The 144,179-nt window shown below is 43.1% G+C and overlaps 1 protein-coding gene across 2 annotated transcripts; it reads left to right on the top strand.

Annotated features, from left to right (window-relative positions):
- The first annotated feature begins 37,126 nt into the window (after positions 1–37,126).
- Positions 37,127–88,193, top strand: OCRL (OCRL inositol polyphosphate-5-phosphatase). Of its 2 annotated transcripts, XM_063431876.1 has the most exons (24): positions 37,127–37,197; positions 42,072–42,156; positions 47,390–47,469; positions 48,459–48,497; positions 55,534–55,647; positions 57,728–57,832; positions 62,249–62,372; positions 62,527–62,694; positions 66,059–66,160; positions 66,435–66,549; positions 68,037–68,153; positions 68,319–68,506; positions 69,120–69,231; positions 69,426–69,535; positions 71,171–71,306; positions 71,677–71,787; positions 72,117–72,282; positions 74,411–74,646; positions 75,821–75,844; positions 81,653–81,769; positions 82,169–82,253; positions 84,206–84,333; positions 84,423–84,534; positions 85,355–88,193. In XM_063431876.1, the coding sequence occupies exons 1-24, from the start codon at positions 37,164–37,166 to the stop codon at positions 85,477–85,479; spliced, it is 2,733 nt and encodes a 910-aa protein (XP_063287946.1). In that variant the 5' UTR covers positions 37,127–37,163; the 3' UTR covers positions 85,480–88,193. The 2 variants fall into 2 exon arrangements, with proteins under 2 accessions (XP_063287946.1, XP_063287947.1); XM_063431877.1 differs by lacking the exon at positions 75,821–75,844.
- The last annotated feature ends 55,986 nt before the right edge of the window (positions 88,194–144,179 follow it).

Below are 144,179 nucleotides of genomic sequence, written 5' to 3'. Positions count from 1 at the left end.
GAATCGATTCACGATGTAATGACACTTCTGAGTACAAGATAGGCGGATTAATTTTGAATTAGGGATAAGGCAGTAATATCCTCTCAAAGAAGAGAGAAATTGTTAACTATGCACTTTATATATATATATATGTTGATGGTAATGCATTGTGTAGTGTGTACTGTCTTTTTGTATGTTTTTGTATGTCTGACAACTAAAATCAAATAAATTATATAAAAAAAAAAAAAAAAAAAAGCCTCTTACCTTAATCCAAACCAGGGTGCAGGGCCGGACTGGGGATACAAAGCAGCCCTGGAAAAAAAATCTATGCCAGCCCCATAGTCATTGTGCTATGTAGGGTGTATATATATATATATGTATATATATATATATATATATATATATATATATATATTTGTGCTCGGAATTTATCTAATATGTAATGGGATGTAGAAGGAGAAGCAAAGTTGGCCGAGGTGTGCCGAAACCAACGTACGAGTAGGCCTGTAAAAGAGGGCCCACAAAGGTGAATTGTTAATATAGATGGGTGTAGGTGGGTGGGGACAAACAGCTTGCACGACAAAGGTAAGTAGGGGGGGTAGGGTTTATATAGGATATAGGATAATAACTCCTCCCACAAATTCAGGCCAAATGGCCTTCCAACTTGTGCTTGGAATTTATCTAATATGTAATGGGATGTAGGAGGAGATGCAAAGTTGGCCGAGGTGTGCTGAAACCAATGTACGAGTAGGCCTGTAAAAGAGGGCAAAAGAGGATTCAAAGAAAACACACTTCATGCAAGTTTATACAGCATGGGTACTGAAAGCTTATGAGGAGCTTTAACTCTGATTGAGGTATATATGTAACTGCACTGAGGATTGCCGGTGGTCCCGACACATAGTGATGTAGACTGGGGTGTAAGAGCTTGAAGCTGCTGATGCAGCGCTTTGTGACAGAGAGACCGGCGAAGGAAGCCATGATGTAGCTCCACCTTAATGGAAGGTTTAGACGTGAAGTAGTGGATTAGGACTGATAGTGTGTGGTTGACCTTGGAGACGTAAAGCGGAGTGACAGCATAGGAGGTTTAAGTAAGATGCTTGATTTGTAGGTTTGGAGAAAGAGGCAAAAAATAACCATATTTAGCTGCAAAAGTCTTGATTCAAGCAAACTTTAATTGTGACATGTACAATATACAAGGCCCTGGCGTGAGTATTAGAGTTGTCGTGAAACTGCGTGAAGCGAGCGCACCTGTACGTGGTGTAATTGTGTGCTTAGTCCAAGATTAGCTCATGGAATGGTGGTATCCTGGATGATATGTAGTGTATCATATGGTGTGCCTGAAAGAAGACCTTAAAATGAGAGCGTGCAAAAGTGTCGGTGTAGTGTGAAAGCGGCGGTGTAGTGGACACCAGGAATGTAAATGTAGACCATAAAGAACTGAGGGGTTGCTGCCTGCCAAATCAGCCTGCGAATCAGCCACAGTGGCGGTGAGTATGACCGCCCTTGCTAATGAAATCGCAGGCTGTGGAGTCATCAGAGCAGCATTCAACTGCCTTGCCGGTCCAAAGATGACCCAGAGTGAGGGAGGCCACCACGAAAGGGTAATTCTCCAACAAAGTAGAGGTCTCTCCAAAGCCCGGCAAGTCATCCAACTCAGTGGGCCTGTGTGTGCTGCGTCTGTGTGAATTCAAGTGAGTGTTTAAAAGTGGGGGAATGACCGAAGAGATCCCAATACTGTTAGGTGTTTGTGAACCCGTGAAATCAACAAAAATTCAGCCAGAACGTGGATGACTGACGGACACCTGAATATATTTAGGAGCGGCCAGCAGAGTGTTTTTTTTGCAGAGGGCGGTGCGAAGAGGTCTATGATCAAACGTATTTGGGTATTGTGAATGGCTACCCCGATGGGAGTGGTTCACCAAGATGAGAAAACATGAAGACCGGAAAGGGCCGATTGTGAAACCAGTATATGATTGCTGTGGACAGAAGGTGGTCCACCGTAAGTGGGTCAATAGATGTAATAGTTTAGGGCATACGAGTGTACCCGTGGGGTTGGCGCCAAGGCCCGTGTGAGACCTCTGTGAGAAACCCGGCATCAGAATCTACCATATGCCCAGCTGGGTGTAAATGCAGATAGTATACCAGGATGTCAATGTTGACCTAGTTAGGCGTATCTTGGGTGACAGACGGGCTGTATATGCGGACTAGGTGTGAGTTCTGGAGCAGTAGAAGCGGATGTGTGTGTAACGGATCGCCTGGCACCCCGACTGAGTACCTCCGTTAATGGATGCTCCGAGTGCTTCCTGAGGACTTCAAGCACTGCAGCAGACACCACAATCACCGAATCTGAGAAGCATATGAATGCTCTCAAGCCTCTGAATGCTGTAGACAGCTGAATAGGAACCATACGAATAGGCTTGCACTCCTAGCAGTCAACTGGAACAGCATGCAATAAATCCTTCCCCCAATAATGAGACGACACTTCACTTTGAGGGTAAAACAGGAACTCTGGACTGGCTCATCCAGCCTGGCTTTTATTTCCAACTCACACATACAGGCCACACCCAGGGGGAGGCATAAAAGAACCAATGACATAGATGTTACCTCCCACACATCCCCTCCCCTTAGTGTGACACATAATCCCATTATGCATACAGTGTAAAATATACTTTTACACAACTTTCATAACTTTAAAACCATACATCACATTCACATAAAAATACATATCCACAATCAATCCATTCAAGGGAACAACATATTCAAAAATGGCATGAATCCGACCAGGAGTTCAAAAGTTACTAAAAGTATATTTTGTTCCTTTCTGGCTGGCAGAAAAACATCCCCACAATGCACCATGGTTTCCTCCCTTCTGCCCTGGAGTTAATTGGAGAAGTAATCCAATTACCCAGGACTAAAGGCAGACTCCATTAACCACATGGTTGCAAAACGACATAAAACACTTTAAAATACATAAAGTCACATTTACACATAACACACAGACATTTCACCTATCCCCAGACAGCTGGGATCTGCACGCACAAAACTACAGAATAGCGCGCAGATCCTACTCACACAGTACAATTGCCATGGAGCTAAAGTCTTTCCCATAGTCTTTCATTATATGAATAGGCTCCATGGTATGGCTATCTGGGGTATCACATTCCCATAAAGTCTGGTCCATAGTCCAAAGGCAAGAGGCGGGCAATCAGCCCCCTCCAAGGACACGTGGCGAGGTCGGTTTCGCCACACTTCTCCCCTTTACCCCCCCAGACTAACAGGGTACTTGACCTCCTGCCGGTCAGTGCCCTTGTTAGTCCAGCAGCCCACCCACAAGACAGAAACAGCAGAGCAGCCCACCCACAATAAACAGTTACTACACCTGGGTGAGGGAGAATCTTGTCCAGGTTCAGGTGCCTCACCACGGCTGTGTGGGGGACTGGTAGGCTGCCTTGGTAGGTTGCTGAGGGGGCAGAGACCAGCGGTACTCTGTCCTGTTGCCAGCACTACCACGGGAGTAGTCTGGTTGGAGCCTGGTTGCTGGAGACCGACTGTCTCCCCTTTAAATACACTGCTCTGCTGCTGGAGACCGACTGTCTCCCCTTGAGTTACACCGCTCTGCTGCTGGAGACCGACTGTCTCCCCTTGAGTTACACCGCTCTGCTGCTGGAGACAGACTGTCTCCCCTTTGGCTAAACAGCCCTGTTGTGGGGGGGCAGGACCGACCGTCCCTACCCCCTGTGCTGGAAGTGCAGAGACCACGGTCCCATCTGCACAGGTGTGGGGCTTACAGTCTCCCCCTGGTACATTAAGCTGCCGCTGGGGAGAGGTGGTAACCAGCTCCTCTCCCATTAGAACACTCTGCCGCTGGGGAATGGAGACTGGGCTCTCTATTCCCTGTACATTAATGATCCGCCGCTGGGGAGAGGTGGTAACAATCTCCTCTCCCATGCATACTTCCCGTCTCTGCGGAGGGAGACCGACTGTCTCTCCTCCCAGCACAGAGTCCTGCTGTGGGGGAAAGGGGGCTGGGCTCTCTATTCCCTGCTGGATACTCTGCCGCTGGGGAATGGAGACCGGGCTCCCAATTCCCAACAAATCACACTGCCGCTGGGGAGGGAGGACGGCTCCTTCAGCTCCCTGTAACTTGGGCGCAGAGACCACGGTCCCATCTGCGCTGGTGTGGGGCTTACGGTCTCCCCTTGGTGGGTTAGGCTGCCGCTGGAGAGAGGGTGTAACAAGCTCCTCTCTCTGAACTGTAACCTGCCGCTGGGGATCTGGGCCGACTGCCCAGCATCCCTGTAGGGCCGGTAGAGAGACCTCGATCCCATCTCCACCTGCCATCTGTGGGTCTCTCCAGGACCAGTCTATGAGGTCCCCTACTTCTGCAACTGGTAGTGAAGCAGGGGGTACCTCTGCCGCGTTTTCCCAGCTATAGGCTAGCAGGTCTGGGTCTGCCACCCAGTTTTCCCGGTCTGTGTCCCTGCTCTGCAGCTGGCAGGAATTTAATAGTTCTACATAGTCCATCTCCAGCTCTCGTTCCATGGCAGCGAAACGGCGGAGGTCTTCTCCCAGTCCAATAGATCTCGGGCCCTGTATCATCTCACCTCGGTAATGAAAGATAGCCCAGTACCGTGACTCTGCTGGACTGCCGAAGTCAACATCCTCCACTAAGGCTTTCCACAACAGGCCAGGGCTTGTGTAGTTCTCCCCCTCTGGCTGGATGCCCTCTGCCCTCCACGTCTCTGGCTGGACAGTGCACCACCACAGTGCCCGGTATGAGGCGTCCAGGCTCAGTTCCCTTTCCACGAGGTACTCGAGTTGTCTTACCCGCTGCCCTCCAGGTTGATCTCCCAGAAGTGGCATCCGCCAGGCAATTTGTTCCTCCAACTGGTATGCGACAGCAGGAAGGCGCTGCTGCCGTTGATACTGGACTTCCTCCAGGGCATCGTACCATAATTCTTTCCGGGCATTATCTCTCCATTCTAATTCACTCTCTTCCTCAGGTGTGTGTGTTGCCAAGGGGTCTACGAACCCCATTTTCCCAAATCTTTGTGTAGACAGGAACGCTGTAGGCACACTAGCGTCGCCCTCAATTTGTAAATCCAAACGTACTGTGTCTCCGAGCTGCTTTACCTCGCACTAGGACACCATCCCACCGCTTGCCACCAATGTAACGGATCCACTGGCACCCCGACTTGGTACCTCCGTTAATGGATGCTCCTAGCGCTTCCTGAGGTCTCCAAGCACTCTGGCAGACACCAAAATCACCGAATCTGAGAAGCATTTAATGCTCTAAAGCCTCTGAATGCTGTAGACAGCTGAATAGGAACCATACGAATAGACTTGCACTCCTAGCAGTCAACTGGAACAGCATGCAATAAATCCTTCCCCCAATAATGAGACGACACTTCACTTTGAGGGTAAAACAGGAACTCTGGACTGGCTCATCCAGCCTGGCTTTTATTTCCAACTCACACATACAGGCCACACCCAGGGGGAGGCATAAAAGAACCAATGACATAGATGTTACCTCCCACACATCCCCTCCCCTTAGTGTGACACATAATCCCATTATGCATACAGTGTAAAATATACTTTTACACAACTTTCATAACTTTAAAACCATACATCACATTCACATAAAAATACATATCCACAATCAATCCATTCAGGGGAACAACATATTAAAAAATGGCATGAATCCGACCAGGAGTTCAAAAGTTACTAAAAGTATCTTTTGTTCCTTTCTGGCTGGCAGAAAAACATCCCCACAATGCACCCTGGTTTCCTCCCTTCTGCCCTGGAGTTAATTGGAGAAGTAATCCAATTACCCAGGACTAAAGGCAGACTCCATTAACCACATGGTTGCAAAATGACATAAAACACTTTAAAATACATAAAGTCACATTTACACATAACACACAGACATTTCACCTATCCCCAGATAGCTGGGATCTGCACGCACAAAACTACAGAATAGCGCGCAGATCCTACTCACACAGTACAATTGCCATGGAGCTAAAGTCTTTCCCATAGTCTTTCATTATATGAATAGGCTCCATGGTATGGCTATCTGGGGTATCACATTCCCATAAAGTCTGGTCCATAGTCCAAAGGCAAGAGGCGGGCAATCAGCCCCCTCCAAGGACACGTGGCGAGGTCGGTTTCGCCACAGTGTGATACCCTGTATGTAGTGAAAATAGCATACCCCAGCATTACCACAGTAAAGTCATACCTCGCCCGCGTTTGCCCGGAAATTAATGGTCAGCCCCGCTTGTCCTTCTGCCTGCCTCCCAGTATACTGCGTGGGATGAAGGAGTGGTAAGAGGGACTAGACAGTTAAATTTGTGACAGACCCAAGAAGCCTGGATATGTTAAAAGCATAGTGATAGTTACCGGGTTCTCGGGTGTGTGCCAAGAGAGGGAAAAGACATGCGTGGGCCTAACGAGGTCATGCGTAATATTAGGAATGTAGTATGAAAGGTTGTATTTCTTTATCCCTCTTATATTAGAAATTAGACGTATGTAATTGCCCAAATGAGGGGCCGGAATTGCCAAAGTGCCCGTAGTGGGCCATGTGTAAACGTATGGAGTGAAGGCTTGGTGAGGGCCAGGTGTAGAGGTATTGTAGTGGAAGGCAGAGTGCTTAATGTTAGTCCTGAGCTGCTGGGTTGCGAAATAGGGCTGTATGAGGGGTATGGATGTATAGAACGAACAAAGAAGGGAACGAACAAAGATGCCTAACAAGGCTGAAACGATCGTCTGGGGTTGCTGTGTCTCTCGTGCAGAGGGAACTTGCTGGCATTTCGGATCTGGACTACCCGTATGGGTGGGACCAGTCTGATATGTTTCAGAGAAGTTCTCTCTGTAATGGCACAAGATGAGCAAAAAACAGCTTGAGAACTGAGCGGGGACCGACCGAAGGGCAGGCTATTTCAGCTGCCGCCCGTTCTCAGTATTCTCTTGCGACCCACTTTTTACTCTCCACAAGCTTAAAGGGATAATCCAGACGTGGACCCCTTGCTCACGGTGCCTAGGGAGATATCAGCTATGCCTCACTGATGATGCCTAACAAGGCTGAAACGATCGTCTGGGGTTGCTGTGTCTCTCGTGCAGAGGGAACTTGCTGGCATTTCGGATCTGGACTACCCGTATGGGTGGGACCAGTCTGATATGTTTCAGAGAAGTTCTCTCTGTAATGGCACAAGATGAGCAAAAAACAGCTTGAGAACTGAGCGGGGACCGACCGAAGGGCAGGCTATTTCAGCTGCTGCCCGTTCTCAGTATTCTCTTGCGACCCACTTTTTACTCTCCACAAGCTTAAAGGGATAATCCAGACGTGGACCCCTTGCTCACGGTGCCTAGGGAGATATCAGCTATGCCTCACTGATGATGCCTAACAAGGCTGAAACGATCATCTGGGGTTGCTGTGTCTCTCGTGCAGAGGGAACTTGCTGGCATTTCGGATCTGGACTACCCGTATGGGTGGGACCAGTCTGATATGTTTCAGAGAAGTTCTCTCTGTAATGGCACAAGATGAGCAAAAAACAGCTTGAGAACTGAGCGGGGACCGACCGAAGGGCAGGCTATTTCAGCTGCTGCCCGTTCTCAGTATTCTCTTGCGACCCACTTTTTACTCTCCACAAGCTTAAAGGGATAATCCAGACGTGGACCCCTTGCTCACGGTGCCTAGGGAGATATCAGCTATGCCTCACTGATGATGCCTAACATGGCTGAAACGATCGTCTGGGGTTGCTGTGTCTCTCGTGCAGAGGGAACTTGCTGGCATTTCGGATCTGGACTACCCGTATGGGTGGGACCAGTCTGATATGTTTCAGAGAAGTTCTCTCTGTAATGGCACAAGATGAGCAAAAAACAGCTTGAGAACTGAGCGGGGACCGACCGAAGGGCAGGCTATTTCAGCTGCTGCCCGTTCTCAGTATTCTCTTGCGACCCACTTTTTACTCTCCACAAGCTTAAAGGGATAATCCAGACGTGGACCCCTTGCTCACAGTGCCTAGGGACATATCAGCTATGCCTCACTGATGATGCCTAACAAGGCTGAAACGATCGTCTGGGGTTGCTGTGTCTCTCGTGCAGAGGGAACTTGCTGGCATTTCGGATCTGGACTACCCGTATGGGTGGGACCAGTCTGATATGTTTCAGAGAAGTTCTCTCTGTAATGGCACAAGATGAGCAAAATATAGCTTGAGAACTGAGCGGGGACCGACCGAAGGGCAGGCTATTTCAGCTGCTGCCCGTTCTCAGTATTCTCTTGCGACCCACTTTTTACTCTCCACAAGCTTAAAGGGATAATCCAGACGTGGACCCCTTGCTCAAGGTGCCTAGGGAGATATCAGCTATGCCTCACTGATGATGCCTAACAAGGCTGAAACGATTGTCTGGGGTTGCTGTGTCTCTCGTGCAGAGGGAACTTGCTGGCATTTCGGATCTGGACTACCCGTATGGGTGGGACCAGTCTGATATGTTTCAGAGAAGTTCTCTCTGTAATGGCACAAGATGAGCAAAAAACAGCTTGAGAACTGAGCGGGGACCGACCGAAGGGCAGGCTATTTCAGCTGCTGCCCGTTCTCAGTATTCTCTTGCGACCCACTTTTTACTCTCCACAAGCTTAAAGGGATAATCCAGACATGGACCCCTTGCTCACGGTGCCTAGGGAGATATCAGCTATGCCTCACTGATGATGCCTAACAAGGCTGAAACGATCGTCTGGGGTTCCTGTGTCTCTCGTGCAGAGGGAACTTGCTGGCATTTTGGATCTGGACTACCCGTATGGGTGGGACCAGTCTGATATGTTTCAGAGAAGTTCTCTCTGTAATGGCACAAGATGAGCAAAAAACAGCTTGAGAACTGAGCGGGGACCGACCGAAGGGCAGGCTATTTCAGCTGCTGCCCGTTCTCAGTATTCTCTTGCGACCCACTTTTTACTCTCCACAAGCTAAAAAGGGATAATCCAGACGTGGACCCCTTGCTCACGGTGCCTAGGGAGATATCAGCTATGCCTCACTGATGATGCCTAACAAGGCTGAAACGATCGTCTGGGGTTGCTGTGTCTCTCGTGCAGAGGGAACTTGCTGGCATTTCGGATCTGGACTACCCGTATGGGTGGGACCAGTCTGATATGTTTCAGAGAAGTTCTCTCTGTAATGGCACAAGATGAGCAAAAAACAGCTTGAGAACTGAGCGGGGACCGACCAAAGGGCAGGCTATTTCAGCTGCTGCCCGTTCTCAGTATTCTCTTGCGACCCACTTTTTACACTCCGAACAAAGAAAGGGTGAGAGATTCCTTCGGAGACCCAGGCCTGACTGGTGTGCTGAGTATTTCGTCCAACAGTAGACCGATTATTGGGATGCATTCTTGTGCCATTCTGAAAAAGAAATAATGATTTGGATAAGTAAGGTGTCGTAGAGGTGGGGATGAGACCTCCGGAGAACTGGCCTGCTAGCTAGTGCCGAGGCGAAGAATTAACCTAGGACCAAGTGACAGGTGAGGCCCTGCTATTGCCAAGTGGCGGTGAAATGCTCTAGCTATGATTTGGGCCGAGGGGATTTTGTTGCCACCAAACAAAGTGGCAGGATGTTGGCCTCTTGGTGACAGTAAGAGATTCAAAACGTGTGGCCGTGACTTGGGAAGCCCTAACTGTAGCCCAAAGAAGAGCGAGCAAGGTGGCTAGCTATGATTTGGTTGTGGGGCTGAACCTCCGTGTATGAGGTGGGGGTGTAGACCTAGCGGACCACAGTATTATTTGGGAAAGCTAGGGCCAGCGCCTAACCCTGAAAGCCAGTTCTCTAACCTGACAGGGCTTGTCTCTAGAAAGGAAGTATGTAACGTATGTAGATACTGACCTCGAGTGTTTGTCCTGTATATTTAGACAATGCTCAGGGCGACTTCAATATATATGTAAATATATATATATATATATATATATACTACGAAGAACAGGTCCAGTCCAGGAACCTAGGGGGTAAAAGGATGCTAGCAGGCCTGAGGTGTGCCACTGGTATGCCAAGTGCAAAAATGTAGAACGTATGGAAAGGAGTGTAACAGCGAAACTGTAGTGTAAGAACCAGTGTAAGCTGAGGGACCTGAACGTTGGTCCAAATATTTTGAGACAAGTCCCTGGATTCCCACAAATGTGCATTACTTGTGAAAGATACGAAGGCAAAGTGAGGCCTTAGAAGAAACGTAATCGTAGTGAGTAAGATTAATGATACCGGATACTGAAACGTCGGGGACCAGGTAGCCTGTTGGTTTGTTGATGGCGTAGTGAATCTGCGACATGGTGCAGGTTTAAGTAATGATATGTAGAAATGATAAACAAATTTAACACATTAATATAATAGTAACATGGAGGGTGAGGCATCTTTAGACCTGGTGTGTTTGAAGTTAGAAACCACTGTGGGAGGTGGGAGGGGATAGTAAAAAAGGCTGTGGAGGCTGAATGAGGCCTCAGGGGAAACGTAAAAATGTTAACCTTTTTCTACCTGATACCGTGAGACGGGATACTGGAACCACCTCCTGGAGTTTTCTTGAAGAAGAGTAGAAGAACCTAAAACATGTTCATTATTTAAAAATAAGGAACCAGAGTATAGTGTTTTTAATATAAATAGAGATTTTAGAAATAAGAGCTAATGGACAAATTGAGCGTGGAGCTGGATAAATTTAAGCGCTTTGATGGGCTTGACCTATTGACATCAAAAAAGCGTAAGATAGCCAACTGTGTCTTTAAGAGAATGCCCCAGGGAATTTATGCATATTTAAAAGTGACTATGGGTAATGAATAGTGACAATCTGATTTAAGGAAAATATAGGGAGAATGGTGTACATATGTTTTTTAAAAGGAACAAATTTGAGGAACATACACAAAATTATACAAATAACTGCAGAAAACCTCATGCGTACGGTTAATGAAAGTGCAAGAGGGATATAACAGGACCGCATGTGACAGATTAGGAAAAAACTTAAAAGCTAGTAAAACAGCCGTTCGTACGTGTTTCGACTAATGAACGTATGTAAGAAACAGGCGAACGTAGGTGAGTATAAGCGGTCGGTATTTAATACTAACGAAAGAAAAATAAAAGAGTGTGTACTCTGCGGTCGGCTAATAGCCGCACGAACGCCGAAGTACACGAACAGCAGAATTATACGAACAGGTATGTAATATAGGGAGCCTATCCCCGTGTTTTTAAGCCCAGAACGTGGGAAATAGCCGAACGCTATTTCCCGCGTTGATGCTTACGTGTGCATGCCGGTCCCGTGACCGTAAGCAAGAAGCTGGGTAACGAGTAAGGAATACAGCGGGGCAGCCGGTGGTCGGTCAATTTCACAGAGAAAAATGTCTAAGTCCCATTCAAATGCACGAACGAGGCAGTTCGTGCAAATATCCCAGTCTAACAGTGTGTTCGAATGCACTTCGATTCCAGCTGAAGCGTCGAAGTTCCTGAGAAGGTAAGGGTCAGCGGTATTCGTGCAAATGCGTAGCCGATTTTAGTTCCATAGATTTAGTGGCATGCACCGCTGACCGTGTTCGACTAAATTAAAATGGCCGCCGCCACGTGTTCGGTTTTCGAATGGCGGCCACTTCGACGACTTCGGCACTTTGACTGCATCCGAAGTGCCAATTTAAAAGTACAAATCCTTCCTCTGGAAGTTAAAGGGCCAGCAGCAGCACAACAAAAATCCATTGTGCCCAAATCTTGTTATTAAAGGGCCAACCCTCCCAGGGACCATAATCACATGGCAAGAGGCTGGCAAGCAGTCCTCTCCAGGCCCAAGTGGCGAAGGGCACTTTGTCACACATCTTCCCTCTGGGGGGGAAGACTAAACAGGTACCTGACCTTCTGCCGGTCAGTACCTAGGTTAGTCGGGCAGCCCACCCACAGTAAACAGTTTACAGAGTAACCCCCCCACAATAAATGGTACTGGCCTGTAGGTTCCAGGTTGTAGCGGGACAGTTCAGCCTCCTTGGTCTCCCTGGCGCAGCTAGGCAGACAGCTGGGGTTACTTGGGGGGCAGAGACCAGTGGTGCTCTGCTCTGCTGCCAGTTCTTCCGCTGGGGTAGCCTGCGGTAAATCAGGCTCTGGACAAGGGGAAAAGGGAGGGCAGAGGCTAGCAGCACTCTGCCTGGATGCCAGCTCTTTTGCTGGAAAGGGGTCAGTTGGTATCGTAGGCTCATCCACTGCCCCCAGGACCCGGTCGTGATGTAGCAGGGAAGGGGAAGGCTCGCTTACCTCCTCCTCCTGGTATCCCTGCAGGGAAGGTTGGGGATCTGGACCACCCGTCCAGCATCCCTGTAGGACTGGCACAGAGACCGCAGTCCTATCTGTGCCAGTGTGGTTACGGTTGTTTTCCCTCTCTCCCAGTATCTCCGGCTGCTGTTGGAGCGGGAGGCCGATTGACTCCCCTCCCCAGGACGCTGGTTGCTGTACGGTGGGGGGATTGACCATCACCTCCTCCCGGAACTCAGGCTGCCGCTGGGGAGCGAGACCGGTTGTCTCCTCTCCCTGTAAGGTGCACTGCCGCTGGGGATCTGGGCCGGGTACCCAGCATCCCTTTAGGGCTGGTGGCGAGACCTTGGTCCCATCTTCACCTGCTGCCTGGGGTTCCTCCCAGTACACCTCTACGATATCTTCCCAGCTGAAGGGGTATGGATCTGGGTCTGTCACCTTGCTGTCCTGCTGAGCCTTCCCAATGGAGTGGAAGAGACCTCGGTAGTCCTGCTCCTGTTTCCACTCCAGGGTTGCTAGGTGAGCCAGGTCTTGCTCTACCTCATGGAGGTCATCCCAGTCATGCCTAGCCTATGTCCTGAAGTCTGGTCTGCGCAGGGCTCCCGATGTCAGGCTCGGCAAAGGACTCCCATAACAAGCCAGGACCATCAAACTCCTCTCCCTCTGGCTTGTCATGCTCGGCTGTCCAGGGTATATACTGTGCCATATACCACCAGAGCGCCTGGTAGGCATCCTCCAGCCATAGCTCCTGCCATACCCGGTGCTCTAGTTCCTTCACCCATTCCTCCAGGGGATGCTCTCCCAGGAAGGGCATCCGCAGGGCCACTTGCTTCTGCAACCGCTGCTCTTCACTGGGGAGACTCTCACCCCGCCGCCGCTGTACCTCGTCCAGGGCATCGTCCCACAACTCCTTACGAGTGGCCTCTCTCCAGTCCAGTATGCACTCCTCTGATACAGGCCCATCCTGTTGGGCCAAGTGCTGCTGCAACCTCCAGCGAAACTCCTCTTCCATGTTGCTGTGGATAGGGACGCTGCCCGTAGCTAGCTCTATCTCTTGAGCTCCTCCGAAGCCAGGGTCGCTGCGCAAGTGCTAGCGTTGCCCTCCATGCACTATACACCAGTGCTTTCCTTGAATCCTCTGTGCATGGAAAAAGAAGGGAAAATCCCGCCGCTTGCCACCAGTTGTGACGGTAGTCATCTGTATCACCGTCTAGTATTCCTTTTCCCAATAGCAAAATAACTCCAATAATCCACAGAAACAAATATCGCTGGTATCGCCAAATAATACACACATGAGCCAAAGCTTAATGCTGGAACAAGACTGATTTTTAATGACACACACTCTGCTTTTATGCAATTCTCCCATGCAAGAGAGACGCCCACAAACAATTAGGAATTACCCAATCACACAATGGTTACATCCGACACATCTCCTCCTGTTAACCTGAGAGGTAACCCAATTATACGTACAGTTTCAAACATACTTTTTACCTAACTTTTATAACTCTCAAACTATACATCCAATATTAACAGTCACATATTCTTAATCAGCACATTCCAAATACAAACATACCCAAAAATCATTCAAATCCGTTCAGCCGTTCAGGAGATAGTTATAAGTCACTTTTGACCGACCGCAAGCACATTTTCATACCCAAAAAGTCCCATTCGAATGCACGAACTAGGCCGTTCGTGCAAATATCCGAGTCTAACAGTGTGTTCGAATTGTGGAACGCACTTCGATTCCAGCCAAAGCGTCGAAGTTCCTGAGAAGGTAAGTGTCAGCGGTGTTCGTGCAAATGCGTAGCCGATTTTAGTTCCATAGATTTAGTGGCACGCACCGCTGACCGTGTTCGACTAAATTAAAATGGCCGCCGCCACGTGTTCGGTTTTCGAATGGCAGCCACTTCAACGACTTCGGCACTTCGACTGCATCCGAAGTGCCAATTTAAAAGTACAAATCCTTCCTCTGGAAGTTAAAGGGCCAGCAGCACAACAAAAATCCATTGTGCCCAAATCTTGTTATTAAAGGGCCAACCCTCCCAGGAATCATAATTACATGGCAAGAGGCTGGCAAGCAGTCCTCTCCAGGCCCAAGTGGCGAAGGGCACTTCGTCACAGGCTGCACTCTCGGATTTCCTTAAAACTTAACTTTTATTGAAAAAATTTAAGAGAAGATCAACGTTTCAGTCCCTCTTGTGGACTTTCATCAGGATCGTGATGAAAGTCCACAAGAGGGACTGAAACATTGATCTTCTCTTAAAAATTTCAAAAAAGTTACGTTTTAAGGAAATCTGAGAGTGCAGCCAACTGTTTCAATTGCCTGGATACTGGAGCCCTGGTGATGCACCCAGTCACACAACTTTAAATCCTGAGTGCAAGGTACAATAGTATATATATATATATATATATATATATATATATATATATATAAAACACATGACCATGTTCTAATTTATATGTCAGTAACAGATACATTTCTTCTTGAATTAGAATTATAATATATAATATATTTAATAATATATAAAATCTATATATAATATATAATAATTATAATATATAATAATAATAGAATTATAATATATAAAATGATATATATATTTGTGTAAGGGGCAAATAGCCGTATATGGAGTAAGGATCCAGCATAAGCGTAGGATAGTATAAAGGGAGCTAGTCGGTTGTGGTGTGCCGAGACCGATGATACGGTAGGCCTGTAAATAAAGAGGGCCCACCAAGGAGTAAGAAAGTAAATGGAAAGAAAAGAGAAAGTGTTGAAATGAGGAGTGGGTAGGAGGGGCATTCTGATGCTGACCTCAAGCGATATGAGTCAGGTAAGGGGTGTCCCTTATATAGGGGAGTGAATTCATTTAAGCCCCTCCCACAAATAAAGGCCAAACGGCCTTAATCCTTGTGTAAGGGGCAAATAGCCGTATATGGAGTAAGGATACAGCATAAGTGTAGGATAGTATAAAGGGAGCAAGTCGGTTGTGGTGTGACGAGACCGACGATACAGTAGGCCTGTAAATAAAGAGGGCAAAAATGAATAATCAAAGATTTAATACAGTCAACAAAGATATACAAATTAACCAGACATTTCCTTAAATGCATTACAGTATTTAATTCCTGGAAGGATTTTGAAGGTAGGAATCTAGGACCGAAAGTGGACACCATTTGTTGTGGGTAGGATAGTATGTTATCTCTACTGTTGGTGCGTGTTGACTTGTTTCGGAATGTGGTAGAGCCAATAGGTAATGATATATGTGTTTACGTACGTGGGATCGTTGAAGACAATGATCTGTCTGAGTGGTGGTGATGGTAGTGGATTCTCTGGCCTGAGAAAGGCATAAAAGGCAATGTGCATGGCTGGTAATGGCCGACTTGGTAGTATAATTAAATGGTTGTAGATCTAATAGGTCCGATAAGGATGAAAAGTTGGATGGCTATTGGTAATCTCTGAGAGGAACGTGGGGGAATGGATTCCTCTGAGTATATTCTTGTCTGGTATGACAGCATGAAGTTATGGTAGTTTTGGCCATAGGTTATCCTGTGTTGTTGAATGCCTGTAAAGTATATAATTAATGGTGTGTGAGATAGTTTAAGGTGGCAAAAAGAAGCAAAACCTAGGAGAAATGTTATGACACAGGTTGAGCTATGCCAATGAGATTCTTTAAGCCAGGTGAAAAGCTGTGTTATGCGTTCTACAAGTATGGGACAAAAGTGCTAGGTGGGATAGTGCATGCTATGCTGCATGAGTATGTCTAATCCATGATTTTGTCTCTGGAACGAAAGAGTGGCCGTGATTGTATGGGCGGCTGTAGGAAGCGTATGATGAACATGCCTGGAATATAAATGAGACAATTGTCGGCAGGGATGTATATCCCCGTCTGGTACATGAAAGTAAAATAAATGTGATAAGTTGCCAACCAAGTGAGTTCCCTAAAATTATCATGACCTTATGGATGAGTAGTGGCGTTTGTTGATGATATGACATGTGCTTAGTTGTCTGAGTAACAACGGATTGATGACCCTGACCATGGTTTACCCCATGCCACAGCAGCTGCTACAATGGGGTAGAACCCCCAAAGGGGCTGAGGTGGTGGAAAAATTTCCAAACCTGGATGCCATGGCCAACAGCTCCAAAGCAATCGTTCCCGGTAGATCGCTGCCAAACCCATGGTAGACGCCACGTCTGACCATCTGGTTGGAAAAGTATCAGACAATCCTGGAAGGAACATGCTTTTACCATGCCAAGTGGTTAAGAAATTCCCCCCCATGTGCAGGTCTGCTGTTGCTGGGGTGTCTAGAGATATCCTCTGATCGTCATGTTGGAAGTGTGGAAAAAAGAGGAAAGTACTCTGGATGTGAAAGCGTGGTCTTTGGGTATGATTGGCATGGCAAAATTAAGGAGTCTGGAAGGGTGATTAGTCAGTAGTGTTAAAAATGCATTGGTGTGTACAGATGGTGAGTACGTTATTTGTAAGTTGTATTGGGACACATGGTTTGTCATGTGCCCTGAAACATTTGAACATATATGCAACAGTCTATATGCAATGCAACTACTCATATCAATTGTCTCTGATAGTTCAGAGGTGCTGGTACCTGGAGCCTGAGAGTGCTCGTCCATTTGTCTGGGACAAAATCCCTTCTGTATGGGTACCTGCACAGATAAACATCTCTACATATTCCAAATGCCAACCCAACCAAGGGATGGTGGTCAGTTCCCGATTTACCTGGAATCCCTGGATCTGACCATCACAGATACATCATCATACATATATATGACTTGCTTCCCCAATGTGCTGGGATCATACGTGCAGGGTTAACGTCTTGTGTCATGAGAATTGATTGTACCAGGTAACCAAGTTTCGGTTTATGCTGGTTGTACAGTAACGTGAGGCCCAGCCTTGTGAGGGCTGTGGTGACCGACTCGAGATTGCCAGTCTGTCATAATTTTTTTGGCTCATGAGTTTATGACTGAGGCTAGCATGGCCTGGGTGTCACCTGAGTTGGTGTAGCTGGGCCTTCCCCTGCCTCCGTGTTGTCCGTTGATGTATGGAGGAGTTTGAATAACTCTGCTTTCCTTGCTGTGGCAGGGTAGGGGGATTTGTCACCTCCTTAGGTCAGTGATAATGTGTGGGATCATCCAGGATCTGATTGCTGCTGGACTAGCAACATCTCCTCCGCTTGAAGGTGTATCAATTCTAGCCGGGGTGCTAGGAAGAGGTGATTCTTCACCATCTTTTTGAGAAATACTTAAACAACAATAAGATTGCAATTATTATTTGTACCCAGGAGTTTTGTACTGGCTTGCTAGCTAAGCCGTAAGGCGAAACAATTAGGCTTGGTGTTTTTTGGTGACTGGTGAGGCCCTGCTAGTTGCCAAGTGGCTTGAGAGGCTCTATTTATGCTTGGCGCGAGAGGATTTTGTGTGGCCACCGAACGTTGTGGCAGGATGTTGGCCTCTCGGTGACAGTAACCAGAAAATAGGAAGGGGAGTGACAGGTGAGGCCCTCTCTATGATACAATGCGAGGCGGCTAGCTCACGAGTGGCCCTAGGGGTGTATGCCTCCGAGTGTGAGGCAGGGTGTTGGCCTTGCGGGACTACTAACCGAAGCATAGTGCAGAGAAAAAAGGGGGTAATACCTATTGGGCCCTAAAACCCTAATTGCCAGTACACTATTACTATTCCAGGGAAGGTAAGAGATGGATAACTACGTGAGCAGGTGTATGTACTTGGTAGTATGGTATTGAACCTGACAATCTGTATAGGTTTATTAGTAGCAACTGTAACCTGAATGGATAAAACCGTATGGCATAAGGAAATATGGCATAGACCAAGCTTATCTTAATACGTACAGTATATGTGAAAAGTAAAGTGATGTGTAAATATTAAACATCGTAGCCATACTGGTTAAATGTGTATCAATCTTAACTCATTAAGTGCCGTATGTACAAGTGAAAAAGTGGTCTGTCCCCACCTTGTATGTTGTATGTCCCCTTGCTAGGGGAAAGTCTGTTGTGTGAGCAGCGTGCTGTGAAAAATTTATGTGAACTAGATTACCAGTTACGTATATACAGATGCGTCTGCTACTGTGTAATAATATATGTATTTATACCAGATGTTTGATATAGTACTTGCTATGTGAATTGTATGTCTTATTGAATGGTAGGGGTCAGTGAACATGGTGTTGCAAAATGCAAGTGCACTGGAGATCTGCCGAGTGCCCTATAGGTTGCAGTATAGTTGGATACTGATTGGTATGTGAAATGTTGTTTGTCTATTGACCTATAGGTGTCAGTGTTTTGGCCACATACGCAAGTAATCCTCACTGTGATTGTGACTGTCTTTGACTGTGTGTGTGTGTAACTGTGATTGTGACTCTCTTTGACTGTGTGTGTGTGTGTAACTGTGATTGTGACTGTCTTTGACTGTGTGAGTGATTGTCTGCCTGTGTGTGTGTGACTGCCTGTGATTGTCTGCCTGCGATTGTCTGTGTGACTGTGTGTGTGTGTGAATGTCTGCCTGTGATTGTCTGTGTGACTGTGTGTGTGATTGTCTGCCTGTGATTGTCTGTGTGATTGTCTGCCTGTGATTGAGGGTTTGAGTGACTGTCTGTGACTGTGTGTGTGACTGTCTGCCTGTGATTGTGTGTGTGTGTGACTGTCTGCCTCTGATTGTGTGTGTGTGACTGCCTGTGATTGTCTGCCTGTGATTGTCTGTGTGACTGTGTGTGTGTGTGACTGTCTGCCTGTGTGTGTCTCTGTGTGTGTGTGACTGTCTGCCTCTGTGTGTGTGTGTGTGTGTGTGACTGTCTGTGATTGTGTTGTGTGTATGGGTGACTGTCTGCCTGTGTGACTGTCTGCCTGTGACTCTGTGTGTGACTGTCTGTGACTGTGTGTGTGTGTGTGTGACTGTCTGCCTGTGATTGTGGGTGTGTGTGTGAGTGACTGTCTGTGACTGTGTTGTGTGTATGTGTGACTGTCTGCCTATGATTGTGTGTGTGACTGTCTGCCTGTAACTGTGTGTGAGTGACTGTGTGTGGGACTGTGTGTATCTGACTGTGTCTGACAGTCTTCGCCCTGCAGTGAGCCGGCAGCCAGGATATTATGTAATCGCGGCCTCGGCATCATTACAGGGCGTGCGATGGACCTGTGCAGAAAGAGCACAGAGATCCCAGCAGCAACCACTGACTACCAGGGACTGAGGATCCACTCCAGCCCTTCTAGAGCAAGGTAAGAAGACTGGGTGGACCTCGTAATTATTAAATGTGTGTATGTATGTGATGTTTGTGTGTGTATGCGATTGTGTGTCTGTGATTGTATGTGTGTGGGTCAGTGATTGTGTTTGTGTATATCTGTGATTATGTGTGTGATTGTGTGTATCTCTGCATATGTGTTTAGTAGATAGCTCCCTTATTTCCTGTCCTTAAATATTGCAATCCCACATAAGGATAACAAATAAGGGATTTATCTACTAAACAACTGAAAATAAGAAGAGGGTGTTTTTTTTTTTAATCCTTTAGCTGTTTAATAGATAATTCCCTGAATTGGTGCCCGTATGTGAGATTTCCATATTTAAAGATACCAAATGAGGGTGCTGTTTAGCAGATAGCTCCTTATTTGGTGTCCTTAAATATGGCAATCCCACAAAGGATAGCAAATAGAGGAGTTATCTGCTAAACAAAGATTGAAATTGAGAGGTGTCAGCCAGCCCACAACAAGAAATCTGGGTGGCTAATGTGAATTATATGCAAATGTGTAGTCAGATGTCTGCATGCAGAACACAGCATGCTGGCATCAGACAGCCAATGACAGCATATTACCCCATCCCCTAGTGAAAAGTTTTACTGATCCCCCTCCTGTTTTGACTGTGGTATATTATGTGCCCCCCCACATATATTGTTCCTAGAGTCGCCACGATGTCTGCATGTGTATCTGTGTGTGACTGTGTTTGTGTGTATATGTATCTGCATGTGTGTATGTCCGTGTATGTGTATATGTGCAGACATCTAAAAATCTCTCCAACACTACACACAAATACACTCATGCATTTCAACGTTAACACTACATACAAACCCCACCATTATATATAACCATACCACTGCATTCAAATACCACACAACACACAAATGCATGCTTGCATTCAAACGCCAACACTACATACAAACACACTGCTACATTCACTCACATATACTCCATACAAAAGCATGCATACATTTAAAAACACAAACACTGCTTAGTGCTAAATACATAAAAAAATGTTTTGGTTGTTTTTATATTTAAAGTTGAGGGGGGGAGGGGTGAGGGGGGTTGCCAAAAATAGGACCCGCCCCGGGTGCCAAATGCTCTAGGTACGCCCCTGCTCTGTGTCATTTTACACAGCGTGGGAAAGTTCTGTGGAATTTTCCCATGCTGTGTAATTTGACTCATAACACTCTGATTGGTGGATTAAGTAACCAATCAGAGAGTTATGAGTCAAATTACACAGCGTCAGAAAATTCCATAGAACTTTCCCACGCTGTGTAAAATGACACAGAGCACTCTGATTGGATGGCTTGAAATCCACCCAATCAGAGTGCTCTGTGTCATTTTACACAGCGTGGGAAAGTTCTTTGGAATTTTCCCACGCTGTGTAAAATGACACAGAGCACTCTGATTGGCTTAAACCAACCAATCAGCGTGTTCTAAGCCTAATTGAAGGGCGTGGCAAGGCTTTATAAGCCTTGACCCGCCCTGTGGAGCTCAGTACGCGGTGTGCCCTCGAAGGGTGAGCAAGGATTAATTTTCTTTGCGCTCGTTTTTTTTTTTTTTTTTTTCAAAGTGCGACGGTTATATTGGCTTTTTATTTGGCCTTTTTGGGGGCTGAAGAAAGAAGATTTTAGAAAAAAGAAGACATCTAATGGTAAGTTTATTTTTATTTATTTACAGGTTTTTAGCTTTATTGACTCCCCCCTCATTATTTTTAGGGTAAGGGGGGTAGGAAGGGGGATAATTTTTTTTTGGGGGGGGGAGGGGGTGACTAGGGGTTTGGGGACCCCTAGTCACCTGGGTGGGGACATTTTTTTTAGGGCCCCCACCTGCCGCTCAGGGGTGGGAGCCGGGGGGAGGACAATAGGTCCCCCCCCTATTGGTATTTAGGGCCCCCACCCGCCGCTCAGGGGTGGGGGCCGGGGGGAGGACAATAGGTCCCCCCTATTGGTATTTAGGACCCCCACCCGCCGCTCAGGGGTTGGAGCCGGGGGGGAGGACAATAGGTCCCCCCCCCAATTTGTGTTTAGGGCCCACACCCACTGCTCAGGGGTGGGGGCCAGGGGGAGGACATTAGGTCCCCCCCTTATTCTTGTTTAGGGCCCCCACCCACCGCTCAGGTGGGTGGGGGCCCATCACTATTGTGGCCAGAAAGAGTCCCTGTGGGTTTTTAAAATTTGCCTGCCTATTGAAGTCTATGGCGGTTCGCCGGGTTCGCCCGTTCGCGAACATTTGCGGAAGTTCGCGTTCGCCGTTCGCGAATGGAAAATTTCATGTTCGCGACATCACTATCTGTCATCAATCTGCATGACAAATGTGATAAAACTAATTTAATCTTTTAGGTAGGTCTTTGGCAGCAATTTCGTCCAAAATAGTCTTGGATAATCCTTTTTTAAATGCTGAGATTAACCCGCTATTAGTCCAGTCTACCTCAGAAGCCAAGGTGCGAAATTCTTTGGCATAATCTGAGATAGACAGGTTCTCTTGTTTGATATGCATTAGGGCAGTGGAGGCATCATCCTCCCTGCCTAATGGTTCAAATGTTAATTTGAATTCCGCAAGGAATATTATATATTATATCATATTACTCTCCCATAAAGGATTTGCCCAAGCTAAGGCTTTACCTTTTAGTTGGTTGATTAGGTAACCAATCTTGGCTCTATCTGAGGGAAAAGATCCCGGTGAGACCTCAAAGTGGTACTCAATATGATTCAAAAATCCTCTGCATTCTTTTTTTTTTCAATTTGACAATTTTTATTTTTCATGTCCAAATATCAAAACTGGGATACAGAAGGAAAAAAGGGGTGGGTAAAGAAGACACTTACAATGCGACATTCCGTTTACAGTGATACATTTTCAAAGTCACAATCGGAATATACTTATGCATGCTACTGGTGCTTTATCATGGGCACATCTGTGTGGGCTATCTCCCAGTTGGTTTTACCGTGTACTCCTGGGGAGGGGGAAGGGGGCTGGGGCTGTAGGAGAGGGGGAGATGAGAACGGGGTACCTTACTTCGCTATAAATGTGTACATAGTGGGTATATTGCCTGCCTCTCTGTCTTTAGGGCCGTTGACCTTATAATCCTCGCCTTCTTCTCCCGAATGTGGACGCTCGTTCCTGATTGTTTGGTTTGTCTATTACTCCTGTCTTAGTGTTTTCTTGTCCTCCCTTCTACCTGTTTTTTTTTTTTTTTTTTTCTCTTTAGTGATTCCCTTTGTATGGAGGTAACGCTTGTCCCTATCCTCTTAGGGGTTCAGCTCTTTGTCCCTCTCTATGTATGCCTCCCAGTCTTTCTTGGCCTGTATCATGTGCTTCGATGGGTGGAACCCCTGGTAGGTCCCAGTCTCATACGTCAGGTTCAGTGTGGTTTGCTGGATGACATTAGATCTTATAGGTGCTTGCGTTTGTTTCCAATTCCTAGCTATCAAGAGGTTAGCTGCCATTAGTTTGTGGAATATTAGGCTGGCTTGTGATTTAGTGTAGGTTTCTAGCGACATGAACAGTAAAGCTGTTTCTGGATTTAGCTTGGTGTCTAAGTGTAGCGCTCCATTGATGGTCCCTTCTACCCCGCTCCAATATTCTTTGAGAGCCGTGCAGGCCCACCAGGTGTGGAGCATTGTGCCTTCTGCTTTGGAGCATCTCCAGCAAAGCCTGGAAGTGCCTGGGTATATGTTGGCTAATCTGGTTGGTACCAGGTACCATCTGTATTGCAGCTTGCGGAGGAGCTCTAGGTGGGAGGCGCATCTGTGTGCAATGAATGCCTTGTTCCATTGCTCAACTGTAAGTGTCATGCCTAATTCCCTATGCCAGGCGTCTCTATAATTGTCCTTTTGTGGTTGGTCTGTGGAGTCAATGAGAGCGGCATACATAAGTGACAGCGGCTTTGTGGGCATGGTCATAGTCGTACATGCCTTTTCTATGCTTTTCGCTTGTGTCGGAATGGTTGTGGTGGTGTCGTGCGACAGTATGCCTTTTAATTGGAGGTAGGAGAATATCAACCGCTGTGGTAGGTCAAACTCAGCTTGCAAGTCAGGGAATTGTTTTAGGAGTCCATGGCTAAACAGGTGAGTAACCAGTGTGCACCCTTTCTCAGTCCATCCCCGGTGGTCAAAATGGGGGTGTGCTATATGTAAGCTATATAAGGGAGTGGCCATTGTCCAGTTGGTGGTGTACCCCAGTTGAGGTCTTGCTTTGTCCCATATCCTCAGTAAGGTATCGGTTGTGGTGGGCATCTCAGGGAGCGCCGGGCGTTTCCCATGAGGTACCCAGAAGAGATATTTGAGGCCTTTGGGACATGTCCATGTGGACTCCATCTCCACCCATTGTGGTGGGTTTTGTGTCGTGTGTGCCTGTAGTGCTGTAGTCAGCAGTGCTGCTCTGTAGTATGTCTGGACCTCTGGCAAACCCAGCCCTCCCTGCGACACCTGTCTGGTAAGGATCTTTGTGGCTACCCTCACTTTTTTGTGCACCCATACGAAGCTAATGAGGGTGTTTTGCAGCTTCCGGAGGTATATGTGAGGTAGTGGAATCTGTAGTGTTCTGAGCAGGTATTGGTATTTTGGCAGTAGCATCATCTTTACCGCCGCAAGTCTCCCTACCCAGGACATGTATTTAGTCTCCCATTGTTTTAGTGTGTCGCTAATTTCCCTCTGCAGTCTCCCATAGTTGAGCTCCAGGAGACCTTGCGGCTCTTTTGGGATTCTCAATCTCAGGAAGGTGAGGTAGTCGTCTCTCCAATCTAAGGGGAAAGTGTGTTTCAAGTGGTCTATGTCACTTCGTGGTATCCCTATCCCCATTGCCTGCATTTTCGAGATGTTGAGCTTGTAATATGAGTGCCCTCCGTATGTTTCTATTTCGTGTAGGAGGTTCGGCAGTGAGATGTTAGGTTGCGTGAGGGTGAGCAATATGTCGTCGGCGAATAGGTTCGCCTTGTACAGCTTGTTTCCAATCTCCACCCCATGAATCGCCGTGTTCTCTCTTATCCTAATCGCCAGCGGCTCCAGCGCCAGGACGTAGAGCAAAGGGGATAGGGGGCACCCTTGTCTCGTTCCGTTTGTGAGCCGGAACGGCTTGGATAAAAACCCCGAATTAAGTACTCTCGCTGAGGGGTCGCTATAAAGGGCTTTGACCACCGACACAAACCCTTCGGGGATGTCGAATTTGCCTAATACCTGCTGAAGGAACCCCCAGTGCAATCGGTCAAACGCCTTTTCGGCGTCAAGGGAGACCATGAGACCCGCCCCTTTTCTGAGTTTCAGATGGTGGAGTATATTGATAACTTTCCTCGTATTATCTGCCCCCTGCCTCCCTTTTATAAAACCAACTTGGTCGTTGTGGATGATGTGCGGTAATATTTTCCCCAGGCGGTTGGCGTAGAGTTTAGCGAAAAGCTTGGCATCGGTATTTAGGAGGGAGATAGGTCTAAAGTTCTGCGGCACCGTTGGGGGCTTGTTCGGTTTAGGGAGTGTTACAATATGCGCTGCTAATGTTTCCCTGGGGAGTTCCCCTTTGAGAGCCGCCTCTGTGAACAGTCTAGCCAGGTAAGGTGCCAGTATGGTGCTAAACCTCTTGTAATAGTGGTTGTCAAACCCGTCTGGCCCTGGAGATTTCCCCAACGGGAGGTCTTTGATCAGGTCTATGATTTCCTGTTCCTCGATCGGTTTGGTGAGCGCTGCTTTGTGTTGAGCTGTGATCTTAGGTAATGTGATCGTGTCTAGGTACTTTCTAATATTGAGGTCTGTCGGGTGCGTCGTGTGTGTGTTGTGCTTTATGTTATAGAGGGAGCAGTAGTATGTAGCAAACACCTCACTGATTCCCTTAGGGGTGGATATTTTGGATCCTGTTTGGTCTGTGAGGTAGGATATTTTTTGATTCGCCTGCCTGGTTTTTAGGCGTTGCGCTAATAGCTTACTAGCTCTGTTGCCCTGGACATAATGTGACAGTCGTTGCATGTTTAAGTTGACCGTGTCTAGTGCGTGTTGGAGTATGAGCTTATTGAGCTGGGCTATCTTGGTTTTTGTCTCTATAGTCGGTGCGATTTGGTTTAGTCTGTTTATCTCGTATAGTTCTGTTTGCCATGTTCTGAGTTGTGTTTGCCGCTGTTTTTTCACGTATGCCGCTCTGCGTATTAGTAAGCCTCTCGCTACTGATTTGTGTGCCAGCCACAAGGTAGCATCTGAGATATCTTTGGTATCGATTAGTTGGAAATATGTGTGGATATCACCTGCCAGTGTGTCTGCAAACCGCTCGTCCCTCAGCAGGGAGTTATTAATTTTCCAGGGGCTGCGGTGCTTAAAGTCGTAATTGTTTTTTAATTCTAGGGTTACTGGTGCGTGGTCGGACCATGTGATCTGCTGTATGTCGCTGGATATGATTTGGTCAAGTGCTGAGCCTGCCACCAGAAATCCGTCGATTTTCGAGTAGGAGTTATGCACAGCTGAGTAGTGAGTGTACATTCTCTCTGTTGGATGTGTGATTCTCCAAGCGTCATATAGGTGATGGGTATGTAGGAGTTTCGCTATGGCCCTACATTGCCTATTCAGGGGGCGGTGACGTAACCTATGTGTCGGTAGTGTCGTGTCGAGTGTCGGGTCTAGAATGTGATTGAGGTCTCCCCTTTTGGACAGAGCTCGTTTTGGTCAGAATTTTGTGCAGGAAATTTCGCTGATTGGTGTTTGGGGAGTAAATGTTTACGATGGTGTACAGCACATCGTTAAGCTCTCCTATGAGAATTATGTATCTGCCGTTTGGGTCTATGTCTGAGGAATGGAGCTTAAACGAGACAGCCTTACTAATCAGGATGGACACCCCTCTAACTTTCGCTGGAGACGTGGCGTGGAATTGGTTCGGGTAGTCATTAGTCAATACTGCTGGGTGGTCATTATGCCTAAAGTGTGTTTCTTGTAGGCAAAGGACATCAGCTCCTAGGGCCCTAGCTTCTTTGGTGAGCAGATGTCTTTTCACCGGGGCGTTTAGACCTCTGACATTGAAAGAACAGACTATCACGGTGGGTCGTGGGATCGGTACTCTGCACCTCTGAGGTGGTATTCGATAGTTTCGGGGGTCTCTGCTCTTCCCAGCTCGCTCGTGCTGAGCAGAGTCCTCCCCTGTGTGTAGGGTAGTTCCCTTAATGTGCCTATGGAGTCGTTAGCAGTCTCGACCCCCTGGCATTCGGTGTTTGGTATAGTTTGTATATTGCTGATCATTGAATCACCCACTAACCCTGTCCCCGGTTTGGTGGTAAGGTACATAACATAGAAATCAAAAACATAACTGAAAACAACATACAGTAATGCAGTAACTTTAACCAAAGTATATACATAAACATTCTTTAGTAATATTGGTGCCGTGTATTCGGCATGGCACTGCATTGGCGTGCCGTGGGGGAAGAGGTCTTATGGCCTCCTGTCCTACAGGAATATCAATTCCCTGTGCGGCTATACCACATGCATATGCTGGGCAAGCCCAGCTCTCTGCTAAAGTTTCGCGACTTTGCAGCTTTCGTGTAGACGTAGTGTCTTTTGTTGCTTAGTGCTTTTTTTTTTTTGCTCGTTACATTTAACATGTCAGTGTAGTCTCGCTTATTCGCTCTACGGAAGAGTATTTTAGAGTCATGTGGGTGGCCCCTCTGTACTTTTTTTGTTTTTAGTGTTTCGTTTTTTTTTTTGTTTTTTTAAATTGTATAAAGCTACTTGGTGTGGGTATGTTGTGTTGGTCCGGCTCACCTTAGTGAGCTAGGAGGGGAGAGCCGGAGCATGTTTCCGTGCTACCTTCCTATCCCTTGTGCTCACTGCGGAGCCTCTTGAGTGTGTAAGAGGAAATGTCTGCATATATGGCTATGTCTTTGTAAGCCGGTGGCATCTCCCTCCGTTTTCTGCAGGCAGTGAGAATCGCCTCCTTAGCATGATAATAATGCATCCTGAGCAAGATATCTCTCGGAGTGGATGGAGGTAGAAATGTGGGTTTGGCTGTCCTGTGGATTCTGTCTAGCAGGAGTAAATCTTGCGGCAGGTCCGGGGCTAATTCTCGTAGTAGGCCCGTGATGTGGGCAGAGAGATCCTCAGTTTTCACCGTTTCCGCTACTCCTCTTATCCGCAGGTTGTTGCGGCGCGCCCGATCTTCCATGTCGGCTATCTTTAGGTCGTGATCATTTAACCTTCCAGCCAGGGCCTCTACCGTGTCTGCTAGGCAGTTGTGGGCCTCTGCCAAGTCTGCAAGCTGATCCTCGGCGTGCGACGTGCGCTGGCCTATATCTTGGATTTCTTTTTGCAGGTCTTTAATAGCGGTGTCCAGCTTACCCACTATCTTGTCTGACATCTCCTCCAGCAGTTTTTTCAGGGAGTTGTGTGTCAGTGGGTTTTCCTGGTCGCCCGTATCTGCTTCAGATTCTCCTTCGGCGCCATCTTGGAAATGTTCAGCCTGGCTTGGGGCCTTCCCCTGCGCCGTCCGTGCGGCGAAAAAATTTGCCTTCTCTCCCTTCTCACCCGCCCGTTTGCCTTTAGTCTGAGACATATTAGATGGAGGTAAGTTTTTGTAGCGTTTCGTCGCGTGATGGGCTTAGTATTCCGCCTTTAATAGCCGCCGCGGCACGGAGCTCCACTTACATGCGGCTGCTCCGGTCTGCGTCCAGGACACGCCCCCCAAATCCTCTGCATTCTTGAATATTACCATCAAAATGCGGGGCAGGAGATAGGGAGATAGTAGGCACCTTATGTACTATCGGTGGAGGAACATTAGGCAGAGGTTACATAGTCGGAGAAACGTCAGGCTGTAAATGCGCTGTTCGAGGAAGGAGCGTGCTGAAAGCCTGGGAAACTGATCTGTACGGTGATTATTCTCCTCTAACTTTCTCTTGCAAGATGCTATGTGTTGACACAGTTCTGCCCTGTTGTAATGTCAGGATAACTAGTTGATCCAGCACGCAGAACTGTATCACACCTAGGACTAAAGGTAGCGTCTTACCTGGCCTAAGAATGTCCGGACTTAATGTACCAGAGAATAGTCAGAATACTTGCCAAAGTCAGGGACACAAAATGAGACACAACGATGAGGGAAAGCCATAAGTCAGGGATACCAGAATACAGGGAAGTCAAAACGAATCCAAAGTCAATAACCAGAAATAAACGCTCAGGAACACACTCTTGGACAACCACTAAGGGAAACCACGACAGGGCAATGAGTAAAAGGAAATAAGGAGTTTAAATAAGCCTCCTTTAGATCCGATTGGCCGTACCCTTCCTTTGACCGCAGAACATGCATGTGCGTCCTTTACGTGACGTCAAATGCACCTCAACATCGTCAATAGCGTGGTCGTACGGGGGATTACATATTGGTGTGGATCCGCAGCGGCCGGCGGCCACCAAGATGTTGTAGGAGTCAGATACATTGCCGCATGACCGCTGAACGGCACTTCTGCATTTGTCAGGAAGGTAACTACTGCAAATACCGCAATGTTACACATACAGACAGGACCGAATTTCACCCTAACAGAATGAGAACAGTTTGTTAATTCATGTTAGGATGACATTCGATACTTTTAGTTCGGTTTGAAATTTCATTTGCATGAATTAAATTCCGATCCTTACTGAGGCTGCATCTTGCAGCCACTTAGTAGAGAGCTCTCTAATTCCCACGGTATCTACTAAAAGGCTAAATATTACTTAGTATTAGTAATTAATCTGCTCCTACTCGTTATATCGCGAGTAGGGGCATGTCTAGTAAAGAGTGAGCACTGTTGTAAAAAAAACAAAAAAAACCCTTCTCATAAATGGGCATCTATTAACTAGCATCTAGGGGCATCTATTAACTAGCGGGGGGCAAAGAGTCCCCCCCGATACCCCACCCATGCCCCGCGAGTGGGGGCTATTTAACTAAACAAGGGACATAGGGTCCCCCCCAGCCCCCACCCATGAGCGGTGGGTGGGGGCCCTAAACGACAATGTGGGGGGGACCTATTGTCCTCCCTCCTGGCCACCACCCATGAGCGGCAGGTGGGGGCCCTAAAAAACAGTGGGAGAAGACCTATTGTCTTATCCCCAGCCCCCACCCATGAGCGATGGATAGGGGCCCTAAATGACAATAGGGGGGACCTACTGTCCCCCCGGCCCCACCCATGAGCGGCTGGTGGGGGCCCTAAATAACAATAAGAGGGGACCTATTGTCCCCCACAGCCCCCATCCATGAGTCGCATGTGGGGGCCCTAAAAGATAATGGGGGGACCTGTTTTTTAGGCCTCCCCACCCGCTGCTCATGGGTGGGGGCCATGGGACGAAGGACTATAGGTCGCCCCCCATTATCTGTTAGGGCCCTTTTATTAAATTCTTTATTTTTGGTGTGCGTAAGGGTTTACAACATTGCTTGTTCAGCCACAACAGCTCTCGCAAGCACAAGTTTCAAATAAAAGAGAACAAGTACATGGTCTGCAAAGAAACTGCACACATTTTTTGTTAGTAGCTTACTGAACATCGTGTTGAACAAAATTAAAAATGCTTAACTAAACAGTCGTTACATCAGACTAGGTGGATATAATTAAGTAAAATAGAGACGTGTAACAGCGCTATTACGTCTACGCTAGAGTAGATAAATTGCAAGCAAGGTTTACAGCACAGCAGTAGCTAATTCTGACATGGTGCATAATAACGTGATGCTGTGGGTATTTAGCTGAGGGAGTTTCTCATTAAAGTGAACATTGCCAGTAACTTGTCTATAATATATACTATGTCTTAACATTGTTTTTCTCTCTAGGTGCTTGCCCTGTAAAACATTGCTATGTCCAGCCTGTCATTCAAAATAGCTGTCCTATGCATTCTAGGCATGGGTAGTAACACATCTTTTAAGTAACTTTCGAGCAGAGAGGCCCAATGGTTAGGGAAAGATTGCCTCATGGTTATAGCCCGCCTAGTGAAAACAGGTCTTATCTCCTCCGTTGTGGCTGTAGGAGAATAGTCCTTCCTGGGTATAGTCCGCGTTGATTAGCCGATACCGGCTCTGGGTACCTGCCAGGCCAGCCGTGGATAGCGGCAGGGTTGGTGTCTCGATGGGATGTCAACTCCGCTGTGCTCCTCTTGGCCCCCCGTGTGGGTTCTTGGCTGTCGGGTTGCGTCTTGCTGGTCGGTGGTCCCCGGTGTTACTGGGCGATAGGTTGGTCGCATGTGTTCAACGGTCTCGCTCAGATATGATGGGGTGTGAGTGCTAGCGCCTGCAGGACATGTCGCTGTTGTCCGCCGCTTAGATCGCTGGTTTTGCCTCCCTCGGGAGAACGCTTTGGGAGCTTGCGATAGTCGGCGTCGTGTAGCCGGGCGGATCCAAGCTGCTGCCGCCTGCATCGCCAGCCTGAACGGCCGTTCCTTGCCTCGGAGTTTTATCCAAAGGTTGGTGCATAGCTGTGTGAAGAACTCCTGAGTATGTCTAGGTGGGGTGGCATGGGTGCTGTTTGTGGTGGGTTGCGTCTGTGTCGCCATAATTGTCGAATCTGCTGTGGAGCCTTCAACGTTAGGATGCGGTCGATTTAGGCCACGTGTAACGATGGCAGGCACGTCCGCCATTTTGGGCCTCATCGTTTCTATGCCGCAGAAGGGTTTCCCAGTAACTGCTGTGCTGTCTGAGCTCGTGGTCTCCCTTGCTGGCGGGGACCGGGATAACCCCCTCCGGTCCATGGGGGGGGGGGGGGGAGCGATATGTCCCCTCTTCAGCCTGAGAACTGGGAGAGCGGCCGTCTCTCCACAGCTCCCACCCGTGTAGGCCGCGGATTGCGATTTGGGTATTTTAACGGCGGGGTGCCTCGTGTCGGGTATCCCCGGGTCCCGCATCTCCTCCTGAGCTTGAGGCTAGTTGTCCGCAGCCGGCACGATCCGATGGTCGGGCCTGTTAGGGCCCTTTTATAACGTTATCTAGTGTGGGCAGATGACGTATCCCATGGGGACTTCATCTGACCACACAAAGATTGTGGCGCCCAGGACCTAGGTCTGGGCACAAAATAAAAATGAAAAAATAAGTAATATGGGGGACTAGGTGCATTTGGGGATGACTAGGGGGCAATTAGATGTAGTGGAGTCGGGAGGGGAGTAAAAAAAAAAAAACAGATGTGGCCATGGCAGTGCCACTTTAACGGATTTACTCTGCTCTGCTTATCCTGGGCTGTATGACTTATTTTGCTACAATCTGCTTCTTTAGCTATTTCTATAACATTGTTGCTACCACTTGCTACAAATCTCTTATTCCTGGGAATTGCTGCTTCTATTGCTACTCTCTCTGCCTATCAATACCTTGCTCTGCAAACTACTAAACTGCTGCTAACTAGACAGTTAATTCAACTTTCTATGTTATAACCTATTGTTGGAAGGTTGGAAATATTGATAACTTAATTGCATTTTTTTCAAGGACATTCTAAAATAGATTTCTCAATCGATTTGGTGATTTTCTTAAAGGTACAGTCTCTAATTTAAAAATTACTAACACTCCCTTTGGAAAAAGCAGGACAACAGTAATATCTGGTGATTTTTCTGGGAAAACACTTTTGGATTCAGAAATACTCCATTGTTTTTTTATGAAAAATGTAAGTATCCAAAGTGAGGTAGGTACTTACCAAAACCGTCCATGCTGCCCATGATATAGCTATAGTTTATCATGAGCACAAAATAGTTAAAGGGACACTGTAGGCACCCAGACTACTTCAGTTCAAGTGGTCTGTGTGCAATGTCCCTTAACCCTACAGTGGTAATTATTGCACTTTCTAAGAAACTTTCTGCCAGACAGCCACTAGAGGGACTTCCGACTTCGAAACAAACCTTTGGTCCGTTATCTGGCGCTGGACATCCTCACGCTCTGCATGAGGACCTCCAGTGTCAGGGTTTTCCCCATAGGAAAGCATTGAATAATGCTTTCCTATGGGAAAATCCTAATGCGAGTGTGGCAATTGCTGCGCATGCGCATTAGGTCTCCCCCGCCGGCTGATGTCAGTGGGGGAGGAGCATAGGCGGAGCCTGACCCAGTGCTGAGGGACATCAGCGCTGAAATTCAGTAAGTGACTGGAGGGGTTTTAACCCCTTTCAGCCGCGAGTGAGGGGGGCACTGCAGGAGCCTATTGTGCCAGGAAAAAGGCTTTGTTTTCCTTGTGCTATAGAATCCCTTTAAGTCCCTCACTGGGACTTTTATCAAGATCTCTAAATTAAAAAGAAGATCTCTTGATAAAAGTTCCAGTAAGTGATTTTGTTTGTGTGCCTAAATAAAGTAGTGTCACTTTAATACCAACTTTCCCGAGTGCTCAATCACACACTAAGTTAAAACTTTTTTGTGTGAGAATTTGCACCAGGAGCAAATAGAGTATCCTGCATGTTCCAGTGGAGCTCTTGGAGGATTCTTGATATTGTGAGTGTTCCTATTAATTTTAATTGTATTATATACTGTGTTTTCTTTGTATGGTAAGGCAATACTATAACCACCAAAGCAATGTATGCTTAAAAGGATATTCCAGGCACCCAGACCACTTCTGCCGATTGGAGTGGTCTGGGTGCCAACTCCCACTACCCTGAACCATGCAAGTGTAATTATTGCAGTTTTCATAAACTGCAATATTTAAATTTCAGGGTTAAGTCCTCCTCTAGTGGCTGTCTACAGCCCAAATCCCCATAGGAAAGCATTGAAAGCATTATTCAATGCTTTCTATAGGGAGGTCTAATGCCGCGCATGCACATTAGGTCTCTCCCGCCGACGGCCGCGCATGCGCATTAGGTCTCCACCGCTGGCTGACGTTGGGGACATAGTGCTGGACTCTGGTAAGTTTTAACCCCTTCAGCAACTTGGGATGGGGGGGGGGGGGGGAGGTAGAGGGGCACTAGAGGGTCCTGCAGTGCCAGGAAAACAGAATCCCTTTAATAAAGCAATTTTGGTGTATAGATCATGCGTCTGAAATTTCACTGGTTAATTCGCTGCCATATGAGTTAACTCACTTTTGTTTCTGTTTATGCAGCCCTAGCCACACCTAACCTGCTGTGACTGACACAGTCTCTATGAAAAAAAATGGTTTCATTTTCAACCAGATGTAACTTACTTTAAACGTTTATATCTCCTGCTCTGTAAATCGAACTTTAATACATACAGTAGGCTCATAGCAAGCTCTTAAAAGAGCAGGAGATAAGAAATTCTAAATTGAAAATAATTTGCTATAAAGGAAGGGTAAACATTAGATGACATATCTTATAGAGTACCCTTACAGGAAGTGTTTAGGAAGGCTGTGTAAGTCACATGTGCCCAGGGCTGTATAAACAAATGGATTTAACTCCTAAATGGCAGAGAATTGAGAAGTGAGACTGCAAGGGCATGATCTATACACCAAAACTGCTTCATTAGGCTAAAGTTGTTTTGGTTACTATAGTGTCCCTTTGAATTACGGCTTCCTTCATTGTCTTTTCAATACTCTAAAAAGATTTATTTTATGATGGAAGGGTAGATTGTACTTCTGCAAATGCATGATCGCCAGCCGTTGCAGACAAATGTTCTGGTGTTTCCCTAGTTAATCAATACAAAACAATGATATTTCACATGATTACCGGTATATGTCACCTTTTAATGATCAATAATCTAACAATACCTATTATCATTGACTACGATAAAAGGGATCAGAGATCATTATACTTATCTTATCTCATCATTATGATTATCCATAAAACATACAATCGTGCATGGTTTCCCATAATATTGCCTGATCCACCATGTTTTGTTTTCTTAGAGACATTATTTCTGGCATTTATATTGCGCCAATGAATTTGACAATGCACAATATTATAATGGGGAGAATTTAACAACAAATGAGACGAACTATGACAAACTGTGACGGGAACAATGTGTCGATAAGGATCTTGCTCAAACCAGTTTAAAATGTGGATTATCCCCTCTACACACTGGTGCTGGGAAGTGTATTAAAAGTGCTGCTTGCAGTCCGCAATATGCTTTACTGAGGATATCAATCAATTCATTATTCAAAGAATATTCCGTAAATAACCGACCGCAGCATCTGAATGCTACATACAAACTATGATATATATTCAGAAAACCTTGATGAATTCTCCTCTCTCTGCAGCCTGGTATAAAACTATCTTCATTATTATTTTTTAGCCTGACATTTCAAGCTATAATTTATCTTCACAAGCAGGCTGAGGCACAGGTAACACAGGGAAAGCAATAAATTCCCAGCGTGGCCAGGCCATGGCAGCTATCGCAGTGTCTCCCTGGAGACACACACTATGGGTACAGCACCAAGCACTATGGGTACAGCACCAAGCACTATGGGCACAGCACAAAGCATGTCTGGGTACAGCACCAATAATGTCTGGGTACAGCACCAAGCACCATGGGCACAGCACCAAGCACTATGGGTACACCACCAAGCACTATAGGCACAGCACCAAGCATGTCTGGGTACAGCACCAAGCACTATGGGCACAGCACAAAGCATGTCTGGGTACAGCACCAATAATGTCTGGGTACAGCACCAAGCACTATGGGCACCGCACCAAACACTATGGGTACAGCACCAAGCACCATGGGTACAGCACAAAGCATGTCTGGGTACAGCACCAAGCACCATGGGCACAGCACCAAGCACTATGGGTACACCACCAAGCACTATAGGCACAGCACCAAGCATGTCTGGGTACAGCACCAAGCACTATGGGTACACCACCAAGCATGTCTGGGTACAGCACCGAGCACTATGGGTACAGCACCAAGCATGTCTGGGTACAGCACCAAGCACTATGGGCACAGCACCAACCACTATGGGTACAGCACCAAGCATGTCTGGGTACAGCACCAAGCTCTATGAGCACAGCACCAGGCACTATGGGTACAGCACCAAGCACTATGGGCACAGCACCAAGCACCATGGGTACAGCACCAAGCACTATGGGCACAGCACCAAGCACCATGGGTACAGCACCAAACACTATGGGTGCACCACCAAGCATTATGGGCACAGCACCAAGCATGTCTGGGTACAGCACTAAGCACTAAGGGTACACTACCAAGCATGTCTGGGTACAGCACTAGGCACTATGGGTACAGCACCAAGCATGTCTGGGAACAGCACCAAGCACTATGGGTACAGCACTAACCACTATGGGTACAGCACCAAGCATGTCTGGGTACAGCACCAAGCACTATGGGTACAGCACCAAGCACTATGAGCACAGCACCAAGCACTATGGGTACAGCACCAAGCACTATGGGCACAGCACCAAGCACCATGGGTACAGCACCAAGCACTATGGGCACAGCACCAAGCACCATGGGTACAGCACCAAACACTATGGGTACACCACCAAGCATTATGGGCACAGCACCAAGCATGTCTGGGTACAGCACTAAGCACTATGGGTACACTACCAATCATGTCTGGGTACAGCACCAAGCACCATGGGTACAGCACCAAACACTATGGGTACAGCACCAAGCACTATGGGTACAGCACTAACCACTATGGGTACAGCACCAAGCATGTCTGGGTACAGCACCAAGCACTATGGATACAGCACCAAGCACTATGAGCACAGCACCAAGCACTATGGGTACAGCACCAAGCACTATGGGCACAGCACCAAGCACCATGGGTACAGCACCAAGCATTATGGGCACAGCACCAAGCATGTCTGGGTACAGCACCAAGCATGTCTGGGTACAGCACTAAGCACTATGGGTACACTACCAAGCATGTCTGGGTACAGCACTAAGCACTATGGGTACAGCACCAAACACTATAGGTACACCACCAAGCATGTCTGGGTACAGCACCAAGCACTATGGGCACAGCACAAAGCATGTCTGGGTACAGCACCAAGCATGTCTGGGTACAGCACCAAGCACTATGGGTACAGCACCAAGCACTATGAGCACAGCACCAAGCACTATGGGTACAGCACCAAGCACTATGGGCACAGCACCAAGCACCATGGGCACAGCACCAAGCACTATGGGCACAGCACCAAGCACCATGGGTACAGCATCAAACACTATGGGTACACCACCAAGCATTATGGGCACAGCACCAAGCATGTCTGGGTACAGCACTAAGCACTATGGGTACAGCACCAAACACTATGGGTACACCACCAAGCATGTCTGGTCAGCCAGGCAATAAACACAGCAGGTAGCTGGGTGCTGTTATCTGGCCCTGGATGGATGATGTGCATGTTAGTGCTGTCACTGCTGAGTGCATTGTGCCTGGAGCAGTGAGCACAGAGTGACAATCACACTGCACTGTCCCATGTACTGTGGTACACTGTCTGCACTGCACTGCCCCATGTATTGTAATACACTGTCTGCACTGCACTGTCCCATGCATTGTGATACACTGTCTGCACTGTCCCATGCATTGTGATACACTGTCTGCACTGCCCCATGTATTGTAATACACTGTCTGCACTGTCCCATGTACTGTGATACACTGTGTGTACTGACCGCCCCTCCTGCTCTGTCCCCGGCGCTCAGAGGGTTAATGCCTGCACAGCCTGTCCTGCCATTCCCAGCGCTGCTCCGCTAGGTGGCGGCAGAGGGCATCGGACGTGATGACGTCACTCGCCGGACGCCGGACTCACTGAGTGAGTGTTGCAGCGATCGCCGCACGGAGAGCAGGCCCTGAGCTGGGAGCGGCGGACAGAGCGAGCACGGAGAGCCTCACACAGCCCGCCGCCATGGAGCGGCCGAGGAGGAACACGGCGGGGGTCGCTGTATCCTTTACACGGGCTGTGGGCAGCGATACAGGGGAAACCATGGGCGACCCTCACAGCTCTGATACAACTACAACTCCTTTGGTGCCTTGCCACAAGCAACGGCTGGCACTGCATCATGGGAGTGGTAGTCCTGCAGGGCTGGAGTGCGGTCTTACGGCACCCCTGGTATACATGGGCAGGGCTTACTATGTGTATGGCCAATCACAGTGACCTCTCACCCTCTGCCTCCACAGCCATTGTAACACCAGGGGGAGGCAAGCTGCAGCACTCCAGATGTTGTGGACTACAACTCCCATAATGCTCTTACACCCATAATGCTGGCAAAACATCAGGGGAGGTGTATTCCACAACATCTGGAGAGTTAAAGGTTGCCTGACCTTGTTGTAGACCAGGCCTGTCCTCCCAGATGTTGCTGAACTACAACTCCCATGATTCTATGAATGAAATAGGCTGAGAATCATGGGAGTTGTAGTTCAGCAACATCTGGGGGTGGCGGAGTTTGGGGAAGCCTGTTTTAGATGCTTTAAGCTGAGCATCCTGGCTAACAGACCTCAGCAGCTAGTGAGGAGTTAGCCATCATTGGGATTGAGGTTTGCAGGAGCTAATACAAGGAAGTATGTTAAGAACAGGCCTGTCCAACCTGTAGCCCCCCAGATGTTGCTATTGGAGTGTATGTTTTTCAGCAGGTAGATGGCAAGGTATCCATAGCTGCTCTTCTCGATTTATTATTGAGGACATTTTCAGTTGTGTTTTAAGTTATTATTAGTTATCGTAGAATATGTCACTGTCATTTCACATTTTAGCAGAATTGTAAATGGGCGTTTTAATGTAAATTACTGAAACGGTCTTTGTAGAGTTGTCAGGCAGGGATGGGTTTGAACAGTTTGAATGTTTCTGGCAGTCTGCCATTTGGATTGTCATTCGAGTGTCTGTCTCTGACAGGGATGAAGCTAACTCCGCCATAGAGAAGAAATTAAAACATTGAATTAGCAGACGAGAAGTCTCTCTCTGTCAGGCACTCTTTCAGGGTTATTCACAGTAGTGTGAATTGTCAGGAAGTGAATATCCGATATTACACAAAAATAAGCCATCTGAAAACAGAGGGCTTGGATAATTTCCTTCTCTATTTGACTTTATTATTCTATTTGATTTTATAATTTGCTTATTTCAATATATCCTTCCTGGAGAAAAATATTTTATTAATAAATAAATATTTGTGCATATCGCTGTAAGTGCTAGTGAATATCACTGCCAGGAGCTTCTGTTCGCTGTCCTGGGCTAAGATTGGAGGAGAGTGCTGATTATTCTCAGTTAATAATCTAAGCCCATCACTGCTGTGCTTAGTTTAGGCCAGGCTTCCCCAAACTCCGGCACTCCTGATGTTGCTAAACTACAACTCCCATGATTCTCATCCTATCTATTTCATTCATAGAATCATGGGAGTTATAGTTCAGCAACATCTGGAGGGCCGGAGTTTGGGGAAGCCTGCTTTAGGTAGACAGCGTACCCCTGGAACACAAACACAGCAGAGATATATAAAAAATAATTTACATCTGCTGCCCTTTTCTCTACAGTAAACACTGCAATAATATTGTTTCTGGGGTAAAGGAGCAAGGAACTACGACTTTTTCTGGAAGTGACCTTTCAGTCTTTAATCTGTGAATCCACTGCAGGTGTGCATGATCTGTTTTGAGGGCCCTTCATTTTCTTTTGTGACTTTATTGGGTCTGATAATCCCTTGGGCTGAGGGGGGTTAAGGCTTTCTACATCCTGAGAAGCCACAGTACAGGAATTTTCTCCTGGTGTATGCATACTCTGCTGTTTATTTAGTGTTAAGAACATAAGACCTGCATATTGGTATGGAGGGCTTTCACACAACGTTGGTCCTTAGTGACGTCACGTGTGAACATTTCAACCTTTAAACACTCAAAGATCCTTCCCTTAGCTTAGCTACAAACAACTAGAATTCTAATTGCTTATCGTAAACTGTTCAGAGATAATGGTCTAGTTCTATTACCGTAAAAATAAAGTTTCAGCATGCGGAATAATAGAGAATTGCTTCAACCAAGGAACACAAAGATCCACACTGGAAAAGGAAGCCGCACTTGTGTAAACCGTACTGGGATGCTGTTGAACAAGGGCTGGCAATCCCTCAATTTGACAAAGGCCGTGTTGGGGGCCAAAACGTTGCAATGTCTGTTCATGCCCATTAAAGCTGCTTGAAGTGATGCAGTGCCTGGACCACCTTCTTCTTCTGACTACAAAGAACACAAGGATGACGTTTTGAGGATTTGAATGTGAATGAAATCTTTTCATTAGACAATTTGAATATTTTGGTCTTTTTGTTTGAGCTCAACTTAATATTTAAAACAGTAGGCATTTTTTGTGATAACAGGTAGTACAGGGGGAAAGGGAGCTACGGCTACTTATTTTTGTTTCCAGGACTCTCACCAAAGGCGTATTCAAAATGAGTCCATGGAAGAGACTGTGACTTCCTCCACAGATCTTCTTGAGCATATGCAATGCGATGCATGTCCCCATCAACCATTGCGACGGATAGAAGATAGAAAATGCAATATTTCACAGGTGGAAGCTGTTCCAACATAGCAGTTTTTTTTCATAATGTAACATTACCTCTTTTCAGAAGTTATTTTTTTTTTTTTTAGTAAGGATATGACTCATATCTTACCCAAAGCTTTTAAGTGAATATCTGGCTATCGAGGAAAGTAAGGGACAACTCAATGTGATTACATGATCTGTCATTTTCGAATTCAACCCCACCGAAGAATAGACACAGTCAAAACAATACTAACCTATTTAGTGACTTCCTTCTGAAATATGTTAATTCAATGTGTTGTATTTAAAGAGGCTACTACACTTCTATATTACTTTTATCCCTAGTTGGACACCAAGTAATGCAGTTTTATGCCATGTAGTGCATGTTAAAGGGAAACTATAGTGCCAGGAAAACAGGTTTTTTTTTTTCTAGCACTATAGTGGTCCCCACCCACGGTGCGGAAGGGGTTAAAAACCCATTCTGACACTTACCTTAGTCCAGCTCTGATATCCCTTTAGCACAGGCTTGGTCTTCGCTACCGATTCTCCTCTGCCAACGTCAGCTGGTGGAGGGCCTAATGTGCATGCACGGCTATTGCCATGCTCGCGTTAGGGATTCCTCCATAGGAAAGCATGTCTAAAGCTTTCCTATGGGGTTTTGGGTGACTGGACATCCCCATGTATAGCATGAGGACGTCCAATGACCCGTAAGTCCCACTTGTGGCTGTCTGGTAGACAGCCACTAGAGGTGAAGTTAATCCTAGCAGGTAATTATTGCAGTTTCTTAAAAACTGCAATAATTACCTTTGCAGGGTTAAGTGACCTGGGATACTGCACCCAGACCACCTCAATGAGCTGAAGTGGTTTGGGTGCCTATAGTGTCACTTAATAGCTTGCTAGACCCTGCAGGAGCCTTCTGTGTGTGACAAACGTTCATAATACAGAGCAGGAGATAAAAACTTTTGAAAGTAAGTTACATCTGAAAATGAAACCATTTTGTTTTCATGCAGGCTATGTCAGTCGCAGCCAGGGAAGATGTTGCTAAGGCTGCATAAACAGAAACAAAAGTGATTTAACTCCTAAATGGCAGTGACCTGAGTAGTGAAGCTTTTGTATTAGTTATGCAATTTGAAATACTATCAGCTGTGAACGAAAGCTAGTTTGTAGCTAGTGTACTTGCACAACCACTAATCGTGCACTGTGTATGTCGCAAGCTGCTCATTGGCTCAGGATCCATTTACAGGCATGTAAAAATAAACATGCGTTGTGCAATGCAAACATTTAACACCAAGATCTTCTTTTAAAGTACATCCAAGTCATTTTTAGATGACAAATTACCTTTTAAGTTAACTCTTTTCCACACAACACATACAATTACTGATTGACTTTTAGAACGTGGGTCATAGCATATTTACATACTCAAGTGCAGTGCTGGAAAAATGTCACAATATCATTTAAAAGTTTTTTTCTTTTTAATTTCCAATCTCACCCAATATTCCATGTTATCTGATCAGTGTGTTATAATAACAACACAGTATGGAGAGACCATGTAATTAAATATGTATAGCTAGATGCTACTACTACAAAGCACTCCCTCAAGTGCCCAAACAAAATCCAATACAGTATATCAAAAAAGAGATGATGCACATAAATGATTAATTAAACAAAAAAAGGTATAACAAACAAAGCAAAAAATTAAGTGACAATAATAAGGCAAACAAGTTAAACAATGACAATTACCACAACTTACACAAGCCTATTCTTGTGACAGCACCCTTAAGAAAGGCATCCAGGAGATGCCGAAACACTGGGGGGAGGGGAGAGGGGGGGTATTAGAGGGTCGTGTTTCTGCCAGAATAGGCTTTGGTAAGTTGTGGTTATTGCCATTGTTTAATTTGCTTGCCTTATTGTTGTCACTTATTTTTTTTGCTTCTTGTTTGTTATACCTTTTTTGGTTTAATTAAGCATTTATGTGATTTGCTGTTTTGCAGAACAGTTTTCTTTCTCCCCTTGTTATTTGTGGCATGTTGAGATTGTATACACAGGGCAGGAAATGTCCAACAAAAAACAGATTGGGCAAATGAAAAATGTTGATTTTTCCATGACTGTATCTTTTGCTGAACTATTAAAGAAGCAGTGATACTTTTTTCTTGTGCTTTGAACCATTGCCAGGTCCTCCTTTTTATTTATTTATTTTATCAGTTTTCAGACAACTTTATACTTTGAAATGCTTATTGCTATGTTAGAAAGGAAGTATGCTCTAGAATTCTGTACATGTTTATATGTTTGGAACTTTCCTTTACTGCCTTTTACATTCTGTGGAGGGGCATGAAGTGAAGTTAGGACGCAAGGAGCCATGTCAGCTTGTTCTAAATCATCAGCGTGATGGACAATATGTGTAAGTATTTAAAAGAACAACTCTGTGTATATGTGTTTAAATTAAAGGGGAACAATTACTTTCCATGAATTATATGTATGTTCACTTATTCTCCACATTTAAGTGACGTATTTCTGAGGTACAAAAAAAATAAATTAAATATGGAAAGCTACACCTCTTTATCTTGGACCTGAACACCTTCATCTTTGCTCCCTATGAATAATTCTTGTAACTAGGGCTTTGAAGTTAGAGTAATTTTTTGTGGGAGTTTTTTACAGTTAAAATGACGACTTATATGCCGACATATACAGTAAATTGTAATATGGTAATTGTATTATAATTATATATAATACAAAGCGTTTTGGGATCAGAGTCGGTGGTACCATAAATTGAGGAGTCAGAGGTTTTGTCTACCCACACACCAGTCCTAGTGTAATCATAGAGAGTGTCATTCAGAGAAGAGGAGGAATGCAACAGTTGGAGAGATTTTTCTTAAGTGTCTAGTTTACCTTCAGTAAAGGTGGATTGATCAACAATGACCATTTATTTACATAGTAATTTTCCCACTTTTTGGAGCATGACACTGTTTTTATTTCTCCTCCATATTTCGAATGTGTGCCGAGCCAGTGCCTGGACTGAACTGGATTGTTCTGTCATTTGCTAACTGTTTAATATAAGGTTAAAATAAACAAATGATAAAAAGGTTAAAGGACCACTCGTTTTCCTGGCACTAGAGTGCCCTGAGGGTGCCCCCACCCTCAGGGACCCCCTCCCGCCCGGCTCTGGAAAGGGGAAAAGGGTTAAAACTTACCTTTTTCCAGCGCTGGGCGGGGAGCTCTCCTCCTCCTCTCCGCCTCCGTTCCTCCCCGTCGGCTGAATGCGCACGCGCGGCAAGAGCTGCGCGCGCATTCAGCCGGTCGCATAGGAAAGCATTCATAATGCTTTCCTATGGACGCTTGCGTGCTCTCACTGTGATTTTCACAGTGAGAATCACGAAAGCGCCTCTAGCGGCTGTCAGTGAGACAGCCACTAGAGGAAAAAGGGGAAGGCTTAACTAATTGATAAACATAGCAGTTTCTCTGAAACTGCTATGTTTATAAAAAAATTAGTTAACCCTAGCTGGACCTGGCACCCAGACCACTTCATTAAGCTGAAGTGGTCTGGGTGCCTAGAGTGGTCCTTTAAGACAAGTCAGAGCTGAATTTCAATGTTTTATTCAACTTATTTTATTTTTTTTGTTAATTTTCTTTATTCGTTTCCAGTGATGTGATGGCTCCTTTTTAATGTGGGCCAGTTAAATGAATGTTATTGGCAGAATTTGTGTTTTTGTATTTTGAATTTGAAGTTTTTTTTTTGTTTAGTTTTTTGTTGGTCCTTTGTCCTGAAAGCATACATTGTTTATAACCCATTATATAACTGGCACAGAAACCAGGGAGTGATAGTTTCAGGTATGATCAAAAGAAACTGTGACCTAGTTAAAGTTGATGACATTTCCTCTCTTTCTTCATCCGAGTAAACACTATTTATGACTATATATACCTCATATACTAGGTCTGGGGAGGAGTGCAAATGTTTTAAATCTAAAACATTCTTACACTGCACTTCCTGACTTTCTATGGCAAATTGCAAATGGGGCACATTTATTAAGGCAAAACAGGTGTTTTTCTGGCATTGTCCTAAATGTTTACATTGCATTGTTTATGATAGCTCGTTAGTTAGCATTTTGCCATGTTTTTGCCTTAATTCCTCTCCTATGTGCCCCAGGAACCATTTTCCATGGTCAGCTGCATGGGGTATTAAAGGAACACTCCAAGCACCACAACCACTGCAACATGTATAGTGGTTATGGTGCAAGTAGTGCCATGGTAGCATCCCATAATAAGATTGCTATACTGTTTTACCATGGTTTGTTGACTTACCTGGGTCCTGCCAGCGCTACATCTTTTGCACCTAGTCTTCTTAAGCAGGAGAAGCTCTGTGGAGCAAAGCAAGCCACGTGCGTTGACTGAGAGCTCTCAGCTTATGTTTTCAGCTAGTGATTGCTGTAGTGTAGACATATGTGTCACATTTTTCATTGTTCTGACATAGTTTAAGAGAAGGAGTGCAGTATGGCTGCTGAAACATGATCAAGTGACTTTTCTTGAAAAAATGCGAGTTTAGGTCACAACATAACTTCAAACAGCAATTTGTACATCTATTACATTTGTGCTTCTATAGAAGATGTTTGAATATTATGTGCAATTGGTTGAAAAAACAAATTGGCTTTCAGAGGTGGTGACCTATGACCTTTATGTTGCAAAGGTCTCTACCATTTGTCTCTACCATCTCCATCGGTCTCTACCATTGCGCCAAGTTTCATGAGTTATTGATGAGTGTCTGGATGGACTATATGTGTAATATGTGCATAAAAATGCATCTGAACAAAATATTAGTCTGCAGCTTTGTTGCTGGTCCACCTAAATGTAAAACCCTGTGCCTTCATATTTGTTGTTGGCTTTTCTAAAAAGCATTCAGTTTTGTAAAGACCATCCCTGATGTTGGACAGCATGCTGCTAAAGCTTAATACATGGTTGCAATGAGAACTCCTTAATGTAGGAAATGCTGTTTAAGGGAAAGGGCACATTCCAGCTTATTCATGTTATTCCTTTCACCAACATATGCATGAACCCCTGGGAAAAGGACACTAAGCACACATAATGTCTTGCCATAGAAACAGAGTTTGCTTTTTTTATATACACTATATAAATCCGTAGATTGATTGGTAAAATGGCGTGAGCACACAGAAGTATACTATAGGAAAGTATATTTTATACTCGCCTCTGCTGCACATTACCAACTCACAATTCTTCTGTATATGACCCTTTACTAAAGTTAGGTGCAGAGAGGAGCTTGATTAAAAACAAATATAAAGTAACACTCAAAGCATCATAACCACTATAGCCTACTCTAGTAGTTATAGTGCCATGGGAGCCCTGGCACCCTCCCTGAGTTAAGTAGCCAAACCACTTAAAGGGACACTATAGTCACCAGAGCCACTACAGCTTAATGTAGTTGTTCTGGTGTCTATAGCCTGTACCTGCAGGCTTTTCAGAGAAAAAGCAGCGTTTACATTGCTGCCTAGGAACACCTCTAGTGGCAGTTACTTAGACGACCACTAGAGGTGCTACCTAGTTTAATGCTGCAGCACTGGTGTTCGGCGTCTCCATGATCTACATGGAGGTGCTGAATGTTTTCCCCCTAGAGATGCATTGATTCATTGTATCTCTGTGAGGAGATGGTAAATGGTGGAGCGCGGCATCTTGCCACACATGTGCAATAGCCTTCCATTGCTTTCCTATGGGAAACCATTGGATTGGGTGAGATCATAAAGACTGATCTCAGACATGGAGGCGGAGCCAGCCGCTGCGAGACCGGGGCTGTGTGAGAAAAAGGTATACATGTTTGTGTTCCATTTAAGAAAGATTTGACAACTTACATGGCTCCCGCCAAGCAAACTCTGCTGACTTCCTATTGACCCAACCCTACATGACAGAGCTAAGCTCAATTTAGCTAATGGAAGCTTCAGGAGCCTGCAGCTGAATTGTAGGTGCCAATGGGTGCTCGACAGGACCTAGGTAAGTTGTCAAAATGTTCTATAGGCTGTAGTGGTTATAGTGGTAGGAGTGTTCTGTTAAATATCTGTAAATAATGATACTATACATTTTTAGCCATGTTACTGTTTGCACAGATCTGCATACATATGTATATTAGGATTTGGAGCATATTTTACATTTTCAGCAGATGCCAGGCAGTGGCAGCTTTGGATTTGTAGAATAAAATGTTGGGTTTTAAAAAAATAAATTAAAAAGAAGCAGCACCACTAATATTTAACATTTTCGTAGCTAACGAAATCACTTGCAGAGTTAGTGAAGTATCTCTTTAAAGCTGTTCTGTTTGGCAATGGCAATGGCAAGGACATACTGAAATTGGAAGTTGCTTTGGCAGCAGTGCTTGCTGGGAGAGATCAGAATTTATGATAAAACTGTGAACACTAGATGGGATTTTTTTATCATACTGCTCTCCAATTTGCTGTTTGTATGGGTGTTAGTGCTGAAGTAAATATAAAACACAAACAAACACACTTACCATGTGGTAAAGAGGTTAAAACTCACTAGAGGGCGACTGATGCTCAGTCTCACACACACACACACACACACCCCCACACACACTCACTCACTCACTCTTGAATGGCTTGAATGCCCTTCATTCTCCCCAGCTCTACACGCAATACCTTTTGGACAAACATTATGACAGGAACACAAGTAACATGTAGGGCAGACGTTTTCCCACGCTACAATTCAGCACACACACCTATTGTACATTTACGCCGCACAGAAGGGACTGTATTACATCATATTTGGAATTTATATTCGTCTCACTTCCCCCCATTTGTCAGTACCTATCATATTTTTCACTACGGAGTCTATGGTCAAGGCTAGGCCTATTGTCCATAGAGGAGGTTTGGCTAATAGATGGAGCACTGACCCCAAGGTCAGGAAATCGAAACTTCAACAACAGCACCTCTGTAACTTTCACAGCTAAACTTTTCACTTGTTTGATACATTCCTACTCTAACCATTACATTGCATGCACAAGATGGTTGTATTTCGACTTATTGTATATAACCTGTCCCCTTGCACTTGTTAAATGGTCAACATTTGGAAAACAAATATATATATATATTTTTTTTTTTAAAAAGGTCACTAGATAAATGACATACACACTAATGTAGCATTAGACAGGTGTTTCAACTGTTAAATGCATGGAACAATTGCATTTTTAATATGAATCTCTGCAAATTTTGTATTGTGTGTTAGTGATTCCATTTATGCTATGGATAAGTTATAGGATCTATTTTCTTTGAAAGTAAACACGCTGGTTTGACTTGAATACATTTGTTATGTGTAACGTAGATTTCCTTAGTATTGCCTTTCAGGCATTGTATAGTGTGTAACACACACCTGTGCAACTCTGGGTTTAACCTACCTGTGACAATACAAACCCTGCCAGTTCTAGTAAAATTACATTAGCATCTGAATACAGTTTTAGAAATTATTTTTCGCAATGTCCTTGTTAAGGCACAAAGAAGCAGAACCTGCTCTGCTCATGTGCTATATAATTTCATAGATTACATAGTACTGTTACTGGCCTTTTGGTGTAAAAAGATTTAAAGTCTGACAAATTAAGTAGACCTTTTTTTTCCCTCCCTTTTCAGGCTGGTCATTCACTCCGAAGCAAAACATTCAAACAATGAAGATGTTCTACCAATAACAAGCAACTTTAAATGTGTACAAGGTGTATATTAATCTACGTTTGTTTCTCTATTCTAAAATATTGCTTAGAGATACTGTCTGTGCTCTGCTAATTATTTCCCTAAATATTATTCAAAATTGTGGTCTTGTCGCTTTTAGTGTGTGTGTGTGTATAATATTTCAAACGTAAGAGTGTCTTGTTTGTTAAAATAGATTCCTTTTTTAGCTCATAACAAAGGAAGTAGTATGTTTCTGTTATTCTGAGGTCGCAACATTTAGTTTAATTTCGGACAGTAAATGTCAAAGGAAGATGGAAACATCACTTTTCAGGAACCACGAGGTGTCTAGGAATAAATAATAAAATATTTAAAAAAACAAACATAAACAGTTCTGTTTTCTGAATCCCTTTACTTTTAAGAGCGGAAAGAGAGCTAAGAACACAGAATCCTTTTGAAACAAATTGTTCGGTAGGATTGTACCCTTATTAATAGTTAAAGGACTACAGTTGTACAACTCACGTTAGATTGCAATTCCTGTCATGTTTAGATGGATACCTACGGCAGCTGATACTGTTGCCTAAACTGACTCTAGTAACCTTATTATATCCCTGGTAGAATTAGTTTCATAGTGGTTCATTTTGCTTTGATTTTATAAGATACATTAACACATATATTCATGGGCTCTGCATATGGAAACGCTATGTATGTAGAAAATGAATTTTATCATATTTAAATTGAGCATCATACTCTGCAGTGCTAAATAATAATAATTTTGCCTGCTTGGGACTCTTGGCCTTTTCTAGGGGACTTGGCAATAAAAGCTGACTGTTGTGCCTCGAGTGTTGTTCTCTTCCTTGGGTAATGAGGGCTGTGGTTTATTTTTATTTACCTTGGAAGGAGAGGGGAGGTTGTGCTGATTGCTGTTCAGATATCTGCACCATTATTATGAAGTGTTTTATTTTCTGACAACCTTTACATGTATATTTGGAATTTAGTTTATTTATTCTCTTTTTTTTTTTTTTTCTTCCCACAGAGGCAGAGGAGACTCTTCTCATAGATATCCCCACCAACAGTATGTACTGTGACTCCTTCTAATCTTCAATACTAATTCAATGTAATCTTGTTAGTTTCTAGCTGGCCCGATTGGCTCTGTGGTGTTTAAGTAATTGAGCGCCATTAAACCAGTTTATATCCCCAAAATTCTCAAAGGTACACTGTAACGATAACCATTTAATCTCTTTGACTTGGTTATAGATCCTGGTGTCTCAGTGTTGAACCATTTTTGAGAAGTTTAACAATAAAAAAGGGTCTTTGGCTAACCAAAATCCCCACCCCTTACTGGAGGTGTGGCAAAGGCAGAGATTTCACACTTCTATGTAGTCATACCCATTCCCTTTCGGCCAATGACAACTGCCCATTTTTCCTTGGGCTAATACTTCATTAGCCAAATCAGCAAAGAGCTACTGGAGACTCTCTCATAAAGCATTAAAAACTGTTTAACACTGAATAAATTTACAGCACCTGGCGACACCAGACAGTCATTATAGCTAGTTCAATAAGATTAGGCAGATATAGTGCCTGCAGTGCCCTTTTAAGGAACAATTTAAGCACCATAACCACCACATAGTGTTGCGCCCCCCCCCCCCCTTCATTGAAAGGTGTCCATTTTCTAACAGTTTGACCTGGGGTTCTTTGTCTGCTATTCACATCCTCAATGAAAGCCTTAAGCTCTTTTTAATAATTTTAACGTGGCAGTACAGAGCTTAGCTCAGAGGCTGAGAGAGATCAGATGATGCTTTTAGCCAATTAGCTGGCACTACATGGCAGGGTTTAGCTTACGAGTGCTAACGGGAACTCTCTCCAGGAGTTTCCGGCTCTCACTGCTGGAAGTGACTGGGGTCTGGCAGACCCAGATAAGAAGTCAAACATTTGCTGCTTACATCGTTGAAGGAGGACCAGGGAACTACTGCGTGCTTTAGTGGTTATGGTGCTCGGGGTGTTCATTTAAGGGGTCACTCAAAATACCATAACATCTTTACTTTATTACAGAGGTTATGATGCAGGTAGTACCCTACACCTACTGACTATGTTTAGTGCTTATACCTGCAGCGGTTTCTAAATAAATCTCCCTGCAGCTATTATCATGCCCATCGGTTCAGGCACTGCAAAGGAAGAATTTTCACTTCCTCTTTGTTTTGTTTTTGGTATGGCTTTTTTCTAAATCCAATTTGTGAGTGCAGGAGGGATCTAACTTTGTTCAAAATGTACTGTGCATGAAGATACCAGCCAAAGCATGGCTGCTGTCATTTTACAGTTCCAGTCATCCTTTGTGTTTAACCCCTTAAGGACCAAACTTCTGGAATAAAAGGGAATCCTGACATGTCACACATGTCATGTGTCCTTAAGGGGTTAAAGGGACACTATAGTCACCAGAACAACTATAGCTTAATGTAGTTGTTCTGGGGAGTATAATCATTGCCTTCAGGCATTTTAATGCAAACACTGCCTTTTCAGAGGAAAGGCAGTGTTTACATTGCCCCTAGGGACACCTCCAATTGGCCACTCCTCAGATGGCCCCTGGTGGTGCTTCCTGGCTCAGTGCTGCACAGTAGGCAGCACTGCCATTCAGCATCTCCACTCTCTGCATGGGGACGCTGAATTTTCCTTAAAGAGATGCATTGATTCAATGCATCTCTATGAGGAGGTGCTGATTGGCCAAAACGGCCTTTGGCCCTACCCCTTGCCTATTGTAGCCAATCCAATGCTTGGGCTAAAAATTGGCAATTCTGATGTCACCAAGGGGGCAGGGCCATTGCCGACGGAGCCATACGGCGCTGGAAATAAGGTGAGTTTTAATTGCTTTTAAGGGGTGGCAAGCCACCTTAATGGTGGGTGAAACATTATAGGGTCAGGAATACATGGTTGTGTTCCTGACCCTATAGTGTTCCTTTAATGGAACGGCTGCTGGAGGGATAAACTACTGATCCCATTAACCCCTCTTAATTAGAAGAGCCTCTTTCTGGTCTAGTAAGGTTATTTCTTCTGCTAAATTCAACCTTTTTCAGCTATGCAGCTTCAGATGTTTTTGCATTATTTTGTTAATGCATGCATACAGTGCATTATAAAATGAGTTTCTTTTTTTTAACCGCTGCTTCCCTTTAAGAATAAATAAAAAAAGTGTCAAAATATTCTATCTGGATTTTATTTATTTTTTTGAACTGTTAACATCTTTACAAGTGTTATAAATTAGCAGTGATATCAAAAGGGACACATACGTCATCTATATTGCACTGGGTTGTTTAACATGTTGGGAAAATTTACAATCTCACGTGAGCAACCGGTCTGTACAAGAGGGTGTTGACCTCACTCCTGTAATCAGTTGTGTATTCACTAAAATGCAGACTTGTGGTCGCTTGAGAAGGGACTTGCTAAACTCCAAATTGGTTGTTGGTTATAAACTTGGCTTCCAAGTGAGTTCTTGGCTCTCTACATTTACAACGCCCATTTTATTGTGCTTAGAACGTTCATTAAACAGTAAAACATTGCAATCTTTTATTTAAAACATGCTAGCAAGAACATGTGCTACTTATTATCTGTTTCAGTGAAGGTATCGTAGGTAGTTATAAACCTGCCAGAAGTATTTGCTTTTCAGGTGTGATAGTGACCTATGCTTGCTACACATTTTTTTTTCTCTTAAATTATAAGTGTCTAATGTTTGTGACATTTTGGACAGCCTTATCACACTTTTTTGCTCTGTGTTTTACAAACACAGAACAAACACAGAAGGATTTATTTACTAAACATAAAACTATAGAGAGGTAAAAACAGCATTACATAGTTAAGACCAAAATAGGTAAATTGTAACTACATGAGCTATACAAGCTGTCAAAACAGCAATTTTTTTTTTAAAGTGGTTTAAGAAATAAAAGCGTAGCTCCCCTGAATTCTTAACCATTACCAACCATCCTACTGTCGCTCAAATAATGCAGAATTCTCACTTGGACAGTAGAGATGGTCTGCAAACATTTTAATTTGATCTCTTTATCCGACAACACCTGGTAACTATCAAGCCATTTGAATATACAGTTACTGCGTTTGATAAGTCCACACCCACCTTTCACCTGAACTGTATCTGAATAAAGAAAGAGGCATGTTTGCATTGGAGGAAACCTACTGCAGGCTTAGATATCTGTGCGTTACGTAGACTAATAGAATCATCTAGCCACAGGTGAACTCTTTTGAGTTGAGTTAACTCTATTAAGTCATGCATGTACTAGTGCATACAGTATACTAGGCCTTAAACAGACGTACTTCATATAGAAAAACAATAATATGTTTGTTACTATTTATTGTAAAAAAAAATTAATGAAAATCCTGTAGCCACAGACATCTGTACTTAAGACAACATACAAGATTTCACACTATAATATTTATTTTTTGCGCCTATGGGAGGTGCATACATAAAATGTAATTTGTAGTAATCAATGCTGACGGGTCCATAATTAGATGGAAAAACTTCCTCTAGCAATGCTTTTATTCAAGCTATTGAAATGGGCATACGGTGTGTGTCCATTCCCTGTGGATTGCAATGCTCATGTGTCTTAAACTGAGCTGGTGCTCTTACCTGCTACCTTGGGATGCATTGGAGAAAACTGTATTGGAACAAGAGCGTGTAACCTCCCAGAGTTCATCTTGCATCCTCCCGCATAACTGTCTTCCACAGGACAGAAGGGAGTGTAACCTGATAGAAAAAGGTCCGATTTATTGGGACTCTATAGGCACACAGACAACTTTTATATCATCGCAGTGGTCTGGGTGCAGTGTCATGGTTCACTTAACCCTGCAATGTAAAACATTTCAGTTTTACAGAAACGAAACCAGACAGTCACTATAGGTGCTTCCTGCAGTTTAATGGATTTTGACTTTGTGAAACGATGCTGGACATAGTCATGCATTGCATGAGGAGTTAAAAAAAAAAAAAAAAAACCCAGAGGAAAGTATTTATTCAATGCTTTCTTATGAGGAAGGCCTAATGCGCGCGGCACTCGCTGCGCATGCACATTGAGTACATGGATTGCGTGGATATTGGCGGAGGAGAAGCCGGACCCTGCGCTGAGGGACATCTGTGCTGGAATAAGGCACATGTTTAAAAGGTTTTTAACCATTTATATGGGACAGGGGCCAGAGGGATACTATAGTGTCAGGAATACAGCTCTGCATTCCCAACACTGCTGATAAGCCTTTCCATTATTCTGGAATGTAAATGTGTTTCTCACAGGAGTACTGAGAGAAAGAAATCCAACAGGAAACAGACCATGGAAGATATGTCAAACCAGACCGACGCTCGGAGTTCTGTTGGTGTTGCTCTTTTTGAGGCTTGGAAGGCATGATCCGATTGTGGAATGGCATCTTGTGTTTTCAGTGCTACCTGTCATTTGATTATTATTATTATTATTATTTTATTATTTATATAGCGCCAGCAAATTCCGTAGTGCTGTACAATGGGTGGACTAACAGACATGTAATTGTAACCAGACAAATAGACGCACAGGAACAGAGGGGTTGAGGGCTCTGCTCAATGAGCTTACATGCTAGAGGGAACAAAGTGTAAAGGTGCACCTAATGACCTGTCCTGCCTGCCTCTTGGGGGGGGGGGAAAAAGTGAGAGAAGCTGGTAACTTAACAATGCCCAGGAAATACCACAGTTGCACTTAATCTGGACACACATTTATCCTGCAACTCAACGGAGGCGTGATATTTAGAAAGCAATTTTACAACTTTGTTAAGTAATTTCTATTAAAACCGCCTTGGGGTATTGGTTTTGTAATTCGACTGCTCACTTTCAGCTCTGGTGCCCTCGCCTTTTGTATTTGTACATAATGCCCCGTGTTTCAGACGCCTTCTGAGGCTGAATACACAGCTGGCACAACACGCTTCTAATGAGATACCCTTAATAATGGTTATGTTAATTCAACAGGGTTTCAGAACGCTGTACATATCTTTTAATTTTAATTGTTTTCTGGTCCCTTGATTACCCTGTGAATATGTATCCGCTTGAAAGGAAATTGTTTGTAAAGAGCTGCTGGGTAAGTGTAGCTGTGACTCATATTTTCCAAGCTGTCTTGTTCTTCCCTAGTAATCTTTGTGTGACTGACATGGCTGTGGATTTCCTCTGTACACATTGCTTGTCGCAGCGGTTTGGGCTTTGCAGGTTTTTAAGGATTATCTTAAAGAATGCAGCTGCTTTACAAGATGCAGGGGGTGACCTGTAGCTGGTTCATAGGAGTTGGCATCATAACTCCTAGATGGATTCATACAGTAACCTTACTGTGGGCACCTTGTGAACTTACATTGCTAAGACAGTAGTGATGATTGCTTAGGGGACATGGAGGATGATGGGACCTGTAGTGAGATGTCGCATATCACTACCATTAGATGATTCTAGCATTTCATTTTGGATTAAAAAAAAATATATATTTTTTTTAATTGGAAATAAAAACGTGAAGGGGATGGAAATATAGTTCTACGCAGTAAGGATCGCATAAAGCACAATTCAAAGTTACGTTTTTGTTAGCTCTACAAAGTGACCGTTCCTCATTGTGCAAAAATCAGTATGTGATGCATTAAGCCGCAAATAACACACTGTTGATCTCAGCAGTAGAACATTGCTCTAGTTCAAGGAGAACCACTGCAGTGGGTGACCAATTAAAACTTGAAACTGTAAGTAAAGACTTGCTAAGAATCTTTCTCTTGTGAGATTTTTAGAAATCTAGAAACATTATAGAAAATTACATATGGGGAGAGAATTTCATTGCAGTTCTTGCTTTGCCTCTATTTTCTGCATTAAAGACAGTGGGATATTTTCTGGTTTGTGTTTCCCCACAATAGATTTTTTTTTCTTAACCTTGTTTTCCTAAAAAAAAAGATAAATACCCCCAGTGCTTCCCAAGGAATAAATGCTAAAAGGGGCATTCTAAGCACTATAACTACTACAGCCTGTTGTAGATAATGTAGCGCAAGTACTCTGAAGACCAGTTTTTGGTTTTTTTTTTTAAATCAATTTTAAGTAGTTTGGCACGCTGGGTATCAACAATTTCTTTTTCAAACTCTACTCCCCTCAATTCTCGTATATCATATGAGAAGTTTCACCTTCCTCACTAAAATAAACTCTAAAACATGGTGCTTGGAGTGATCTTTCCTTGACATCGAGTACCTTTTTCTGTAGAAGCAGCGAGGAAGCCACTCACAGACAATTGGAAAGCACATGACGTTTGTTCCTTTATTCCATTGCAGTGCATTCTAATATTTGCTTCAGTAAAATAAATCGTATTTCAGTTTCAGTACTTTATAGACTCTGTTCCACCTGACAACAAATATATGAAGTGTTCTCGCGCACAAATAACATTTAGCACCTCTGTCATTCTACTTTTTTGTGTTTTACTCCAATAGTTTTACCGTTGTTAAATCAACAAAGATGTGTATAAACGGGGCTGTCCTGCCTGATATGACGTTGGTGTCACTTTAAATAATTTGTATGTCATACATTGTGCTAGTCAAATTACTGCCAATTGTATAGATTTCAGGACAATCAGGAGGTGGATCGGGAGGTAGGAGGAAAGTGCAAATGGGCTGCAATCTGTTTAATACACAGGCTCTGGGATCACGGAGGCTGCAATAGTCGTGGAGAGGTGGTGTTAAGTTAACCTAATTTCTGCCACATGATGTCTAAATAGAATACATTTGGCATGCCAAAAATATCAATGTGACCAAATGTTTCCTATTGTGAACTATTTTATGCGGAGTTTGGATGTTTTCATTTTAGTGATATTGCTGCTATAGCGGCGTTGAGTCGTGAAGGTGTGATGGTCAGCATCGTAGGTCGGCTAACACCATTTAAATCTTTCTATTTTTCCGTTCTTTGATACTATTCTCCAGGTTTGTAATATAACACATTGCTTGACACTTCAAGTCACCTAGAGCAATTTAAACCTGTATTGTTGTACTCTGTGGAAAGAACTGAAAAGCTAGAAGTCATTGTCCTGGAACTGATTGTGTGTATATAAATCCTGTGAGTTTGCCGTAACATTATACCGGATGCTTGTTTGCAGGTGGCTGTAAAGTGAGAGTACAAGCTGACCCTTGGTCTGCGGAGCGCCTGTTTGAAATTTCCGACGAAGATAAATGCATGGAGTTGCTGGCACAGATGCGGATCATACAGGAGAGTAAGTGCTTACTAAATGTTTGTAATGTGCAGCAAAACATAAGCTTTAAATAGTTTTTTGGGGTATATGGGTCATTTAAGCACACAACTAAAACCTTACATCAAGGTGTTTTATACCAATTGCTATGAGCTTATAGGGTGACACTAAGCATGATAACCTCTTTTTTGCTTATTACATAGGATATGGTGCAATGAGGTCCTCTGTACCGTGTCCCTTTTGTTGTTGTTTACAAGTGCAGAGATTTGCAAAAATTGCTGAAGCTATAACCCAACCCAATGCAAACTGTATGCACACTCCTCCCCTTTTTGTCTACGTGGATGTAAAAAAAGAGAGAAAAAAAAACTTTTAACCGGGGCCATGAATAAACTGATAGCAACATGTTGGCTTTTGGTTTATTTTGCAGTTCTTCTTATCAGGCCTGACAGTTTGAGCTGCACCAGCGGTTATCTACATATCGTAAACCCAGTGCACAGGGTTCACAGAAGAATAGAAAGGCTCCTGATTGTTGCGGCAGTCTTTCTGGCCTACTTAAGTGCAGTTGCTTTAAAAAAATAATAATTAATAAATAGTAAATAGAAGAAAAAAAAATAGTAAACAGAAGCTCCTACGGTAACATGTCTGCAGTAACCCACCATACATTATAATTTAACTGCACAGTTTATGCCACTCATTTTTACAGTGTGAAGTGTAAGAATATCTTTTAAAAAGCGAGATTTAAATGTACAGTATCTAGTACTGTGTATCTTTTTTTTCTTTTTTAAATAGGGCAGCTATATATATAGACCTTGAGTCACAACTATTGAGCTCAGTGATTTGAACTTGAGTGATTTGTATTTATGGCACCGTTATCTTACTTAAATAAAATCCGTTTGTCTGTTTATCTATCTTCTAAAGCACTTTTCTTTTCCTGATCTATAGCTTAACTATTGAGTATAAAAGAAAATTATTTTTTTTTTTACAAAGCTTTTTTGCGCCATAGAATCCCTGATTATTCTGTGGTTTGACTGCATATGCAATTAATGTTTTCCTCATTTAGAACAATTCCTGCTGAAAGCGAGCTATATTTTTTAATACAGAAAGTTCTAGGGAACGCAGGGATTATAGCATTATTGATTGATCAGATAGGTATTCATTCCCATACAGTGGCCACACTATATATCAAAGAGTGGGTCATTTATTTAACAGATGCCTTTGTATATTCCCGCAAAAGCAGGTGCTGTACTGGACCGGTGTGTTTTATAGTAATTAATTTTAGGGTCAGGGTAAATCTCCTCCTAATTGCTATTTTGTACTGCAAGCTACATATATTACTGGAAATCTGTCATCTATCAAACATAGGTTTACACATCCTATGTGTATTATGGCTAGGAAAGTATAAGCAAACAAAGAGCAAATGCATGTCTGTTAGCTCCACGCTTGTCACTGGAACTAATGTGACTGTTATGCCGTAGTGCATGTGACAGTTGAAGCCCGCTTACATGAATTTCTTGCAGCCATTGAAACAGTTTTTCCTCTGCTGAGGATCTTTCCCCATTCAGGGGCAGATCACTGGGTAAGATAACTTTCTATAGCTGTGCATTTGATACCACTTTGCTAACACCACATAGTTTATTAACACTGGATGGTAGTGTATTGAAAATCAAATTGCAACATTTTGGCTTAAATAGCTTTCCCGATTTGGCATTATTCACAACCTGGCTATTTTAACATTTTGCAATTGGGCTTTCAGTTCGCTAAAATGTGGTGTTTGATGAGTGATGATGGTGTTTAGTGATAACATTTAGCTGCACTGCAAAATGGATCTGTCATGTTTGACCTATCAGCGTTCATACAGCTTTGTTTCCGTTGATTTCCTGTTCTCAAGGATTTCCTTTATCATTTGACCACAGCCAGTTTTTATTGTGTGTGTCTGCTTTTTAGGGTTTTAGAAAGCACTTCCTCCCCCTCCCCCCCTCAGGATAACAGTATATATATTTTTTATGCACTTTTTTTAAATGTGTTTTTTTTAATGACTGCTGTAAGAGTAAACTCACATTACAGTGAGCTAGGGCTTTATTTTTAAATCTCTATTGTCATGCAGCATATCTAAAAACTGCTCGATTTGACAAGAAAGAGTCATCTAATTGGTACCAACCTGCAGGAAAGATTGAGGCTACACCTGGGATACCCTCAAAAGCCGCTCCAGGTATTTATAATTGAGTCCGTTATTAACCTTGTACTCATTTTATAGTGTGTAACATTCAGTTCGTAATATATGCAAATGCAGAATAGTTCTCCAGTGGGGGATGGACAGCATGTGGACTGAAATTTATTTTCCATTATAAATTTCCTGTGAAGATTTAGTGAGCAAATTTCTGCTTGATTGAGAATCTGAATGCTAGATATTTTTCCATTTGAGGAAGCTTGTTACCATTTTGCAGAAATTGCCATAGAAGATGAAATGTGTCAGTTATGGCCTCCAGCGTGTCTGATTAATGCATAATATATAATGTATCTTGAGCCATAGGTTGTAAATGTTGCTTTTTTTTTAAAATATATGTTTATTTTTCACTTAATTTTCATCCATATAACATACTTTAAAATAGATTTACTATATTACAATGAATTATTTTAATACATATATCATATCTAAAACTACAATTTTGCATGTTTATACAATAGAAGTATTCAAATCACAAAGATAATCACATTAAACCCTTTCATACCCATACAAACGGGGGGAAAAAAATGAAACTACTACGTTTCCTAACAATGAGAGAGTGGTATTGGGGAATTAGTGGGGGATTTAAGTTCTTGAATATCTAACCAAAGGGGCCCAAATGTCATCATATTCCTCTTTGGATACTCTATCCAATGCTATGCCTGCTTCCATCCTATATTGGAAGTCCACTTGTGTACGTATGTCATGCCAATTCAAAGGGCCCATGTTTCTCCAGTTCCTGGCCATAACTAATTTACTTGCCATAAAGATATGAATCATGAGCATTTTAGTTTTTATTTTAACCCTTGGCATATCTAAATGGAACAAAAACATTTGGGCAGTTAAATCAATTTGTGCCTTGAGAATAAAATGTACTAACCCGGATAGAATTAGTTTCATGGGGTTCAGCTCCTCACAATCCCACCATATGTGGGGGAATGAGCCTAATGCCCTGCCACATCTCCAACAATCTGGTAGAAGTGGTTGCTTTGTTTTTTTTATTTCATGTTGTAGCAATATTTCCAGGGTTGGTTTCCATTTTGGAGTTGTGTGGGCTGTTTTCATTTAGTTTTTGCATAAAAAATGTGAATACTGTAATATCTTTAATATACCTATCCATGGATAAGAAGCATTGTTTCTTTGGCTTGCGCCAGCGTTTTAGCACACACTGGTGCACAGAAATGTTTGTTTCTACTTTTTCTTTTAAAAACTTAACTAGAAGATCTTGAGCAAGTGATTAAAAGCTGTGACTTCATGGTTAAAACGCTGCAGTGAAACCCTGTGTTATAGAAAACCACTGGCATTTTGTTAAAGGAACACAATAATGTCAGGAATACAAGTGTGTGTGTGTGTGTGTGTGTGTATATATACAGGGAGTGCAGAATTATTAGGCAAATTAGTATTTTGACCACATCATCCTCTTTATGCATGTTGTCTTACTCCAAGCTGTATAGGCTTGAAAGCCTACTACCAATTAAGCATATTAGGTGATGTGCATCTCTGTAATGAGAAGGGGTGTGGTCTAATGACATCAACACCCTATATCAGGTGTGCATAATTATTAGGTAACTTCCTTTCCTTTGGCAAAATGGGTCAAAAGAAGGACTTGACAGGCTCAGAAAAGTCAAAAATAGTGAGATATCTTGCAGAGGGATGCAGCACTCTTAAAATTGCAAAGCTTCTGAAGCGTGATCATCGAACAATCAAGTGTTTCATTCAAAATAGTCAACAGGGTCGCAAGAAGCGTGTGGAGAAACCAAGGCGCAAAATAACTGCCCATGAACTGAGAAAAGTCAAGCGTGCAGCTGCCAAGATGCCACTTGCCACCAATTTGGCCATATTTCAGAGCTGCAACATCACTGGAGTGCCCAAAAGCACAAGGTGTGCACTACTCAGAGACATGGCCAAGGTAAGAGGCTGAAAGACGACCACCACTGAACAAGACACACAAGCTGAAACGTCAAGACTGGGCCAAGAAATATCTCAAGACTGATTTTTCTAAGGTTTTATGGACTGATGAAATGAGAGTGAGTCTTGATGGGCCAGATGGATGGATTGGTAAAGGGCAGAGAGCTCCAGTCCGACTCAGACGCCAGCGAGGTGGAGTACTGGTTTGGGCTGGTATCATCAAAGATGAGCTTGTGGGGCCTTTTCGGGTTGAGGATGGAGTCAAGCTCAACTCCCAGTCCTACTGCCAGGTTCTAGAAGACCCAGTCTTCAAGCAGTGGTACAGGAAGAAGTCTGCATCCTTCAAGAAAAACATGATTTTCATGCAGGACAATGCTCCATCACACGCGTCCAAGTACTCCACAGCGTGGCTGTCAAGAAAGAGTATAAAAGAAGAAAATCTAATGACATGGCCTCCTTGTTCACCTGATCTGAACCCCATTGAGAACCTGTGGTCCATCATCAAATGTGAGATTTACAAGGAGGGTAAACAGTACACCTCTCTGAACAGTGTCTGGGAGACTGTGGTTGCTGCTGCACGCAATGTTGATGGTGAACAGATCAAAAAACTGACAGAATCCATGGATGGCAGGCTTGTGAGTGTCCTTGCAAAGAAAGGTGGCTATATTGGTCACTGATTTGTTTTTGTTATGTTTTTGAATGTCAGAAATGTATATTTGTGAATGTTGAGATGTTATATTGGTTTCACTGGTAAAAATAAATAATTGAAATGGGTATATATTTGTTTTTTGTTAAGTTGCCTAATAATGATGCACAGTAATAGTCACCTGCACACACAGATATCCCCCTAAAATAGCTATAACTAAAAACTACTTCCAAAAATATTCAGCTTTGATATTAATGATTTTTTTGGGTTCATTGAGAACATGGTTGTTGTTCAATAATAAAATTAATCCTCAAAAATACAACTTGCCTAATAATTCTGCACTCCCTGTATATATTACAGGAATTGCTATTTAGGTCCTCAGGCCTCTCTACGTGGAGATTAATGGTGGTCCTGTTTCTGTGGTTGAAATCATCAATCTTGTTGATCTAAATCCAATGCTTTCACATAGGAAAGCATCGGGGGGCAATTGTGCATGTGCAGAACACACCACGCTGCACCAATCAGCATTTTTTAATTGCTGACACAAAAAGTGGCTGTCTGAGTGACTGCACCTAGAGATGTTACAAGACCGCAATGTAAACACTGCCTTTCTCTAAAAAGGCAGTGTTTCCAGTGCTACAGCTGCAGGGACATGCTATAGGCATCAAAACCAATACATTAAGCTGTAGTGGTTCTGGTGACCATAGTGCCCCTTTATCTTGATTTCACTCTTCAAATCATAAGACGAATGAGGCAGTAGCAATTCCAATACAAAAGAAAAGCTGTAGTCAAAACAAGAGATGATTAATTCTTTGTTGTGGCATCTTGAATGAGAAGTGGGACAGGCTTGTGCAGTGAGTTTTAGGGTGAAAAAACAGAACCATATGAGTGCTTTAGATGTAGGTGGTAAATGCATGATCGTGTCCAATTTAAAATCCCAACATTTATCTATATTATGGCCTAATAAACATATGCCACTAATAAACAATTTATATTTTGCCTCACTTCATTCATATTGTAAACTTGTTTGAACACATCCCTTACCACCTCTTGTTCCTTTAAGTCAAAGTTGTCTCCTTCCTTAGCAATTCAACACTGTGGAGTGTGTCAGAGCTTTATAAGGCATATAATAATATAATATTGAGTGCTGGTATTTGATGACAGTGGGACTACAATCGTTGAAGTGTTAGTCCAGATCATGGAGAAAAAGAAAATTCTTGCTTGTGAAAATATTTGCTGAAAACCAATCCTTCTACTATGTTTCCAGAGAACAATAAAACTGGTTAGAGAATTACTTTCAACCTTTTTAGTGCACAGACTTTAATTATTGTGCCATGATTATATTATATTATTGTGCCATTTTAAACTACTTAGAAGGGATGGTATGTTAAGTGTGTGTTGTGATTTTGTAGCACAAGTGTATTAATTAATATACTTGATGTGCCTACCTTCTACTGTAAATCTGCTCTATATAAATTTGTACCTTTTTGAAGCTTTTTTTTTTTTTTTTCTTCCTCTTTCTCCCTAACAGAGCGCCGTTATCCTTATCTCTTCTTCCCACTAGGCCACTGTGTACATGATGCTATATAATCCTAGACTGTTCTTCATGTCATTAATCATAGTTTAGAAAATGTCAACCTTTCTGATATGCATGATTTTGTAGGTATAAAGGAGTCGGTAAATATAATTTATGATCCAGTACGTAGTTCTCTTCGATTTTTATTTTTTACAGATAACATTTTTTTTCCATGGGGCATTTTATAGCAGGGGAAAAAAAAGAATTGGTGAATTTGAATAAATTGTTTCTTGATACTAACTTTCTCCTTTCTCTCGCTCTCTTATTTCAGGGAATTTGGGGTTTGATGATAATTTTAGTGTCGCAAATATAGAGAAGAGGAGGAACCTTGAAAACAGACAACCAGGCTCACGCAGAGAACCGCCTCCTCCCCCTCCACTAGCTGTGGACAGGAAGTAAGTGTGTTTATTATCTACTATGCTTTTTACGAAAATTGATCATTACGTTTTATGTTCTTGCTCAGTATAAAAAAATAAAAGTATAAATTGTTTCTACGGTTATGGTTACTGTATGTACTTACTACATTTTGTTTTTTCTTCCTTTCTAAAGTCCTGTTCGGGAGCGAGAGAGAGACCCAGCTGGATGGGAGAAACCTAGAATGACCAACAGCATGCGTAAGCTGTTTGTCCCAAACACCCAGTCTGGACAGAGGGAAGGACTGATTAAACATCTGCTAGCTAAAAAAGAAAACGAATATGTGAATATCGAGAACTACAGGTCAGTGAGAACAGTCATTCTTTATGAATAAAACATCTTCATACCCATTGTCTACATGTGGGAATGTGCACATACACTGTGTGAATAGTTCTACTTGGCGAAATCCTTCAAGGTAAAAAGTTATGGGTAGCAATCACACTACAGCCAGGGAGTTAAAACATTTAGGATGAAGGTTAGGGATAAGTCAAGTCCAACTCTAAATGAGATTCTAATTAAAGATAATGCTAACACTGGGCAGATTTCTTATTTCATCCATAACAGAAATGTCACCGTTTAGCAGATCAAGCAGATTAATTTACTGGCTTAAAGGGACACTATAGTCCCCAGTGCAACTACGTGTATTCCTAACCCTATAGTGTTAACACGACCATCTAGCCCCCCTGGGCCCCTCATGCCTCCATAAATATAGTGAAAATCTTACTGTATTCAAGCCAGAAACTGTAAATCTGCATGCTGAGACTCAGGAAAAACAAGCAGTCTGCTGACATGTGATAGCCTGATCCAATCACAGTGCTTCCCCATAGGATTGGTTGAGACTGACAAGGAGGCAGATCAGGGGCAGAGCCATGATTCAAACACAGCGCTGGCCAATCAGCATCTCCTCATAGAGATGAATTGAATCAATGGATCTCTATGAGGAAATATCAGTGTCTGCATGCAGTGGGAGGAGATACTGAATCACAGGATGCTCGTGCACAGCAGATCTGAGTGGATGGAGGCATAGTATGCCTCCATCAACTCAGAAGTCCATCTGGTTCACTCTGAGTGACTGCAGCTGGAGGTGTTCCTAGCTTTCAATGTAAACACTGTATTTTCTCAGATAAAGACTGCAGGGAGCTATAGTTCTCACCTGAACAACCTCATTAAGCTGAAGTTATTCAGGTGACTATAGTGTCACTTTAAAGATTCATTCCCAGAGCCTGGTTAACATTGCCAACTTCAGCCATAGGCACGCACCTGGGGTCAGACAGGGAGTTAGGCAGGTGACTATAGGCAGTGAGTGGTTCTGGTGACTTTAGTGTCCCTTTTATATGTATTGTTAATTCTCTATAAGCTTTGCTCTCAGAAACTCTGTGATGCAAATTGTATTGACTCATTTCAGTGTTTTATTACTAGAATATCATGCGATACTCATACTGTAATGTTAGCCAATAAATTACTGCTAAATCCGACCTATAACCATAAATGTCCTAACTCGGTGCTGTAATGCAATCTATAACCTCAGTTGCTGGTGTGAAGATAACTTTGCACAGCAAGACCTTGCGAAGTAGGTAGCCTTATAAAAAACACAACTGTACTTACATGTGCTCAGGAACCAATCTCTTCTGGTAGTGTTTTGCTTGCTCTTTAAAATAGAAGAGTAAAGCTTTTATGCATTTGCTGTGTGCACAGAGGTATGCCTTGCTGCTGTAGTGGTAAGTGTGACACGTTCACAGCCTAAATGTAAACCCTGCAAAATGTTATAGGGCAGGCTTGACCCATAATGTCCCTTCAGCTGAGAGCATAATCTATCAATATATAACCAAGAGGCTGCTTTCACCTGAACATGCATATATTATAGGGTGCCGATGGGCCAATTCATTTGGAGCTTGTGTGTTATTTTTATATATGCGTATATATAAAAACAGATTGTCTTCTGTAATCTACACAGTATAGTATATTATTATATTTTCTTTATTACTGCTCTCTCTTGATAAGGGTACGCAATTCTTTTAGTCATCAGGATGTTTATTTGCATGTTGCGGGAAATGATTGTCACTGGGGTCTGAGGTTTACTGTAATTTGTATGATAAACCCACTAGGGAATTGTGGGTGTAAAATATTCTGAACAGCATGTAATAGAAACTTTTTTTTTGTTTGTTTGCAAGGGGCGCAATCTGCCTCTGTATGCTCTGGTGATAGAGTGATGGGCTGGATCTGTGCCGTCACATCGTCCCAAGAAGAGATGGGAAAACAGTCTCTGCTTCTTCAACATTCATTTACTATTAACTACCAACAGTGAACACTGGGACATAGATATAGAGAGAAAGATTGATCGCTAACTCAGAATATTAATAGAAGGAGAAAAGGTGAATGATAAGAGGGATGAATCATTGAGTGGTGGTGGGGGCAGCTATATTCTTGCCAGTGGATGCCAGAACACAGAATAGTAGACCATGAACATCTGAGTTGTGTTTTCTGACTAAAGGGCCACTGCAGTTATTATAATATTACGTTTTTTTGGCTATAACCCTTTTAGGGCAGTTTGACAAAGTTCAAGCTCTATCCAGCACTACAAAGCCCAACGCTCAGATAATGTAACTTCTTTTCTTAAAGCAATAATAGGCTGATAGTTTTTATGTGCTGGAGAGAGCTTCAAAATGAATAATCAAAAAAATGTGGTACAGCACCCAAAGATTCATTGACCATAATCGCTCCAATGAACTGTAGTGATATTGGTGCTTAGTGTCCATTTAAATCGGGCTTTGTTAGAGTATGAGAGATGTGTAAATGGCCTTTAACAGTAACTTTTAAATTTTTAGAAGAAAACGCATGTATTCTATTCCTGTCTGCTTACTGTGCTTTCAACCTGCAAAGTAGACTATGCCCTGCTCTCTAACGCATCACCCACCTCCTCTGAACAAAAGGGAGGTTAGTCTGAAGTGTTCCTTTTCCATTTGCATGCCCAGAGGAGTTTTAGAAATGTTCTTTGCTTCATCTGTGCAGTTTATCGGCTCATTAAAGGAGCACTAAATGGTACATGTAGCTGTGTACTACAAAAGCAACACTTTATTTAGCACAGCCATATCTATATATAACATGTCTCAAGGACAGGAATATGCTTTTGACAGAAACTGGTCTGGTGCTTCCTGATCCCCACAATCAGTCAGTCATCCTGTAAAGTGAAAGGCTTATTTAAGAATAATACATTTTTATTGCAGTCCAGAAAGAAAGCAATATAGATCGAAAGTAGGCATATGTTGCACGCTGTTACTCATAGACTAGTCGACTACCACACACATCATGCACAATTTATTTACAAAATATACTGTTTTGAAAAGTCTCTCTTTTGGCTAGAAAAATACTAATAACGTATTGGAGAAGGCTTTTTTGATGGCACGTGTCTTAAATTGGATCATACCGGCACCATGCTGTTGTGTTAACAATTTGGATTTGTAAAATGGTAAAATTATTACCCATTAATTTTAAAAATATGGAGTTCTTTTTAAAGCTGTATCTCATAAATGTGTCTCTTGTTTCAGTGCACCCACACATTATTTTGCTTTGTTCAGTTGATTATGAATTCCCATCTCATCCCCTCCTGTTGTAATGACCATTTGTTTGCCTTCTCACATCAGATTACCTAATTTATGATGTGTTGCAGATTCTTTGTGGGTACTTGGAATGTAAACGGACAGTCTCCAGATGGAAGCTTAGAGCCATGGTTATGTGCGGACACAGACCCTCCTGATGTCTATGTTGTTGGGTGAGTGTGCACATGGTATAGTTTTTTTTTTTGTTTTGTTTTTTTTAAACCGTATTCTGTGTATTAGAATTGTGCTTCCATGCTTAAATGGCTCTAGCACTTATTCTTTTTGAACTAATAGTCTTTCTGTGAAGCAGAATTGATTCATGGCTGCAGTGCTCAGTTTTGCATTTGGTATAGACTTTGTTTTCCTGCTACCTACAGGACAGTTTGTAGACTTACTGATTTTTTTTTTTTGGGTGTAAGAAGGTTCTCAATTGGCAATCTCTTTCAGGTTTCAAGAGCTTGACCTCAGCACAGAAGCGTTTTTCTACTTTGATTCAGGAAAGGAACAGGAGTGGTTGGAAGCTGTTGAAAAAAGCCTACATCCAAAGGGCAAATATAAGAAAGTGAGTCTTGTTTCTTTTACATTTCTTTGCATCACAGTAAATCAGAAAGATCTGATGCTTTCATGATGAACTCATAAACAAATTGCATCTTGCGAGGAGTCTTAGAGAGTGATTAAAGGACCACTCTAGTGCCAGGAAAGCATACTCGTTTTCCTGGCACTAGAGTGCCCTGAGGGTGCCCCCACCCTCAGGGACCCCCTCCCGCCCGGCTCTGAAAAGGGGAAAGGGGTAAAAACTTACCTTTTTCCAGCGCTGGGCGGGGAGCTCTCCTCCTCCTCTCCGCCTCCGTTCCTCCCCGTCGGCTGAATGCGCACGCGCGGCAAGAGCTGCGCGCGCATTCAGCCGGTCACATAGGAAAGCATTCATAATGCTTTCCTATGGACGCTTGCGTGCTCTCACTGTGATTTTCACAGTGAGAATCACGCAAGCGCCTCTAGCGGCTGTCAGTGAGACAGCCACTAGAGGAAATAGGGGAAGGCTTAACTAATTGATAAACATAGCAGTTTCTCTGAAACTGCTATGTTTATAAAACAATTAGTTAACCCTAGCTGGACCTGGCACCCAGACCACTTCATTAAGCTGAAGTGGTCTGGGTGCCTAGAGTGGTCCTTTAATATGCTTAAAGGACCACTATAGTGCCAGGAAAACAAACTCGTTTTCCTGGCACTATAGAGTCTTTAGGTCCCCCCCACCTTAAAGCCCCCCTCCTGCATTTCTCCAGCGCCGGGGAAGGCCCCTCCTCCTGCCGACGTCCGCTCCGAATGCGCGGCAAGAGCTGCGCGGTCATTCAAACAGTCAATCGGAAAGCATTAGTCAATGCTTTCCTATGGACGTCCAGCGTCTTCTCACAGTGATTTTCACAGTGAGAATTGCGGAAGCGTCTCTAGCGGCTCTTAGTGAGACAGCCACTAGAACCTGGATTAACCCTCAGTGAAACATAGCAGTTTTCTGAATTGTGTTTTTTTTGTTTTGTTTTTTGTTTGATCAGTTAGCAATGCCACAGTAATATCTCTTTAAAGTATAAAAAAGTTCTGCATATCGAGTATCTCTTTTTTAGTAAAGGTGTGTATGTTTGTTTTCTCATTCTTTTCATAGAAACATAGAATGTGACGGCAGATAAGAACCATTCAGCCCATCTAGTCTGCCCAATTTTCTAAATACTTTCATTAGTCCCTGGCCTTATCTTATAGTTAGGATTGCCTTATGCCTATCCCACGCATGCTTAAACTCCTTTACTGTGTTAACCTCTACCACTTCAGCTGGAAGGCTATTCCATGCATCCACTACCCTCTCAGTAAAGTAATACTTCCTGATATTATTTTTAAACCTTTGCCCCTCTAATTTAAGACTATGTCCCCTTGTTGTGGTAGTTTTTCTTTATGAAGCAGTCATTTACTACACATATAAAATTTGCCTCCCGAATGCTGTTTATGAATACCTCTTTACTCCATTGCTTTTCGTTGAATGAAAGAGGCCATCTGTTTCAGGTTCGGTTGATCAGACTTGTTGGAATGATGATGCTTGTGTTTGCGAAGAAAGAACACTTCAAACACATCCAGGAAGTTGTAGCAGAATCTGTAGGAACAGGCATTATGGGGAAAATGGTAACTTTTTATTTTATTTTTTTTACTCTGTAAAATAAAATAGTGCTGAAAAAAAGTTCTGTTGCGCTTCTTTTTGTCATTTTACATATTTTCTTACCTCTTCTAAGTTACCCTGTGAACTAATTAATTTTTTTGTTTTATTTATTTATTTTTGCTCCTCTTTAGGGTAACAAGGGAGGTGTAGCCGTGAGGTTTATTTTTCACAACACAAGTTTCTGTTTTGTTAATTCTCACCTGGCTGCACACGTGGAAGATTTTGAGCGGCGGAATCAGGATTATAAGGATATTTGTGCTCGTCTGAACTTTACTGTACCTGACCAAAATATACCAACCTTAAACATCATGAGGCATGAGTAAGTTTCAGCAGAGCCGTGTTGATACATTGTCGTTCTTCCTTAAGATTGTTTTACGTTGGAAAGACTTGTATGTCTATATTTTAATCTGAAAAAATACAGGTTAGCTCATAGAAATGCTGCAACATTTATATGGCAAATGTGCATGATCCTAACAAATAACTACTATAGAGGCTATGATTTCAGGAGTACTCTGGTCCCTTGTCACATTAAGGAATCAAACCAGTTTTGTGTTTTTTTTACACTTTCCTTTGTCTCTTGAATGTCCACTAAAGCAGAGGTTCAGAATTGGTAATATACATTTTATCAAACTTTGGAGGGCGTTCTTTGGCTGAGGACTGTCAGCTGGTGCTTTCAGCCAATTAAGACCTAGTAGGGACAAAATGGATATTAGTTAAGCCGAATGGTTACTTAAACCGGAAGGACCACAGAGCCCTCAAGAGACTGGGGTAAGAGTCAAACTGTTCAAAAATTATTTTGACTCCTCACCATGGAATGACATCAGGGAACTCCTGGCACCATAACTGCTACAGAATATTCTGAGTTGATATGCAATGTATTAAATTATTTTGCGATTCCCTAATCATTTAAACTTAATCACATCTTTTTACAGTGTTGTGATTTGGCTGGGAGATTTGAATTACAGGCTGTGTAAATATGATGTTGCAGAAGTTATAACCATGATCAAGAAAAATGACATTCATACACTTTTGAAGTTTGACCAGGTACATTAATTATTTAAACAATATAAAATAGTTATTTGTTTGTTTATGGTTTCTGTAGATGTCTGGAAAGGTCAGCTATTCCTTTAGTTTAGTTAGTTTAGGTAGACTTTTATTTTATCTTAATATATTAACTTCTATGTCACATAAAGTATTTTTATAAACATTTGTTCTTGGTTACTTTTATTTCCTTTTAGCTTAATATCCAGAGAGATTTCAAGAATGTCTTCTCAGATTTTATGGAAGGCCCTATCAACTTCATCCCGACTTACAAATATGATCCTAAAACAGATCGGTGGGACACCAGGTAACACTAAAATGTTGCTGCTTGTATAGTTTAACCCTTCCACTCCCAGTGATATGTATACATTGGGGTCAGATATATGCATTCATACCTTACCTGCTTGTATACACATTTTAATGAATTTTAATTGAAATAAAATGTTTTTGGAAAAAATATAGTTTTTCTGTTTTTAAAGTCCATTATTTAGTAACTTGAGTTGCTTTTTCCTACTGTACTTTGTTATAGTGTCCCTGAGTAATGTAATGTTTTACTGACCTAACAATATTTCTTACCAGAAAACAGACAAATACTTGCAATAAACTTAGTAATGAAAGGGGGGTTAAGGTGTATTGTTGGGTTATTCACTAAGCCGTTCATTTCATTTTAGGCCAAAACATCACCTGTAGAAACATGATGTTGATTTCTCATTTAACTTTTTTGGCTTTAGTTTGGCAGTTTAATGGAATTTCCAAAAAGTTCCCTTTAATTACTCTGCTAGACTATAACTTAATCATTACCATTAGATACGGCTCCACCAAATAGTCCTTCTGGCGATTCCATCTTTTGGGTTGCTAATTTAAAACTCCATATAATCCCTCATCCATGATTTCTAACACAGAATCAGAATGGTGCAATGTTTCACAGCTCTTTAACTTGTTTTTATGCTACACATTAAAGGAACAATGCCAGGTCTCCAGCTCTTTTCTTGAGAACTTCCATCTGCTAGTCGTGAACACTTGCTTACCTGACTGAAGCTGCTTTGTTCTGTGATCCGGCTGATGTCAGCACAATATGAATGCTTTACTGGGCAAGCAGTGTTGTCTTTGGACGAGTAAGCACGTTCTCCAGACTGAAGCTGAAATAAATGGCAGCACTGGTGGGAAGTGCTGGGAACCGGACAGCATTTCTTTTAGAAATATATTTCCACTTTGTTATCCCATTTTAATTGTGTTATGATTGCAAGTGCTTTCTCAGTATAGCATTATATTTAAATGGACAGTCTAGACACCATAACCACTACAGCTTGCTGTAGTAATAATGGTGCCAGAAGATTGACACTTTCCTTGCCTCCATTTACAACAATGAAAGAGAGATGTAGGGGGAAGTTCCCCTTCTGTAATAGCCACTTTTTATTCATATTTGAATAACATTAATTGGGAGATTTACCAACACTCGAATCCCTGAATCCTGCCTGTAAATAGGTTGAATTGGCATCACTAATACAAGTAGGAGCCTCTGGCCTCGCTCTATCTATCTGAAAGGGACCAGAAAGGAGGCGTCAAGGGCAAGTGTCAGAGTAATTGAAAACCGTTTGACTACCTATTGTGAGAAGGCACCAGGGGTCCTGCTACTATGGACCCTACAGCGGACTATAGTGGCTATGGTGTTTAGATTACCCCTTTAAAATTTCTAGGTTCTGAACATTTAAATTTAGTTTAATCTATCTACATATCTTTATATTTCTATAAAAATGTCTATATATTTATTTTCGTGTAAAGAAGGTGAAGACTGGTAGTAGGCATTTCTAATATGCTTGCTTGGATGGGGACTTTTTATATCCTCCTTATTATTATTATTATTGTGATTTTACTGGATCACAACAAAGGGTTCTTGTTTTTACTGAGCTGTAGTTTCAGATTATTTATTTTCTTTATATAGTGGCAAGTGTCGGGTTCCTGCCTGGTGTGATCGGGTCCTCTGGAGAGGAGTTAATATCAAGCAGCTGAAATATCGCAGCCATATGGATCTGAAAACCAGTGACCACAAACCAGTCAGCTCACTGTTTAGCATTGGGGTAAGAATTGTCAGTAAATTTCTTTCCTCTCTGCATAGTAGAGAATGCCAGTGTCCGTTTCTCCACACTTTATAATCCTGCTGCGCATTTAAAAAAGGCTCCATATTCACAAGATTATTCATAAAGCACAGTTAAAGCTGTAGGTATTAACTTCTGGATTTTAAGATTGATCATACAAATAAAAGTGCAGCTTATATTTTTAAATTTAGTCTTTAAATATTTCTGCACCTTCATCATCTAACAAATAAGTTAAATCTCACTAGGATTTTAAGATTGATCATACAAATAAAAGTGCAGCTTATATTTTTAAATTTAGTCTTTAAATATTTCTGCACCTTCATCATCTAACAAATAAGTAAAATCTCACTAGGTGAAAGTGGTGGATGATCGCAGATACCGGAAAGCATTTGAAGATATTGTGCGCATGATGGACAGAATGGAGAATGACTTTCTACCTTCCTTAAATCTCAGCAGTAGAGAGGTGAGAATTGGTATTCTTTCGTTGTAGCAATAAACACTTTGCTAAAATGTGTCTAATCTTGTATTTTTCACTTTTCCTAGAGCTTTTAAATAGTTGAATTATACAGTTTTTCATTTATGAAGTAAAGTGCTCGCAAGCATAAAAAAAACCTAAATGAAGGAAGTGGTTCAATAGATGGGTGTTCACTTGTTACTGTTCAAATTTGGCTTGCAACATCTATAAGAATGTCAACATCCTACTGCATTGATGCTTTATGAGTAAATAATATTTACACACAACTTCTTTCTCATGAGTGTCTGTTTAATGGTTTTGTGGGTTTTCCTCTTCAGTTTGCATTTGAAAGAGTACGATTTCGACAGCTTCAGAAGCAAAAATTTCAGATAAAGAATGATGGTCAAGTTCCATGTCACTTCTCCTTCATCCCTAAACTAAACGACACCCAATACTGCAAGACATGGCTGCGAGCAGAGCCCTGTGAGGGGTACTTGGAACCAGGTAGAACTTTGTTGTATCAAGATAATTTCAACATTCTTTCTATCCTGTCCCATTCTTCTCAATCTCATAAACTTGTGTTTTGATGCTTGGAGCTAATAATTACCGTGCACAGTGGTAGTTGGTTAGTGGCAAAATATAATTTAAAGCAGTAGCAAATTAAATCTGACTGCAATAGTTTAATGAACTGGTAGAGCTGCAATTTTGGAATAAATTGCAATTTGAATATTTTATGGTAGTGCTCTGATTAATCGGCATATACCCATTTCAGTAAAAAGACTTTTCAGATTTGTGACATTAAATGTATGCGTAAAGCCTTTTAGAAATTAGATTATTGCATGCTGCAGTTGTGAAAATGAGTGGTGTTTAATCACACAAGGTTTTCTCTGAGTATGAGACCCAATTGATTTATACAAAAAATGTTTTATAGAGTTAATCTCTTCGTAATGTGCTTTAGGAGGCAAAGTGTTAATACAACTCTTAAATTCTTTGTTTAAAGTTCAAAATGTAAAATTTACCCTCACTGCCTGTGAAGATCTTTGGTTCTATTTTAACCCCTTAAGGACCACACTTCTGGAATAAAAGGGAATCATGACATGTCACACATGTCATGTGTCCTTGAGGGGTTAAACCACCAGCCTGTTAGTGTGTGTATCTGACAAACCAAAAAAATAAAATGGGAAACGTGTTTAAAGGTTACAAAAATCAGCCACCATCATGCAACCTAGATCTGGCACCATGCAGTGAGAACTTCAAAATCTACAAAAAGCAGTATTCACATGGCAGAGATATCACAAGTAAATTCCTATTTCCTCCTCATGTAGATGTGAATTAATACTTTAAAAAAAAAAAAAAAAAAAGAGTAGTGTAGAGGGGCAGATGCATGGAAATGTTAGACGGTTCTCCACATTGCAATGTATCTTACTTCAACTGTGGACACATTTTTATGATGCATTGATTTCCTTGTACATTTCTATGTATTATATAAACCTCAAAAAAAGAGCAGTGTTAGGTGCAGAAAAGTTAAAGAAACACTATAGCGTTAGGAATGCATAACTGTATTCCTAATGCTACAGCTCTAGTGCCACTGTACAATTAGGTCCCCCTGCCCAGAAAACAAAAAAAAAGACATGAAATAATTTTTAAAACTAATTACTCTCCCTCAGCGCTGCCACAACCTCCTCCTTCAGTGACCTCGTCCTGGAGGCTGTGTTGCTTTAATGTATTGATCTTACTTCAGTGTGATTAACTTTTGTATCAGAAGTCATTCTGCAGGACAGCCAATGCATGTTCTATGTCCCTGTCCATTCCAAGAGATCACATAAGCGAAGGATCTTTACAGTGGCAAGTAACTTTTATCTGTATCTTGTCGCATAGAACTTTAAATATTCACTCATAAAATATAATTGGTGAAAGTACACATCATCTTTAAGAACGGGACTTTACAAAAACAGTTTTCAGGTTTAAATTTAATTAAAAGCTTACAGGGACACTACAGTCACCAGAACAACTACAGCTTATTGTATTTGTTCTGGTAAGTATAATCATTACCTTCAGGCTTTTTGCAGTAAACACGTTTTTTCAGAGAAAAGCAGTGTTTACATTACAGCCTAGGGATACTTTCACTGGCCACTCCTCAGATGGCTACTTAGAGGTGCTTCCTGGGGCAATGCTGCACAGTGTGCAGTACTGTCAATCAGTGTCTCCACCCTCTGCGTGGGACACTGATCTTTCTTTATAGAAATGTTTTGATTGGCCAGGGCTGTGTTTGTCTTGTGCTGGCTCTGCCCCAGATCTGCTTCCTTGACAGTATTGGCCTATCCAGTGCTTTCCTATGTGAAAGCATTGTGATTGGCTGAGAGAATCACTTCTGATGTTTCAGCCAAGCAGGCAGATCAGGGGTAGAGCCAGCAGCAGTCTGAAATAAAAGTAAGATTTTGCTATATTTAGAGGGCCCAGAGGTGGGGGCTAGATGGTGTTTTTAACACTATAGTGTCAGGAATACATGTTTGTTTTCCTGTCCCTATAGTGTTCCTTTAATTTCAGTCTTGGTTTCTCATTGTATTAAATTTTCTGGATTTTTTAAGTTTGCCTTTTTTGATGGTTTAATAATATTTGTATACTTTCCTAGATGAAACTGTTGATATTAACCTGGATGTTTACGTCAGTAAGGACTCTGTCACAATGCTCAACTCTGGGGAAGATAAGATTGAAGATATTTTAGTTCTTCATCTTGACCGGGGCAAGGATTACTTCATAACCATCAGTGGAAGTTACCTAGTGAGCTGTTTTGGCACATCATTAGAGGCACTGTGTCGAATAAAGAGGCCAATTCGTGAAATTCCAGTTACAAAACTAATAGATTTGGTGAGTTGATTTTAGAGGTTTTTTTTTTTGGTTTTTTTTTGGGGGGGGGGGAGGTTCATAAAAACTATTATTTCTTCCTTTTGTAGTTTTGCTTCAGGATTTAGATATATATATTTTTTTTTTATCATAACTATTCTGTGGTTTACAGATATTGTCTCCCCTCCCCACCCAAATTGTGAAGGCCTTTTGAATTCTATTCCAGGAAAGTAAAACATTGTTTTAGATGTATAATAATGAGTGACAGAGTACTCTACTCGCCAATACATTGTGATATTCTTTTATAATAGGGAAAATTGTGTGCACCTGGCATTTTTGATGCTTTGAAAATAATTTTCACTTTCGTGCATTTTCAAAGAATTATTCTCTGCTACTCGTTTTTAAATTATTTTTCACGGTTTCAGCCCTTTACATCGAAACACCCAGAAAAAAATAAAATCATAAATGTTAGTATGTGTGTGTATAATAATAATATTTTATTTGTGTAGTGTTTTTTTTTTTTTTTTTTTTTTTTTTTTTAAAGCTATTTTCTCCATCTGCAAGCATTCAGATCATTATTTCAATTGTATTATATGTTTCCTCTCCCTTCCCTCTTTCTATAACTTCCTACACTACCTATGGCAGTGCAGTCAAGAAAGGTTGAGCTTGATGGACACAAGTCTTTTTTTCAGCCTATGTAACCCTGGTGTGCAATGCATTCATATTTTAACCAGAAGAAATGCATATACATTGTGGTTTTCAATTTTATTGGTAGTTTTCTCTTATGTGTGAAAATGTATCTCTCTTCACACAACAAAAAATATGCATTACTTATCTGCTCCTGGACATCGAATTATGGAAGAAATTTTTATTAAGGAATAGAGTTTCTTCTTTTTACTTTCAAGCTTGTCTATATATTGAATACATTATATAGATTAGTTTCTTTAGAACAGCACCCCTTTATACATAATATAGTTTGTCACTGAGTATGTATTTAGAGTTGTTGTTTTTTTTTTAATTACTATCTACCCTGCATATTATGAGATGTTTACCTTAAATTGTCAGAGAAGTAAATGTGATTAGTTTTAAAACACCCAGACACATTCCCTTATAGTCTGTTTTCTATCTTTCGGGCCAGGATATCTCACATTTTCTTTTCCTCCCTCTTTTTGCCTCCTGCTTTACAATTCGCTCTTAGGGAGAAGACAACTTCTCAGAGAAGGTAACATAAACTAGGATCTCTTACCTTACTGTTCCTTTTCTTGCAATTTTTGACATTGTCTTCAAAATCGAATACAATTAACAAAAAAAAAAATGTTTTTAAAGACTTTGAATTTTAAGCTGTCCTTGGATTTTTATTTTTATTTATAAAAGAAGCTTTGCATTTTATTATCTGATTTTGTCTGGGCAGCGAAACGAGGAGAGGGCAGTCACAGGATTCCCCTTTTCCATATAGAAAAGAAAATCCAAGTTCTTCTTAAAAGCTGAAAGCCATTTTCATTTTATAAGTAAGAACAATGTCAAAATATAGCTGCCTACTTATAGCCGTATCATCAAATCCATACGTTAATCTGACAAACTGACAACTTTCATTAGTTGAGCAATAAAAGTAGATGTTCATAGTATGCCTACATAATTTTTTTGCTTTTGAACAATGCAAAAAAGATTAAAAATTTATTTTAATCACAGAGGACAATTGTTAAACGTTTATGATGTTTGTATTTACAAAACTTTTACAGAAGTTCTTTAACTCAAGCAAGTTTAGCTGACTGTGTTTCATGAATGAGCATGTTGCATAGGCTACTTGGCAGAGTTATATATTGTAGGGATAATTGTGATATAGACAGAGAGATAGAAACAGATATAACAGATCCCACCATTGCGATTTAGCTTACACAGACAGATCTTAAGGTTCGACAATCGCTATCAAAACCAGTCCAATCTGCAGTAATGGTCCATTGGTTTCCATGGTTACTGCTCCATTGCCAGATATTTACCTCTGACGGTTCAATTTAGATTCTGTAGGTAAAGGTACCGAATTTGCATCCTCTGCTTTTTTTTTTTTTTCCTTATGTAGAGTTGGTAGTAAAGTCCTCAAGGAAATTCTTATTGTGAATCTTAGAGACTTGTCAGATTAACAGGTTTTTATTTATTTGACCTTCAAAGTTTGCAATGTCTGTCTTGACTTTCTTGACTTTAAAGGGACACTATAGGCACTAAATTTTTTTTTAGCTTAATGTAGCGTTTGTTGTGTACAGCTCATGCCCCTGCAGTCTCACCGTTTAATTATCTGCCCTATAGGAGTTAAATCATTTTGTTAATGCAGCCCTAGCCACACCTCTCTTGGCTGTGACTCACATAGCCTGCATCGAAAAAAATAATAATTTTCAATCAGTTGTTAATTTCCTTTAGAAATTTTTGCCTTCTGCTTTGTAATATGAACCAGCAGTACCTGCAGGCTAGTAAAAGAACATGAGATAAGAAATTCTAAATTAAACAGAATGTACAATAAAGGAAGTTTAACCATTAGATGTCTTTTTACAGGAAGTGGTTAGAAGGGCTGTGCAAGTCACATGCAGGGAAGTGTAACCAGGGCTCCATAAACAAAGTTCTTTTAACTCCAAAATAGCAGAGTATTGAGCTGCGAGACTGCAAGAGTACACCACAACTGCTTCATTAAGTTAAAGTTGATTTGTGGAATATAGTGTCCCTTTGACATGCATGGTCTCTGGGAGTCTTTTAGTTATCTGGTGATTTTGCTGCATTTCCATGCTTCAGAGGGATTTAGTACTGGGTTAGTTTCTATATAATTTTCGCCATTCTCTGCATTACTTCCATCTGTTACTTGTAGTACAATTCATGAACAGATTTGACTGAGTTGTTTCATTACTCTATTGGTCATAATCAATTTGATTAGTTGATTAGATTTAAAGCCAAATGCATTCTAGAATTCCTTCTTATCAGTAAACCATGCCATGTGACAGATTCCTGGCTAGATCCAAAGAGCAGGAATTAAAGTAATGTTACTTTCATTCACTTTAATCTAATAGTTCAATCGACTTTACAATTCTTCCTCTACAACTTCAGTCAAATGCTGTCACAAGGGAATCTTGTGGTTGTGTAAAAATGTCAGTTATGTAAAAGAAAACCTTTGTCTGTTCTTGTAGTAATTTCCTGATACGCTGCTGTCTACATGCAAAACTAGTAAATTCACTCTTCGTGAATGAGATGAGTGTAAATAAAAGATATAAATGTATGCAGTAATTATGTATCACTGTAGGAATCCCCATGAAATGAGTTGGCATTAGTTGGTACCCGTCATGGTAGTTTGAACAAAGAGCATGAAATTCTATCTCTACAGATTTGCTAGCAAATGTATAGATTGGGAGAAATCATGACTGTAACAGATATTTCTCCCAGGAATCATGTGTTGTAGAATTGAGTGACAGTGAGAGAAGGAGGGCAGTTGTTCCTTCTGGTCTCCAATCTTATCAACCACTACACATGCTGGGTGTCTCTTTTTTTAACTCCCTGTCCGACTCTGCTATTGCTGGCTGGGTGATATAGTAGGCACCAGCATGCTGGCAATAAACCTAGCTTGTTGGTGTTACAGAGGAGGTTAGCCCTGCTTGTGGAAGTGTCCCAAAGCAGGGCAAATCACATAAGAGTGCGGGCGGTTTGGAAAAGGGTGTTAGAGAAGCATAACATCCATAAAGATTAAAGAAATGGTGGCACTGGAGCAGTTAGTTGAGGTGCGTTTATATTATTTTACATTAAGTACATGACGTACCTCAGAGATATATGATGTACTCAATGCATTTGGGGGGATTTATGTTAAAGTGAACCTGTCAAACAGGTTTACTTTAAGTACTTTAAGTACCCAATGATCCATTACTGCTTTCTCTTGTACGGTTTGGAGGTGCAATCCTTGGCTGTTATATTGGCTTTTTGAATTCTTGCCTTGGATATGGTGAGATAAAAACAGTAGAGATCGCTTTTTGCAAAACAAATGCAGACAAAATGAAAGTCTTAGAGAAATCCTCAAACCATCAAATCAACTTATGCTGCCTTTTTTTAGGTGTGTGCTCTCTGTATAGGCCCTGTATAACTTGTATGGACTGTTATATAGCGTTCTCTAAAGTAGCCTTGTCCAGCAGCTGTCTACACGCACAACAGGAAATTTCTTCCTTCATAAAAAAACAAAAAACAAACTTGGGTTAGGCAACTCTAAAACTTGAGAGAGAGACATCACTCCTTGGAGGCAAGCTTTCAGATCTGTAGTTGCCTCGTATGAGTGTACTTCAGACTTAAACTACCGTATATACTCGAGTATAAGCCGACCCGAATATAAGACGAGGCCCCTAATTTTACCCCAAAAAACTGGGAAAAGTTATTGACTCAAGTATAAGACTAGGGTGGGAAATGCAGCAGCTACTGGTAAATTTCTAAATAAAATTAGATCCTAAAAAAATTATATTAATTGAATATTTATTTACAGTGTGTGTATATAATGAATGCAGAGTGTGCGTATGAGTGCAGTGCGTATGAGTGCAGTGCGTGCGTGTATGAGTGCAGTGCGTGCGTGTATGAGTGCAGTGCGTGCGTGTATGAGTGCAGTGCGTGCGCAGTGTGTGTGCGTATATATTAATTGAATATTTATTTCCAGTGTGTGTATATAATGAATGCAGTGTGTGTGAGTGCAGTGTGTGTATGAATACAGTGTGTGTGAGTGCAGTGTGTGTATATGAATGGTGTGTGAGTGCAGTGTGTGTGTGTGAGTGCAGTGTGTGTGAGTGCAGGTGATGCAGTGTGTGTGAGTGCAGTGTGTGTGAGTGCAGTGTGTGTGTGTGAGTGCAGTGTGTATATGAATGAGGTGTGAGTGTGTGTGATGCAGTGTGTATATGAATGAGGTGTGAGTGTGTGTGATGCAGTGTGTGTTTGTGTATGTGTTGGTGGGGGTGGGCATTTAATATATTATTAATTATTATTTTTTTACATTTTTTTATATTATTTTTTTGTATTATTTATTATTTAATCATTAATAATTTTTTTTTTAATTATATATTTTTTTCGTCCCCCCTCCCTGCTTGATACATAGCAGGGAGGGGGGCTCCTTCCCTGGTGGTCCAGTGTCATTGGTAGTTCAGTGGGGAGGAGAGGGGTGCTGGCAGAGCTGTACTTACCTTTCCTGCAGCTCCTGTCAGCTCTCTCCTCCTCCGCGCGGTCTGTGCAGCTCTCTCTGTCAGCTCCCACTGTAAGTCTCGCGAGAGCCGCACTATGACCCCGCGGCTCTCGCGAGACTTACACTGGGAGCTGACCGAGGTGCTGAACGGACGGCGCGGAGGAGGAGGGAGCTGACAGGAGCTGCAGTGCGTGCGTGTATGAGTGCAGTGCGTGCGTGTATGAGTGCAGTGCGTGCGTGTATGAGTGCAGTGCGTGCGTGTATGAGTGCAGTGCGTGCGTGTATGAGTGCAGTGCGTGTGTATGAGTGCAGTGTGAGTGCAGTGTGTGTGCGTATATATTAATTGAATATTTATTTCCAGTGTGTGTATATAATGAATGCAGTGTGTGTGAGTGCAGTGTGTGTGAGTGCAGTGTGTGTATGAATACAGTGTGTGTGAGTGCAGTGTGTGTATATGAATGGTGTGTGAGTGCAGTGTGTGTGTGTGAGTGCAGTGTGTGTGAGTGCAGGTGATGCAGTGTGTGTGTGAGTGCAGTGTGTGTGAGTGCAGTGTGTGTGTGTGAGTGCAGTGTGTATATGAATGAGGTGTGAGTGTGTGTGATGCAGTGTGTATATGAATGAGGTGTGAGTGTGTGTGATGCAGTGTGTGTTTGTGTATGTGTTGGTGGGGGTGGGCATTTAATATATTATTAATTATTATTTTTTTACATTTTTTTATATTATTTTTTTGTATTATTTATTATTTAATCATTAATAATTTTTTTTTTAATTATATATTTTTTTCGTCCCCCCTCCCTGCTTGATACATAGCAGGGAGGGGGGCTCCTTCCCTGGTGGTCCAGTGTCATTGGTAGTTCAGTGGGGAGGAGAGGGGTGCTGGCAGAGCTGTACTTACCTTTCCTGCAGCTCCTGTCAGCTCTCTCCTCCTCCGCGCGGTCTGTGCAGCTCTCTCTGTCAGCTCCCACTGTAAGTCTCGCGAGAGCCGCACTATGACCCCGCGGCTCTCGCGAGACTTACACTGGGAGCTGACCGAGGTGCTGAACGGACGGCGCGGAGGAGGAGGGAGCTGACAGGAGCTGCAGGAAAGGTAAGTACAGCTCTGCCAGCCCCTGTCTGTATTATGGCAATGTAAATTGCCATAATACAGACTATGACTCGAGTATAAGCCGAGTTGGGGTTTTTCAGCACAAAAAATGTGCTGAAAAACTCGGCTTATACTCGAGTATATACGGTACTTTGCATGATGGCACCCACGTGGGCATAGCTTATTACTGTAGTTATGTGTGAAAATCTCTGGAGGTATTCGACAGCCTGCCAGAGTTGTCAGTCAGTTCCTGGCTTCCTGTGATAGTTTTGTTGAATTTGCACGCTCTTTTCTCCCCAGTTTGCATGAGCAATAGGTGCAAATGCCCGGTTTCTGAACAAGTAAACTGTAGCAGCCTTAGTTTAACTGCTCTCCATTTACAGAGTAGTTACACTCATCCTATGTAATGAGTTGAACTGCTGCTGGGGGGGAGGAGGGGTGGGGGAGATAAACACCTATCGAGAAGAATCCATGCGCCAGATAGACATTTTTGGTTGGTGTAGACTCAGCCTTGACTGGTAGTGGTTTCTAATGCTACTGACATTTGCTGTAGAAGTGTAACATTACACACATAAGAATTTCCATTAGTTTTTCCTTTCATTTTGTATTTCTCCACATTGTAGTTTAAGTAATTTCCTTTATAATGCTTTAAAATATAGGTGGTTATTTTGCACATAGTTGAAGAACCATTTTTGCATAGAGAGATTTTTGATTTGATCTTTTGAAATATTCCTCTTTCTCTTGTTGGACTTATTTTACTCCAGGAGAGAGCCATTCTACAGAATCTGCCAGACATTGACGGTACCTCCGACAAGCCCCTAAAGATCCCAAAAGAAATCTGGCTTTTAGTCGACCATTTGTATAAAAATGCATGTCGCCAGGTAAGTGGGCTTCAGAGCGAACACTGGGTGATTTATTCACGAAAACGTTTTTCTTTGTGTTGTCTATATTATAAACCAGATTTGCTTAATATAGGCTTAAAATTTGGCCAGAAGCAAAATTAGGAATGTGATTATGGTGCAGTTGGATTTTTCTAGTTGTGATCTAAATTTTGTGTTGGTCTGTTCACCTGAATTCATAGGTACTGGATACACTTTTGCATCTATAATTGTTTTATTCAAATTTCTGGTACTGATGTTATACTTTCATTTGGTGAAAGTTACATAAATAATCAATAATATAGCTAAAATGCATACTTTACTTTACTTTGACTTCTCTAAACTGTGTTTAGTCATACAAAAGACTTGTTGTGAAATATATATTTCTCTCTTCTCTTACAGGAAGATCTTTTTCAAACACCAGGAAGACAAGAAGAGTTGCAGAACATTATTGATTGTTTAGATACCAGCATTCCAGAGAACATACGTATCCTTGACTGTGACTTTTTTTACCACACTTTGTACATGCACACAAACGTTACACACACTTACTCCGTTGAAAATTGTAATTACTTTCAATGGTAACCCTGATGTACCAAATAAGGAACTCCTCACATACAGCGTGTTGCGTAGTGAATTGCAGATGTTAAAGATTTTTACATATTTAATTATGATTATTTATCTTCGTGGGAAAAGAGCTTTATATCCTTTGTTTTCATCTGTTAGAGCATTGATAACATCATTGCCTTAGAGCCAGGTTCGAATCCTGGTCAGACCACCTTACGTTAGCTTGTTTGAGCAAGCCCTTCTTCACCTATTCCCCATTCTATAATTGTGAAGCGCTGCGGAATATGTTGGCACTATATATAAATACTAATAATAATCATTTTAAACAATCATGCGTTAAAGGAACACTATAGGCATCAAAACAATGTTAACTTAATAAGGTAGTTTTGGTAGCTAGATCATATTCCTGCAGTCTCACTGCTCAATTTTCTGCCATTTAGAAGTTAAATCATTTTTGTTTCTGTTTATGCCACCCTAGCCAAAACTCCCCTTTCTGTGATTAGCACAGCCTGCATAAAATAAAAATTAGTTTCTTCTAAAGGACATCTTTGCTATAAAGGAAGTTTAACCCCTTAAGGACACATGACATGTGTGACATGTCATGATTCCCTTTTATTCCAGAAGTTTGGTCCATAAGGGGTTAAACATTAGATGTCTCTTAACAGGAAGTGTGTAGGGAGGCTGTGAAATTCACATGCAGGAAGGTGTGTGTGGGGGTGTATAACAAAAATAAATTAAAAAATATTTAACTCCTAAATGGCAGATAATTTAGTAGTGAGACTGTAGTGGCATGATCTATAAACCAAAATACTAACCTAAAGTTGTTTTTGTGTCTACAGTGTCCTTTTAAATAATCACAATCCTTCCAAACAAGAATTATCTACTTATTAATGGACCATATCATCAATTATCGAATTCAAAATAAAAAAAAAATCTGGATAAACCAGAGAATATTATTTTTTTGACTGTTAACTTATGCCCAGAAAATTGTCATTGGGTTTACATATGAGCAACATGTACCACCTTGCACTATAATACTACACTATATAATACTATAATACTACCATACTCAAAATGTCCGAATTGAGCATACCTAAAGAGGAAATGTCACTTTCTCACTTTTAGCACAACCAAAAAACTAAAAGTTATTGGCAGTGCATAAAGATTTTAAAAACTCATTTCCTTCCTAATTTAATTTAGTTTTACCAAGCAAAGTTTGTACATTAGTTAACTCTCACAGTGCTATGCTCAATAAAAATTGCAAATTTTATGAATCAACCTTGTTACACCTCCCTGGCTGTCAATCAGACAACCGATTCTGTTACTTCCTGACTTGGTTAGCTCAGTGAAATTTAAGAGGAAGCAATTGCTCAGAGCACCTGCACTTGCCTTGCAAAGACTTCTCATTGAGCTGCATTGGGAAGTCTGTGATTGGACAGCCACAGAAATTCTGGGCGAGGTTAGAAGAGGATGGTTTGCAAAGGCAACAGACGAGAGCTGCACCTCTTGAAAACTCTTTTTAGATATGCCCCCAATGATAAAATGCACAAGTAACAGAATTCATGTTTTCATTTGAGGTATATTTACTAAACAGTGATTTTTATTTGGGCAGTGGGGGTGTCTCTTTAAAGGAACACTCAAAGTATCATATGGTGCCAGGAGTGTCAGTGGTTGGGTTTCTGCATATGTTTTGCATAGGGTTATTTTGTATTGCAAGTTATAGAGAGGTGGATGTCTGTGTGCATATAAATGCCATCACAATATTAGATTTTAGATTTTTTTCTGTCCATATTGTTACATTGTATATGTTATGTTTTAAGGCGAATGCACTATTCTTGGTTTGTATCTTGTCTCCTTAATATTATTCCCCAGCTGGTAGCAACCATTCTGTAGCCGAAGCACTACTAATCTTTTTGGAAGCTTTGCCAGAACCGGTCATCTGTTATGAGCTTTACCAGAAGTGCATAGATTGCTCCCACGACACGAGACTCTGTAGACAGGTGTGAATAACTAATTATAGATTTATTGATAACTGATTAGCTTATGCCTTGTTGTAAATACAGCTTCTAATCATGTGTTCCACGTGCAGGTGATCTCTCATTTGCCACGTTGCCACAGAAATGTTTTCCGATATTTAATGGCGTTTCTGCGAGAGCTGCTCAAGTACACTGGAGAAAACAATCTAAGCGCCAATATGATTGGTAAGAGGCCTTATGGATAAATGGAAATAGATAAGATATGAGAGAGGTTTTGGAATGCATATGGCTGTCCCGCAGTCACCTGTGTGTTCTCTTTTTTTTTTTTTTTTTTTTTTTTTTTTTAGGGCCATTCCACAGTTTATATAGACCTATTCTTAGTCATACCAGTTCATAGCAGCAGTGTGCAATTGCTACAGGCTGAATTCTTGCTACATTAGCCTGGGCAGCACTGCGGAGATGGGCGAGATTAAAACATTAAAAATGGTTTGCCACTAAACAGAAGGATGGAAACAGGGGAATCCAGGCACTATGACCACTTCACTTATTTGAAGCCTTTTCGGTGCCTATAGTGTTCCTTGAAGATAGCATGAGGCATAAAGTCTCTGTTACAAACATGCTGTATTAACTTGTTTGTAAAATTTAGAAATTAATTTACCTTAAAGTTGTGCTTGCATTTAGTTATGGCTTATGACTACCAAAATCACCCAATGTTTATATTACATTTAATTCCAGTTTTTATTTTTGGTTTCCCTGCCAATATTGATAAGTTTCTTTTCTTTCTGATAATATATGTATGCAAATTTTTAATGCTTTTGGTAACATATTAAATCATTTATTTATTACTGTGTAATTTGTATTGTGGCCCCTTATTTACATTGGCACTCTGTTTAACCTCTTTTAGATACTGAACTCTTTGCTGCACTGTTCCAAAATACACCACAAGTCACACTTTTTATTTTTTCTGACTTAGTCCTGTGTCTAGTAATGTTAATAGATATATTTTCTGTGGTGTAAATGTTTCCATTGTCTTTCTTCTCAACAGCAACAGTGTTTACCAGTCTCCTGCTACGGCCTCCACCAAACCTAGTGGGAAAGCAGAGCCCAAGTGAACGCCAGCGAGCAATCAACTTTATCCTTGGATTCTTGCTAGCAGGTGATGAGGAGTAAAAGTGACAATCCTGGGACTGTAAGGTGCTCTGTTAAAAGAACATAGAAAATGGCTGTCACATCCGATGGCACAAAAACTAAAGGCTAGACTGTAACCTGGAACTTTGGAGAAAGGGGTGCTTCTTATGTTTGTGGCAGGGACAAAAATGAACACCCCACATGACACATTTCTAGTACTGTAGCCATTCTTGGTCGACGGTGGAAATCTAACGACATGCTTCAAGGAAGGACAGAAGTTTTTTATTCAAGTTATAATTCACATGGTGTTAGACCAGTTTATGTATGTGTTTTTTGTTTTTTTTTGGCGGTCCATGTAAACAAGTCATCTTCTACATTAGTTTTGAACCTGTCCCTATTCGTGAACTCTTATCTGAACGCTAAACACTGGTGCCATAGTCATTGTCAAACCTATTTGTGACCTCTTTCTATTTAAGTGCCCTTGTTCTCTGTTCTGAGGTTGGCATTCTCATGGTACATCAGTTGATTCGAATGGTTTTGTATAATTGCATTTCACACTTAGAATTGAGACTTTAAATTAGTAATGTGAGTCTGTCTTTGCTCACTGTCCATCCTCGACTGTATTTTACACACATTTTAAATACCTGTCCTCACTTGGGTATCTAGTAAATGTATTTATTGAAGCAATGGTGCATTTCTTACCACACTCTTGTAAATATGGTAATAACCTACTTGGAAAATTCGAAATCTAGCGAACGGTGGCGCACGTTTTACATTCATGCTTTGCAGTAGACTTATACTAGTTACAGTACTCTATAGCATTAATACTATTTAATACTAATTACAAACGGAAAAGTTGGTAGAATTTTAATATTGATAATTTGTTGTAGAAGCGCTCTCTCACAAATGGGGTGTTTACTGTATGACTCTAATGTTGAAAAATGTATGTAAAAAATCTATTGCAGAATTGCAGGAAGAATGTAAACGTGTATAAATCATGAAGCAGAGGATATCCTAAATCATGAGGAAAGTTACCATTCTATTTAGATAAATTATGGCCAAAGTAAGGATTCAAAAGCATACCCACTTTTTTTTAGAAAAAAAACCATATACATTTTCATTGTCTGCTGCCCCAGCAATAAAACTTTTTTCAGGAAACTCCTTGAGCTATGCGGCTACAGGATAAAAACAGATTCCAATGAAAATAGAAATGGAGCATAGTTTGAAGTGATTGCAAACAGCAGGACTTGAGTGTAAGAAAAAAATATCAAATACAAGGTTCCTAATGTTTGATTTAATAATACTATAATTGCTCTCTGCAGAATATGCAGAACAGTGATTGGGTTTGGCTCTTTTTTTTTTTACGGTACATCATTTCAACATTGCGTTGCGTCGCGTCACATGGTATATTTGCAAACCAGGCAGGGCCAGACAGTTTTATAATAATATGTGGTAGCATTATACATTTGCGTGCAGTTCTTCTAGGATAATGTATAATAAACGTGCTCTACATTTGTACTGTATACACTGTTATACTGTGAGAAATGGGCTTTGGCAAACTTTCACAAGTCTTCATTGCTTCCAAGGAATATTAAGAGTCACTGTGAATTTGTAACTAGATGGCAAAGAATCTGATTTGGAGATTTGTGTACTATATCAAATAGAGCTCGATGTCCACAAGAAAGTGGTTGGAGTTGCCATGGCGTAACGTTATTGCCTACTTCCCTGTACATAACGAATCTGCAGATTGTGCACACCTTATAGTTGAAGCCTTTGTTTCACTGAAGGAGGAAATGCCATCAGCCGCATTGATTTGCTTTGGCACTGGCACATGCATTCTCTTCCTGGATCTAAATCCTACATGCCTTTTGGTTCATAGTTTCATGCATCCAATCCCCTTCTGTAATCTGTCGTTTTTGTCTGCATAAGTAAAGCTGAGGGTAAACCTCTGAAATGTCTGTTCCCATGGCAGAGATAGTTAAGGTGAACAAGGTAAAATGGCAATTCTGCCTTTTTATTTGGTTTGCTGCACTTAAAACACTACATAATAAAATAAAAAAATATTTTTTTTTGCTATGCTTAAAACCATTTTTATGAGCTGCTTTGAATGGCTGTCATGGCCATATTTGCAAGTTATTGTAGTTGCTTTTCTGCTGAAACAGTGGTTTACAAGTCCAAAAGGGGGGGGGGGGGGGGGTGTCAGAGCGGTTTGTGAACTGTTACCTAGCTGTGATTTTAGCCACGTCATAGATCAGTCTATTGAGAGCCTGCACCAGTTACAATGGACTTATAAGACATACTCCCATCTCGCAAGATCTGGTCCGTGAAGTGTCAGTGAAACTTACCTGTGCTAAAGCTGGTATATATTGTTATTCTGACCTGTGCATGACACGTAAAGATAGCTTGAAGAACATCAAATTACTATGGACCCTGGAGATAAATGTTATTTCAGTGCTTATGAAAATCCAAGGACTCTGTGCTAATCCATGCTAGTGTTTAAGGAACAAAGAGGGTTAGTCTGACTTTTTTTTTTTTTTTTTTTGTTTATATAAATCTGGTGGGATTGGTGTCAGTTCACCACTTCTTGTGTTAGTGAAAGAAGCCCCATAGTGTTCAAGCTGCATATTTACATGACATTGATTGAAAAACAAAGTATATGCAATTAATATTTAATATGTATTAATTCCTTCCAGCAACATTAAACATGTTTTTTCTCCTCTGTGCATATATTTTAAATTGTAAACATTTATTTATTCACTCCCCCATCGCTTTATTAAAATAATATTTTAAATTGTCTAATTTCAATATATATTCTTAGGTCTGTTTTGTTTTTAATTCATGTTTGTATGTGTTTTTTTTTTTTTTTTTTTTGCATTTATAGAGCACAGTGAATCTATAAAATGATTGTGTCACAGCCGCTACCATTCTTCAGTGGACATCACAGGTCCATTAAATTGTGTATGCCTCTTAATAATAAGTTACACGTATTTGCCGTGTGTATTGTCCTCCTTTAAAACAAAAGTTATTACTTTTGTTGCTATTAATACTTTGTATCGACCGATATCCCTTTTTAAGGGCAGATCCGGATTATCAGTCGCCTTTCGGGCTGATAACTGGTACCAATATTCAGCCAGTGCTGTACTAATGGGGGAGAGGTGGTCCACCCTGCGTGCCACTTACACTGGAAATGGGGCGGCTGGTAACTAGCGCACGTCATCTTCTGTTTACAGCAGGTTGTAGAGAGGAACTGAAAATATCGCGTGCGCTGGAATTCTGCCGCCGCCCACATTGTCGGCAATATCCAGATCATTATAGGTCGATACCGGTATTTGATCGCCCAAACCGATAATTGCTTGATTCCTAAATAATACTTATATAATAATGACGTGTAGGAAGCAATTACTTTACCATGCTTTTATCCCTCTCCTCCCCTGTAAAATGATAAATAAGCTTCCCCATCTTATTTGTTCTCAGTACTGTAGAAATATGATTACGGTACATTTTTCCCACCATGCCAGTTATAGATATTAACCCCTTACAGACAAAGGACATTCCATGCTGAATCACATGATTATAATAAACCAGACTATATGATGATGTCGCCAGTACTTATATACTTCAATAACCACTGCTATAATGACTGTGGTCAAGGAGTGCCCTGAAGTGCTCCAAAGGTAAGTAGTCAAACCATTTGTGAACAATTTTGCAACTTACATGGTGTCCACTGGGGGTGGTGTTTTCTCCTCGGGCTTAGCTCTTCGGAACTAATGGATGCTCTTTGCAGTATCTTCAGGTTCCAAAACGACTGACCGATGCCCAGAGCACCCTAGGTAAATTGTAAAATAGTTTGACTGCTTACTCTTGGATGGTGCCAAGGCACTCTTCACAACACAATCTCTACATCAGCCTGTAGTGGTTATGGTGCTTGGAGTGTCCCTGTCTCTAGTTATATCCACTCTGTAAAAATATTGAATCAAATACATTTTAAACTTACCTTTTTCCATGTAATCGGAAGTAGTGTTTGTCATGTGCCATGTACTCAGATATAGTATAAAGAAGTAGGCACACAAACAATGGTATTTGTCCTATTTACAAAGCTTGCAGTTTAAGATATGATTAGGAAATGTTTCAAGGCAATAATGCACCTGTCACTTGTTATTTCCAAATTCACGAGGATCGGACTAATTTCCAATAACAGCCTGGTGAAATGATTGACAAGGTTGTCCACTCATGTGCAAATTCAAATTGTATTCGACAGTATCAAAATTTAGCCCAAAACTTATTGCGTTGAATATCCAACAATTCAGACTTTAGTGAATATTCTAATAAATGTATAGATTTGATGCAGAATACTTTACATTTCATAGGTTTAAGAGTATATCACTAGTTGACTTGAGAAATGTTGCGGTCTGTACATTTTATTTCTATTTTGGAATTATTTCATATTTTTACCAGTGTACGGACAGCTTCATATGGGAGCAACACAATATGGACCGAAAACAGTAATGGGCACCAGAATGGCCAGTCTGTGTTGAATTTTGTTGCTTACTGCCCTACATTTTGTCCGTGAATAGTGCCAGACATTTTTATTACAGCTTTGAATTTAAAATAAATATTCACATTATTTCACTTACGTGCAAGTCTCTGTCTAAAGAGAAACCATTCATTGTGGAGCCTTCCAGCTGCTTAGCTGGGGGATATACTGCATTATCCGTTTTTCTTGTCAATGGTTTATTCAAGAGAACCAGTTACTTTTGGGGCCTTTGGATTAACTTTTTCCCAATAATTACACCCAATATCAGCAGGTGTGAATACAGGGAGTGCCAGTGATGCTGTTCACTGGGGACACTGAGGAACAGGATCTGGTCTTCAAAATTAGTGGCTTGTCAGTGACTTATTGTATGTGGTTCAGTATAGCTGTTTTGGAAATTGCACGAGAGACCAGAAAATCATGCTTTGCCTCTTTTTTTTTTTTTTGTCATTACATATCCTTTAATTGCATAGGAATTTCAGTGGGAACAAAAACTGCCTGTATAAAATCTCAGAAGCAAGATGTTCACTATTCCTACTAATTTTAAGAACATTGTTCTTTAGACATAATTAGCAATATGTATAGAAGGATTCAATCATGTGATTTTTCTTTTTTTTATTTCAATTCAATTTTTATACCATACATATTTCACATTTTTTTTATGACTATTAACGTCTGTTTAGTACTGGTCTGGTTAAGTGATATCACTTTATGTTCATATTAGGGACACTCTTCTATTAACATTTAGGTATGAACTGGTAAACAAATGAAAAAATTAATGTCATAATAAATGTAATACCGTTATTGTGAAATTAATTCTATCTGCTTTAAGGTTTTTACTGAACACCTTTTCTCTTAACTGGAAAGTTTGGTTTAGTCTAAAGGTTTAGTGTGGTGTTTTTTGTGTGTGTGTGTGTTTTTTTTTTTTTTTTTTTTAAATGTCTATATTGTTTGTAAGAAAAGTCACCAAAGAGTTAACATTGTATGTGTACACAGATCGTTCATAGTCGCCAAAGCGAGTTCTGTGCAGGCAAGATAATTTCATAGAGGCTGTCGCTATCCAGTATATAATTACAGCCTGATGTATCAAAGCCAATGTCTTTTAAATACCATATTGAAAGATTTGTCAAACATTCCAAATAATGTTTGTTTTTTTTGTTTTTGTTTTTTTTTTTTTAACTGTGGCAAACATCCAGCACAAGACTCTATATTTTATTACTCACTACAACTTTGAAAGTATACTGCTGTTATAAACATACCGTAGATTATAGCTCCAAATTTTCAAGTGTCGCCATTAATCTCGGGGGCAGACATTTCCAGTGTTTTAATGTTAAATGTTAAAATTGCCAAACAAAAGTCTAAAAAATATGTGCCTTTAAAATAACACATAATTGGAATTATCGTTGCCCCTGTGTATATTATATTTCTTTATTCCTTAAATCGGGAGATTAAACAAAATAAGAACATTTTACTTATCAATTAATTTTTATTCTTAACGCAATTGCCATAGATATGGGTTTATCTCAGGTGTGTTCAGGAGTGACAGTAAGGATGATGCTGGACAAAATTTCTCAGAATTCAATGCCATAAATGTCTAGCAAGTGAGGGCCACGTTTGGAAACCCCAGGGAATGGAGGGGTGGGGGTAGGGGATTTATAGCCAGTTGTTCTAGTGTCACCATGTAGACCGTTATTTTCATTCTATCTGGAAGTTTATAATGTATGACAATTCTTACATGTTGTGGCTATCTGTAATACACCTGTGTATTACAGTACATTTCTTAAGTCCTGGTATTCTTTGTGATCCTGCAGTAAATCTGTTGCACAACTGTCTTCACCTTACACTTGGACTTACACTGTTTTTGCTGTTTATAGTTAACGTAATATTTTCTTATTTTTATTTACTCTAATTGGATCTCCTTGTTGTCTTGCTGTACATGTGCCTCCCATACTGAGTCAGGAGGAGGCTTTACACATTTTATTTGTTGGTCTCTTTTGTAACAGTGAAGTCTTTCTCTATCATCCTCGGTTTATTTTATTTTTGTATATGTAGGTGAATAATTTATTTCCTAAAGAAAATGTATACAAAATAAAAATACATTTCATTGTGCAATCAATAAAATACCTATACCATAAACATTTCATTTTGTGCTGTGTTTATATAATTTAGAAGAGTCTATGTAACTTTTTCTCCAAGAGATTGCTAACCAGTCTAATTGCTGTACAACGCAACACAAAAAAAAAAAAACAGTATATACTTCACTAAGACACTAGGGGGCATCTGAAGCTCTCAATTCACTGCAGGTCTGTAGCAGCATCAGACTCGTCTTCAATAGCTTGTCATCAAGGAGTATATGAATGGTGGCACTAAGTGTTGTTAAATTTGCTGGAAAGGGTGAGACACTATCTCATTCTCCCCAGCAGCTCACTCCGTCAAGGAGTCTGATGCAAACTCCTCATTTGGCGGAAATGGTTGTAGGGACAAATTTAATAACAACAGTTGCAGCTGTACCCCAAGAGGGAACTTGCATATATTTTATGTAAATGGGGTCAACAAAGAAAGCACCAGTAAGGATGTGTGTATCTGTATTGCATTCTGTAGTAGTAACTGAGGCACTCCAGCTATTGTGAAATAAATTGTCATTTTGGTGTAGTATATTGCATAATCTTGTCTCCATGCTCTCCACTTTTCTTAAATAAGCTATGATTTAGCTCCCGAGGCTTTTATTAATAAATAGTAGCTGAAAAATTAAATCTTGTGGATCTTGGAGAAACCATGAGACGGGGAGGGGGGGGGGGGTGGGGGGAGGGTTATGATAGAAACATTCAAATGCATAAATGGAATCAACACAGTAAAGGAGAAGAGTATATTTAGAAGGAAAAAAAAAACTACCACAACTAGAGGACATAGTCTTAAATTAAAGGGGCGAAGGTTTAAAAATATTACTTTACTGAGAGGGTAGTGGATGCATGGAATAGCCTTCCAGATGAAGTGGTAGAGGTTAACACAGTAAAGGAGTTTAAGCATGCGTGGGATAGGCATAAGGCTATCCTAGCTATAAGATAAGGCCAGGTACTAATGAAAGTATTTAGAAAATTGGGTAGACTAGATGGGCCGAATGGTTCTTATCTGCCGTCACATTCTATGTTTTGTGTTCCATAAGGGAAGCTGAATTCTCCCCCACGTCTATATTAACCCCTTGAGGACGCAGGACGGTTCAGGACCGTCATCGGCATTTTTGCGTTGCCGACCGACGACGGTCCTGAACCGTCCTAAATTTAAAATGTACTTACCCGATCGCCGTCGTTCCCCCGGCGGCGATCGGCGGTGCTCCCGGTGTGGGGAGACTGCCTGCAGCCCAGACAGTCTCCCCATGGCGGTTTAGGACCCCTGGGGCCATGTGATCGCCCAACAGGGCGACCACATGGTCACAATAGGTGTCCTAGACTCTGCCTGCAGGGGGACTGTCTGTGCTGACAGGCAGTCTCCCTGCTGCTGTAAAATCATAAAAAAATTTTAAGTTATAGTTAATAAAAAAAAAATATATTATTATATATGTGTATATATATGATATATAGACATATATTATACCTATATAATATGTGTATATATGATATATAGACATATATTATACCTATATAATATATGTCTATATATCATATATATAATGTCATGCTAAGTGTATTTTTATATTAATATGTACATATATTAATATAAAAATACACTTATAATTAATTTGCACACGTATATATATAATATATATAATAACTATATATATTGTATATATATATTATTATAAAATACGAATAATAAATAATTTAAATTAAATTAAAAAAATTAAAAATAATAATAAAAAATTGAAAAAAAATTATATATCTATACGAAATTTTATTCTAACTGTATTTTGATATTAATATATATATATTTATATCAAAATACACTTAGAATGAAATTGTATATATATCTATGTATATTTAAATAAATAAAAAGAATGCGAACTATTCATATGTCGATATACAAAATTACATAAATAATTATATAAATATACACGTAGACTTCAAATATATAAATATGCATATATATTTAAATTCTACGTGCGTATTTAGGTAATATTTTTACATAATTAAGTTATTTTATTGATTGCAATTTAAGGGACCTGCCTGCCAACCCAGGCCGAAAGTCCAGAGAATTTAATTTGCTATCACTGTATTTTACCCTGTAACGTTCTACGACACCCTAAAACATGTACATGGGGGGTACTGTTTTACTCGGGAGACTTCGCTGAACACAAATATTAGTGATTCAAAACAGTAAAACATATCACAGCGATGATATTGTCAGTGAAAGTGACTTTTTTTTTGCATTTTTCACACACAAACAGCACTTTTACTGATGATATAATTGTTGTGATACATTTTCCAGTTTTGAAACACTAATATTTGTGTTCAGCAAAGTCTCCTGAGTAGAACAGGACCCCCCATGTACAGGTTTTATAGCGTTTTTGAAAGTTACAGGGTCAAATATATAGGTCAAATATTTTTACATTGAAAATGGCCAGGTTGGTTACGTTGCCTTTGAGAGCATATGGTAGCCCAGGAATGAGAATTACCCCCATGATGGCATACCATTTGCAAAAGAAGACAACCCAAGGTATTGCAAATGGGGTAAGTCCAGTCGTTTTTAGTAACCACTTAGTCACAAACACTGGCCAAAATTAGCGTTCAATTTAGTTTTTTACTTTTTTCACACACAAACAAATATGAACGCTAACTTTGGCCAGTGTTTGCGACTAAGTGGCTACTAAAAAAGTCTGGACATACCCCATATTGAATACCCTGGGTTGTCTACTTTTTTTTTTTTTTTTTTAATTCTTTATTTTGGTTGTGCATTTATGAAAATCACATGTAAGCATTAGGGATGTCACAGCATCGTAAACAAGCTTCAGTACAATATATTTAGAGCTGGGAGTGACATTTGAGGAACATGCACATTTTTATATTAATATTTAAACAAGCTTTAACCATTTAGTTGCGAAAAGTCCCGTTAGATATATTTCAATGATGGGTAACACAAAATGTTAACGTAGAGCTTCTTTATATGATAAGAATAATACGGTAGCTTAAACTCTGCGGTTAGGTACAGGGGGCACATTACAGATTGCTATGTGCATAGGGAGAGAGATTTAAGTAGCTTGTGGGCTTTTCACAGAAATGAGGGTTAAGGTTAATACCCAGCCGGTCAGTTTACTTGTGTGAAGATATGCTATCTATGCCTACTTAGATACAATTTAAAAGCAAGTTAAATGTAATGTGAGTGAATGCATAAACAAAAGCGGCATACAGGAAGAGTCCACTGGTTCATCAAAAGCAGACCGCTGCAAGCCCTTACATGCTGTGCCACGTTACAGCTGCCGAAGGTGTGCCGGCCGGCCGGCTCTCCCGGTATTGTAGCTGTGGTCTCCACCTGTCATCTACCCGGCTGATTGTAGTGCTGGTAGAGTCCCGGCAGGTTGGTGCGTCAGGAGGGACCCACGCCACTAGCCCTTGGCACCGCATGGGTCTGCGTGCGCTGGTTTCCTGAGGGCAAGCACTGGGGGTCCCAGACCGTGCTGGGAGCAATGTCCTCGCATGGCTCAGAGTGGAGGTTCAGGCTGCCGGCTCCTTTATTCTGCTCGCTGGTGTGACAGTCCAGTCCGGGAATCGAGCTGTGGCCAGCAGATCACGTCACCGTTAAGGAAGCTTGCAGGTAGTTAGTGCCCGTCAGCCATCTTGTGGTCAGAGCGCGGGAATCCCTAATCATGTTTCATTCTTTAGGGTTGGTGCTGTGAGTGTCGGATCTTGCCAGTGGGGACCGGGATGACCCCCGCCGGTCCAAAGGGGGGGGGAACGGGTCCTGTGAGGCGTGTGACAGGGTTGTTGTGCGGCAGCTAGGCATGTGAGCGGGGCGGCGGCCGTCCACCCCTCTCCTTTTCCCGAGTAGGCCGCAGGCTCCAAAGCTTTGTGTTGTCCTCAGGGACCCCAAAACTCCCGATCTTGGAGTGTGCAGTAGCGCCAACAACTGCCTGTGCACTCTGCTGTATTTTCAGGCGTAGATGACCGTTGTAAATAGCGATTTACAGCCAAAAGGGGCCTCCTGTAGCAGGAGCCTCTCCCGCATGCGAACGGTCAGCATGGCGGTCAGGCCCCGCCCCCCTGGGGTTGTCTACTTTTAAAAAAATATGTACATGTGGGGTGTTATTGAGCAATTTATGACAGATAACAGTGTTACAATGTCACTATTGATACATTTTAAAAATTTATGTTTTGAAACCGCAATATCCTACTTGTACTTATAGCCCTATAACATGCAAAAAAAAAAGCAAAAAGCATGTAAACACTGGGTATTTTTGAACTCAGGACAACATTTTGAATCTATTTAGCAGTTTTTTTCATTCGTTTTTGTAGATGAGTAAAAGATTTTTCACATAAAATTCAAAAAACGTGTATTTTTTTCAATTTTTCATCATATTTTTTCATTTTTTTTAAATTAAATTAGATGAGATTATATAAATAATGGTATGTAAAGAAAGCCCCTTTTGTCCTGAAAAAAACAATATATAATTTGTATGGGAACAGTAAATGAGAGAGCGGAAAATTACAGCTAAACACAAACACCACAAAAGTGTCAAAAAGATGCCTGGTCGCAAATGTACAACATCGCAAAAAAAGTCCAGTCCTTAAGGGGTTAAACTATTTCAGCAGTTATGTGAGACTTGTCAGTAAAGTGCTAGAATTTCAATCTTTGATTAGCCTTCCCTTTAAATAGCTTCTAAGCTGGCTGCAAATACTGTTCTAGTAATCCGTTTGCTATAAAGAGCATGAATCTTTTCAGGATCTCTTCGTCAAAACAATTTTTTCAAGTAAAAGATCCATTTTTCCCTGGAGTCGCTGTACATGGAACCTCAGTTAGGTATGTGAAATGGGTTTTGTCTTTCATTCTGAAGCAGATTTTTTTTTCTTTTTTTTTTTCTTGTTTTGGATATTATTTAAGAAAAAAAAAATATGGAAAGATTGTATATATTTTTTTCCTTCCTTTACTTGGGGGGAAAAAATAGTGTAACAGAGGTAGATATAAAATGGTATCCAGTGCAATTTCATCACCCATGATGTTCTAGAAGTGCTTTGCCTGCTTGGATGCTTTATGAGTGAGTGCACATTTGGGCATTGCTTTCAAAGTGCACTATAGGAATTAAGGAAATGCAAAATTGAAGCGCTTCAAACTCTCTTGCTCTCTTTTTGATCAACAGCAAAAAACAAATGTAAGAGAGGCTGAACTTGATGGACACCTCTCTTTTCAGTTTATTTAACTGCAACTAATTCACATTACATGCTGTGACTTTGCTGGTTCATCCAGACATACCACAAAGATTACAAATCAAAAATCCTTTTTGAATGTTAAAAAGAAGTTGTACAAATCATTGAGAGAGATTGTATACATACTTACATATACAGTATATATCTTTATACTGTATATATGTATACAATCTCTCTCCTGAATTTGATAAGTAGCTCTCTGGGTAGAGAATTCCAAATCTTTGTTCTGAGGTTCCATGTATATACTGTATATGTATGTATGTATGTATACAATCTCTCTCCTGAATTTGATAAGTAGCTCTCTGGGTAGAAAATTTAAAATATTTGTTCTGAGGTTCCATGTATATACTGTATATGTATGTATGTATGTATACAATCTCTCTCCTGAATTTGATAAGTAGCTCTCTGGGTAGAGAATTCCAAATCTTTGTTCCGAGGTTCCATATATATATATATATATACTGTATATGTATCTATGTATGTATACAATCTCTCTCCTGAATTTGATAAGTAGCTCTCTGGGTAGAGAATTCCAAATCTTTGTTCCGAGGTTCCATATATATATATATATATATATATACTGTATATGTATCTATGTATGTATACAATCTCTCTCCTGAATTTGATAAGTAGCTCTCTGGGTAGAGAATTCCAAATATTTGTTCTGAGGTTCCATATATATATATATACTGTATATGTATGTATGTATGTATGTATACAATCTCTCTCCTGAATTTGATAAGTAGCTCTCTGGGTAGAGAATTCCAAATATTTAGTCTTTCTGTAAAGGAACTGTAAAACTAATTAAACTATTAGGGATTTATGATACTAATCAGTAAAACCTTTAAGGCATGCATTAGGTCGCTCTAAGTATTTGTTGCAAGTAGTCCGGCATTGAAACTATTAAGAAAGGAATCCATATAACCACACCCTTCAATTTATATAGGAACTAAAGATGTACAATGGAAGCTTCAGGGTGTGGTTCTCAAAGCCCCTTAGCCCAGGCTGGCATTAACTCTGATAAATACAGAGAAATGTTGTAGATTCTGCACTTGCTGCAAATATTCTGGAGTGAGCTCGTCACATTCTGAATTTTTAGACTTCTGAATGGGAGCTTTGAGTATAACCCATAACCACCTAGCAAGCGGAGAGTTATGGGATTTTTTTTGTTTTTTTTTAAACTAGCAGTTGCTAAGCAGGCTCTGTTCTAAATCTGTAGGAGACGATGTACTTAAAGGTATACTATACAAAGCTATATTCCTGGCACTATAGCTCCCTCTGCCTCCTCCTAGCTCACGTCTCCGCCTTCTTCTGGCAAATGCCGCTCTTATATCAAACATCCCCATAGGAAAACATTAAATCAATGCTTTTCCATAGGGCAAATCTGACGCTGGATGTCCTCATGTGCTCCAGCATCAGTTACCGGACCAAAGGTCTGTTTGGATACAGGAAGTGCCTCCAGTAAACATTGCAGCACTAATTGCAACAGAGACCATTTCAGTTAGATGAGGTGGTCTGGATGCCTACAGTGTCCCTTTAAACATTTTGTGGAAAGTATAGTTTGTCCTTTGTTGTGAGCATATAGTTGCCATTGTTTTCCACTTTTGCTTGCTGTTTCTACACATCAGAATTCAGAACTCCCTGTACCATAATCCGTTAAAGTAGTTTTTTATGATGCTTGCACTTTTTCAGTGTTTGTAAACTTACAAAAATGATAAGAGCTGGTATAACAACTACTACCCCAAAAAAAAGGTTGTGTGCAGAGTAAATATGAACCACAGTCCTGTCCAGCGGATCTGTCATTTTTCATTATTTCATAACGATATAATCTTTCTGAAATACTGATTTAAGAATGCGTTAGACTTTCATTGCAATTCCAACTTAATCCAAAGTTATCATAAGACCAAGTAGGGACCACTTTGTCTTATGGTCCCGACTGAGGTTGGAAAAAAAGAGGATCTCCTCTGTTAACTTTTGTCCCATCCCAGCAACCTTCACTAGTGACGACAGTTCAGGCTCTGTCTGTGGAGAGTCTCGAGGGATACTCCATAGACCTCAGTGTTGTACTTTAACGTGGCTCCTGGCCCGAATTGGAGCTGCATCGTGAAGATAGCGGCGGCCGTGAGGAACAGACGGAGGTAAGTAAAACTCACCTAACTTGCAGCCACTGTCCCACACTGGATCTGTCAATTTTGGGGGTCTTTCTAAAATAAGCAAATACCCTCAAAAATTGACAGATTCACTTTAACCCCTTAAGGACACATGACATGTGTGACATGTCATGATTCCATTTTATTCCTGAAGTTTTGTCCTTAAGGGGTTAAACATATGCTTGCTTTTTTATTTTTGTGCATTGCACAGTAGCCACATGTTTACCTGTTGTGCCCATTCTCAGAATTTCAGTATCTCTTTCCAGGGAAGAATTACTTTGTGAGTTGGGGGTCCAAACCATACAGAATCACAGCCAATTATTGACTAGAAGATACTGGAAAAGAAATAAGCGTAATCCAGTGAGGAGCAAACCCCTTATCTACATCATTGAAACTGTGAGTTCTTTTACGTTTCTCTGAACTGAGGAAGATGGGGGGTAAGTGGTATTATTATTGGCTACGAATGTAGTGGTTAAGATGAAACACTCTGGGTTAGCTGTACAAGCAAAATGTCCATTTTGGGGCTATATTGGAATTTTTATTTGCAACTTTTACAGTTTATTCATACTGCATAGAAATGTGTTGTGATTTGTTTGTGTCTAGCATATTTTGATCACACTTGCTTTCTTAAAGGAACACTATAGCATTAGAGATACAAATCTGTATTCCTAACACTTAAGTGCTCTTCTCCCTAGTTCTGCATAGGTGTCCCTCCCCTGTTTACAGTAAAAATTAGAAAAATAAATGTCACATCTTTTTCCAGCACCAAGGCTCCCTCATTGCTGCTCACCTCTTCGTCTCCCGTAACATCACAGAGGAGGCATGGCCTTCGCCAATGTCCAACCCAGTGCTTGTGATAGAGGAGCATTGAGGACCTAATGTGTTTGCACTGCAAGTGCATTTAAACTTCTCCGTAGGAAAGCATTGACCAATACTTTCCTTTGGGGCTTCTGCGTCACATGAGTTTTACTGTCACATCCTGCTCTGTTCTGTGGAAATGTCTGGCCCTGGCTTCTGGTATACAGAACTATTTTTACAATTCTTGTTTAGTTTTTTTGGTTATTCTTGTTTTTTTTTTCTTCTATTCTATGTCTGTTTTTCTTTATGCTGGGTTTCTGGGTTCATTCTTATATTCCGTCCCTGGATTTCCGAGTCTCTTAGTTTCATTGAAATGTTTGTTTTAAGTTGCCACACCCGTTTGTTTTCCATCATTCCTTTTGTTTCAGTCTGGACCTGCAGCAGTGTTTTAAGTCTCTGCCCTTTCTTGCAGGTAAGTGCTATTGTGGTTTAGTATGGTTCTTTTGGCTAATATTAGGCAGTGTAGGACCTGCCGAATATGGGGTACATTGACGTTGTGGCAGGCTTATGCAATGTATGATCAAATAATGTAACTAAATCCCCATACTTTTCATATATAGTGCTTAGTTATGTCTCCTCTTGTTTTGCCTATTATATCTTGTCCTGTTTTATTTTGTAATCCTAGTCCATGTACAGTCCTGTCCTGTCCTGCCCTGCCCCTGTTTAGTAAATGTTCCCTTTTGTATTGTACATGTTCTGGGTTTAGCTTCCTATCCTTCTCTGGTTCTGGGTTCTACTAGTTCTGTCTTGTTTTCATGTTTGGTGACTATCCTAGCCTTGCCTTGTTTCTAGTACTGGATACATCTCAGCATTCATCTGCTCTGGCTTCCACTAAGCTGCAACAGGGTCTTGGTTTGTGGCCGCACAAACGCTGGTGCTCAACACCAGGCGGCATGCGGTTGCCCAGCACTGGGCCTGATAACCACTTCCACGCTGGAGACTCCCCACTTCTCAGTAGGCACTCAGGAGTCCCGGTTTCCGTACCGCCACCCGTGACAGATGGCCATAGGAACTTGGAGTTCGTGGAGTGGACTTTGCAGCTTTCTTGTTCTGTCTGTGTCGCGTCATGCCTGGTTCTTCTGCATGCAAGAGTTCCTGTATCTGGACCAGTCTGCTGGAGATGACTTCCTTATTTTTTTCGTGGAGGAGGTCGATCTTCTAAGCTGTACGGTGGTCACTTCAGGTGTTCTCTTGTGATGCTTGGTTCCTGTTTCATGGCAGTGCTCCTATTCTGGAGTGGATCTCGGTCCTGGCTGGTGGTTCCTTTGCAGGAGACCTTTCAAAAGGAAGTAAAGTAGTTCGGAATGGCATTGTGAGCCGAAAACTACTTTCCTGCTGTGTCAGGGAATCCTTGCCTCCGGTAAGTCTTGAGGACTTAGTTGCTGGATCCTCGCTTCTTTCCTGGTCTCTGCCTGAGAGCTGCTTGTCACGCCCAGAGGTCGCTCCTTAAGAGGGGAGTTATGTCACATCCTGTCCTGTTCTGTGGAGATGTCTGCCCTTGGCTTCTGGTATCCAGTACTCTTTTTACAATTCTTGTTTAGTTTTTTGGTTTTCTATTCTATGTCTGATTTTCTTTATGCTGAGTTTCTGGGTTCATTCTTATATTCTGTCCCTGGATTTCCCAGTCTCTTAGTTTCATTTAAATGTTTGTTTTAAGTTGCCACACCTGTTTGTTTTCCATCATTCCTTTTTGTTTCAGTGTCCTGCAGGCAGCTGCTCAAGGCTTCTGCCCTTTCTTGCAGGTAAGTGCTATATATGTCTCTTTGGTTGTTTTAGCATACATTAGGCTGTGTAGGACCTGCCGAATATGGGGTACATTGGCGTTGTGGCAGGCTTATGCAATGTATGATCATATAATGTAACTAAATCCCCATACTTTTCATATATAGTGCTTAGTTATGTCTCCTCTTGTTTTGCCTATTATATCTTGTCTTGTTTTATTTTGTATTCCCAGTTCATGTACAGTCCTGTCCTGCCCCTGTTTAGTTAATGTTCTCTTTTTTATTGTACATGTTCTGGGTTTAGCTTCCTCTCCTTCTCTGGTTCTGGGTTCTATTAGTTATGTCTTGTTGTCATGTTTGGTGCCCGTTCTAGTCTTTCCTTGTTTCTGTACTGGATACATTCTTGCTACAGAGCCTCCCTATTCAGCTTCTGGGAGGTCTGTTTATTTCCAAGCTCCTGGTTACTCCTGCAGAGCCTCCCTATCCAGTTCCTGGGAGGTCTGCTTACTTTCAAACTTCAAGTTCCTGGGATCCGCAGAAGCTGCATCAGGATTCTGGTATGTGGCCGCACAAACGCTGGTGCTCAACACCAGGGGGCTTGTGGTTACCCTGCACCGGGCCCTGTAATCCACTTCCACGCTGAAGACTCCCATCTCATCATCAGGCACTCAGGGGTCCCGGTTTCCGTACCGCCACCCGTGACATTTACTTGGTCATACTGACTTACACTGCAGGGTTAAAAGGACAGGTACACTGTCCATCCAGACCACCTGATTGAAATGAAGTGGTCTGGTTAACTATGGTGTTCCTTTAACTAATATGTTGGCAATCAGCAATATATATATTATTTTTGGTTGTGTGTGTGTGTGTGTGTGTGTGTGTATATATATTTTTTATTATTTTTTTAAATATTAATTTAAGAATAGTGTAGCAAATGTAGAAATCACAGAAAAGACATAGTGTTATTTACTAAAGTGTGAAAGAGAAATAGACAAACTGTTAGCATAGCTGATGTGGAGAATTCTTCCAACTCTTTGAACCTTGAATTCCTGACAATTCTCACTTTAGTAAATAACCCTGATAGGCAAATAGCACATTTACTCGAAACGATATGCCAGAATTTCAATAAGTTCCCCTGGTTAAGTGGATGTGTCACATTTTCCATCAGGTACCAAGATACAGGATGCCCATCGGAGGAACATTGTATGTGCTCTAGGTGAAACATAGGGAATAGTGAAAATATAGGGAAGGAAAGGAGGAGAGGATGGAGGATGAAAAAAAGACAAAACCCACCTCAAACACTCTCTCTACAGAGCTCCATAACAGCCCCGACCCTCTCCCCACAGAGTTCCACCTCAACGCTTACGCAACGCAACGCATTTTCATACCGAGGCAGTCAATACCTCCAATGGCCTGATATGCTCTACCCTGTCCATCAACTGCTCTCCAAATTCCAGATGGCAGGGGTGTAGCTGCATGTAAAACCCAAAATGCTTCTAAACTCTTGCATGGAAGCTATTAGATTTCCTAGCTGGCAATGGCCCTGATTTCACCTTTTTCAGATAAAATTTCCAAATGATTTAATATTTTTGTGTACATTTTTGCTTAAAAAAATTAACATTTTAAAATATAAAAAAATATATATAAAAAAATCAGTACATTAAAAAAATATTAAAGCATTGAAAAAGATCAATACTTTTCATAATAGTAAATAATTTTAAAAGTGTATCCTGAAACATTGAATCATTTGAAAAGCTCATATGACTATATTAAATTGAGGCCAACATCAAGCAAATTACTGTATGTCGTAATTAATTTTAGTGAACACAAGGTGGCTCCATAACCATGTAATTTCTCGGACTCTGCTGGTATAATATTTAGTGTAGAACGTCTCTTTGCCAGCAGGTGGAGATATTGCACTTGTCTTCTGTAGGCGGATTGCGTTTTCTAATGCACACATTTTTAAAAGGTCTATTCTCTATTGTGAGTTTTTTTTCTACATCCCAACTGCTTTTGAAAGTAAAGATTGTGACATTTGATCCGTATAATAATATAGTATTTTAATTATTCATTTGTTATGACATGTTAGATTCACTTACTCAATATCTGAAATAAATAGTTGCGGCGCACTCAGACTACAAAAAATATAACTCAAAGAAGGCTACTAAAATGCCTATCTAAGAATAAATATGGGGCTTTGGTTCCACCATATGGCCATATGTTGTTAAGCCCACCACTACTTTCAAAGTACCCCAATATTGGTGGGTCCTACGCTAAAATGTGGGGGACAAATTAAATAGTACTAGTGTTAAAAATAAAAGGTGTTAAATTAAATCCTGGTAAGAGCATAGTGAGTATACAAAAATAAGTGATGAAAGCAATTAAAAACAGTGTTAAAACTAAACAATTAATGTGTTGGACAAATCCTTTTCAGAGTGCCATAAGAATATTTTTGAAGATAGTCATTCTAGCTTTGTTCTGAACCAGCTCAGACCATATAAAAGCTGTCTTTGTATCTTTTTTATTTTAGATCAGTTTCACTACAAACATAAAAGATATAATCCATTTGTTTACGGAATGTTGCAATAGCCAACTCTGATACAGTTCTCGTGGCTCACATTGTTTCAGCAGAATAAACTTTGTGTTATTTACTTCATCCAATCAGTTTGGACTTATTCCCACCCATCCTCAGAGGTCAAATACGGCCACTATGTTCAGTGACAATCCCACCACCCACAAACCACTAAAATGTTGCTACATATGGTAGCAAGAATAATAATAATAAAAACATCCATTATATTTTTCTATGTTTATATAAAGGAAAACAAAACAAAATATGCATTGTAATATGTATAGTTTTTTTTTTTTTTTTTTTTAAGTAAATGAAATTGAAAAAACCTCATATTTGATGCATAATTTCACATTACATAAACATGCCCTTACACCGCAGTACCTAATGAAAAATTAGTTTGACACTGCACTGTGGGGCGGAGCTTGGGGACTACAAGCACCATAAAAATGGCAGTAAGATGAAGTGGTTATGGTGCCTAGAGTATCCATTTAGCCTATTCTCTGGGACATCCATCCTCTGGGACTCTATGTGGATCAGGTTTTAATAGAGCGCTGAGATAGGGCGGAACACAATAGCAAAATGAGAGGAAGAATGGAATACGTCACCTAAGCATGCTTTACATCTTAAAGGACCACTCTAGGCACCCAGACCACTTCAGCTTAATGAAGTGGTCTGGGTGCCAGGTCCTTCTAGGGTTAACCCATTTTTTCATAAACATAGCAGTTTCAGAGAAACTGCTATGTTTGTGAATGGGTTAAGCCTTCCCCTATTTCCTCTAGTGGCTGAAAATCACAGTGAGAGCACGCAAGCGTCCATAGGAAAGCATTATGAATGCTTTCCTATGTGACCGGCTGAATGCGTGCGCATTCAGCCGACGGGGAGGAGAAGAGGAGGATCGGAGGAGGAGAGCTCTCCGCCCACCGCTGGAAAAAGGTAAGTTTTAACCCCTTTCCAGAGCCGGGCGGGAGTGGGTCCCTGAGGGTGGGGGAGTATGTTTTCCTGGCACTAGAGTGGTCCTTTAATGGTGCACTAAAAAACAATGATATAATATATCAAAAACTACCTGTTCCACAATAGGTAAGCTCTAAAGCTAATAAAAGCGACCCATCTCAGTTATGGGTGGACCCAAAACCCAATCTCTGGAACGGCACTAAACATTTTGGTGAACAATTCTGTTTTCAATTGACTACAAATCAGTTTAATGAATATATATATATATATATATATATATATATATATATATATATATATATATATATATATGTAAAATAACTCTATCACATTATCATTTACCTACTAACCCCTATTAACTCCTAGTGAGCTTATTCCCATATTGTCCCTTCCTCCAGTGGTGTCCCTCTTTCCATACTCCCCCTGTGTCATTCTCTCCAGATTCTCTCCCCCACTTTCTGTCCTTTGTACATATTTTACCTCTAACTTCTGTCCATCTCCTCATATTTTGCCCCAACCTTTAACTTTCTCCACATTCTTCCCCCAAAATGTAGTCCCTTCCCTCATAACCCCCAACAAACTTTAGACCTTTTCCATATTCTGCCCCCACACCTTTTGTCTCTTTTCGACTATCCCCCCCTCACCCCCCCCCCCACACCTGTCAGGATTACTAATTGATCCAGCACGCAGAAATGTATCACATCTAGGACTAAGTATAACGTTTAACCGAACCTTAAAATGGTCGGACTTAACGTATCCAAGAATAGTCGGAATACTTGCCGAGTTTAGGGATAAAGAATCGGACAGAGCGATGAGGAAAAGTCAAAAGCCAAGGATACCAGAAAGCAGGGAATTTAAAACGAAGCCAAAGTCAAATACCAAAAATCAAGATCAGGAACACACGCTCTTGGATTACCATCAGACAGAAACCACGACAGGGCAATGAGAGAATGTAAAAATAAGTTTAAATAACCCTCCTGATATTCCAATTGGCTGCTATCGGCCTTTGACCCCAAAACGTGGGCGCACATGGCGTCACATGTCAGCTGATGTCATTCTCAACGTGAGCGGTCATGGGGCTATAAGGTGGCATAGATCCACAGCAATGTCCCTAGACATGCTGGGATTATCAGGTATGCGGGCGCACGGCTGTAAATGGGCACAACTATTTCTGTCAGGATGTTAAATACCATTAACCACTTTACCATAAGTGGATGAATTTGTTACACCACCCCCCACACACACAATATCAAGTGTCTTCACATTCTCCCCCACATCTTCAGCTTTTTTAATATTTCTCCCACACACACATTCTGTCCCTCTCTCCCTGTCTGTCCATTTCCCCAAAATAAAGTGGCCTGCTCTGATGGTAGTGTGGCTGAGTGGCATGGGACTGGTTGCTCTAGCAGAGTGCTCAATTCAGTTTGACTCCACCTTCTGGTAGAAGAACTGTTGTAGCCAGGTATGGCTGTTCAAAGTGGAGTGTGGCTGTGCACATGTGACTATATATTAACCCCTTAAGGACACATGACATGTGTGACATGTCATGATTCCCTTTTAGTCCAGAAGTTTGGTCCTTAAGGAGTTAAATAGGCTGCATTTGCAGACATACAAAGTACCCACCTCTGGTAACCCTGCATTGTGGGTACCTATCTGGGTGGTGGGTCTTGGTGCCCCACCCCCGATCCATCCCTGATTTTGGGTAAAATAACTGGGATTTAGTTACAAATGCCTGTTTTTGAAGGACTAATGTTACCTTGGATCAGCTATGTTGATAGAATCTTGACATTGATAAACCGCTGTCTGTAATAATAGATTAAGTTCTTTGCACTCTGGGTCCATGTTTACTCAGCATTGTGCAACTGTGAGATGTTTGCTGCTTTGTGTATTCACATTCTATATCAACTACGAAAAGCAAAAAGCCACACGACTGTGTTTAATGACTGAGTAACCCTTTCAGTACCTAGCAACCTTCCATTCCACATTGCTAAAACTGAAACCCACTGTGTTTCATACTCAATCCTTTACATTCTACTGTGAATGCAGTGTGTTGTCACTGAGAACTACCTTTTAAAGGAACAATACATGTTATTTTTTTTAATGGATCCATGACTTACTGTCAAAATTAAAGTTCGATATTTTCCGTGTCTGTCACTGCCGCTGCACTGGGTTGATGTCCCAACAATTCAGGGAACTTTATAAAACTTTATAAAATATCAATCTTATTACTGTGGTGGAGCTGAAGTTGCTGTATAATCGGACATAGAGCTCGCTCACGGCTCTTCCAGATTTTATTAATGCAGAGTGTGCCAGTGTTTATTCTTATCTGAATATGTAGCTATTCAATGGGAGCTAGACTGCATGTGGAAACATGTCTAATATAGCTATAACCATGCACTTAAAGGGATACTCCAAACCTTAAACATGTTATCTTGCTTAAGTACTTTGTGTGTAGAGTATGTCCTTTTTTTTTTTTTCATTTTACAAAAAGTGCAGATTGCAATAGATATTTGCACTTTTATAAATGATCCGTGTTACACTTCCCTGTTTGATAACCAGACAACCCATCCTGTTCTGGTTAGCTGAGTGGAGCTAAACTCAAGAGGCACCTGACTTACAAAGACTTCTCATTGAGTTGCATTGGGAAGTCTGTGATTGGACAGCCATGGGACGTGTGGGAGGGGTTAGAAAGGGAGGACTTGCAAAGGCTGCAAACATCATATCTGAAGTTTTGTAAGTTGTCTTTAGATGTACCCCAATTTATAAAATGCATTGTTAAATAGACTGAGTGACTCAAGCTTCTATTTGGTTACAGCATCCCTATCCTATTGAAAGCATATGCATGTAGACAATGGCAATGACCAATATTAAGTATTACTGCATTCACATTTTGGGGGCTTAAAAGCCCCCTTTGCAGCAATTGCAGTAAAATGTTATTGACCACTAAATACCATATATAAGGGGTCAGCAACCTATGGCACTCGAGGCTACCAGAGTTAAATAGGCTCTGGTCTATCAGGAGGCAATCCTCATTTTATGCATTGAGGAGTTAGAGGAAGTAATCTCAGATAACTTCACACTGGAGAAGAGCAGTCTTAAGATGCTATTGCAGCTTTTGACCGGTATCTAGCCAGCCTGGTCCGCACTGGACTACAGGGAAGCCACACACACTGCTAGATATACACAGACCTGCAGAAGAAGCTCCCCCCCCCCCCCCCCCACCATACAAATAATACAAACAGCCAACACAAAAACACTACTACTAACAACCAGTGGCGGATCTAGGGGGGGGGGGGCGCAACGGGGAAATTGCCCCCCCGAGCTGCCTGTCACATGGAGGCACAAAGCATATAGAGGTCTTAGAGGATTAATATATGAGCATATTTATTTTATTCCCTTGTAGTTTCTCCAGCTTACAGCAGCACTTCTCAGCTGCCGAAGAAACTACAAAGGAGGTAAAATAAATATGTCCATATATTAATACCATTGGTGGCAGTGTGTGGTGATCCCCAGCCCGAGAAGGAGAAAACTCACTTTCATATTCTCCTTCTCGGCGACGGAACGGCAGAGCTTCCCATGCTCAGGGCTGCTAGGCCAATCAGAGGAGAGGGGGCGGAGCTATATTGGTGATGTCATAGCCCCGCCCATACTCCTCTGATTGGCCTAGCAGACCTCTTCCAAGTAAGGAAGGCAATAATGACCATTAGAGGACATGGTGAGTGTAAAGCCCTAGCCCAGCCCCAGCCTGATGCCACTGTCTGTTCTTACAAGCCTGCTGGCATGCATTAGTAGCCACCAGCCTGCACACTACACAGGCCTTCATTACTCTCACCACGGGGCCAGTCAGGTGAGGAACAGGCTGACCAGCTCTGCCCAGTTGCTGTTTAGTGACTACAGCCACTAACCCAGGGGCCAGCTGGTCATTGTCCACCCAAGCCAAGCTGGTGCCTGCCTAGCCAGTTAATGCCCACCCAGATAGTTGTCACCTGTCAAAACCAGGGACCAGCCTCCCATAATTCAGCTATCCTTCTGCTCTGCACTCAGACCAGACAGCTGGCATAAGAAAAGCAATTCAGTGCCAGTCAAGACCAGGGGATAGCCACCTGCCCAGTGTAAAACACTGCCCAGTGTACACTCAGGCCAGCTATCTGGCATTTAACTGCCATGCTGTGCCCCCCCCCAAGGCCAGGGGATAGCCATCCAGTCCCTGCCAAGACACATTGGCGGATCCAGGGGGGGTCAGCGGGGCAACTGCCCCATCGAGGCTCTCCCCTGCCGGCTAATGCAGGGCTGGCACTGTGCCTTCCCGGATCGGAGGGGAAATCGGTGTTCTCCCTCCCCAGTCCGCATGCACCATGCAGGTAGCTGGCAGGGGAGGGAGAGAGGACCCGGGAGCTCAGCCTGCAGCTCCTCCGGGTCCTCCTCTTGCGAGTACGGAGCATTGCCACGGTTACCACTGCAACGCTCCGGATGTCGCGAGAGTGAACTCTAGCCCTGGAGCTGCGGCCACCACTGCGGCCACCACTGCGACCACCACTCCCCCCTACACACACTGCCCCCCGTACATACACTGCCACACACACACACACACACACACATACACTGCCCCACACACATTGCCCCCATACATACACTGCCCCACACACACATTCCCCCCCCATACACACACTGCCCCACACACACACATACACTGCCTCAAATACACACCTCCCCCACACACATACACTGCCTCCATACACACACTGCCCCACACACATATACACTGTCCACCCATACACATTGCCCCACACATATATACACAGCCCCCATACACACTTTGCCACACACATAAACTACCCCCATATACACACTACCTCCACACACACACCATACACATTCACACACTGCCGCCCTCATACACACATACACTGTCCACCCATAGACACACTGCCTTACACACACACACACACATTGCCCCACATAGACACACATTGTCCCACATACACACACTGCCCCCCCATACACACATTGCCCCACACACCCTACACATTCACACACTACACACACATGGAACCTTTCACACACACTGCACCCTTCACACATTGCACCACTCACACGCACCACTGCTCCTATGCCCTACTAGAGTCCCATATCCCAGCAGACCCCAGGTAAGTTGTCAAACTGTTCTGAAATGGCTTGACTGCTTACTCTGGGAGGGGATCCTGGCATTCTTGGCACCATAACCATTACACAGAGCTGTAGTGGTTATTGTGCATGGATTATTTCTTTAAATAATCTACAAGTGCCCCTCCCGAGATCAGGGTCTGGATCCGCCCCTGCTAACAACCCACATACATGCATACAACCCCATAAGCAGCCTGTGACATGCAATACACCTAACAGCCCCACACACAAACAAAACAAGCACACAATGTGACATACCATCCACACACAATTACACAAGCAGCCCCAATACACTGAGCACACTCACAGGTATCACACACAATACCACAAACTACTCATGAACATATACTGTACAATAAAAACAGCACCCATAAATAACACAAGCAAAATACGGCAACATATACACCTCACTTTAACAAAAAGAGAATCGGCACGTATAGAGACTCGGAAATCTTATTTTGGCACAGTATAGTAAAAAGTTGCCTACCCTTGTTATATGATTAAAGTTTCCAAGAGAAAAATGTTAGATAATCTAGCCAAGCCCTTTTCATGATGCTGTTGACAGAGTAGATTATCTGATAAGATGCCATTTTGGGCTAATTATTTTACCCAATCATGACTGAGTATCCATGGGATGACCCACTCCCACACACGCATTTCCTCATTGACTTGGTTCTGTCAGTGAACCTGTGACTTTAGAAAAAAACAAGGTAGTAAGTTCTCTGCCTCTAGCAATAACGGGACAGAACTGAAAATTCTTATCTAATTAACTGATTTCCAAGTTTATACAACACTTGTGGCAAAGTACTCCTGAAAAGAAACTGCTTATTATATCGGTCCTTGATTCCCAAAAAAAGGTGCCAACTCTCCTCATTGAAATAAAAAAACAAAAAAAGACTTTGAAAAGCTGAGTTAGAAAATGTGTTGATAAATATAGAGAAGCAATAATGTTGTTTCAGTCCTGTGATATCAGTATTATTTAATGCATAAAAAAGTTGCAATGTTCCTTACGTAGCATCGATAGGGTGGCTTAGGCTTGCTGGGGGTTTACAGTTAAGGAAATTAGTTGATACCTGTCAGTCTACTATGGTCTTCTTGAGAATCATTTTAGTTACAGCCTAAAGCACTTTGAAGACAGGTCAATCCTAACTCCCACTCTTTAAACCTTTAAAACAGATAGGCACCCAAACCTTAATTCTGTCTTAGAGGAGGCTGTTTTAATGGCCCAGTTTCCTGATGTGTTTTGAAGACATTTTCATGATAATTTCACCCTACAAATTGGAGACATATAAACCTCACAATTGTTAACAGCATCATTTTGAATGTATGTTTTCCAAAAGATTTGTGATTTTTTTACATTTAACTCATCTTTGGATATATATCCCTTTTAAAGATTAATATTCTTTTTAAATGTCCACTTGAAATGTACATCCAAAGTGTTACCGGTAAAGTGTTGCAAACGTTCTAAGCAACTCTCTTTAAAATCTGGCACTCAACACTTGTACTTGTTACATGTTTCTAGGTTCACTCTCAATTGGAAGAACAGGAGATTGTAGAAATGACGGACACACGGAAGATAGGAACACAAAGCTCTGTTGACCAAACCAGAGAAATCTGAGGACTTTTAGAAGATACATCTTCTGCCATATGAAACCAGGAACTGAAAACAATAAAGATTATCTGCAATTAACTAAAACCTTCCTTAATATTTTTATACCCATTGAGAAAAAGAGTATCTAACTTATATTTTATATAGCTATTTCAGAAATGTCATATTTTGTCATGGGAGATGGGCATCCCCGTATGTGTTCCCTTAATTATACTTTGTATCGTGTAATGTTTCCCTGTGTTCGAATGGAATTGTTCCCTTCGGTTCGATTACCGAACAGATTCTGTGGGGTCCCCTTTTTTGCAAATTATGTTTAGGCTTGATTGGATGATTGTGCTTGTCCCATTCTAAATATGATAAAAATGATGCTTGAGTATTAATCTGTGGATAGGTATTAATGTCTCTTTTGGATAGGATATTGGAGCACAAGGCTTGTTCATATTAAAGGACTCCTTATCTAAGAGGGAATCCAGACATATGGCAAATGAGAGAGTTAGTTTATACTGAAACCAGACTTCCAGGTCACTTATTTGCGACTTCTCACACCTTACAGAGTAGCTCTGCTGGGGTCCCAGCTTCAAAGAGGAATTCAGGTTGTAAGCTCTGACCTCACATACAATTAAACGAACCCCTTTTAAAATTGACCATACCACCTCTACCAGGCAGCCAGTTCATATATGCACGAACATAACTTTCGAATCAGCAAACCGATCAGAGCTCTTTTTGGATATGTTGTGCGCTCAGATTGGGGCTATTTTGGGAATATAATTTTTGTGGGGTTCCGATGCTGTTGTCATGTATTTTTGTGATATGTAAAAATTGTATGTAAGTTTTCCTATTTGAGAGATAATTGGATTAGCTTAATTGGAGCTCAATTATCTCTCACACACAATGGCTTGTGGGAAGGAAACCCCTGTTATTTTGTATTAGAAACCCCATGCTAGGGGCACTGCGTAAAAAGCAGCGTGTGGCCTATTAAAGTGAGATTGCTGCTTTTACCAAATACGACTGATTGAGACCATTATATTGGGGAACTCTACACAAAGGGAATACTTTCACTATATTCAGCACAACTGGAATTAGGACTGGTGGAGATTTGAAGGAATAACAGCAAGGGTTAAATAATAAATATATTTGTATAATCAACAGAATTTCCATTAATTCTGCATTATAGGTTGTTAAAGGAACACTAATGGCACCATAACAACTTTGTTATAAAGGAGGTCCCTGGCACCAGCTTACTTTTAGGGCTTAAAGCGCTAGCGCTGGTTTAGCCCCAAAGTCTTGTAGCCAGCTACCCACGGATCCGTTTTCGCACCGGGGCCCCATGGATCTTATGTATGCCACTGCACAAACACAAATTAAATCGACCTATTTATACAATACCACACCACAATCAACTCACTCTACACACACACAGTCACACAAGCAGGCTCCAAACAAATGCACGTTACCCTTTCCTGGCCCTTGTGACCTCTGGTATCCCACGTATGGAGACACCAGAGACAAGTTAAAAGCAAACACAGCGCAAGCATGTTATTAAATTTGCTTGCGCTGCGCAGAACAAATACGGAGCCTTTTTCTTATGCTAGAGCTCTTCAGCGGGGTTCTGCGCATTGAACCAACATGCTCACTTTGAGAGGGGGCATGCTTCTCATAAGTGATGAAAAAACACACCCTCTCGGCCCGCCCCCTCTCCCCTTCTCAGGGGGCCGCTCTGATTGAAAAATGCCAGGGCCTAATTTTTTTTCCAGTCCAGCCCTGCAATGAGTGAAATAAGTATTTGATCCCCTATCAATCAGCAAGATGTCTGGCTCCTAGGTGTCTTTTATACAGGTAACAAGCTGAGATTAGGAGCACTCTCTTAAAGGGAGTGCTCCTAATCTCGGCTCGTTATCTGTTTAAAAGATACCTGTACACAGAAGTAGTCAATCAGATTCCAAACTCTCCACCATGGCCAAGACCAAAGAGCTGTCAAAGGATGTCAGGGACAAGATTGTAGATATGCTCAAGGCTATAATGGGATACAAGACCATCGCCAAGCAGCTTGGTGAGAAGGTAACAACCGCTGGCGCGATTATTCGCAAATGGAAGAAACACAAAATAACTGTCAGTCTCCCTCGATCTGGTGTTTCATGCAACATCTCACCTTGTGGAGTTTAAATGATCATGAGAACGGTGAGGAATCAGCACAGACCTACACGGGATGATCTTGTTAATGATCTCAAGGCATCTGGGACCATAGTCACCAAGAAAACAATTGGTGACCCACTACGCCGTGAAGGACTAAAATCCTGCAGCACCCGCAAAGTCCGCCTGCTCAAGAAAGCACATATACAGGCCCATCTGAAATCTGGTCAGATGAGACCAAAATCGAGCTCTTTGGCATCAACTCAACTTGCCGTGTTTGGAGGAGGAGGAATGCTGCCTATGACCCCAAGAACACCATCGTCAAACATGAACATGAAAACATTTTGCTTTAGGGATGCTTTTCTGCTAAGGAGACAGGACAACTACACCACATCAAAGGGACGATGGACGGGGCCATGCACCATCAAATCATGGGTGAGAACCTCCTACCCTCAGCCAGGGCATTGAAAATGGGTCGTAGATGGGTATTCCAGCATGACAATGACCCAAAACACACAGCCAAGGCAACAAAGGAGTGGCTCAAGAAAAAGCACATTAAGGTCCTGGAGTGGCCTAGCCTTAATGACTTGGAGAGGATCTGCAAAGAGGAGTGGGACAAAATCCCTCCTGAGATGTGTGCAAACCTGGTGGCCAACTACAAGAAACGTCTGACCTCTGTGATTGCCAACAAGGGTTTTGCCACCACGGCATTGACATGCAAATAAATGTATAACTTTTTTTTGACATGCGTTTTATGGATTATTTTTTTTTTTTTTGTTATTCTGTCTCTCACTGTTAAAATATACCTACCATTAAAATTATAGACTGATCATTTCTTTGTCAGTGGGCAAACGTTCAAAATCAGCAGGGGATCAAATACTTTTTTTTCCCCCTCACTGTATGTGCAGCGTTTCATACCAAAATTCTGAACAGACAGACTCCAGGTTCCGTGATGCTTGGAGTAACCCTTTCAGCTATTTAAGCTTTTCAGCTTTTGCCCAAAATGTGAAATACACTTTGAATTCATATCACATTGCTAATTGTTCACAGTTTAGTGGGTCTGATCAGAGATGTTTTAGTTTGCAGTTCATGGCATCTACGGACCTCCATTAAATGGGCAGAGTACACGCAGAGCATATTGTTAATAAAATTACAGTAACATGTTAAGAATAAAATAAAACATAAACCGCTGGGAAGCTCTGCAGTGTTATTTTCCCCAAATACACTAATAAAGAAAACCCCATTAGCATTACAATAACATAATGTTGACGGTCTGTAGTTGATTGATAACTAAAAATCCCTTGATTACATGTGTTTATAGGTCTCACACAGCTATTTCCATAGTTGCCCGTTGTTGGGGGTCTCTATAAAGTACTTATATGATTGGGTGACTGGAGACTTTTGTTTTCTTTATTCCCTCATTTGGGAAAAGTTCTGCATTCCAGATATTTATCGTGTCTGTATTTATGGCTACGGAATAAGTGGCTATCATTGGTATAATTATCGTTATTGTTAATGGTTTCAAATTCGGTCTCTTTCCCATTGCTAAATGGCAGATTCATCCCTAATCCAATCTCAAGTCTTAGGAACCAATCCAAATGTCACTTTGAACTGTGAGATAGCTCAGTGGGTTATTATGCCCACTGTCAGGGTTATTCATATGAAATTGTAAACAGTATTTTCAAACAAAATCTACTCAGCCTTTCATGAGTACCATTACGCTGGGTAATGATAATATCTGTTTTTTAGCTGAAGATTTATTTGAGTCTAAAACATTGTGCTTATGGAAACTCCCGCTACGGTTAAAAAAAACAGATAAATTAAGTGTTGCACTGTAATTTACAAAGAGTTCCTGGATCTTTTTGTTGGGCTTACATTATGATGCTTGATTCTCGTTGAGCTGAGAGCACCATTTGAAAGAGTACTGTTATTAATGGAAATATGTTCGTAAAGGACCACCAAAGTCACCCAGACTTCATTATCTCAATAAAATGATTTGGATGCAGTGGCCCTGTTCTTTATCCCTGCAATGTAAAACACTGCCATTTTTAACCACCATAAGGACAAATTACAGAAATTTTCCGTCATGCTAGCCTTTTACTTCTGAAGCTTAAGGGGGTTAAGAAACTGCGATGTTTACATTGCAGGGTTTAATCTTTTTCTAGTGGTTGTCATACTTCAGCGGCACTGATTCAAAGCTTTCCAATAGAAGAGCAAAGATGTACATGGTACTTGCCATGTATGGTCATTGGGTCTCCAATGCTCCTCTACGAGAATGTTTGTGTTGGACATCGGCAGACCTCCTCCATGATGCCGTGGGAGGCGGAGAGGTAAGCAGCACTAAGGTAAGTAAATTTTATAAATAAATAGAAACAGGGACACTACAGCATTAGACATATACGTATGAAAGTGTAGTACGGTTAAGGGTTCCTGGGAAATTAGACTTAGGGGGGATGAATATATTTAGGATTTTTTCTCCCTGAACTCGCTGTCCATAATATTTTTGGGTCTGAATCTGTCTGCATCGAACACCTGCACTTGTACCTGGTCTGCTGTGGGCTGAGTGTGAGAGGATATTTTTTCACCGATATACGGGAGCAGATTCTGCAAATCCTTCTCATGTTCGTATACTATGTCTGTCGATGTACTAATACTTTGGTGTGAGCTCGTATGAGAATTCCTGTCTCCCTGATTAACAGAGTGTCTATGTGAAGCTACACCCTCTGCTTTAAAACCCGGTTTTGACAAACTGAGAAATAACTAAATATTAATTAGACAGATATGGAATTTTACCACCATAATCACTTCAGTAAGTTAAAATGGTTATAGTGACTATAGTGACTACTGCATTTTTATTCTTTATGGCTGGAAAATCATCATGGGATTGACCTTGTAGCTGGATATATAACTTTTAAGCCACCTCTGTTCTAGAGCCTGCATTTAAATCTTCCTGCTCGACCATCTCACATGCATTTTTAAAAAATAGCTAGAGTTTTCCCCAAACTTTAGTGATAGAATATGAACATATTGGCTGTAAATCTCAGTCGTACTTGAGCTATAGCTGTAATTTTGCGTCTGTGATCCTCTGTCTTGATTAAAGCAGGGCAAGTCCCTTGCTTCTCAATGAACCTTTGTGTGTGTGTTTTTCTTCTTTGTTTTAATGGGGATGTCCATCATTCTGTGTTTTGGGAGTAAAAGGCTCCTGGGAACAGGCTACTTTCCAGCTGCGGTTTTCTTTCTAAACAGCTGCCCCAGAACCCTTTGCTATAATTCTAATCCTCACTTCCTATTGCTTAATGTGCTTTGCTGGAACGCTGCATTGACTTGGATGGTCTTCATCGATAGAATCACGTGGATCCAGATCTAGATGTTTGTTTAATAGAATGTTGCCACTAAGGCATCCTATAAATGTTATTTTACAAGCTAAACACTGGGAGTTACAGATTCCATCATTATCCACCTGGCGAATTTGGCTCCCTTACAAAGTAACTAAATAATTACCAACTTTATCGAGCGTTTTTTTTCACACGGAGTTAAATAGTCTGACTTTTCAAGCAATACCTGGCATTACTGTTGCTAATCTCTAGCACGCTGCTATCTCTGATTCATTATGGCATATCATATCAAGTCACATGCTGCTTATGCTTGGTATGTAATGACCTTAGTGGGTATGTTTTCCGAGTGGAATTGCAAAGGCAATTAGTGTTTACAGTACACAGTTCAAGCTTCCATTAACCCCTTAAGGACCAAACTTCTGGAATAAAAGGGAATCATGACGTGTCACACATGTCATGTGTCCTTAAGGGGTTAAAGCTAAAAATGTAGTAGCATCAGTTGGTAGGACTGTGGAATAACTGGACATTTATCAGACAGGAAGCAGCATTGCTTTAGCTGCACTTAATTATTTAAAGGGACACTATAGTCATCAGAACCACTACAGCTTAATGTTGTTGTTCTAGTGTCTATAGCCTGTTTCTGCATACTTTTTAATGTAAACAATGTATTTTCAGAGAAAAGGTAGTGTTAACATAGCTGCATAGTAACAACTCTAGTTGCAGGTACTCGGACATCCACTAGAGGTGCTTCCTGTGTCAGTGCTGCAAAGTGAGCAGCAATGGCGTTCAGTGTCTCCACGTTCTGCATGGAGGTGCTGAACGTTCCACATAAAAAATGCATTGATTCATGCTGTGCATGCGCAATAGCCCCCAATATTTTCCTATAGCAAAGCACTGGATTGGCTGAGATCATCAAGATCAAGAAAACTGTAAATCTAATGTGCAAAGATTAAATCTAATGTGCAAATAATAATTCCTATGATTTCAGTCTGTTGTATGCAGAGAGGTAAGTACATTGTGAGATTGACTTGGATTCTTTAAAATTTGTTAATAACTATATTTTATTCCACCTTAAAGGGTCACTCTACACCCTTAAAGCACTTCAGATTGCTGAAAAGCTTTATATGTGAAGTGTGCTCTCTCACTCTTTCTCTTTTTTTTTTTTTTGTAAGTGTAGATTTCAATTGAAATTTACACTCTTACAAATTAACCTGGTTACACCCCCAGGCAGTCTCTCAGACAACTGGCCCTTTTACTTCCTGGTTTGTGTAGATCAGTGGAGCTAAATTCAGGAGTCAGCAACTGCTAAGAGCATCTCCCTTGCACATATTTCTCATTTAGCTGCATTGGGAAGTCTGTGATTGGACAGCCACAGAAAGTCTGGGTGGGGTTAGAATGAGAGGGTGGGGGCTTGTAAAGGCTGCAGACGAGAGAACTGCAACTTTTACAAAAGGTTTTCAGATAAACCCCCAATGAAAAAAATGCCCTATTAAATGTGCACACGTTTTCATTTGGGGTATATCTACGAAACAGTGAATTTTTAAATTTATTTTGTATTTGGTCAGTGGAGTGCCCCTTTAAATTAATGCTCTGCTTTTCCTTTTTCATGTTTGGTCTCTTTTTTTTTTTTGTATTTTTCTCTCTATGATTTACTTTCATTACAATCCTGCACTTTCAAAGGAAGCTTGGTCTCTGTGAATCCCATAACCTTGAGCATAAAGTCTGGGAATAGGATGATCAGAGAACATGCGTATTTTACCAGTATCAAAAAAACACTTAGATATTGGGTTAGCCACAACTGGAATATGACATCCCTGTGCTGTATAATAAGATAGTGATTGTTTCTGTATAAAACAATTCATTATATAGTGTCACATTAAACAGGTTGATCACCTCTTACTGCAATACATCAAGGCATTTTTAAAAATAGTTTGGTACTCTGGGAAATGTTGAGAAGCCCAGAGACAGACTGCTTTTAAAGTGTCGCCTTCCTCTGCTTTGCGTATCACCCGATTATATATGGAATAGTACTTAAAAAAAATATTAACTTAAAGGGCAAGGAGAGATACCACCGTGGGAGGGCGAGGAGATATACCACCGTGGGAGGGCGAGGAGATATACCACCGTGGGAGGGCGAGGAGATATACCACCGTGGGAGGGCGAGGAGATATACCACCGTGGGAGGGCGAGGAGATATACCACCGTGGGAGGGGCGAGGAGAGATACCACCGTGGGAGGGGGGGGGGGAGGGCGAGGAGAGATACCACCGTGGGAGGGAGGGGGGGGGGGGAGGGCGAGGAGAGATACCACCGTGGGAGGGAGGGGGGGGGAGGGCGAGGAGAGATACCACCGTGGGAGGGAGGGGGGGGGGAGGGCGAGGAGAGATACCACCGTGGGAGGGAGGGGGGGGGGAGGGCGAGGAGAGATACCACCGTGGGAGGGAGGGGGGGGGGAGGGCGAGGAGAGATACCACCGTGGGAGGGAGGGGGGGGGAGGGCGAGGAGAGATACCACCGTGGGAGGGAGGGGGGGGAGGGCGAGGAGAGATACCACCGTGGGAGGGAGGGGGGGGGGGAGGGCGAGGAGAGATACCACCGTGGGAGGGAGGGGGGGGGGGGAGGGCGAGGAGAGATACCACCGTGGGAGGGAGGGGGGGGGGAGGGCGAGGAGAGATACCACCGTGGGAGGGAGGGGGGGGGGAGGGCGAGGAGAGATACCACCGTGGGAGGGAGGGGGGGGGGAGGGCGAGGAGAGATACCACCGTGGGAGGGAGGGGGGGGGAGGGCGAGGAGAGATACCACCGTGGGAGGGAGGGGGGGGGAGGGCGAGGAGAGATACCACCGTGGGAGGGAGGGAGGGGGGGGGGAGGGCGAGGAGAGATACCACCGTGGGAGGGAGGGGGGGGGAGGGCGAGGAGAGATACCACCGTGGGAGGGAGGGGGGGGGAGGGCGAGGAGAGATACCACCGTGGGAGGGAGGGGGGGGGGGGAGGGCGAGGAGAGATACCACCGTGGGAGGGAGGGGGGGGGGGAGGGCGAGGAGAGATACCACCGTGGGAGGGAGGGGGGGGGGGGGAGGGCGAGGAGAGATACCACCGTGGGAGGGAGGGGGGGGGGAGGGCGAGGAGAGATACCACCGTGGGAGGGAGGGGGGGGGGAGGGCGAGGAGAGATACCACCGTGGGAGGGAGGGGGGGGGGAGGGCGAGGAGAGATACCACCGTGGGAGGGAGGGGGGGGGGAGGGCGAGGAGAGATACCACCGTGGGAGGGAGGGGGGGGGGAGGGCGAGGAGAGATACCACCGTGGGAGGGAGGGGGGGGGGAGGGCGAGGAGAGATACCACCGTGGGAGGGAGGGGGGGAGGGCGAGGAGAGATACCACCGTGGGAGGGAGGGGGGGGGAGGGCGAGGAGAGATACCACCGTGGGAGGGAGGGGGGGGGAGGGCGAGGAGAGATACCACCGTGGGAGGGAGGGGGGGGGAGGGCGAGGAGAGATACCACCGTGGGAGGGAGGGGGGGGGCGAGGAGAGATACCACCGTGGGAGGGAGGGGGGGGGGCGAGGAGAGATACCACCGTGGGAGGGAGGAGGGGGGGGAGGGGGGGAGGGCGAGGAGAGATACCACCGTGGGAGGGAGGGGGGGGGAGGGCGAGGAGAGATACCACCGTGGGAGGGAGGGGGGGGGAGGGCGAGGAGAGATACCACCGTGGGAGGGAGGGGGGGGGCGAGGAGAGATACCACCGTGGGAGGGAGGGGGGGAGGGGGGGGAGGGCGAGGAGATATACCACCGTGGGAGGGAGGGGGGGGGAGGGCGAGGAGATATACCACCGTGGGAGGGAGGGGGGGGGGAGGGGGGGAGGGGGGGAGGGCGAGGAGAGATACCACCGTGGGAGGGAGGGGGGGGGAGGGGGGGGAGGGCGAGGAGAGATACCACCGTGGGAGGGAGGAGGGGGGGGAGGGGGGGGAGGGCGAGGAGAGATACCACCGTGGGAGGGAGGGGGGGGGGAGGGGGGGGAGGGCGAGGAGAGATACCACCGTGGGAGGGAGGGGGGGGGAGGGCGAGGAGAGATACCACCGTGGGAGGGAGGGGGGGGCGAGGAGAGATACCACCGTGGGAGGGAGGAGGGGGGGGAGGGGGGGGAGGGCGAGGAGAGATACCACCGTGGGAGGGAGGGGGGGGGGAGGGGGGGGAGGGCGAGGAGAGATACCACCGTGGGAGGGAGGGGGGGGGAGGGCGAGGAGAGATACCACCGTGGGAGGGAGGGGGGGGGCGAGGAGAGATACCACCGTGGGAGGGAGGGGGGGGGCGAGGAGAGATACCACCGTGGGAGGGAGGGGGGGAGGGGGGGGAGGGCGAGGAGATATACCACCGTGGGAGGGGGGGGGGGGAGGGCGAGGAGATATACCACCGTGGGAGGGAGGGGGGGGGAGGGGGGGGAGGGGGGGAGGGCGAGGAGAGATACCACCGTGGGAGGGAGGGGGGGGGGAGGGGGGGGAGGGGGGGGAGGGCGAGGAGAGATACCACCGTGGGAGGGAGGGGGGGGGAGGGGGGGAGGGCGAGGAGAGATACCACCGTGGGAGGGAGGGGGGGGGGAGGGGGGGGAGGGCGAGGAGAGATACCACCGTGGGAGGGAGGGGGGGGAGAGGGGGGGGAGGGCGAGGAGAGATACCACCGTGGGAGGGAGGGGGGGGGGGAGGGGGGGGAGGGCGAGGAGAGATACCACCGTGGGAGGGAGGGGGGGAGGGGGGGGGGGGGCGAGGAGAGATACCACCGTGGGAGGGAGGGGGGGGAGGGGGGGGAGGGCGAGGAGAGATACCACCGTGGGAGGGAGGGGGGGGGGAGGGGGGGAGGGCGAGGAGGGAGGGGGGGGAGGGGGGGGAGGGCGAGGAGAGATACCACCGTGGGAGGGAGGGGGGGAGGGGGGGAGGGCGAGGAGAGATACCACCGTGGGAGGGGGGGGGGGAGGGGGGGAGGGCGAGGAGAGATACCACCGTGGGAGGGAGGGGGGGGAGGGGGGGGAGGGCGAGGAGAGATACCACCGTGGGAGGGAGGGGGGGGAGGGGGGGGAGGGCGAGGAGAGATACCACCGTGGGAGGGAGGGGGGGGAGGGGGGGGAGGGCGAGGAGAGATACCACCGTGGGAGGGAGGGGGGAGGGAGGGGGGGGGGAGGGAGGGGGGGGGGAGGGGGGGGAGGCGGGGGAGGGCGAGGAGAGATACCACCGTGGGAGGGAGGGGGGGGGGAGGGGGGGGAGGGCGAGGAGAGATACCACCGTGGGAGGGAGGGGGGGGGGGGGAGGGGGGGGGAGGGCGAGGAGAGATACCACCGTGGGAGGGAGGGGGGGGGGGAGGGGGGGGGAGGGTGAGGAGAGATACCACCGTGGGAGGGAGGGGGGGGAGGGGGGGAGGGGGGGAGAGCGAGGAGAGATACCACCGTGGGAGGGAGGGGGGGGGGAGGGGGGGAGGGCGAGGAGAGATACCACCGTGGGAGGGAGGGGGGGGAGGGGGGGGGAGGGGGGGAGGGAGGGGGGGGGAGGGGGGGAGGGGAGGGGGGGAGGGGGGGGAGGGCGAGGAGAGATACCACCGTGGGAGGGAGGGGGGGGAGGGGGGGGAGGGCGAGGAGAGATACCACCGTGGGAGGGAGGGGGGGGGAGGGGGGGGAGGGCGAGGAGAGATACCACCGTGGGAGGGAGGGGGGGGGGAGGGGGGGAGGGCGAGGAGAGATACCACCGTGGGAGGGAGGGGGGGGGAGGGGGGGGAGGGCGAGGAGAGATACCACCGTGGGAGGGAGGGGGGGGAGGGGGGGAGGGCGAGGAGAGATACCACCGTGGGAGGGAGGGGGGGGGAGGGGGGGGAGGGCGAGGAGAGATACCACCGTGGGAGGGAGGGGGGGGGGGAGGGGGGGGAGGGCGAGGAGAGATACCACCGTGGGAGGGAGGAGGGGGGGGAGGGGGGGGAGGGCGAGGAGAGATACCACCGTGGGAGGGAGGGGGGGGGGAGGGGGGGGAGGGCGAGGAGAGATACCACCGTGGGAGGGAGGGGGGGGAGGGGGGAGGGGGGGAGAGCGAGGAGAGATACCACCGTGGGAGGGAGGGGGGGGAGGGGGGGGAGGGCGAGGAGAGATACCACCGTGGGAGGGAGGGGGGGGGAGGGGGGGAGGGGGGGAGGGAGGGGGGGGAGGGGGGGAGGGGGGGAGGGAGGGGGGGGGAGGGGGGGAGGGAGGGGGGGGGAGGGGGGAGGGGAGGGGGGAGGGGGGGAGGGGGGGGAGGGCGAGGAGAGATACCACCGTGGGAGGGAGGGGGGGGGAGGGGGGGGAGGGCGAGGAGAGATACCACCGTGGGAGGGAGGGGGGGGGGAGGGGGGGGAGGGCGAGTAGAGATACCACCGTGGGAGGGAGGGGGGGGGGAGGGGGGGGAGGGCGAGGAGAGATACCACCGTGGGAGGGAGGGGGGGGAGGGGGGAGGGGGGGAGGGCGAGGAGAGATACCACCGTGGGAGGGAGGGGGGGGGGAGGGGGGGGAGGGCGAGGAGAGATACCACCGTGGGAGGGAGGGGGGGGGGAGGGGGGGGAGGGCGAGGAGAGATACCACCGTGGGAGGGAGGGGGGGGGGAGGGGGGGAGGGCGAGGAGAGATACCACCGTGGGAGGGAGGAGGGGGGGGAGGGGGGGGAGGGCGAGGAGAGATACCACCGTGGGAGGGAGGGGGGGGGGGGAGGGCGAGGAGAGATACCACCGTGGGAGGGAGGGGGGGGGAGGGCGAGGAGAGATACCACCGTGGGAGGGAGGGGGGGGGCGAGGAGAGATACCACCGTGGGAGGGAGGGGGGGAGGGGGGGGAGGGCGAGGAGATATACCACCGTGGGAGGGAGGGGGGGGAGGGCGAGGAGATATACCACCGTGGGAGGGAGGGGGGGGGGAGGGCGAGGAGATATACCTCCGTGGGAGGGGGGGGGGGGGGGGAGGGCGAGGAGATATACCTCCGTGGAGGGAGGGGGGGGGGAGGGGGGGGAGGGCGAGGAGATATACTACCGTGGGAGGGAGGGGGGGGAGGGCGAGGAGAGATACCACCGTGGGAGGGAGGGGGGGGAGGGCGAGGAGAGATACCACCGTGGGAGGGAGGGGGGAAGAGGGCGAGGAGAGATACCACCGTGGGAGGGAGGGGGGGGGAGGGCGAGGAGAGATACCACCGTGGGAGGGAGGGGGGAAGAGGGCGAGGAGAGATACCACCGTGGGAGGGAGGGGGGAAGAGGGCGAGGAGAGATACCACCGTGGGAGGGAGGGGGGGGAGGGCGAGGAGAGATACCACCGTGGGAGGGAGGGGGGAAGAGGGCGAGGAGAGATACCACCGTGGGAGGGAGGGGGGGAGGGCGAGGAGAGATACCACCGTGGGAGGGAGGGGGGGGGGAGGGGGGGGAGGGCGAGGAGAGATACCACCGTGGGAGGGAGGGGGGGGGAGGGGGGGAGGGCGAGGAGAGATACCACCGTGGGAGGGAGGGGGGGAGGGGGGGAGGGCGAGGAGAGATACCACCGTGGGAGGGAGGGGGGGGGAGGGAGGGGGGGGGGGAGGGGGGGAGGGCGAGGAGATATACCACCGTGGGAGGGAGGGGGGGGGGGAGGGGGGGAGGGCGAGGAGATATACCACCGTGGGAGGGAGGGGGGGGGAGGGGGGGGAGGGCGAGGAGATATACCACCGTGGGAGGGAGGGGGGGGAGGGGGGGAGGGCGAGGAGATATACCACCGTGGGAGGGAGGGGGGGGAGGGCGAGGAGAGATACCACCGTGGGAGGGAGGGGGGGGGAGGGGGGGGAGGGGGGGAGGGCGAGGAGATATACCACCGTGGGAGGGAGGGGGGGGGAGGGGGGGAGGGCGAGGAGATATACCACCGTGGGAGGGAGGGGGGGGGAGGGCGAGGAGAGATACCACCGTGGGAGGGAGGGGGGGGGAGGGCGAGGAGAGATACCACCGTGGGAGGGAGGGGGGGGGAGGGCGAGGAGAGATACCACCGTGGGAGGGAGGGGGGAAGAGGGCGAGGAGAGATACCACCGTGGGAGGGAGGGGGGAAGAGGGCGAGGAGAGATACCACCGTGGGAGGGAGGGGGGGGGAGGGCGAGGAGAGATACCACCGTGGGAGGGAGGGGGGGGAGGGCGAGGAGAGATACCACCGTGGGAGGGAGGGGGGGGAGGGCGAGGAGAGATACCACCGTGGGAGGGAGGGGGGGGAGGGCGAGGAGAGATACCACCGTGGGAGGGAGGGGGGGGGAGGGCGAGGAGAGATACCACCGTGGGAGGGAGGGGGGGGGGGAGGGCGAGGAGAGATACCAACGTGGGAGGGGGGGGGGAGGGCGAGGAGAGATACCACCGTGGGAGGGGGGGGGGGAGGGCGAGGAGAGATACCACCGTGGGAGGGGGGGGGAGGGCGAGGAGAGATACCACCGTGGGAGGGGGGGGGGAGGGCGAGGAGAGATACCACCGTGGGAGGGGGGGGAGGGCGAGGAGAGATACCACCGTGGGAGGGGGGGGAGGGCGAGGAGAGATACCACCGTGGGAGGGGGGGGGAGGGCGAGGAGAGATACCACCATGGGAGGGGGGGGGGGGGGGCGAGGAGAGATACCACCGTGGGAGGGGGGGGAGGGCGAGGAGAGATACCACCGTGGGAGGGGGGGGGGGAGGGCGAGGAGAGATACCACCGTGGGAGGGGGGGGAGGGCGAGGAGAGATACCACCGTGGGAGGGGGGGGAGGGCGAGGAGAGATACCACCGTGGGAGGGGGGGGGGAGGGCGAGGAGAGATACCACCGTGGGAGGGGGGGGGGGAGGGCGAGGAGAGATACCACCGTGGGAGGGAGGGGGGGGGGAGGGCGAGGAGAGATACCACCGTGGGAGGGGGGGGGGGGAGGGCGAGGAGAGATACCACCGTGGGAGGGAGGGGGGGGGGGGAGGGCGAGGAGAGATACCACCGTGGGAGGGAGGGGGGGGGGAGGGCGAGGAGAGATACCACCGTGGGAGGGAGGGGGGGGGGAGGGCGAGGAGAGATACCACCGTGGGAGGGAGGGGGGGGGAGGGCGAGGAGAGATACCACCGTGGGAGGGGGGGGGCGGGGGAGAGATACCACCGTGGGAGGGGGGAGGGGGGGAGAGATACCACCGTGGGAGGGGGGAGGGGGGGGAGAGATACCACCGTGGGAGGGGGGAGGGGGGGAGAGATACCACCGTGGGAGGGGGGGGAGAGATACCACCGTGGGAGGGGGGGGAGAGATACCACCGTGGGAGGGGGGGGAGAGATACCACCGTGGGAGGGGGGGGAGAGATACCACCGTGGGAGGGGGGGGGAGAGATACCACCGTGGGAGGGGGGAGGGGGGGAGAGATACCACCGTGGGAGGGGGGAGGGGGGGGAGAGATACCACCGTGGGAGGGGGGAGGGGGGGGAGAGATACCACCGTGGGAGGGGGGAGGGGGGGGAGAGATACCACCGTGGGAGGGGGGAGGGGGGGGAGAGATACCACCGTGGGAGGGGGGAGGGGGGGGAGAGATACCACCGTGGGAGGGGGGAGGGGGGGGAGAGATACCACCGTGGGAGGGGGGAGGGGGGGGAGAGATACCACCGTGGGAGGGGGGAGGGGGGGAGAGATACCACCGTGGGAGGGGGGAGGGGGGGGAGAGATACCACCGTGGGAGGGGGGAGGGGGGGGAGAGATACCACCGTGGGAGGGGGGAGGGGGGGGAGAGATACCACCGTGGGAGGGGGGAGGGGGGGGAGAGATACCACCGTGGGAGGGGGGAGGGGGGGGAGAGATACCACCGTGGGAGGGGGGAGGGGGGGGAGAGATACCACCGTGGGAGGGGGGAGGGGGGGGAGAGATACCACCGTGGGAGGGGGGAGGGGGGGGAGAGATACCACCGTGGGAGGGGGGAGGGGGGGGAGAGATACCACCGTGGGAGGGGGGAGGGGGGGGAGAGATACCACCGTGGGAGGGGGGAGGGGGGGGAGAGATACCACCGTGGGAGGGGGGAGGGGGGGGAGAGATACCACCGTGGGAGGGGGGGGGCGGGGGAGAGATACCACCGTGGGAGGGGGGAGGGGGGGGAGAGATACCACCGTGGGAGGGGGGAGGGGGGGGAGAGATACCACCGTGGGAGGGGGGAGGGGGGGGAGAGATACCACCGTGGGAGGGGGGAGGGGGGGGAGAGATACCACCGTGGGAGGGGGGAGGGGGGGGAGAGATACCACCGTGGGAGGGGGGAGGGGGGGGAGAGATACCACCGTGGGAGGGGGGAGGGGGGGAGGGGGGGAGAGATACCACTGTGGGAGGGACCTGTTTTACACTTATGACCAGCTCTCTCGCAGGGTGGTAAGTGCGAGCCGTCGTGGGAATTAGAGGGATTCCCTAATCTGCAGGGAATCCCTCTAATCTATGCTCGGGGAAATTTGCCCGTATATAGATTAGAGGGATTCTCTGCTCTGGTGCGTCCGTCTATGTTCGGGGAAATTTCCCCGAACATAGAATAGAGGGATTCTCTGCAGATTAGGGAATCCCTCTAATTCCCATGACGGCTCACACTTACCACCCTGTGAGAGAGCTGGTCGAAAGTGTAAAACAGGTAGGTCGCAAAACAAGGACCACTTGTAAACAAGCAGATTGATGGGCAGACCAATAGACAAACAGACCAATTGGCAGACCGGAAAATTGGCAGACCAGTAGATGGATCAACAAAGTGACAGTTCGATGGGCAGACCAATAGACAGATGGACAGGTAGATGGACAGGTAGAGTGATAGAGAGATAGATGGGCAGACCAATAGGTGGGAAGATAAATAAACTGCATAAATATGTGTAAAGGCAGATAATTATATGGATATATTGCTGGATAGATAGTTAGACACAATGACATCACATGGGTCCAATACACAGCAAGAAGACCTACAAGCATTATTGAAAAACAAGCATTATTCACAAATCCTCAATCAATGGCAATTCCGGTGCTAGTTTGTTGTTTTCTGTCATAATAAGTAGCTCTGCTTGCTGTGTATTGGAGGGATGTGATGTCATTGTATTGGTTCTATTCCGCTATGAAGAAAGCTGCGCTCTGACTACAGGAAGTGGGTTCACATTGGAGCTATGCATCCTGGATATGATGCCCAGCTTCATGCTGAGATAGGACGGAGACTCCCTACCGACCAGCAATGAGTCATAATTCCCTCCTAAAGCCATCACTTCACTTATTTTACAGTTAATTACATATTAACATATTTATCATTATTAACATATATTATTCGGTCTACAATTGACGACATCTAACAATTTGAATTTTATTCCATCCCAATTTGGGGGGAAAAAAACGTTGCCTTTTAGTTTATTTAGTTTTTGTAGCGAGTGTTGGGATATTATTCACTAATTTGTCTTTGTCGTAATTCTTAATGTTAAACACAGCAAATCTAGCTTGCCGTTATTTATCATGTGTCCCGTGATATCGCAGGGATCCACTCCTTGAGCCTTTCACTTAAAGAACATGAGATTTTTCATGGAAGGCATAATTGTGTGCAAATTTGCCAATTAATGTGCAGACAGAAATTGCTGGTTATCGTGTCGGAGGTTCATGTTAGTGAACGTTTAATAAAGTGTGTACATTTGACCTTTGCTTATTATAAAATGACTTATGACATTTTTCTCCCATGTTTTATGTTTTTTCAGTGTGGAATCTGCATACCAGTGCTGCACGGTTTAGGATAATTTTCACAAATTATCTGAGTCTGTCTGAATTCTGTATTCCCAACAGAATGTTGAAGATAGCTTTTGAAAGCTATATGTAAAGATATTTTTTTTATACATTTTTTTTTCTTGTAGAGCAATTCTTGCAAAGTTAGCATTCTACATTTTGTCTCGAAGCAGTGAAGTCTTTGTTGCAATCAATTTTAGTGTCACTTTTTCAGTTGTAATTTGAATTATTTTTTTACAGTAGAAATGCTAAAGAATTTATGTAACGGCCTGTAGATAATAAATCCACTCTTTAATGCATCCTTGGTGTATAGTAAATTATCAGGTGGTGAGATATTTCAAAATAATATGATGGATAAGACCTTTGGTAGAATACATGACATACTGGATCATAATTTATAATTTATTTCAATTGAATTAAAATTAAATGTCCTTAGAGATGTACATACAAAAGAAAGAGGATTTGCCTCACTAGTGTGATTTATTGCACGATTTTCCATTTCCTTATTAGCATGTTTATAAATGGGCCTTCAAACTTGCGATCTTTAGTTTTTGTGTGTATATGTATGTGCTATTTAATTTTTTAGTTCTCATTATTGACCTGTAACTTCTAAAGGAGCTTATTGCATAATATAGAACTCTCTAACTTGATAGATGTATGTCTTTTAGTATCCCAGGCAGAAGATCTTGATAATCTACAAATATCGCTTAGAATTACCAGCCGTGTGGACTGTCTATCTGCCAACATGTAGTCAGGATTCACTGGATCTTTTGGATACATTTGAATGATGGTGTTTTGAAAGAGTATTAATAAGGCGCCAACGTATTCCGCAAAGCTTTACAATATTATAAAAAGGGGAAATTTCACAATAAATGAGACAATTGCAAAGTGTAAACATCATCTATAAATTGTGCTTGCAAACATGCTAACATACATAGATTGAGAAATTTGTTTAGAAATGTATGGTTTCTCTCTACCTACATGGTTATATAGTTACATAGCTGAAAAGAGACATGTGTCTATCAAGTTCAGCCTTTCTCACATCAGTTTTTGCTGTTGGTACAAAAGAAGGCAAAAAGGGGGCGGGGCCACCATGCTGACCGGTCGCATGCAGGAGAGGCTCCTAAGAGATTCTGTGATATACGCTGAAAACCGCAGCTCGGACACTCAATCCAAGCCTAAAAATGTACCTGTAGCCGATACATGGAAGTGGGCATCACTGTCGAATCCAAGTCGTGATTTAGGGCTGGCAGAGAGGCATGAGCCAAGCTCACACGTATGCTTGGACTAAATATCACACTCGACCAGGATGGTGGCGGGAACAGGCTGAAGGATTACCCGGATCGGCTGACATCTCTGAACGCTTCTTGTCTTGTAATATACACTCAACAGAGTGAGTGAGGCCTGATATGAGGATCTCCAGTGGTTTTACTGAGTGAAATGTTCTGCTAATCTTGCGTGATGTAAATATTCACTTATATTAGTCTTAATATAACGCTTATGAAACATAGCATGTCACCTTAATGTCTTTCTTAGACCAGTTAGCTGTGACATATTCAGAAGTATTGTACAGACTAGTCATGCTGCCAGAACGTACTGCCACTTAATCTTGCACCTTATTAAGTTACATCACTGTTAATCTGCTTATAATGTCCACCACGTCATTCATGCTGATTTTATTACTTTTTACTCTGGTGACTTACAGTCAGATGTGTGTACCTAGCTAGCTTATTCCTATACTTTAAAAATTTGACAATGCCTTAATGCCATTTAGTAGATATCATTTAGTAGATAATGCCCAAAATAAAAGCACAAAGTGGAGTGAGACAGCTAGCTAATCAAACCATTTTATTAAAAGGTAAATCAATAAAAAACTTAAAACATATATAGATCATATCTGTATGTCAATGCATACTTTAAACTGCAAAGTTAGTGGCAGTCACTCTATCAAAAAGTCAAGCAAACTTGCAGATTGATGCTGGTTTGTAAATTTTGTATGGTAACTTGCGTTTTCAAGTATGTATATTCATACACTCAACCCTTAGTCCCTCGTGTATGGTTGTAGTGACGTGGTTCTCATGACCGTGTTTAGAGTCTCCATCAGTGCAATTGATCCGTGTAGTACTACACTTTTAAACCACCAGCGTTTTTCCGGTGAGTATTCCTCGTGCAGCCGGGTGGAGTGCGGGTGCTCGTTGATCAACAATATCACGGGGACTATAGTGCTCGATCACTCCTACGCATTTTGTGAACCTTGAGCTCACTTCGTCGGAGTGGAATTGAGCAATGTGAAATACTTTAATTGTCTTGTATTATGATGTTGTGGCATCGTAAGCTCTCGTGTTATCTCGTGCACAGCAACAACAAAAAAAGGCAAAAACCCATTTTTAAGCAGTTTCCAATTTTGCAATTTGTTTTCAATTGGAATTCCCATGATAGATATCCAGAAGTGTGCTGAAATGTTAGGTTTTTAGTGTCCTGTGTCCTGCCCTGCTAGACTGTTAGGGGTAACAGTATTGCTGTGTTGTATACATTCTAGCCTTTGTTCACTTTAGTTTTGTATACATTTTTTATTTTGTTAATAAAGCATTTTTTTGTTGTTGCAGTGGTTGTGGTGTGCAGCTTGGTTTTTGTGGTTCGACTATTGTTTTAGGCCCCTAGGGAAGTGTTTACCTAAGTTTGCACCATGCTGATTAAATTTTTAGGTATTAGAATACAGCCTCCCATGCGATATTGTTGTGGTAACATACACGTTTTAATACTTATTTCAAGATAATAACAGAACTCTGATTGACACCACTTACCACTTTTGTCCAGCTTGAAAATTTACCATTTACGACAACTCTTTGTAGTCAATTTTTAAGCCAATGTTCTATCCAAGAACAAGAATTTTCATCTAGACCGATTTCTTTTTGTTTGAACACCTATCAATCAGCGGTTAATTCCTCAGATTAAGTGGCAGGGAAGAGCAGGAGAAACACACACACACACACACACACACACAGACACACACACTCACACTCACTCTCTCTCTCTCTCTCCTAACAAATCACATCCCTGTCTCTCTGTCCTCTGTATTTCCGTATGATCTCTCTTTTTCTCGGACTGATTTGCCTATCTCAGAATAAACAGGAATAAAATGATACTTCATAACTCCAATAATGTTAGTAATTCAAACACGTAACATTCCAACACTTTTCTGTCCGTCTAGTATTTAGCACTTACCCCATTTTAAAGAATGAGCTACATTATAAAATTGGACACAATGCCCAGTCATTCAGATTTCCTGCACGAGTGAACAGTTTGAAGACTACTTTGAAACATATACAGTAGGAAGCAAATCCAGCTGGCTTTTAATTTTGGCCACTGTGTGAGCTGTTTTTATTAGTTACAATACAGAGGATACAGAGGGCTCTGAACCAGAATACTGTTTATTTCATTGGCTCTTCCTTTCTAAATATATCACACAGCTCTGTGAGTTCGCTTTGCCATAACATTTTTGCAGTTCTATGACTTGGCCTACAACAGGCGCTGGTGTCTACTCCCAAACGGAGCACCATTTAATTACAGATTAATTGGATTTTCAGGGCAAGCTGTGACTTCTCAAACAGATCCTCTTAAGACAAACATAAACTTCAAAAAATCTGAGCCATTCTTAGCAAAAGTTTATCATCCAGATGTCTTGTCTGGCTATTAGAACGGAATACTTTGTATATCTTATTCTCTGTGCCTTAAAAATACTCAGGGCATTTTGTCTGGTTTTGCCTCCGAAGAGTCTAAGCTTTAAATCTAAATCTTAACATAACATTCAGTAGACAGAGTTCTCTGATAAAGCATTTTATGTCTCTATAAGGTTACTGTGTCTGCCCTAAAGTCACAAAATATCTATTTCATTTTGATTAGCCAGTTCATTGTTGCCAACATTAAAACGTTAGCTTGGTTCTTTATCATCTGACTTTACAAAGAGTATTTACCAAGGCATATGCTATATATTTCACTATTGTAAGCTTAATTTTGTCTATTCTCCTCCATATGTTGTATAATCCATCTGTTTGGCATTCAATGTCAAACTCTGCTTTTTTCCACATCTTTCAATGTCATCATTGGAATGGAAAGAGTGGTGTGATTGCAGCCAGAATTCCACCTAAGTACCTTTCTAGGCACTTCAATTAGGACTGGTCCTTCTGTCTGCAGCTAGTACCAGTAGCATCGCAGAGGAAAAGATGTTGGGTCCTACAATATAATATCTATTTGTGCATGGGAATGTTAACTTGCTACAGTCTGAAATAATGTTATGTAAAGTCTCCAAACTTTCATGAAAAATTAGCCAGTCTTGTAGCGCGTTTTAATCTGTTACACCTTGTTCAACTGTAATAGTTGTGTTTCTTTAATTTAAAGGGATTCTTTTGTGTAAGGAATACAAAGTTGCATTCCTTACACTATAGATACCTCTGCCCCCCACTCCCTGGCATTGAAAGAGTTAAAAAAAATCTGATTCCAGCACCAATCTCCCTCAGTGCTGGATTGCCAACATTCCATGCTGTCAGGGTTATTTAATTAAATATGAATAGCTGGGGATTTTAAAGGGCCACTCTAAACTAGTACAGCACTTCAGCAGGACATTCAGGTTTTAATTCTAGTTTATAAAATTTACAATTTCCATTCGAAATCAGAACTTTTATAAATCACTGCGTACAAACTACTCACTAGCTGTCTATTGGACAGCTTGGAAAGTTATATTTCAATTATGTTACCTCCAAAGAGCTAAGAATGCATACACAGGGCTTATTTTTACCTTTGCTTCCTTGCATCCTCTCTGGCTCCCTGGAAGAATCAGAGGCTTCTCAATGAAAAGCCTCTGATTGGTCATTTCCGTGGAGCAGACTGAATGTGAAAAAGGGGAGGACTGGCGAACGCTGCAGACAATAGTTCTGCATCTTTGCAAACTGCTTCTAGATATACCCCGAATGAAAAATGCAGAAATCAATGCATGTATGTTTTTATTTTGAGTATATTTACTATATGTTCCTTTACAATTTTGGCCAACATAGCCAAATCTGAAATTTTTTCTAAGTCACCTATGTTTTCACATTGGCTAATTTCCAATAAAAATAGTGATAATTCACTCTTTAGTGAATAGGCATGTCATTGCTTTCACCTTACCTTGTATTTTTTATTTTTTTTTTATTTAAAGAAAGAACACATTAATTCATTTACAGTACTGACATACAATATCCAAAACAGACAAAGCAGAAAAATATAGAAACAATTGTTTATAAAACACAATTCCTGTTGGTGTGGTCTAGTAGTAAACTAGAAGGAATAGAATCCTCTTGCTCATTGTAATATCTTTGCAGGGATAGAAAAACTGGTGGGTCCTGCGGTTAGTGAGTGGAATGAATAGGGAGCAAGGTAGGCCTAGTCTACATTGAATGTACATGAAATTGTAAAAAGCCTTAACACTGAATTTGAAAGACCTCGGCTATATAAGTGTTGTTTTGGGTTGACTAAGGTCATAGACAGACGGACGGGGTTGGCTTGACTTCACATGAAAGAAACAAACGCAAACTTAACCTATAAATAGTTTCAGGGCAGCCTTGGGTCTTATTAGGATTTATATAGTAATTTCTCCATGGTAAAAATCCTCGTTAAGGTACTTCTCTATGGTAAAAAGGATTTATATAGCACCAGCATATTCCTTAGCGTTTTACAGTTATTGAAAGAGAATAATTGAAGGCCCTCGTCAAACAAGCTTACAATCTAGGAGGATTTGAGGTAGGTGCACTTACTGGTAGGGGTGGTCTGACCAGGATTTGAAACTGGGCAATGATGTTAACACAGCTCTAACTTTCCAATTCTAGCAAATTGACCCTGTAGAAATATATTAGTGGGAAGAAAGATGCTTTAATTAAAGTAGAAATTGGTCCTAGGTTTTCAACCATGCAGCTAAAATGTAAATACAAAAAGTATAATCTTAACAGTAAACTAATAACAACCCAATCCAAATTATATCAATGTGTCTAACTAGCTCTGTGCTTAAGAACAAAAGCTGTCCCTTCAATTAGCCACCTGTCCAGCCTGCGTATCTCAGGTGGGCTATTTATATTCCCTAAAATACAGGTAACAGCAAATATATCATGGACTTCCTCAGCCTGAAGCAATGACAAAATCCAGATATTAGCTACCTGTAAGGGTTCTATTAGACCAATCAGCAATCCGCTTACCTGCACATGTCACCTTTTCTAACCTAGCTCACACACCTGTGCACACAGTGTATGCACCTTCTTACTGACCTCTTAAGCTTAGGTCAACTCTAACCCTATGGGGCCTGCTTCCAAGCAATACATACTCACCATACATTTATTTATATACTTTTTTGCTTGATTTTGTTTGTATAATTTGTCAACATTTGTATGTTTTACAAGTTTAAGTAAATTTTCAGATTTATTGATTGAATGATTGATTGATTGATTGGTTGTGGAAGTTTTTTACCGAAAATACCAGTATAACAATCAACACATTTATGGTGGAATTTGCCATATGACCTGCAACACATTACCACTTATCATTGCTGGACTTATGATCAAATGTTTGGAATTGAGAGCTTTTTTTTTTTTTTTTACATTTATTTCTGCGTGTCCCATCTTGTTTGGCGATCCATGTGTTTTTGATGACCACAGATATACGTGAACCCTGACTACTAGGGGAAAAAATTCTGAGCAGATGAAATATAAAATGCTGTTTGAAGTAAACGTATGGAATTAATAATATAATTAATTACTACAAATAACTTAAAAAACAAATGTAAAGTAAAGGATGTGTATAGTAGGGAGAGGGAATAGAGAGAGAGTGTGTGTATAGTGGGGAGAGGGAATAGAGAGAGAGTGTGTGTATAGTGGGGAGAGGGAATAGAGAGAGGGTGTGTGTATAGTGGGGAGAGGGAATAGAGAGAGGGTGTGTAGAGTGGGGAGAGGGAATAGAGAGAGAGGATGTGTATAGTAGGGAGAGGGAATAGAGAGAGAGTTTGTGTATTGTGGGGAGAGGGAATAGAGAGAGTGTGTGTATAGTGGGGAGAGGGAATAGAGAGAGGGTGTGTGTATAGTGGGGAGAGGGAATAGAGAGAGGGTGTGTGTATAGTGGGGAGAGGGAATAGAGAGAGAGATGGTGTGTATAGTGGGGAGAGGGAATAGAGAGAGAGGATGTGTATAGTGTCGAGAGGGTAGGAGAGGGTCAGGAGAGAGAGGATGTGTATAGTGGGGAGAGGGAATAGAGAGAGGGAATAGAGGGAGAGAGTGTGTGTATAGTGGGGAGAGGGAAGAGAGAGGGTGTGTATAGTGGGGAGAGGGAAGAGAGAGAGAGGATGTGTATAGTGGGGAGAGGAAATGGAGATAGAGGGAGGGGTGAGGGAATAGAGAGAGAGGGTGTGTATAGTGAGCAGAGGGAATAGAGAGAGATGGTGTGTATAGTGGGGAGAGGGAACAGAGAGAAAGGGTGAGGAGAGGAAATTCAAAGAGAGAGAGAATGTGCTATTTACAGGGCTTTTAACAGGTTAGCCCTTCCTTCTGCTGGACACACCTTCCTCAATCCCTTAGGATCTAACAGAACCAAAGACATCCTGTGGGAAGAGGGATTGCAGTGGAATGGAATGGAGGAGATAATTACCGTATTTTTCGCTCCATAAGACGCACCACACCATAAGACGCACCTAGTTTTTAGAGGAGGAAACCTAGAAAAAAAAATATTCTGAACAAACTGTCTCATAGTGTTTCTTACTATTGGAAAGTTTGTTCAGAATATTTTTTTTTCTCCTCTGTCCCATAGTGTTGCTTACCACCCACTCCCCTCTCCTGTCCCCTGTCCCATAGTAATTTCTAACCCCCTCTCCACTGTCCCATAGTGATTTTTAACCCCTCCTCCCCGTCCCATAGTGATTTTTAACCCCTCCTCCCCTGTCCCATTGTGATTTCTAACCCCCTCTCCCCTGTCCCATAGTGATTTTTAACCCCTCCTCCCCTATCCCACATTGTTCTTTAATCCCCCATCCCCTTGTCCAATTGTTCTTTAACCCCCCTCCCCTTGTCCAATAGTGTTCCCCCCCTTCCCATAGTGTTCTCCCCCTACCCATAGTATTCTCCCCCCTCCCCTTGTCCAATAGTGTTCCCCCCTCTCCTCATCCAATAGTGTTCCCCCCTTTCCATAGTATTCCCCCCTTCCCCTTGTCCAATAGTGTTCCCCCTTCCCATTGTATTCCCCCCTCCCCTTGTCCAATAGTGTTCCCCCCTCTCCTCATCCAATAGTGTTCCCCCCCCTTCCCATAGTATTCTCCCCCCCTTGTCCAATAGTGTTCCCCCCTCTCCTTATCCCATAGTGTTCCCCCTCTTCCCATAGTATTCTCCCCCCTCCCCTTGTCCCATAGTGCACTTTCCCTCCCATAGTATCACTCCCCCTTCCCCTCTCCTTGTCCCATAGTGTGCCATAATTACTTACCTGTCTTGTAGCGTTGGCCAGCAGCACAGGGCGCACCGCGGTACTGGAACTTCAATTTTAGGTTTCGGTTTCCAGCGGGACTGAAAGGAAGTATGCACACTGAGTGCGCACTTCCTTTCAGTCCCGCGGGAAACCGAAACCTGAAATTGAAGTTCCAGTACCGCGGTGCGCCCTGTGCTGCCGGCCAACGCTACAAGACAGGTAAGTAAAGCTTCATATTCGCTCCATAAGACGCACAGACATTTCCCCTCACTTTTGAGGGGAAAAAAAGTGTGTCTTATGGAGCGAAAAATACAGTATATTTTATTTATAACAGGGGTCCTCAAACTCCGGCCCCCCAGATGTTGCTGAACTACAACTCCCATGATTCTCTGGCTATGTAATTCAAAGAATCATGGGAGTTGTAGTTCAGCAACATCTGGGGGCCGGAGTTTGAGGACCCATAATTTATAACAACCTAACTGGTTTTGCCTGGTGAGCAGCCATGGCTCACAGAGGACTCCATTATTGTCTAAGGGTAATGGGGCTTGAATCCCTGTATTAGAATACCATAACACTTCATTGGCATACAGTTTGACTGTTAATCAGTCCCCCACTTATTACACTGTTGCTGCTATTAGTTAAAAACGTCTAAAATAATTTGCAAATAAAGTATATGTAGGCTTATGTCGTTTTCAGAAACTTTCAGTATTTCCATGGGATGAACAGAAAAGTGGTTGACATCAAGACCTCAGAATGTTTGGTAATATTTGGAATATTTGCAAAGTTTCACAGAAGTAAAACAATAACGAATCCAATATCTCGAAATCAAACCTTTGGAAATATAACATAGTACAGAAAGACATGAACAGTTTCTTCAATTCAAGAGACAAGCCTTTCAATGTTGATAATGCCATGTTTAAACTGAGAAGACAAGCTTCGAAAAGGATTATGCATGTTCACCATAGGTGATTGTTTGTATTTTATCATATTTCACTGTTACCCTAAGTTATAGGAAAAGCGTTGGACCAATTTTAACTTAATATTTTTTTTATGTTTTATGTCAACATTGTACGCAATAAATCATTTTTAATTATTGTGAGGAATTTCTTCATCCTATTGCCAGGACTGGGCCACACTACTGGAGAAAATGAGGCCAAGAAGGTGATCTCCCTCCCCCCCCAGCTTTAACCAGGGAAGCACCCCCAGGCACAAAACCTCATTTATTCTTGAAAGAATTTACTTAGACCGTCTGGATACCACAGCCCCTGACGAAGGTGCATTACAGAAAGCACCGAAACGCGCGTCGCCACTGTGGCGAGATTTTTTACCCAATTCGGGTATTTGACCACTCATTTTGTTATTTTTGCTAAAGACTCTTTACGGTCCTATCATTAATTAATTTGGTAATCCCATCTTTCCTACTCCAGTACTTACTATAGACCTCCGGATTTGGTATCCAGACGGTCTAAGTAAATTCTTTCACTATTCTCTATTTAGGGGTTAAGCCCCAGGACACTTCTGGAGTGTCCAAACTAGGTGATTCTCTGCCAGTGTTGAGGAGTTCCATCAGTTGGACCCACCAACAAGGGCAGGGATACATTTCGTTATTCTCATTTATTCTCGTGAGTGCATATCTATAGTATAGAATTTTTATACTTTGATATACATCACTATGTGCTGTTCATTTTTATTTGTTCTTAATGCAAAGCTGAATCCCTATATTGTATGTAGAGTTGCTGATAAGAAGGATGGTAAATTAGGAGAACCACCTGGGAAGCTGCATCGTTTATATACAAAAGTTAAGTACCACTGTGTGTGGTGTGTGTTACACATTTGGATTAAGTGACACAAGGTTGTGATACATACAAAAATTTTGTTTCAATATTTGTAAGGGTTATGTATTTTCTTCCATTCTATTGCGGTAACTAGCAGAATACATGGGCACGGTGGTCAAATCCAACAAAGAATGACCTTGACGCATCCAAAGTGCCTGAACCACCACTTTTCAATTAGTCTGAAGTCTTACAGAGCATTGTAAGGGATACAAGAATTAACAATTTGATCAATTCTCCATGTATAGCCGATTAAAGAACACCATGACAACCTATTGTAGAAGATATGATGTAAGTAAGGTTATTGGGGTTCATTTTGATCACACAAACTGCAGCACCAAATTGCGATTCTGTAGATCAGAAAAGGTAGAAATCATCATATCAAGCTATTAGGCTAGTGGTCACAGTCCAGCACTGCATTCCAACTTTGTGCTTGCTCAGATAACGAGATTGTAACATTCTTCAATATGATGTTGGGGTGGAGATGGGGGCTTAGGATGCTTGAAAATGGTTTCAAAAACCTTGAGGGACTGTTCCCATGGCCTGCTTGCACCATAACCTTAGGAGAACTGCAGAGTTTATGATGCTTAGAGTGTCCCTCTAAGGTTCACATTACTCCTGCTTTGAATGCAAAGTAATTTCATAAGTTAATTGGAGACCTTCTGCAGTTGCTGATAGACTGATAGTGTGCAGAAGGCTCCAAACAGCTGGACAAATCACTTATGAAAGCAAAATTGATACCGTAAAACAACAAAATTCACAAGAACTTCATCAGTCATTTCATGTACAATGGGCTGTTTGTAACTCAGGTCTGTATGAAGCAAATATATGTTTTTCTCCTATTTCTTCGATGTTAGTCTGCTTCTTTCTGCATGATTATATATATATATATATATATATATATATATATATATATATATATATACACAATAATTATACATTTTTAATGTTAGAGCATCTTTTTTGACAAATTCATCTATTCAAGCCATGATTTGCCAAAATGTAGATACAAATAATAACTACAAAGCATCATGTGATTTGCAGTTCTTTTTTATGCATTTATTAATGACTGGCATTGATAAAGAACCAACATATTCCGCAGCAATTGATTGAAGAGGTAGTGGGTACAATGACTAACAGTCTAGCTGGTTAAGGTTAACACATGAGCAGACTTTAAATGTGTATTAAGTAACCGCAAAAATATCTTTATTTGCAAAAGACTGAACTATTGGTAAATTAGACATTATTTAATTCGATTTCTTGGTTTCTATCAATGTTTAGTCATATATTATACATATATCTATAAAGGCATTGATTTGTATGCAGAGAAAAATATTTGACTTAAAATTGCGTGCTAATTTCAATCAAATAATATTTTATATGATTTTAGTTATCCAGGGTTAAGTTAGGTCTTTTATTTGAAGAGATCCCAAAACTGTAAAGAAATACGCAAGGAGTCACGCAGTGCTATATTTCATCGACTGTAAACATTTTATATGCCAAAGTCAACATGTTGGGACTTCTATAAATTCATTTACATTGTACATATTTATATTAATATGATCTGCAGGAAAAAGTATGTAAAGATCCTCTGAAATTGGCAGCAAAGAAAGTAAACTGCTTAAAAAGTTAATGTTTTTCTATTTCCCTTGTGTACAGAAGCGCAGTGTATCATTGAACCCATCAGTTTACAGCTTTTACTATTTCATTGAACACATTCATTTCTTGATTTACAATATGAACTTTTTATCAGCAATAAGGAATTGTTTAAACCATTAGCCAGTAAAATGCAATCATCATACAGATATAACATGGGGAAACTTTGTAGTAGTCACTAGAGATCCCAGGGGTGTGATCTACAAGTATGGTGGCTCTGTAATGTTTATTGTGGCACCCCAAAATGCTTCGTGCGTTACAGAATGCAAAGCATTATGGGGCACTATACTTAATTATGTGTGAATTCTGATGCTTTGTTATCCGTCAACAAGCAGCAATACAAATGATTAGTAATTTATTTATTGTATAGAGTTTTTATAGCTTAATGTGTGGATTAGCTGAAGCGGACCATGTTATCACCACCTACTGTTTCTAAAAGGCAAATGTCCTAAAATGTTTTCAAAATATAGATTGCTATATCTACTAGAAATCACAAACAAATTTACTGGTTCGTCTCCTCTTTCTACACAAGAGATAGTCAACCTTTAGCACCAATAGTGGAGGGCTGGGGGCGTCTTAGAAGTCTCTCTATCTCTCTCTATATGTTTTACCACAAAGAACCGCTATTAGCTTATTCAGCAGTTTCACTTAAGTATAACTGCAGCTCTTTATTTAGTAAACTAAATATCCCTAAAATTTATACCTGGTAGGAGCTTATGGAATAGTAAAAAATAAAAAATAAATAACCAGACGAGAAGTAGTATATATGGTTTTTTTTATTTGGCGCTCGAGTTTAATCGCTTAAGGACACAACTTCTGGAATAAAAGGGCATCAAAATGGAATATTTCCGTCATGTGTCATTAAGGGGTTAATAGAGATATACAGTTTATTCAGTGTTTGCCACTAGCGTACTAATTTTCATTTATTTTCTTATTCGAGTCAAGGTTTGGCTGTTGTCCAGAACTGCATATCCCACAGAGATTGGTAACTATTCAAACTGATTCCTGACATTAGGGGGATTCTGAAAGTGCCCAACCAGTTGTGACACGCACTACACATTACATGTGCTTATGATTGTTCGCTTTTGATACTATTGATTAATGATAAATACGGGGAGTTGCAGGATAGGACAGATGACCCATTACTAATCTTTCAACAATTTCTATTTTGGCAAGTGAAATATTGTTTCCAGGCTTTTCCGAGATGTGGGAACATGCCTTTCGTGTGGATGTTCCAGGCAGACAGTGAGAGCGCTGTAATGATTGGCTCTAATTGGCTATCATGTTCAGAATATCGCTCTATGTGCTTGGAAATCAAAGGTATTGCTTGAATTTAAATATATCCAGAGTTTTAAAAAAAAAAAGTTAACCGAAGTAAAGTCAGGCTGAAAGTCTGCAAGTGTTTTATTTTCCCCAGTGGTGGCTATTATATGATATTATGTAACAGCAGAGTTAGTACACGCAAAGTGAAGTCAAAAACACCCAAGATCTTTTGGTTGCCATGTAGGTTTAAAGAATCGGTTTTCCCCTATTTGCATTACATTTGGATTTTGCTTCTAATGTGTTTTAATTGACCTTCTTTTGGATCAATAGCAACAGCTAAGATGTGCAAAAGAATAAACTTGGAATTGAGTCAAAAGGCTGGTTGCTGGTACACGATTGGCAGTCACATTCATCAGTGGCATTACTACTGGGGACCCTGGGCCTCCACTAGTGAGATACTGAGATTTATTTTACAGTTCCTCCACTCAGTGCTCTGTAATTTTATAACTTAACCTTTTTACACCCCCTAGCTGTCAATCAAACAACAAACCAGTTCTGTTAGTTTCTGATTTGTTTAGCTCAGTGGAGCTAAACTCAAGAGGCAGCAATTGCCCAGAGCATCTGCCTTGCAAAAACTTCTCATTGAGCTGCTTTGGAAGTCTGTGATTGGACAGTCATAGAAAGTCTGGGCAGGGGAATAATAGGAAGGTTTGCAAAGGCTGCAAACAAGAGAACTGCAGAGCTTGCGATCTGTTTTCAGATATATAATTAAATGCACATATATTTTTATTGGGGTATATCTACTAAACAGTGATTTTTAAAACATTTTATTTGGGCAGTGGAGTGTCCCTTTGACATTTCTTGTATGTATGCATTTGATATGTACAAGATGTACAGTACATAATGCATGTGGCTTTACCCAAATTAATAAAGTACATAAGCAGCACTATTCAACAACTGTCAGCAATTTTGGGGTTAGGTTGAACACATTGATTCTCAGCTCTCTTACTATAAGTGTGTTCCTTATTGATCACTTGATTTATTTTGCTGTATATTCAATTTGATTGAACTAATTTCAGGCTTTGGCGTAGCTGATTTTCATGACTTAATAATAAGTTACTAGTTATCTTATTTTGGTGCGCTGTTCTGGTTCATCACTTTTTAACGGACATTCATTCCTTAATATTTGATCTGGACTTCTAGAAGAATGGGAGACACAGTAAGTCTATGCAGGATGTCTGGTCCTGGAGGTTCCATTTCTTCTCTACTGGTGGTGATTGTGTGTTCTAAATTCACTCATGGCTATAGCAAGATGCTCTGTTCCTCTCTCTTTCAGATACAACTTCCATTAAGTTTTGCGTGTACACTATGATTACTCTATATCTAGTCACCAATTCTGGATCCAATGTTACTTGACAATTTGGCAAGCTTTGCACAAGATCATTG

The sequence above is a fragment of the Pelobates fuscus genome, chromosome 9, assembly GCF_036172605.1.
Source record: "Pelobates fuscus isolate aPelFus1 chromosome 9, aPelFus1.pri, whole genome shotgun sequence".
NCBI lineage: Eukaryota > Metazoa > Chordata > Amphibia > Anura > Pelobatidae > Pelobates > Pelobates fuscus.
This window is presented reverse-complemented; position numbering and strand designations above follow the sequence as displayed.

What these genes read in the sequence shown, in the direction of transcription:
- OCRL (XM_063431876.1), top strand. Translation starts at nt 37,164, where the DNA reads ATGGAGCGGCCGAGGAGGAACACGGCGGGGGTCG. An exon ending in AAGACAACTTCTCAGAGAAG is followed by an intron (nt 75,845 to 81,652) that starts GTAACATAAACT and finishes ATTTTACTCCAG; the next exon opens with GAGAGAGCCATTCTACAGAA. An exon ending in CAGCATTCCAGAGAACATAC is followed by an intron (nt 82,254 to 84,205) that starts GTATCCTTGACT and finishes ATTATTCCCCAG; the next exon opens with CTGGTAGCAACCATTCTGTA.